Below are 123,964 nucleotides of genomic sequence, written 5' to 3' on the forward strand. Positions count from 1 at the left end.
TTGTCACGAATATTTTATAGTTCTCCGACGAATGAAGCAGATGTTAAATAACACAACGGGAGAGCGTCTGTGCCCTCAATGTGCGAAAGATTGAGCAACTCATTGTTAGCTTTTATAAATTCAATGATGATAATCTGTCATCTGCAGCGATGTTCTCCAAACTCTCGCTCTTGGCGTACTCCTGCGACTGTTGCTTAATGGCATCATTAAAACGTGATGATATGATGTCGCCATAACTCTCACGCTAATGTGATTATTCAGCTAAATTCACAGACTGCTCGCTCGTCCTGATGCATCCAGCGGATGTTTTATGGTAGTCGGAGCATGCTGCATCAGTCATAAGAGAGTTGAAATGTATTTAGGGGCGAACGGAATCATGTTTTATTCAATTACATGCAGAAGCTCAATTAATCAGTTTTTGCAATTAAGTTAAACTTGCTCATGCATCATACATGAGGACAATATCAAGGGTAGTTGCTCCAGAAGCTCCCCGTGTACTCCAGGCGCCGACTGTCCTCCACTGTGAACATGATGGAAGAGAATATATTACATTAGGAAAATTAAGATAAATACAACCTCTAACTTGCATTTTGAGCTTTCAGTCTTGAAATTAACATGAAATGCAATTTGTTGGTTAATATTTTAACAAATACAGTCTCATTATGGTGAAGAAAATGGCAGGGACGGAAAGAGTGAAATGCGTTGAATACAAAACAGCTCCTCTTTTCCCTGTTTAGTGATTCATTGCTGTTATTTGCCAGGGCTGAATTCACCGGCATCATCCGCCATCATTACCTGCCGCAGACGGAGGCTCTTCTGTGTCGTGTCTCATTGTCTGAGCCTCATACCACACTGATATACCTCTGATATTGCTTTTCACTTCTGATCTAGTCATTCCCTTGAAACAATGGCATTTCTGTGATTGATGATTTGCTTAGAGCCCGGAGTCTTCAGGGGCTGATTGATGCTGCTTTTTTGGGGGGACAGACCAGAATTTAAAGGCAATACTAAAACGAATTGCAAAATTTTCCTGCACCTCGACCTATAGGCTCTTAATTTGAATAGAAATGATTAAGCTCAGGCTTTTATATATCACTATACCTGCTCTTAAAGGAATAGTTCATCCAGATATGAAAATTCTGCCATCACATTACGGCTTACTTTTTTTCTGTGAAACACAAAAGCAGTAATTCTGTAAAATCTTCTGCCAACTTTTTTTCCTTGCAATGAGTGAATTGGGTATGAAGGGCTACCAGTTTCCAAAAATGCACAATAAAAGGAATATACAAATGATATTCAAAATCCATTCAACTCTATATACATAAGATTTCAGTACTCATATCACTTTATTAGTACACCAGAGAGGGATGTTTTGTTATATTTTAGTTATGTAAATATAATCTGTGAAGATTGTTTAAATAATATTTTTTACAGTCGTTTTAAGGTTTACAGTGTTACATTGTGATTTTCAGTGAGTAACTTTTTGCCCCAAGTTATTTAAAGATCTAGGCCTGGTTTTACAGACAGGGTTTAGATTAAGCCAGGATTAGGCCTTAGTTCAATTAGGACATCTAAGTAGCTTTTATAAACATGCTTTAGGAAAAACTGTTGTGCATCTTGAAACAAAACAATGGCACTGATCTATTTTAAGATATTGAAGATGAAGATAAGAAGTTGCTTTCAGTTAAAACAGCTCAAACAAGCATTGTAGTGGGACTAGGTTTAAGCCTTGTCTGTGAAACCGGGCACTAATGTTTTAGAAGACTTGCAATATAATGCACAAGTGGACTGTTTTTATAATAATTTTATGGTGTTTTTGTTTATTCAGTTTTGGAGTTCAACAATGCTGTCTCCATTAATTTCCATTCCATTCTATATTTTTTTCAAAATATATAAAAAAAATGGAATGACACGAGGGCTATGACAGATTTTCTAAAATGAGATTTCTCATTTTTTTAAATGATCTATTCCTTTAAATGAGCTAATGTGCTGTTTTTGTTCAGATAGCCTATTATTCTCAGAAAAAGTGAGATCAACAAAGTATCACAAACATGGGTTTTTAATGGAATGGTTCAACCCAAAATTAAAATTGGCATCATTTATTTACTCTCACCACAGAAGGAGGTGTTAGGCTCAGTGTTTCAAACTTTCATTGTTTGGAATGACAACACAGTGAAAGTAAATGGTGACTGAAGCTGTCAGTTGTCCATCTTGTGGGACACGTGAGAAAGAAAATAATGCCGTTTTGAAACAACATGAGGGTGAGTAGGCTAAATAATGTCAAAAATGTTAATTACTGGGTCACAACTCCTCAAGATTGAATTAGTTCACTATTTGTATTTACAGCGATCCCTGCAGGGATGTGGGAAATAGATATACTGGCCCTTTAAGAGCGCAGTTACCCCAGTGTGGGTAACTGCTGAAGGTAGTCAGGGGGGTGGGCTTGAGCCACGAGACAGTCTCCCGTAGACGCGAGAGTAGTAAATCCGTTCATTCACAGCAAAGGGAAGACTGCGGGGCAGCGGCTGTGATGGAAATCTGACTGAACGGGCTATTAAAGAACGGATACTTTTTCCATACACAGGGAAAGCGCGAAAAGAAATATGTTTCGCCCGTGAAATGAATCTTGGAGGAAGTAAGAGCATCTGGGACGGACTGTGAGCATCACATCTTATCTGTCCGTTACATTGACTCTTTATCTGTCCAGATCAGCGCTCGAGCGCAACACACAGCGCGAGCACACAGGAAGCTCACGAGAATATGGAATATTTGTGATGCTCCGATTGACCTGCACAGTTTTTATGTGTTTTGGGTCTAGTTTGTAAAGTTCTTCAATGTTGACCGCCTGTTTAAACGCGTCTCCTCTCTCTTCGACCGGATTGTAGCGCTTTTTGGATGATTTTAGGGACTGTTTGTCCGGATAAAGGCGACTGAAGTGGACTTTATATCTGAGGGTGATGGAGTTTCGTAGGACTTTAGATGCGCTACTCGTTGCGTTTGCTCTCATCTCTTTATCTCAAGGTAAGCTGGAGAAAATACAACACGACAGATGGCTTTATATGGATTATAATAGCAAAACAATGTGAATTAGTTGTCGACATCTTCTTTATTGCTTCTAAACGTAAATATTGTCTTATGAGTGGTGGTATTTTGTGAGGTATTGTTGTTATTTATGTTGTGGTGATTATTTTTCGTCCTTTACATTGAGATAGCCCTTATAGATAGCACCAGAACAGTTTTATTGCACACCATTTTTTAAATATTCAAAATATCGACATGTATTAGTTAAGTTATAGTAAAATCAAATTTAAAAACAAAAAAATATTACACAGGATCTCATAACTTCTAAGAGGAATATAACTTGGTTTTGTGTATTTTAATAGGACTATAACATGGTCTAATTTATTTTAATAGGAATATAACTTAAATATACAATAATTTTAGTGTAAACAGATGACTTATAGATGTATCCTTAATACATGGTGTTTATACTCGAACATATGGTCGAAACAGACCAGTTGACCCAGTTTACAGTAAATGCACTTACTTTAGGACAGATCAGCTCTTAAATTAAAGAGGATTCTCTTAGAGAGAGAGCAAAATATTGAAAAACTGCTATTTTATATAAAAAATCTTAACACATTTTCACACTGTAATATGTTTTTTTTACAGTCCTTTACAGTCTCAAGGATTTTCAGCCAGCTCAGGGACGAAGGGTGATTTGTAGTTAGAAATTTAGATGTTAAATAAGAGCTTGTGTGTGTGTGTGTGTGTGTGTGTGTGTGTGTGTGTGTGTGTGTGTGTGTGTGTGTGTGTGTGTGTGTGTGTGTGTGTGTGTTGAACCCCCTTGGCAACCTTCAGGACCCCTGGTTGCAAACCCTGGCTCTAGAACCACAATCTTGCATAGCTTGAATTGAATCGTGCTTATGTATTGCTGGCCAACAGAAGCTTTGTTTTATGGGGCAGTAAACATTGCCTCTGAGATCTGTCCTCCAATATAACCGCCGTCAAAAATCTGCCACTGAATCAAGGGCAGCACAGCCGGCAGACAAGGGATGGAATGACACGCAAAGCTTTTATTTGACTAGATCTATAGTCCAGTCTCAGTTGTGTTGTCAATAACTGTGCTCTTTATTTGTTTCATGAGCAGATCTAGTCAAACTAAAACCCTTTTCGTTCTCTATAACAGGGGCTTAAAAAAAACATCCAAAAAGTGAGTCTGAATTAGTTTGGTGTAGTTGAATTTAGTGGCATGCGTCGTCCCGTTCTTTTCCCACGCCTCTGACTTATCACTGCAGGTATGTGGCGAGATCCGCTGGCTGTCTCCTTTCACCTTCTCACACCTGATAAGGGGTTTTGAAAGAAAGGCATTGAGTTACTCTTCAACTTTTTCATTTATAGGTGCCTGATCTTTTCTGAGTGTGACTCCTGTGTATTTGTTGTTTGTCTCTGTTGCATTTGTAGCTCGAGGAGGACGTGTGTTTGCTCGGCTTCTTTTGAAGTCATTTTAAACAGCCACAAACAGCTGTCGACTCTTCCCGGATTGTCCCCAAACATGCATTTAACGACTGCCGGCCTTTGACTCGTTTGGTAATCTGACACACTTTAAACCAGATGAACCTTAGTGGAAAATGTCTTTTAAGCACAACCTTTATTTTGTATTTGTGATTAACACATTTGCATAATGGTAATACAAGTATCTGTAGCCGTTACATCCTGTACTGTATCAGTGTATGATTGGCAGCATTTCAAAAAACTCTGCTACTTCTCGCGTAAAGTGTGTCATTTAGGGTTTTCCTTTAAACATGACAGCTTATTTTGATGTGTTGCGTCTCCAGGACTGTCGTCGCTCCTTAGATCAGAAGCGAGGCATGTTTGCGCGCATGTGTATGAGAGGTGTGACTCAGAAAAGTCTGCGTCTCCCTCACACGCTCGCTCGCTTGCACAGTTACTCCTTGTCTCCTCTGTGTAAACAGTGTGCTGTCGAGAGGCTGTCAATAAGGAGGGAGATAAATGCCGCATCTCCTACTGAGCACGCTCTGATGTCTCAGTCGGATTTCTGTCCCGGCACATTCACGCTCTTTACTGGAACCTTTGGAGACAAAACAGCTCGGCAATATCTTTCCCGCACACTTTTGTTGTGTCTGCTGAGATCTTACTTAAGAATTAATACTAGCTGCACCACAAATGTTCAAATAAAACATTTTTGTATGGTTTAAAAAGTGACACCTTTGATTAGAAGCACTTTTTTTTTTTTTTTTTTTTTACAATCCAAGAGTGTAACTCATCTCCTAAAATAGCGCAATTTTATCGCCTCCTTTTTGTGGAGCGAATGGAAGCTTTTTAATTGGTCAAGAAAGGAAGCCAGAAGCACATACAGCTCTGGTTTTATGAGTCTAGTGCTGACAGGAAGTATGAATTGAACCCTAAAGACATTGGCTCTGGCTGGCGTGGCTGTGTGGGGGTGAATAGGGGACACAAAACAATGCCTTGGCATCAATCTGTCCAACCTTGTGTCTCTGGCCACGGATGAAGACAGTTTAATGGCCCTACGCATTAGTTCCAGTGACTGTGGTGACCCTCAAAGCAGTGTTCAAAATGGGATGCACCATACAAAGAATCAGAAGGGCCAAACTAAACTGCCTCAGTGTTGCCTAAGTTTACTAGTTCCCTAAGTGACTAGTAGTTTGGATTATAATTTGTTACCTTTTTAGCTTCCTTTAACACTCATCTATTTACTTGACGTGGCTTGCTTACTACGTTTTCAGATGCTCAAACTGTTAAACGTGTTGCGGAAACCAGGATCGAAAAAAAGTGGCATGCATACTGTACAAGGATTAATAGGTTTAAGGAGAGATATTGTCAGGACATCTGCATACATCATTAATTTAGATATGTTGTCAATGGGAAAAGTACACAACTTGTTTTTGACTCTCATTAAATGACTACAGATTATATCTTTTATTAATAAAATATTTTTTCCAATTTGGCACACTGACCCTGGCTGAGGTTTGATATTTGGCTTCCCTATTTAGAAATGAAGCTTCCTCTCTTTTTAATCAAAAAATTTCTCACTACTTCGATATTGACATGCCCTACAGCAGTGGTTCGGTGATTCTCTTTCCCCATCCAATAACTCGATAGTAGGAAGTGTATATCAGCAATATGTCAAGGAAGTTCATGGTTGTTCATGGGATCTTTCCAGTATCAAATGTTTCACTTGCCAGGCTGTAATAGTTGCATTGTTTTTTTCTCCCCAGCATTCTTGTCTGTTCATCCATCATCCAACCATAACTAAAATAGCAAAAAAAGGTCAATAGCTGCTTAAATCTGAGGCCCCTGGGTACATGTCTAACTGGCCTTTGTTAATCCATCCCTTACTGAGATATACATGTAATATTTCATGTGCAGCTATTAGATGCATATTTTATTGATGTATGTATGCATGTATGTGTGTTTAGCTATACATGCATATATGTACAGTATGTGTGAATGTGTGTGTACAGCGTTTGAGTTTAAGAAGCACATTTATTTAGTAGGCTAAGCTTTTGAAACACACATACATTAGCTGCATTTGTTTGTTACTTTCCTAATCCAACAGCATGGTATCACAGTAATCCTCTTTTTTGGCTTTCCCCCCCTAAACTCCTCATGATTTAGTTGTATTTTTTCTGTCTCTCAAAGGTAGGCTAGATTGTTGTGACAAACATTGTTTTTTTTACAACATTTTCATTTCACAGTAATATACTGATTAATTACACAGAAATTTCAGTTAAACACTAACTTGTTAGATGGATGGATGGATGGATGGATGGTTGAATGGATGGATGGATGGATGGATAGATAGATAGATGCACAAGTTTAACTTTTATAGGAACTTTTATTTGTTTGCCAAAGCCAATTTTTACGTGCATTTTAACTATTAGATCCTGCATACTTCCTCGCTCTTTAAACATGTAAATATACCCATTAGGATAAGCTTGTTGACGACTCTGGATAGTTTGAAGTGGGTTCTGTGGTTTATCTGTGTGGAAAGAAGCTGTGGGCAGCCGTGGGGCACTGCAGGGGCCACCTGCGTGCCAAGCCAACATACCACTAACATAGCCAGACGAAGGAATCTTAGTATCCAGGCCTGGCATGCAATTCCCACGGCATAAATTATCAGCCACTCATTTGATTATCGGATCACTTTTGCACAAAAATTAAGATCCACGACCTTCTGACAAACAACACAGTATGAATGCTCATTATCAGGGCCTGCTGAGCCAAGATTGCACACTTTCACACTGAGTAACAACTCACCCCAACTCCTAAACAGCTGGCTTGTGCTTTGAGTGTTTACATGGTGCAACTGTGTTGTCCTTGGAGAAACAGAGACCTCTGGTCTGTATTTTATTCGCTCTGTTTACTAGTTGATGCAAACAGACCCGGCTAATAGTGTATATGTTTGTGTTGGGAACACTGTAAACAAAAGGGCCCGGGGCCGTGTGTGCTCTCTCATCAGGAGCTCCAATTTAATGACTCAGTGTCTGTCTGCATGGGCACTGCTATTAGATTACCTTCATTAACACACACTGCTTTCTCGTTCTTTCCCCTCCTGGCACCTCTGTTTACACACTTTTCATGCTGTTCAACTTCGTTCCTCTGCTCTTATTTGGCTTCAACTCCCCGCTATCCTCATCAGTTGTGATCTTTGTGTTGTTTCAGTAAATAACAGTTGCCGGGTTCAGAGGGCTATTAGACATGGACATTACGTGCACGGTTGTCGTTTAAAGGCCGTGTAGATCTAAATCGCAACTTGGCAGAGCTAGAATTGGTCCTTGAGTACAATGCAAAAAATGTTGTGAATGTTTTCATTGGTGTGTGAGTATTCTTTGTCTTTGTCTCTGTCGGAGTGATTGAAGTGTTAACAGGCTGTTGTTCTTGTCTCCATAGACGTGTGGCAAGACTTTGATATTATCAGCTCTATTATAAGCTAAATAGTTTCTGTTACAGCAGGAATTTGCAGCCTTCCCTGCTGAAATTGCCATGATATAATGCTTTTTTTCTGGTTAGGTCTATATGTTATAAGATATGCAAGAACAGTGTTCTCTCTGAGCGCACAGAAAACGGCGTGTGACCGAATTTAATTCTCTTTCGCATTGCATTCTCTTGCGTATTTAAACATTCAAACGACTTCGTCACGTCCAATGATAAACTTTAGTAAAGAATTATTGAAAAAATATTATTCTAGCAGCCTGTACCCTATACCCCAGGCTTCAGCTCATGGAAGCCCATGCAATAATGCGTCCCTGGGGCCGGTTACATATAAACTCGTCTTACAAGTAAGTCTTCACATTTGTTGGACTTTGTTATAACGGGAGTTTTAGCGAGAGTCCAGAACTCAGTCACTGATAAACTTCATTTTATAAAATATATATATAAAGAGAGAGATACCATAAAAAAAAAAAAAACTCTTTTTGGAGAGTTAGGCTATATTGTCAGTGATTGTACATGATTATAGTCTTGTCGCACAATGAAATTGGTTAGCAAGTTTTCTCATAATGATTTGTGCCATAAAGAGACTAATAAATTAAAATCAACACTAAAATTTTGTGTATTCGGTCTCAGTCTCTAACTCTCAGACCAGAGTGAGAAATGAACCAGTGCTCTGGGCAAAACTGCCAACAAAAGTGACAGAAATGCCCCAGTTACCCAAAATAGGGCAAAAATGCACCCGGAGGGAATTGTCTTTAATCTCAAATCAAACATTTTATATAAATATATGTTTTTTTCACTCTGTTTCAGACCATCCTTTAGCAGTGTTGCACTCCCTAGCAGTAGCTTTAGTGGTAGTCGTCTGATATTTGTTGTTCTGTTTTCAATCTGAAAATGGAAAGTAGTTTTATTAATTTAGCTATGCATTCTCTTTGTCAGCATTTGAATGCACAACATTATTATGCAGTCCATAAATTAGTCTTTTATCTCATGTGCCTTTCTCAAGTAGGAAATTCTTTCCTTTCTTACATGTCAGTCTTCAATCCATGCCTGGACCGCTCATGTTCATGAGTCATTCTTATGCAAAACACCCACCATCTCTGCAAGCACCACTTGACTTAAATGTTAAACCTGTTAAATGTGTGATTCACTAATTGAAAGTGATTCAGCTGTGTATTTCACCAGTGCAGTGCCATATGTTGCAGATCTTCAGAAACATTCACAGGTTAGGTCTAGTGCTAAGGGAAGCCTAGGGGTTTTCCTACCCCTCATTTTGGTCATTTCCTCCTGCAATCATCAGCCATCAGCACAACAAGAACACATCCTGAATGTGATATGTTATCTCCTGGACCTCAGGGGGAGATATGCAGAGTTCCCGCTGTGCTGGGAGTAGACAAATGTTGAATATAGGCCTAATCGTCGTCCCATTCCATGCACGCTTTTCCCTGAGCATGTATTTAACATGAAGCCTGTCCGTACAGTGCAGACTACGCCCTAGTCCTTTTCATCTTTGTCTGTTTGACTTTCAAAGATCCAGTTCATGAATAGTCAGGTCGGCTCTCGATTGAAGGCTCAGCCATTGAAGACTGAGAGAATTTTAAAGAGGCTGTATAATTTTTGATGAGAAGAAAATGACTTCAAAGCCTGCTTATACTTTGTTTTACCTTTTCACTGGAATTTGACCTGAAGCTGAAAAATGGTAGTCTTAAGGGACCAGGAGACGAAGCGGTCTTCTAAGGGAACTGCGCTTGTGCTTAAAAGCGACTGGTGTGTATAGCAGAAAAAAAGATCAGGTTTGTCAAAACATCTAGATCTGCTGTACAGTCAGATTCATCACCCTGAAACTTCACTTCCTGCTAAATTTGTGGTTCTGTGTGGGCCTCACCTATTGATGTTGAGGTCAAGCGGAAAGTGTGAGGTGGGATTAATCCAGCGGAACGTGGTTCACTCACTGCTAGGAGGACCAGGAAACTGATGCTATCTCTTGGTATGCTATCCCCAACCGGGCCGCTTCCATTAGTGGGGCACTGAAGAGGTCCAGACAGCGCAGAGCAGCTGGGACGGAGCTCCACTGTCGCCACCATGCACAATTTATCTTTTATTCCCTACTTCTTCCTCTATGGAAAAGTCTAAGCCCCCCTTGAGATATGCGATATGCCATTGACATGTATTCCAGATGTGTTTTTCTTTGGCCAGGAGAGTTTGAATTACCGGAGGTCAGCAAAAACAGACTGTGGTATTATTGTACCGCTTTCATAGAGGGTTTGTACAATCTGAATGAACCCAGGCGAAAGTGTCTCAGAGTACTGATACATATCCGAGTATGTGACTGCATAAAGAGACAGCTATTCTCAGAGAAAAGCAAAGGCTACTACAATCTTTAGATTCCTCGCAGCCTGTTCTGGAAATGCCCTCACACTAAAGGAATGAGCTAGTTTGGCAAGTACAGGGTGACCAAGAGGTTGTTTTTTATGCTTCATGGCTTGATCACCTGAGGCGACTCAGAGCTCAGTGGTGTTTGAGATCGCAGGGTTTAGGGTCAGGACTTAAAGAGATTCTCACTAACAGGTCGTACCGCTGAAAGAATCGTATTTATTCCCCTCCTCTTTTCCGGCAAGTCTACTCTTGGGAATGCACAGAGGGATCAATACCTGCTGCTGGACGTTGCCACTGCCCAGCAGAAGGTTCTTGAAGTACTGTTTATTTTGTGAAGTGAGAAGGTTCTTAAAGCAATGGAGTGGCTAGATGAGCCTTAGCTTGTAGATAAGATCTGATGTGTCAGGAAGTCCCATTTGCACTAAAGATTAAGCGTTTAGAATTGGGTTATATATCAAAAAAAGTTTTTTTGTGCAGTTCTCCTCAAAAACGGAAGGCATTTCATCTCACAAAAAAAAAGGTGTGTAGTTGACATGCTATACTCAAACTATATTAGACAATTTATTTTCTGAATCTTTACTATACGTGCAGTTTTATGATTTTAAATTAATTGAACAACCACACAATATATTATGTATTAGAAGAATATATATTATATTATGTATTAGAAGAATATATATTTAATTATTCTATTATATTTTATTATAGTGATTATTATTATTATTTATTTTCAGTTTTTATTTATTTATTTATTTAGTATTATTATTTTGTAATAATACAGTCCTTTTTTTGGCAAAGTCATGCTAAATCTCTTCTATACAAGTATGCAGGTTGCACAAAGGGAGTAGGGCCTATCTCTTGTCTTTGAACGGCATCATAGCTCATGTAATGGACACAGCCTCTGAACCAACAATGGTACATAGATTTTATTTGGCTAAGGCTCTATGACTCGATGCTGTCTATTCCTGTTGGAATGAGAAATCCTCCTCATCCCCTGCAGTAAACACAACATCTTTTGCTGTTTCTTAAGCAGGAAACACATAAGCAGCTCTCGCCACAACCCCTAAAGGTGTCAAGTTGCTCTGTTGAAGCTGTCATGGAATTTCTGTGCTTGCCACTTCACTTAATCCATCCCGGTCCCCACCTCGCAGGGTCGATTCAGGCAGAAGCACACTCGTCCCAGAGGAAAACGGCAGCCCTCCTGTGTAATTTGATTTCCTTTTTGCATGTGACCGGCTTTACTTTGTCGTCTCACTGTCAGGAGCCGCAGGAGTATGGAGCACAGCTTTATGACCCCGGGTTTGTGTTCTTTCTCAAGAGCCCCTTTGTTGTTTTTAAATGCAAAAAAACAGATCAGTTAAGAAAGAGTGTCGGAAAGAACACCCCCACTTCTTAATTTAACTTAGGGTAATGAGTGCACATTTGCAAATCAATTCCCAGATTCCAGTGAAAAAAGGAGGGGTGAGGTTGTAAAATAATCAACTGTTTAAGGGGGCGGGAAGCCACTCAAAAGAATTGCAGATGAGGGTTGGGAGAAAGAAAACTTGGTTTTATCTTGGTGTTAAAGTTTTTGTTGGAGTATCAAAGCCTTGTGCTTTTATGCGATACCAAAATTTGAAATGTTGCCAAATTTTTTTAGATGTCAAAGTTCCTCTGGAACTTGTCTTATTCATCTAAGGGAAGAAAATCAAATACTTTTGTATAAATTTTGTCCTGCCCAAATAATTTTCTGCATTTAAAATTTTGCTTCTTTAGAACTAGTCAATTTATCTTTCTTTTTTGTGACCTCCAGGTTTTCACACATACTTCAAGGGAAGAAGACAATTATTAGATTGACATCTGACCTTTCTTTGTACGGTTGTCATGGAGATCATTTGGCATTGACACCTTCTCTTGGAAGACTTTTGAATATTTGCATACGTCACTGCACTTGCTGTTTTTAATCAGCTTTTGAAAATTTCCCTGAGCACGTCTTGTTACTGCATCACGGCTCGCATCATCTGTCTTTGTTTAGCTGGGCCGTGTTTAGAGATCTTATTTCCTCCCCCCAACACTGAAGATAAATATTCTTAGCGCTAAAAGCCCCTTGGGATTGATCAGAAGGATTGCCAGATGCATGTATTTCCTCCCAGAGCCGGCTCATCTCTCCCCTCTTCCTTCACACAACAAGGTCAAACCCCTATTACAGTACAAGGGCTCGATACCTTTAAGAGCAGATGAGTTGTAGTTGCAGCACCTCCCTTTATGCCCGAATCAATCTAACTGCTGGAACCATTACTAGCGTGTCACACAGCGAGATTGCCACTCTTATAAGTTCTTCCAGAGAGGACATGCTCTAATTTAAGCTGCACTTACTGGATTTAATCCTTAACATCTGGACTAAAGTTGTGCTACTGATGTAGAGTAGAATTAGCCTAGAATTTTACATATTCTGAAGTGGTTAGGCTAGGTTGTTCTGGGTGGCCACTAGGATGTTGCTAAGGTGCTCTGCAAAATTCAGAAACGAAGAATTGGCTCCTTTTAAGAACTCTTTTAATTAAATGTGAATTTAATTGGCGACACCTTACAGGAATTTGAATGTGAATGATTGACAGACAGACATTCAATTAGAATTTGTTTAAAATTCAGGAAAGAGTCTTAAAAGGCATTCAGAAAGCACAAAGTCCTAGTTAAGAAAAAACAGTACCTAGTGTTGTCAGGGTTTTCTGCTTGGTTTTTAAGAAAAGTTAACTTCTAAATTTCTGTGAGATTCTGGCCTCAACATATGACTCGGATTCCGCCTCCAATGTAACTTTATGGTAATTTTGGGGGGCATGTTCTCATCTGGTATGTGAAAATCATAAATCTGATCGCTTAGAAATGTAATCCTTCACAAGCCGCATGGATTGAAGTATCATGTCTGTAGTACAAATGTACAGTATGTGACTTCAAAAAGATTGACTTGCCTTGGCGAGCACCATTAATAATTAATGCAGGCAAGATTGTCTCAGTTTTATTTCACTCTGCGACCAGAAATCAAGCACTTCCCACAATCCACAGTGGAGCGAAGCAGCCATTTGTGACGAGGTTATTAAAATTAAATCACCTTTGTTCTGCCTTATTCACTTCCTTATTTAAGCACTTCTTTCCTACCTTGTCTGTACCAGAGACATTTTAATGTTCATTTCCAAGTGTTGTATAAAAGATTCTCGTAGAGATGTTATCTGCTTTAAAGTGCACCGTTTCCCCAAGGGTTGATTTATCTTGCAGGGTTAGAGACCACATAGTTCCTCTTTGAGTCCTTACGTTTGTCAAAATCCCCAAACATCCATCGTTGGACTTGTTTATTTCAAGTACCGGTTCTAGCACCTCACAATGGGAACTCAGGGAAACTCGGGGTGAGAGATTAATCAGCTTTCCAGATGTTGTTTTCCACTTCCGTATGCACATTCGGTCGCACTGTTAACCTGTCCCATGTCCCCCTGGTCTTCTAGAGGTCACATTTAGGTGAGGTAGCTGCTATGTTAGTAGCCGTTTAGCTCAGTCTTTACTTTCCATCTCTTTCCCTGCTTTCCATCTCTTCTGTGGCAGGTCGAGAGTGTTTGGCCTGTTTTATTTATAAGTCTGTTCTTGGATTCTTATCCCACTGTTTCTCCTCCACCCCCTGCCAACCGCAGTCTGTTCGGTAGTCCATAAGTGTCCGCTAAAAGCTATTAGCCAAACCCTGGCGGTCTCCGCTCCCTTAACTCAGCGGGGCCACTAGGCTTTTTGTTTTCAGAGAGTAGAAGGGCAACAGTCCTGGGGATTCGGAGGTGAACACAAAGCTTGCGGTTTGGCCTTTCCCGTCTCTCGTGGACGGAGCCCAATGTACTACTACTGTAAGGTCATTGTGTCATGTTATTCATGGCCATGGTAAAGTGGTTGGGAATGGGTTTGTTTTAAGTTGCATTAGTCTCTGGCCCAGGGGTGTTTATTCACTTGACTGAATATGAAGTAATAAAGCAAAGCCTTGCAGATCTGAATGGTAAGAAATAATCCTTGAAAGCACTTTCTGTAATGCCAGGTTCCTAGTATAAACAGAGGGCTGTTCGATTAGACTTTATCTCTATGTGCACAAACTGCATTAGTGTGTTTTTCAACGTAATCCTGTGTAACTTTTTGGTGGATTTTGGGGTGGTGATGGACGTTTTCCCAGGGGGATGTCTGTAGCTTTTTGTTACAGCTATCACACATTATTCATCTCCAACTGAAGGATGTTTTCATCATCCCTCTCTCTGACTGCTGGAAGTCACAGTCGCTCTCCTGTCACGAATTTTAAACCCCACTATAATTGTTGCCGCCGGGATTGGTAATTATTTCCAAAAATCACCATGCACAATGACTCACTTTCATCCCCAGATATCTCCCGATGGCTTAAATTCTTTAGTCTTGTTGAGAAATCAGTTTGTGTTGTTGTTATTCATCCGTAATTGTCCCACCACCACACTGTCATTCAAATTGGGAGGGAGAAAAGCAATTTCAAAGCTTTCTGAAAGCCTACCTGAATTACCATACCACCGGTCCCCCCCACCCAACAACTGTGCGAAACAAAAAACCCTTGGCAGTCAGCATGAATTCCTATGCGCCTTAAAACAGAAGACAAATTATATATACATATCCAGGCATTCCAGCTGCTGCGGGATTGAAATGCACGTCTGTTTTCTTTGATAGCTGTTGAATTTAGAGCGTGTAATTTTCATACTGCTAGTTGATATAACGTGCAATTGAGCAATACATATGTATAACGCCTTAATTTTACCTCGCTGAGGGGGAAATTGTATTTTACATCCTTGTCAAAAGTGACATTAATAATCAACTTGTAAAGATGGCATTGGTATAGCAGGTGCTGGATCTGAAATTGTGCATCTTCTTGGCTAACCTCCAACTGGAATTAATGGAATAGAATGGTTTTGGGTGTGAAGTGAGAATTTTTGCTCTTTCATTAGAGTAAATTGATGTGTTGTTTTTTTCGCAAAAAGTAGTCATCAAATTACTTTATTAATACTGATTTTTACAATGTTTCTTAACCTCGTGACAAGTTTCTGTCCGCACTCAGGGACAATTTTGCCTGACATCACAATGACAGAACTTATTTAATGTTTAATTTACTGTTATATGGACCTTGATTTTAGACCAGTGAGATTTCCTGTTGGTCATATTGCTTCATAAATATGAATGCAAATATGAACTATTAAATTATTATTATCGGTGGTCAACAGTTATTATTGTAAAACACAATTATTATTGTTAAAATAATATGCAATATTCATAATATTTACATAATTTATAATATTAAATAAACAAATGCATATGTACATTATGGAATTGTTTTGCATATTTAAATTAGTGGCTATCACCTCCACAGAAATGCTCCCACTCTCCGCTCTCTCCAAAGTTACTTAGTATTTTGTCCCCCGTATTTTTCTTGCCTAAAATAGTATGCATGTAAAGGTTCATATAAATATGACATTTAAAAAACACTGAATCAAGTTGTTATTAAAATGTAATCGAATTGTGTGTTGAATCACATTGAACTGTTTAGAAATAGCAAAAATTGTCAAATTGTGAAGCAGTGAATCATGAATCAATCAATCGCTGTCAAAGATTCACAACTGCGCATGTATTGTGTTATACTTTGAGTTGCATATTGCTATTGTTTATATACCAGATTTTCTCAATAGCATGTAACGCAAATAGTGACCACCGATTCTCTCTTACAGGATCTCGACCCAGACTGGAGGATGCTGCGCCACGGGTTGTCGAACACCCCTCAGACCTCATTGTTTCCAAAGGTGAACCCGCCACGTTAAACTGTAAGGCCGAAGGTCGGCCGACCCCCACGGTGGAGTGGTACAAAGATGGCGAGCGAGTTGAAACAGACCGAGAAGATCCGCGCTCCCACCGTATGCTCCTCCCCAGCGGCTCCCTCTTCTTTCTCCGAATCGTTCATGGAAGGCGCAGCAAGCCCGACGAAGGGGTGTACGTGTGCGTAGCGAGGAATTACTTGGGCGAAGCTGTCAGCCGTAATGCCTCTTTGGAGGTCGCAAGTAAGTCAGCTCATTTGTACTCTGATCCTTGCCTCGTGGCCTCTTCCTCAATCTCTCCTGCAAATTTCTGCAGTGCTCATCTCATTTTTTCCCCCTTCTATAAAGCTTTCCCATTTTGTCCTGCTCTCCTCATCTTTTTCCCTTCTCCTCCATCTCCACTCGATCTTGTTTAGTCTTCCACTGGCTGCGGCGGCCCATAACCATCGTCCCTGGATGGAGTGAAGCACTGAGGTCATTGTTAGTTTTAGAGGAGGTAATCTGATTTGTGGTATTAATGTAGATGGATGTTAGCTGGTATTCGAGATAAATTCAACCCCAGAAATAGCCAAGAGAGGAGCGTAATGCTGGCTGCTTCCAGGTGACAGATGTTAGTTAAAAAAAAAGAAACTACCAGCATCTCAGTGTTTCTCATGGAATGGCTCCAGGTTTGAGCAGCAGGGCTCGCCATATCCAATACACACTAATTAAATGCTGATGCCACTATTTGATTTCGGTCATTAGATTATCGCCAATTACATTATGCTTCTGCAACGTTATGTTTTTGTCATGCGTCCTTAGACCGATCGCTCTGTGATTTTTAATACAGAATCGTTTCTAGGTGGCCTGTAGACCTGCCGAACTTATATGTCGTCGTCAAAGGACAGATTCTTCACCTGCTCGAGTATTTCACCATCTGGTCTAAGATATCAGCGAGACATAATAGTCCCCATGTTCTGGCACTGCTTGGAAAGAATAGCACTATTCTCACACAATTCAAAGCCAGAACGCAGATTCGGTCTCCAGCTACTCATAAATCCTGTCTATGAAATTCCTCTTTCGTCCATTACTATTTCAAAATGCTTTAAAATCCAAAGCATTTGCAATTCAGTCACACTCAGCTGTCTAATTAGGATCTGAGCCTCCATGTTGAGCTCCAACGTGATTTATCATGCCTGCTGCAATATCTTTATTTAAAAGGGAAAGCAAAAACAGCCATATTACTTTTGATGTCTGCCGGATTTATTGAAGTTGCAGCTCTCCAAAGCTATAAATAGCAATTATTTACTGCATGATAATATTAATTCTCAATGAGTTTTTTCAGATTGGATTTCTTTTCAGTTAAATTTTTATTTCTTCTTTCTTATCAGGCGAGGTTAAAAGCAATGAAAATTGTATTTCTCTCATATTTCCATATCAAAAATATTAGATTTTTCAAATTGGATTTGAACAATATCTCCATTTAGTTATAGGACTGACTGCTTGATGCTATTACCAAAGCCATTAACCTACATTTCAGATTCATTTATTAGTGATATCCGGCGCCAAACAGCCACCTTGCGGTTTCAAAACTCCCAGTTCATTGTAAGTTCATGATCCATGAGGGTTACGGAACAGATGGTCTGTTGAATAAAACATTTTTTTATTGTTGTTGAGAAAATTAGTTTTCCAAAGTTGCATTTAAGATGGTGGTTTAGCTTCTGAATACGATAGAGTCAGACTATAAATTTTATGATTGGAAATTTGTATGACTTGGTAACTCTTTTTACAGCACCATCTAAAAAAATACGCTTTTACTTCAGTCAACCGAAAACAAGCTAAACACATAATCAGACATCTGAAAATCCCAAGTTTACCCTTACAAATGAAAGCTTTTTGGATGAGTTCTTCTCACATTGAGCAGAAACGTTTGCAGTCCATGTGCCTCGGACGAGACTGTCATTATCATTAACTGTAGACTGAATGTGCACAGTGGAAAGAATTCTGGTTCACAAATAGTTCTAGAACCCCATAGGAGTTGATTCTAGGTCTAGATTGCTGAACCGCACATCCTCGCCAGTTATCTGTCCTATCCTTTATCCTTGCTCCCATCATCCTGGTGGCCTACATCATTAGTTATGATATGTTTGTCCCTCCGTGAGATGACAATGCGACATTTCCTCTAGGGATGTCTGCAAAAATGGCCTAAAACAAGAAAGAATCACATATTTTCGAATATTAAACCTTTGTATGCATGTATATACGTGTGTGTATATATATATATAAATACATATAAATGCCCAGAGGCTTGTTTTAATATATATATATATATATATATATATATATATATATATATATATATATATATATATATATATATATATATATATATGCATTTTTCCCCCTCAACTTCACAATGCAAATCTCCATTGAGGCCAGTTATGATAGACTAGCGTAGTGATTTTGACATCATAATGTGATTGTGACATCATAACGGGTACATTAAAGTATGACTGCTCACATTTACACCTCAGCTCTCATTCGCCAACTTTGTCGTTATAATCCTTTATGACTTTTTCTTCTGTGGAACAAAAAATTATATACAGTAGTCCACATTTGAAGTGGATCAAAAACGTTCATCAAAGTTGTCCTAAGACAAGAACGGGTATTGTTCAAAATTCATGTAACTTTGATGAAAGGTTTTGATCCATTTCAATGTTGACTATATTTTGACAAATGTTTCAACTGTTTTGTCTATGTAATGGAAGTCCAAAACAACATAAAAAAACAGAATATTTTCTTTGTGTATTTCACAGTGGAAAGAAAGTTATACAGGTTTGGAACAACCGTATGACAGAATTTTCTTTCTTTTCTTTTTTTTTTTGAGTGAACTGTCCCTGTAATATCCCTTTAATCCAATAAAACATTCGAATAGCTGATTTTTGATTAACTTCTGTGGGCATTGATGAGATTTGGGCACATAGTGCCAGCTCTCTGCCACAGAGATCATCTTTCTCCATCGTGGCACAGCTCCGTGAGCCAGGTGGTGGGCAGGAGATGGGGATGAGGGGTCTGCTGGCAGCCACAGAGCTTGTCTGGTTCACAGGTTTTGGGGGGTTGGAAGAGATGGGTATATATAGAGAGAAAGGGAGGTAGAAAGATAAATAGAAAGGAGAAGGAGGGAACCCATATGCCAGGCATGTTGATCTGCCACCAGCAGGCAGCGTGTCGTACATTAGCAGGGCACAGATCTTCGGTCAAACGTGAGATGTTCTGGTGAGAATAAACAGGCTGTTGGCTTGGTGTGCGTGGGAGGGACTGAATTCCCAGAGAGTGTTTTAACAGCCTGTTTATATATGCTGCTTTTGAAGGCGGTATTTATGGTTGAGGTGATGAGTTATGTAGGCACAGTTACATTACTCAGATGATGAAGCCAGAGCTGGGATGATTTACAGTGACAGAATCCTCACACTTTAAATGATAGATGAAAGGGAATGGTTCTGTGTTGGTTCATCTGTGGTTTATTACTTTTTAAATGATGCTCCGCATTTGCTGTCGCCCCTCTTTATACTTTTGCATGGCTCATAAGGGCTTATGGGTAAACATCAGCCTTTTGGAGCATCTAATGAAAGTTGTTTGGGGGGGGGTCAGGCCTGGTTTCCAGGGGAACAGGTGAAGACAGAAGAACAGCTGTCCTGTGGAATGTTGGGAATGAACAGGTGAAAGGAAGATACTCTTGTTCTCTGTTTTGATTGCCTGTGAGAGGTGGGACACTTTTTCACTTATGGGGAGAGTTCCAAAAACCTGTTGTACTGCAAAAACACAGGTCAGAAAGTGTGTGTGTACATGTAAAAGTATGTATGCGTGTGTGTGTGTGTGTATATATATATATATATATATATATATATATATATATATATATATATATATATATATATACCGGTATACACTTAGGAGTGGAACTAGGGATGCATAGAGATTAATCGCAATTAATCGTTTGCAGAATAAAAGATTTTGTTTACATCATATATGTGTGTGTACTGTGTATAATAATTATGTATATATAAATATACAAACATGCATGTATAATTTTCATAAATAAATATATTTATATATTATTTATAATTATATATAATATAAATTATATTTAAATATAAAAATGTATATAAACATGTAAATATTTTTTAAATATATACATGCATGTGTGTGTATTTATAAATACATAATTATTTTACACAGTACACACACATATATGATGTAAACAAAAACTTTTATTCTGCAAACGATTAACTGCGATTAATCGTTATGCATCCCTAAGTGGAACGGATCGCAGTTGCTCTTTGGATCTTTGTTATTCAGTATTCATCTCTGCTTGTAATTTCTGCATTTGTTTTTTATGTTATTAATGACTGTTCACTTGTTTTAAATAATGTCTGAACATTATCAGTTAGGCTAGTAGTTTTTGATTTAGTAGTAGCTATCGAAGAACCTCAAGTGAGCTTTAATAAATGAAAAGCAAAGTATGTGTGTATATATATATATATATATATATATATATATATATAAAATGTTTTGCTGATCCATGAATTTTGTGACCCGAACACTGATATACATGTATATCTACATATACAAAATTATATACAAAATTCACAAAAAAAAACAAACATATATATATATATAAGTAAGGAAGAAAGTCTGAATTTGGCCATTCTGCTGAAGGAAAGGTTTTCTTATGGGTCACACTGTACCTCTAGGGTTAAAGCTGGAGACATCCTGACAGATAAGCCTATTTATGTGAAGCCCCTCAGTCCAGGACAAAACTAAAGTAATAGTGGCTTATGTTCAGCTGGGCATGCTGTCCCCCTCTGGGCCGGCTGCCCTCTGTGCTATTAACCTTATTGCCTTGGATCTAGAATCTGTGTGGGTGCTGAAGGGAGGCCCAGAGCAGTCCAGACTTTGAAACTCCTCAATATAAATTGATTATGAAACCAGCAGAAAAGAGCATTGTAAAAGAGCATTGTAAAGCCTTTTAATTAAATTTGAGCAGCCTTTTACTGTAGCTCTAATGCACCGACACACCCTGATGCAGCTATAAAAACCGCATGAATCAGATTTCTGTGATCCGTCTTCCCGTTTCATCATGGCTCAGAAGGCCATTTCAGTCCCGCAAAGCTGCTGAAACTTCAACCAGACTTTGATGAGAAACATCGACAAAGTAGATTTATTATTCCAAAGCCTCCGTTGTAAATATGTGAGCTATTAATCTCCCTGAATTTTCCAAAGTACCGAAGAGAAGAGGTGCCAAGTTATAAATGCATTTTTCGGCTGTCTTCGCTAATTCTAGCAAATGCACATTAACCAGCGAAGCCGACCCGGTCTGTCCAGACGGGAATGTGGCTGCGTGTGTGTCCGTGGAGCAATAATGAGATCACTTAGCCTGTCGAACTCCAGGGGTCAGGGAGACTGCTGACAGGGTGGGGTCACTCGGACATGGGGGCGACACTGGCCTTCTGGCTATTTAACTCTCACACTACCTAATGAATTAATTAAAGCCAGCCACGAGTAATACAGATCAGACATGTGAACACATGGTCACCTTGGATGAAGCAAGAGAGAGGAAGGGAGAGAGATCTGCAGTACAGATAGTCATAATAAACTGCTGGGGGATAGGGAGATGTATAAAGAGAGGGAAGTGTAATAGGAAACGAGAGAAAGAGAGAGAATGTTTTGCTGAATGAGCAACAGGTGGTGCAAGGAGGAGTTTAGACTAAACCCCCAATCAACTTGATAAGTGCAGTGGTGCATCTGTGTGCTTTTGTCTAGTCAGAGTTATGACCAGAGCAGGCAGGACACCAGGAACAATACAGCCCATCTCTGACACCCTAGGGATCCACCATCCACTTTCAATAGTTGCTCTCAACAACTCTCATTTGTGTCTCTCTGTAGCTGCACTACAGTTTACTAATAGAATAATTTTTTATGATTATTTTTACATAGGTTTAAATGTTGTTAGTAGATACATCTTAACAAATCTTAATAATAATGGTTATTACTAATATTAATATTATTATTGTATAAGCACAATTATATAATAATAATTTATTATAATTATGATTAGTATTATATTGAACTACTGTATTTTATATATATATATATATATATATTTAAGTTTCTTTAATACAGAATTTGTGGTCACAGGTATACATTTACCTGCATGCACGGCTCAATCTGAATGCGGCTCATTCCAATTAGATTTTAGAGTCTGAACTTTCCGGTTTATAACATTTTATATGAACTTTTGCTTACTCAAATACCTCATGAAACAATTGTTTCACTCTCTGGTTGAGGTTAGATGAACGCGTAATCATTTTTGTTGACTTTGGGAGAGTCTGACCACCATAGGGACTGTTTAATTGCATCTATTCATTTTCTTAACTGAGATCATAAAATTGTAATTGTGCATTTTACTGGCGTACTAAATTGCAAGGTTAGTTTAAGGGCTTTCCTGTAGGACGGCATTTTTTTTTTTTTTTTAAATGGCCATTATCCAGATCTGAACTTGACCCTTATTTTTAAAACACCTCTGATGTTATTATTGTAGAGTGGGAAGACAACATTAAGCTTAAAATGAAGTTAGTAAGCCTGTTAAGTGTCGTGATTGATGGGAACCGGTCGTTGCGAATGCTAAATAATTTTTCCTTCCACTGCATATGTGGCTGTACAATCCGTATACCTTGAGAGTTTGTGCAGGCACCAGCCCTGGGATGATTGATTGCTTCTCTCTCGTTGGCATTGCCAGCTGGCATCAGAGCGATGGGAGAGAGCAATGGGCCAGGATATTGGTCTGTGTTTAGAATGTAGGAGAGCATAGAGACACACACCCACCACAAGCAAAAGCAATTCTTCCTTAAGCTGTTACTTTTCCGTTGGCCTTTAATTCACATCCTTTTTTACTGGTTTCGGTCCCTTATAGAAACACAAATCTGGCCCAGTTCTTTTCCTGTACATTTTTTAATTCAAGGTCATTTGAACAAGAACTGATCACTCAAAGATTCCAGAATAAAAGATGACAGTTCAATTTCATCAAGCAATGTCAACCAATCAAATTTTCCAGCCAATCTAATCAAACTCGGAGACAATGCACATCTCAGCCTGCACACGTTCGTGACGTCTCTTTCAAAAGTGCATAATGCTCTTCCTAGCTCCTTTTAGCAGATGGGCTCACCTTGAAGGATCAGAGGATTTGGGATGAACAAGAATCCCTCCCCAAACCCCTGCGAGGAAAGGCTTCAACGTCAAGCCTTATCCCGAGACCTGTCCCGCTGATATGCACTGACGCATCACGCAGAGCGCTCTCCGAATCTGACTGCTCCGCTGAGTTTGAGCCCTGTCTCCTCTTATGATTTTAGTACCACGTGTGGTGTGGTAAAATAGCACTGTAGCACCTCGTAGGCTCATACTCAATTCGATTTCTGCAGTCTATTGAGAATCCATTACACAAGTAAAATCTGTTCTGGTGGCACATTGATTATTTCACACATTGTTATCATGATTGTTGAACTCCATTTACAAGCTCTCTGCTTTTTGTGTACAACAGCATGAACGCTTTCGGCAGTATAATTGATGCAGGTTTTGTGACGTTTAACTCCTTCAAAAGCGGCATCAAGTCCACATTTGTGTTTTCGCTGTGTATTGAGTTAGTTAATATTTAGTTTTATGCACATTTCTGTATGAAATACCTGTCCTAAAATCAATAATTTTTTCGAAGCAACTTTCCTGCCTCTAGCGATCCCCAGGCAAAAATTGCCTGTTTACCAAATAAATGTTTTTTTTTTTTTTTTTTAGAGCTTCCAACAACAGCTGCAATCTTACAGCTTTTTAACATTAAAAAGCATATATATTTATGTGTATATACCGGTATGTGTGTATAAACATATATTAGAGATGCATTTATGTATCGGACAATAATCTGTATCAGCCGATAAAAGCTATTATTGACATGTAAGCATTAACAGTTACAAAATAGTAGGGCTGTAAACGATTAATCGCGATTAATCGAATCCAAAATAAAAGTTTGTGTTTACATAATATATGTGTGTGTATTGTGTATCATTATTTTGTATATATAAATACACACAAATGCATGTATATATTTAAGAAAAATGTGTTATTTATATATAAAATAGTTATATTTTTATATAATATAAATCATATAAAATATATATGCACTATATAAATGCAAATATTTCTCAAATATATACATGCATGTGTGTGTATTTATATATACAAAATAATTATACACAATACACACATATATTATGTAAACACAAACTTTTATTTTGGATTTGATTAATCGCCATTAATCGTTTACAGCCCTACAAAATAGTGACATTTGACCCTATGAATCACCCGTAGTTCAAGTCAGGGTTGCCAGGTCTGTCATTTTTCCCTACACCAAATATTATTAGTAGATTTTTGGACTTTATTACATGTGATAAGAAACAAAGTCTCAGCTTTCAAATTATGTCCATTTTATCATGAAATTCAAATGATAAATGACGTTTTGACGCTTTTGAATGTGTCGTGGCAGATAGCACAGTTTAAGCGGCAGCGCGGAGCATAAGTCGTCTCTTCAACTGTAATGCAAGTTATAGCACGAAAAAACAAGCAGCTTCAGAAGGTATGTTGAAAGATACCATACAAACTTCAGAAATGAATCATGTCTCGTAATTGCTCAGTGTATCAATCACGGAAAGACGTCAATAAAGCAGCTCGTGAACAATATGTACTTAATAATGTTGCATTTACCTCAGTAAAGTTACCCAATGTTCATAGTTCGTTAGTTAGCTAAAAAAAAAAAAAAAACTAGAGAGGAGTTTATTTACTGTTATTTATATATGTTTAATATTATATATTTATATATTTTGTATGTATACGTTTGAGTTTGTAAGTGTGACAGTGACAATCACTAGTCACTGTGAAAAAATCCCAGATCAACTTAATTCTTCGTGCTGGTTTGTTTTGGACAGTTAGATATTTCAGTTTCCTCAGATGGCTGTGGATCGTCATGGGGGGGACATTTCATTTAACAGAAAGGGGGGTGATGATGGACAAAGACAGAGTTCAGTCCCATCCTCTCATTAAGCTCGAGAAGTGCAGACCATCACTAGATTAAAGTAATCCTCTTTCTTTCCAAAGACCATGTCTCTATTAGCTTCCACCGTGGTCGGCCACACGCGCCGGATTAGACCACATCACTAATGGACTTATTGTTGTCGGCATCTGCATACAAAAAGACCAGCTATGGGGGGGCCTGGGGCTGTCCTCCTAGATGTGCCATCAATAAAGAGTTCCTCCCCTGCCTCATCCTCTTATCTCCTCTACTTTTGTTCTCCACTCAGGCGTTTTGTGGGCCAGCGTTATGTCCAGCAGCGCAGGAGCGGGTAACGGTTTACACACGCAACGCACCCAAGCACTGAATAATGATGAGTTTACAGTAGGGTGAACGTGTTGGACAGTCAGCCACCCACCGAGCAGCTGTTTTTCCCCCAAAACACTTGATTGAAGTTGTTTAGTGGCTTCTGTTGTTACGAAATGCTTCATAATACAATGGAATTGGGACATAAGGGAGGTTATGCAAATGGTTTGGAGCTGACCTCTTATTAGGCATCAAAGATGAGAAAATTCTAGGCTTGTCTGATTTAGTTTAGATAATTTATTCTGATAAAAAAGTTTTGATCCGCAAGTTAATGCTAACAAATGTATTGTCGAAGAGCTGAAGCGGCCAAGGCGAAGCGTTATTGTGTCTGGTGGAGAATTAGAACACCTCTATTAAAGTCTAGATTCCATCACAACAACATAGTGATGTAAGTAACTGAAACTTACCCATAATGCATTGTTAATGTGACTGACAGGCTCAATGAATCCTTAAAACTGGTAAGCTTGTAGTGGAGAAGATAGCTCACCCTAAATATGAAAAAGCATTTGTTCACCCTGATTTCCAAATACTCCAAACCTGTACGAGTTTCTTCTGGAACACAGATATATTGAACACGGTCTGTTTTTTTGTTTTCTTTCAGAATTCGTTTCGTATAATATAGCTTTAATGTTTTTTTTTTTTTTTTTTTTTTACTTTAGTACTTCACCTTCAGTTAGTTCTCATGGTGTATCATTTCATTTTTTCATCTAATACATATATATATTATTATTTATTTTTATTTTTTTATTTTTTTGCTTATTTCAATACTTTTTTGTTAACAATAACAAAATAAGGAAAGAAAGTTTGGAATAATATCAAGGGTCAGTACATTTTTATTTTTAGGTGTACTATCCCTTTAAGGATTTGTTAGTAAAGAGGTGAACATGTTTTTGTTTTGTATGTGTGTGTCTGTGGTTTATTCTGAGTGGCAGGCCATCACATGCTGGGAAAGGTGTGAAGATTAACCTCCCATCTAGCTTTAGACCAGAGAGCCTGCGATTAACTTGAGGATAGAGTCTTGGGAATGGACTTCCAAGGGTTTAGACACAAACACACTCTAAAACCATTTTCAAAAACTTTTCAACCATTTGAATATTCTTACAGAAACATTTCGCGAATCTTTATGCAGTGCGAGTGCACATTTGAAATGACTAGTTTGTTTCCCTCCCTGATGGCGTCTCTTCGTTAGTCTCCTCTGTGTAAGAGCACCTCTCTGTCATTTAAATGAGGCTTGCGTGCCCTGATGTAGCGAGCATGGGCCGCTCCAGGCAGCTGCTGGTGGGACAGTGATTAACAGTGAATGGGGTGGAGGTTAGAGTCGATTCCTCTGGCTCTGTGCCTCTGGATCCTACTGTTGGTAAAACGCCCCCTTCCTCCTCCTCCTTTTCGGGATAATGACACCCACCTCCTGCACTGCACATGCGGCCTTGCCCATAAAGAATTCTCATTTATAACTTCAATTTGTCGCTCTGACATGGCGAGGGGTAAAAGGTTTCGGGGAAGACCAGACGGGCCTGTTTATGGGCAGTTAAGAGCCTTGAAATGATGTACCTCGGCAGCACGTCTCATACATCTCTCCGTTTCTCATTCACTCCGTCCCTCATATAGAATGCATATCATTTCATCAGGCTGGACAGGGGAGCTGGGGAGCGCATTTGGGTCATAAAAAGATGAAATATCACTGTTATTTCTCGAGTCTTCGCCGTGTCTGCCACCTCAACTAAGGGTTTACGAGCGTTGTAAAGCTGACTTGTGTCTCAGAACATGCAGCCCAAGGATTGCATTGATACAAATATTTATTTTATAAATATGTTTCTTTCTTTCTTACTTATGTATTTACTTACAAGTTACTTATTTATTTACTTGTTTTTGTATGTTTTTATAGCAGATATTATAAATGCAATTTATTAATTTGTTATTTACTTGTTTGTCTTTGTATTGTTTCATAGCAGATATTATAAATTACATTTATTTAGTTATTTGTTTCTTTGCAGACATTGAAATTGCTTTATTTTTATTTTAGAAATGTGTATACATATATTTACTTATAGTACTCAAAACAAATAAATGCTTTATTTTTTTGTTTTATTTACATATTATTTGCTTAACTGTTTATTTATATAGTTGCTTTTTTGCTGATCCTATTTGATGTAGACTACTTTAAAATTGTCAGAAATTGTTCATCAGTTTGGGTTGATCTTTGAAACCGCACAAAATTGTTAATTTTCACTTGTATTGTTTGTCCTGTGACGGTTCCTGAATATTAACACCAGCCTGGGTGTTCAGAGCGTTTCTCACACATGGAGGAAATTATTTTTCATGCATAGTCACCACATCAGTGCATCCAGATGCTTTTCATCAATCAGCTGTGAAAGAGAGAGACGAAGAGAGCGAGGGATCCCAGCTGTTGTGTTCTAACAGGACTCAGGTGATGGTTAAGCAGCAGAGACAGCATCTAAATGAACGTCGAGACGAAGACAAACACGCACATGCTAATGCCACTGCAAACAAAAGCCGAAATAAACCGAAAAAAGTGAGTGTGGCGTACAAGCAGCGTTGATTTCCCACTGTCCCCAAGGCAATATCAGTCTGGGCTTCTGCCCTGAGCTTGCACCGGGCTCATTACGTCTGGAGAGGCCTCTTTGATCCTATCGGGGTTTGGGATGATGAAACGTTGAAGGCAGCAGATCGCTGTGTGTGTGTGCGTAGAATAGTGTGTATTAGTGTGTGGTGGAGGGGATGTTAGCTGGTGGGGGTTGAAAAGAGGGACAGATGTCCAAGCTGCACGTGCCTCAAGCGTCATATCCAACCCCCCAACTCCCCTGTTACCTCTCCACCCCTCTTTCGCTTCTGTCCCACCACCCCCCGACTTCTGTCAGGAGCTGGCCCAGCCCGTGGGTCCATCGACTGCAACAGATGTGTTCGGCACTGGGCCATACTGATGCTAACCTGACTGCAGAAGACCTCTGAAATCCAACCTTTTCCAAGCTGCTGTGGCATCTCATAGCCAGAAGATATGAAACCTGATCTAGATCCTCTTATCCTCTGAAGTGCCATTGATGGCAGAGAAGATTAGAGTTGAAATTCCTCAAAATGTCACAAGTTCTTTGAGTTCTTGTGCTTGCAGTTGTGGGCCAGGCTGATATATTGTTTCCAGCCATAACTGACTTCAGGGCAGAGGTTTAGCCGCATCTATCCAGAGATTTGGAGGAAGATATTGAGATGTCCTTTCATGTGGGCCAAAGACAGGTGTATTCAAGAGACATACTCTTTCTCAAAGCTGCTGTAATTGTGTTGACTCCACAAGGGAACTCTTAGTGGCGGCCGCAAATCACTACAGAGAACAGAAGACAATCACTCATATACCCAGACAGCTCAAGAGAAAACACTTAAGCATCTCGCTATAACATTTTTGCCAATGTTTGGCTGCACATGAGAGCATATTTCATGTGAGGACATGTTTTTTGCGAATAAGTTTGCGTATTACAAAAATTTTCTGTAAAAAAAAATGCTAAATTGTATGCACCAAATGCAGCGTTTCGACTTAATCTCTATATACACTACCAATCAAATATTTGGGGTCAGATTTTTGTTTTTGTTGAAAGAACCTAATACTATTATCCAGGATTAAATAGATCAAGCATGACATTGAAAACATTTACATTGTTACAAGAGATTTCTATTTCAAATAAATGCATATATTCACCAAGGATTCCTTAATAAATGTATCACAGTTTCCACAAAAATGTAGCACATCAGTTCTTAACATTTAATATTAATAATAATAACAATAAATGCTTCTTGAGCACCAAAAAAATCATGTAACACTGAAGATTGGAGTAAAGACTGCTGAAAAATCAGCTTTTTTAAAAGTTTATTTTATGGAACAGTATTTATTTTATTTATTAAATTTCATAATTATGTATTTACATTGTTTTTATTTGTTCTTGTTCAGCTTTGCCGTTACATAATTGAATTATCATTTAAAATATATTCATATTAGAACAGTTATTTTGAATTGCAATAATATATCACGTTATAACTGTTTTACTGTATTTTTGATTTAATAAATACAGCCGTTGTGAGCATAAGACACTTCTCTGAGTCCCTGAGGCCTTTTTTTAGTGGTGGTGGGTGTCCGTATAAGTGGGAGTTTTTTTCCCTTTTCCTGCCTCAGGTCTGCCCTGGTCAGGGGTGGTCTGTTGTGGATAATTGGACGTCCAGGGGGCTGGAGGACAAATGTGACCATTTAAAGAAGATGAGAGAGTTGCGGAACCAGCGGACAGGCCTAAAGCTCTCCATATGTCCACACACGCAGATAATGATTAGCATTAAACCTCATCAATCAGATAAATCAATAGCCTGCCAGTCAGCTACCACCTGTTCATCTGATTGTGCATGCTAAGCTCACATAGCTCGGATTTTAAGGGTTGGTGGGATATTAATGAAATGGTAAGAAATCTAAACATGTAAGATGCATCATTGGGCACCTGTACATCCCCAAATCAAATTAACATTGGAGGGAGCGGTGCAGATTTTTAATATCAAGGCACACGGATTAGAGCTTGTAAAACTGATATTGACACGGTTCATGATTTCCTGACCCGAAATTTAATAAGATTAATAATACCTCACGACGATCATGCGCAGAGATTACATCCCATGTCTGCGCCGATGAAGCCGTCTTCAGCATGCGTTTGTCTATTTGTATGTCTGAGCGTGTGACGGATCGCTTCATGCAGAGAGGACAGATTGACAGATGACCAACTCAAATGCCGAAAGCGCCTCTGCGAACATAAACCTTTCATCACTGAGAGAGAGCCATTTGTCATTTGAATATTAGATTTTATTCATGAGTGGTCGTAAAGCATGCAAGCTTTCAGGGAACAAAGTAACATGCTTTTGAGTGCCTGATCACGCTTGACGATAAACCTTTTCATTAGGCGTGAATGACTGCGGATGCATTTGCGTGTTTAGTCTAAACTTCCATTTAGGAAGTTGATAAAAGTATCGAACACCATAGAAACAACCATGTTTAGAGCTGTCAAACTACTTTAAATGCAAACTGGTTGTAATGCTGAAAAAGACCTCAAACAGACCACCGGAGGACCCGTCTCGACTTTTTGAATTGATTTGGTAAAGGCTTTCACCTGCCGCTCAGTGACTCAAACAAACAGACTCATTACTGTATAGACAGCTGCATTGGTTGCAAGTGAAAGCCCCCAGCAGAGACGTATGCTGGTGGTTTTAAGGGATACCTTACAATGTCAGAGACCCGACTTTAAAATTAATGAAGGACCGGGGATGAAGAATTGATTTTTTCGAGGGGAAAGGTTGCGAGTCGGGGGATTCATTAGCCATGCCCCACAGAATGCAGCTATAGTGGCAGCCGAGGGAGGTAATTGAAGTGGACTGCGGGTAGGATTACACCGACTTTGTTTTCAGAGGAGATAGAAAAATGAAGAGAAGTAAGAAAGAAGGGGGTTTCCCCCTGAGGTCGACGTAAGGGGTTAAAGGTCATAGTCTTAATCCTTCATCCCCAGGGTTTATGGGTAATTGGCAGTCTAATCAGGGTTTATAGAAGCTCTCTTGGTCAGAGCTGGCCCAGGACTAGTTTTAAATTATACCCTTTCCCACCTGTTAGAGTCATTTGTACCTTATCTTGAGGTGTTGATTGTCAAGATAGGAACAACAGAAGAAGATGCTTAGTTTTTATTGCCTTAGCAAGCACCTTTAATTATTATAGAATTATAGACTTCTTTCCGAATTCTTGTTTACTGGAAGCCGTATTTGCAGCAAGAACGGGAAAGTCCAGGAGAACTTAATTTTCCCTCAGATTGGAGGGCGACTCTCTCTGGATCTGTTGATGGCTTGACAGGGCAAGGCAACATTAGATTTCCATAAGCCCACGGGACTGTACTGTTCAATTCTGTTTATATGCGTGTGAGTGCATGGGTGTTGAAATTAATTAGTTGAAAGCTCACATACAGTGTGTTTCAGGAGCGGTTCACAAGGTTAATTAAAGCTGCAGGTAGGGCTAGGGATTCAAGCTTGCCCAAATAGATTTGACTAACGCTCAGCACCCTGCTGGCTGAAATCTTGTCAAGCCATTTAAGACTTGCTTTGAAACATGACTGCTGTTGTTGTGACATCTAATAAAGCAATAAGCCACGAAGGGACACGCAGAACAGTTATTTTACCACGGTTAGAGTAAAATAAGGGTATATAATGTACAATAAATCTATATTTATATATACCGGTATATCTATAATGTATTGTACGTTTTATATACTCTCATTTTACTCTGATCATGGAAAAATAACTGTTATTAAATGCTAGTATGTTTGATACTAAATATTAATTAAATTAATATTGAATTCAACTGGTGTTTGATCACATCAGGTGTTCTTTTTTTATGCATTTGGCAGACGTTTTTATCCAAAGCGACAAAAACGCTTTGCCTGGGACTCGAAACCATGACCGTTGCAAGCACCAATGCTCTACTGTTTGAGCTACAGGAAAGCTTCTGTTGATTTTGAAAGATTTTGTTGCCATCAGACAGAAAAAATACCAAATTGTGAGCAAATCTTTAAATAGTTCACTAAAATGTAACTAGCTTTGGTTTTTCGCTATTTTAAAATGCGACATCAGTAGACATCCTATTATACTCATGTTTGCCAAGCAGGAATGCCTCCATTATTCACCATGACATCCTCATGAAGTGTAATGTATATTCAAGCTTGATGCCACTCCATCGCATACATTTGAAGGGAAGGAAATTAAAACAGCAGCAGCTGACAGACATCCATTAGAGGTGCGATGAGGGGCGCCCCAAATAGCTAACGCTAATATCTGCCTGTTCTGTTGTCCTGCTTTGGATTCATCAACAATATATTAATTCACACATGCTCGGAGAGCTTCATTCATCAAACCGAACTCTGCCGCCCTGTCGTAATGACATTGTAGCGACATTAACGCAGTAATTTAGACGTAATGGCCGTACATTATCCATCCTAAAGTCAAAGCATACACGATGATTCACTTACTCTCACATAAACACATCCTATGCACCAATTATATATTACCCATAATTAATAGTCAGAAATTAAATTCCAGCTGGTGTCAGGCTGTTTTTTTTATCCATCTGTGGCTTTTTTTAGTCTGTTTGGGCTATAATAAATCTTGCATTATATCGATCCACAGCACCTCTAAAGATTTGTGACTCTAATCTCGAGGACCCGCCGCAGAAACACTTCGGTTCCTCTGCTCATCAAGAGGTATTAGAGACCTTGAGATAGCATCAAACTCTCACTGACTCGCTCGCGGTGCTGAAGGACAGCCGGTGTCCCCAAGCTGCAAACCTTGACTGTGGCGCCGTCGATCAATTATGTGCATGACAATGATATATTTTTGCAGATATGACTAATGTCTTGCATTTAAGAGCATATTTATAACACTCATACGCATTTATCTTGAAATGCTAATGTATAATGGGAACATTTGAAGGACAAGGGGACTTAAAAAGTGTTTTTTAATATATATTAATGTTATTTATGTTGACTTCAGTGGCTTTAAGTGTTACGAAGTGATTATTGTGAATTATTTTTGCAGATCTAAACTGCTTTTCAATGAATTCACACATGCTGAAGCTCTACTAAACCCACTAGTGCTGTCTAGAATTGAGAGTTTTGAGAGGATTATCGATGCCACCACTTGGTTTTAATATGCTAAATTTTTACCCTATCATCACTCTAATCTCTATAATTAATTAATCATCATTAGGACTTGATGTGCATATTACGATATCAAAGCTCAACCTCTGCAACTTCAGAAATCTGCCTTAATGTTAGGAAGTGTTCAAAAAGTTTGTGTAACACTTCTGATATGTCAGTTTCAGCCGAAACAATAAAAGTTCTCTCAGCTCTCAAACTTTTTTGATTGCGTGATTTTGAGGAGATGTGTGAAGCGGTCAGGCTGAGATAGAGGGGTGAGAGAGAGCATGAACGAGATGGATGGGAAGAGAGAGAAATGAGTGCCTTTGGACTTTTATCAGACCTCTGTCAATTCGGTTTGGATTACAGAATTTGGAAAGGTTCAGGTCAGTCAAGAGAAAAGGACAGATTTAGAAAGGAAGCAGATAGGAGAGACATTGTCTGAGAGAAAGCTAATTATGCAGTTGGGATAGAGATTCTTATTTGGTAAAGTACGTTTAGAAAAACTAAGACCAGGTACCTGAATATCCTAGACTAGAGTTCATCTGAAATAAGAAACAATGAAATAAGAAACTGTCTATTAGAAAGGAACTTGTGAACATCTGGGATAGATTCTGCATACAATTGTTCCATTAAAAAATGCTTTGCATTTCTATTGGCCTTGAGCACCCTTGGACAAATGGGCTGAGTTGTCAGTTAATGTACTTGAGAGGTTTTTGTATACCCTTAAATGGAGATGGGCGTGCATTATGTTAATTTCCATCTGCTAGCACATGCTCCCCTCATTTAGAATAATTCATCCACAAGAAATGAGAACAAATTTCTCCTGTTGTGAAGCTGACTGACATTTTACACAAGAACTGTTTCTGTGTAAATAAGCAGCAAGCAATTATTAGTGAATGAGAAAAGGAAAGGTGAAATTGCCGTTTTATCAAGATGAGAACAAAAATACAATAGGATTTTGCAAGCAGGATTTCTTCAGGCACTATTTAGTGTCTGCTGCCTTTTTTCTTTTTCAGTGTTCGAGTTCAGCCTGTTCCCTCTGGCTAAGGGAACTTTAAAATTCCCTCTATCACGCCTTGCCGACTAAAACAGGGTCCAATTTCAGTGGATTTATTTGCTGTCTGAGCTCTGGATATTGTGTTCTGAGTGAGAGAGCCGTAGTTTGGTTCACTTTTGGATCTGATCCAGCGCAATATCGGAAGACTTCCACTTCATACACTCTATCTGAACGCAGACCTTTCGCTCTGGGGCACATACACCAATTGGAAACGTGCAGTTGATAGAGCACTGTCCAGATTAAAGTATTGGCAGTGCCGGCACTATGAAATCTGATAAATGGCAATAAAATGGAAATCGAGATTGAGAGGGGAACTGATATCATCAGCCCCAAAGGTGCAGGAAGGTCGATTGAAGGATATTCGTGCTTGTGTATCCCCATTTGTGTTTGAATGTGCTTTGTTTGTGTTTTACACACAATTTCATTTTTGTGTCAGTTATACTTTAAATTTTGTGACATTTTTTGTCAGTATCAGTAACACAAAAATTGTGGTTTTGCCCGTGTCTAACTGATTTAATTATTCATAGTCATGTGTTAGAGGAAACAATGCATTATTTATTAGGCCGACATGGACAGTGAGCAAATTAAGACCAGAGGGAGAGGGGGAACAGGACGACATTGCAAACAAATTAAACCAGAAAAAAAACTGAACAAAGTGATTTCATAGCAATAAACTAATATCCCAAATGCTGCTGCATTGCACAAAAAGTGGAGCTGTTTGTGGAGTCATTATATTTGTTGTGGTCATTTTCTGATTATTTTCATCTTTTCTCCCTGTTTCTTCAGTTCTCCGGGATGATTTCCGACAGACCCCCAGTGACGTGGTGGTGGCAGCAGGAGAGCCGGCAGTGATGGAGTGCATCCCTCCTCGAGGACATCCAGAACCCACTATCTCCTGGAAGAGGAACAACGTGAAAGTGAACGACAAGGACGAGAGAATTACGGTGAATGTTCTTTCTTTACAGCACAACTGTTTTCAACATTGATAATAATAAGAAATGTTTCTTGAGCAGCAAATCAGCTGAACCAATTCTGAAAACTGGAGTAATGGCTGCAGAAAATTCAGCTTTGACATCACAGGATTAAATTACTTTTTAAAATATACTCAAATAGAAACATTTTTAAATTTTAAATTGTATTAATATTTTACATTATTAATATTTGACTGTATTTTTTATCAAATAAAAGCAGCCTTGGTGAGCATTAGGGCTGCCTTCGACTAAAGATTTTTCTAGTCGGCTAGTTGTCGTTCAGTCTGCTAATCGTGTGTTTATATTAATAATCTATAAATCATAATAATGAGCCTTTAATTGCCTATATAATACATTGCCTTATACTCAAACACACGCATACAGCTTGCCACAGCGCACCAGCAAACTTAATGATTATGAATGGGAGACTGTCAAAACATTTTAATAATTTATTGGTAATGTTTTCTGTTTTGGGCTGCAGAGATTAAGTCAACAAGGCTGACTCGTCATCTCCGCAGTTGTGGACGCGCCTGTATGCACGTTTCATACGGATTACATTATCTGAGAATATTTATTTTCCATTTGAATTGGCCCATTTAAAAGTAGACATTTCAAGCTTTCTATAGATATATTTCTCATGTCTGTGCTGTATACACTGAGTTTCCGTTCACTGAGACCGGGACTGCAGAAAACGCATCCTGATTGTTTTCATCATTTTACAAAAGCACAACATTTTGCTGTTATTGTGAGTTTACAGAAATAAAAGTAGACCCTTTACAGTTTGGATTACTCTTATCTGTTTGACCTTTGTATGTATTTTAAGTGAAATGCAAGAGATCTCGCCGACGCCTGTATGTCATGCAGTAAGCACGCTCTCCACACAAACACTTGAATATGCGCCTAACTGCACACATTTATCTATGTTAACATTAGAGCGAGAGCGGACTTGTGAAGTTCCTACTACTTACATGTTTCAAGTGATAAGCCATATTTGAGTTCGATAAATGATAGGCGAATGTTTGGATTTCCTGCCGTTAGCGATCTGTCCCTCACGGGCTGCGTCATTCCGAGGTTTTTTTCTGCTACTAACCAACTAATAAAATTTTGGTCGACCAAACCTCTTCTAGTCGACTAACGGTAAGTTGACTATATGGGGGCAGCCCTAGAGAGCATATGAGATTTCTTTCAAAACAATAAAAAATATTACCGACCTCAAACCAATGGTAATGTACATTTTTCCATATACTATAGAAATACAAAACAAAAAATTGTATACATTCATTTTCTTTTTATCTCTAGAGTTAATTTCAATTTCAGTGCACTTTATTTAAATGTCTTTCCATGTAATATTACCACAGCATTCAAACAGATTGCTTTTGAATAGAAATAAAAGCATGCATTTGTGAACATTTCAAGAAGTTCACAGAGGACATTGCTCTTAATACTTTGCTCTCACACAAACAGCCAACAAATAGGAATTTATCTTTTTTCTCTCTCTCTCTACTTCTCTCTCTCTGTTCTCTCAACATTACAACACTGACCTTTTGTTTGTCTGTCTTTCTTTTATAGTCGTTCCTATGACTCTCCTATCAACCACTTGACTAAATGGGCTATTGCAGCACTTTTACTAAATGTATCAGTTTGGCCGTCCTCTCTGTGTCAAGTGTTTCAAAAACAATCAAACTCGCTTTTCTGTAGTATTTTGGGTTTTTCAGTGCCCAGAAACCATGTTCATAAAACATCACAGCATGTTTGGCTTCCAATGGGGACCAACTCAGTTTTTAGTGTCTTTTTCCCTTAGATGTTTTATAAATGCTTTTCCTTACAGATCCGTGGAGGGAAGCTGATGATCTCTAACACACGGAAGAGCGATGCAGGAATGTATGTGTGTGTCGGCACTAATATGGTTGGAGAGAAGGACAGCGACCCTGCTGAGCTTGTAGTGTTTGGTAGGTTTGTAGTTCTACTTTTTTTCTCTATCTTTCATTTTCTCTCTCTCTCTCACACTGATTTCTTTGGAATCTCTTTCTCCTGTAGAGCGGCCCATGTTTGTACGCAGACCTGTAAATCAGGTGGTCCTCGCTGATGACACCGTGGATTTCCAGTGTGAGGTTCAGGGAGACCCCACTCCCACCATACGCTGGAAGAAAGAGGAAGGAGAACTGCCTCGGGGAAGGTGAGACCTAAATGCATGCATTAGCAAAATGATAAAAGATGATTATGATTAATGAATACTTTTTTTTTTTTTAAACGAATTAATAATAATTTTATAATATAATTTAATGAATAATAATAATAAACAGACATTTTTAACAACAATAGTACATAGTGATACAAATTATAATAATTTGATTTATTAAAAATACAATTTTAAAATATGAATATATGCATACATACATACATACATACATAATGTGTGTACATATATATATATATATATATATATATATATATATATATATATATATATGATTAAAATCATATATATTCAATAACTTATTATTATTATTATTATTAGTGGTAGTAGTAAATTTATACTATTATAATACATTTATTAAATTATCCTTAAATATATTTTTATTAGGTCTGTGCAACGAATCACTTGTGTGTACTGTGTATAATTATGTTGTATATATAAATACACACATATGCATGTATATATTTAAGAAACATTTGCATGTATATACTGTATATATATTTATACATAATTTATATTATATAAATATTTTATTTGTAAATAACACATTTTTGTTAAATATATACAGGTGAAACTCGGAAAATTTGAATATCGTGCAAAAGTTCATTTATTTTAGTAATTCAACTTAAGAGGTGAAACTAATATATTATATAGACTCGCTACATGCAAAGTGAGATATTTCAAGCCTTTATTTGTTATAATTTTGATGATTGTGGCTTACAGCTTATGAAAACCTCAAATTCAAAATTCAAATATTGTGAAAAGGTTTTCATAGCTGTAAGCCATAATCATCAAAATTATAACAAATAAAGGCTTGAAATATCTCACTTTGCATGTAATGAGTCTATATAATATATTAGTTTCACCTTTTAAGTTGAATTACTAAAATAAATTAACTCTTGCACGATATTACAATTTTTCGAGTTTCACCTGTACATGCATGTGTGTATATTTCTATTTACAAAATAATTATACACAGTACACACACACATATATACTATGTAAACATAAACTTTTATTTTGGATGTGATTAATCGCGATTAACTGTTGCACAGTCCTTATTTTTATATTGTTTCACACTTCATAATTATTCTGGCAAATTCTGCAATTTAAATATATTCAAAATGTATTGAACACTGTTAGCAGCAGATGTTAATCACACTGAAGCGTAACAGTGTTGAAATCCACTGTAGCAAAACATTGCTGATACAGCTGGCAGAGAACAGTGGGTCTCAGTTTATAGACAAAAATTAGAGAGTAACTCTGTTGTGTGTGTGTGTGTGTGTGTGTGTGTGTGTGTGTGTGTGTGTGTGTGTGTGTGTGTGTGTGTGTGTGTGTGTGTGTGTGTGTGTGTGTGTGTCTTTCCTGGCAGGTTTGAGATTCGTGCCGACAACAGCCTGCGTCTTACTCAGGTGAAGGCTGAAGATGAAGGCTCGTACACCTGTTTATCTGAGAACAGCGTGGGCAAAGCCGAAGCATCCGGAACACTTCAGGTCCACGGTGAGTTACAACAAGTCTGCAGATGCACAAATGCTGCTTAGCTCAGTAACTCTCTCTCTCAAACACACACACGCATACACGTCCACACAGCAGCACATCTGACGGATTTGACAATAATTCTATTATTTTCTTCCCTCTGACTTTAGCATCTTTCTCTCACACACTCAACCGAGTCTGAATTTTATTAACCGGAGCCCGCACACTCACACACACGTGCTGGCCTTGCATTTTGCTGATTACAGGAGTGAAGTATAGCAACAGTCATTTATTTAAAGCTGCCAGATGCAATTAACATAATTCCATCTGGTTAGAGGCACATCTTGCTTCATAAAACATGACTGTGGGCTTGGGAACATGCACGCATTAAGAATATTCCACACACTTAATAGATGTTTATAGCAGCACACTTGCTGTGAATGATTTCACCTGACAGCTGATGGAAGATTCAAAGTGTGAGAGAAGCTGAAATATTATTAGTACAGCTTTAGATATATTAATATATTGAAATAGATTCAGATTCAGATTATTTTATTTAATGCCATGTCAGCATTCAAAGCTATTTTCCTGGCAAAAAAATAAATTACAAAAATACAAATATTATATAAATACAATAAAAACAAAACAAACAAAAACAGCAAGACATTAGACAAGATTTTTTTAATTAACATATGATAAAAAAATAAAAAACCTTTTCAGGCATAATTATATTGAAATATTTTCAAGTGTTAAAAGTGTTTTATAAACCATGTCATGAGTGTTGTCATGGGAACTAATATTTGTGTGAGTCTAAGGATGCCAACAGCTCAAAGTCATCTTGTAATTATTGTAATTCCAACATGACATGAACGAAACATTAATTTAGAGTTTATCTCATCACTTTCTCCTCATCACCTCTTCTTCCTGTTACTGCCGCCCATTGTTGTTTCATGCCACTTGTTTCATTAATCACTCAGAATATTTTTTTCTTTCATGTTCTAAACACAAAACAAAATTCCAACTTTCCAATCCACTCATCTCATTTTTATCCATTTTGTTTTGTTGTCTCTCTCCATCCTCACCTCCATTATAGTGGGCCCATCTCGTAAGTACCATTCCATTTCATTTCTCTGCATGTGTGTGGGTGTGATTCACATGTTTCGGAGGTTGTGATTGGTCGTGTCAGGTGCTGACCATTCACTTCTGCATCATTCCCTCTTCCTTATTGTCGTTTCTCTTCAATTTCCTCTTAAAGGGATAGTTCACACATAAGGAAAATGCTGTCATTTTTTCACCCTCATTTAATTTAAAAACCTACATGGCGTTCCTTCTTCTGCGGAACTATAAAATAATGTTTCAACCGTTTTTGTCAGTAAAAGTCAATGGGGTCCAAAATAACACTCAACCCAAATGACTTAGATTTTTTTTTGGACACAAAAACACTGAGACATTTTTTTAAATATCTTCTTTCGTGTTTCACTGAACAAAGGAAGTCAAACTGGTTTGGAATTATTTTTGGATGAACTATATCCCTCTACATACAGAAGTAATGAGTGACTATTCTAGTCCAGCTCATTATTTCTGATATGCAGAGCAGTAACACTGGTTTTTACTGTTAAAACCGACATCGGAAATGCAGGTATTTGAACTTCAGAGGCATTTTGAAGTGTTGGATGATCTGGATGTCCTTTACTGAGGAGAATTAGAAAAGGTCATTATCTAGCCCAGCACACGAGTGACCTCTGTGAGAATAGCGTGATCACATTACAGAGACACTGAAAGAGAGGACCTTTGCTCTGGTGCTTGACCAATACTGCTGCAATGCTCATAGTAAATCAGTGGATGTGAGTTCTAGAGGATCTGAGGGATTTGGAACTGATTTTTTCCCCACAATGGTTTTGTGCAGTGTGGCCCAGTCCGTCAGCTAGAACAACTCCATATTGTCAGCAGAAACCACTTGGTTTTGGCTTTGAAGCCCTGCGGAGTCACTAAGCCTACAATCGTTTTACCCTTAAAAGTGTTCATATATAGCATAAAATAAATACTCGCTCTTTTGCTCTTTTTTTTAAGAACCGGAATTTTATACCACTTGCTTTGTTTTTCTTTCAAGAACTGTATTTAACTTAAGGCACAATGAGGAGTACATGTGACCAAGTCATTTCCAGATATGTTATTTCTGTCAAGGAAAACAAGTGGAAGGACTATATCTGATGCTGACGGAGCACTTCAGTGATAGACAGACAGACAGACAGAATAAAAGAAAGAACATGTTTTCAGAGGGAAGCAAGGGCGTTCTTCATTTTAAGGGGGTAAAAAGAAACCGTTCCCTGCAGGGTGGTTGTTTTCATTCAACCCAACATGGGTCTTTGGTGCTTTTATTTTCTCCTTTGTTATATGTGTCTTGGATGAGATGCATTTAATTGAAAGTTTGGGAGCACTTTAAGAGCTACTCAAACAGTTTTTGTTGTAATTTTTAGCCTAAAAAAGAATATCTTAGATCTGTTCCAAGATCTATCGAGCTGCTCACCTAGGCAACATTTTAAGTCAATGTCAGTTATTGCAAACAGTACCTAAAGGAAGATTTTATCACTCAGATGTTTCTTTTCAAAAACTTTTTTGGAAGACAATCTTTTTTTGGTCTTTTTCTCAGAGAAAAATTCTGATAAGTTGAAGATTTATGCACAAATCTCAATTTGTTTGAGATACAAGTTAAATATTAAAGTGTTTTGTTCGCAAAGCTGTATCTCACATATCCTTCATGTACACTATACCATTCATGTTTTGGGTCGTAAGATTTTTTTTTAAATTGTTTTTGAAAGAAGTCTTTTATCAATTTAATGTGTCCTTGCTTAATAAAAGTATTAATATCTTTAAAAAAATAAAATAAATAAAAATACTGCCCCCAAACATCTGGATGGTATGTACACGGCAATCCCAACATGCTACTGTTATACTCTATTGCAATCATCTTGTTTTTCACAGTCTTAAATAGTAGATTTTGGGATTTGCAACAGGGTTATAAAATGAACTTGGTTTTAGACTTCTAAGCTAGATAAGTGTGTCAAAACTCTCTCTATTCAATGGAAAAGCCAGACGTTTAATACACACTGGGTTAGATTAGTCAGACTTTGTGCAAGGGAGAAACAGGAATAGACTCTGTCTTCTTTCTCCTAAAGATGACGGATTGGTTTCATCATTTGCATGTTTTCAACATCATGAAATAATCCATGGCATTTTCCTCAACTGCCCTCTTCATTAGCATGTCTATGAACTGAGACAATAAATATGAAATAAATCCATGTAGCAGCGATTTACACCAGATAAATCCTGCTGCACTGGGGCGCCTCTCCAGCGGTGCTCATTTTAAGCTGTCCTAAAAAAAAGTGTTTCCTATTTCAAACTCTGACAGGACTGATCTTAGCCCATGCATATTACTGTATTCTCAAGGGGGGGGGGTATTTAAAAAAGCACAAGCTCTCTTAGAAACCACATTTATGCAGATTACGCTCTCATTTTGATTATGCAGTAAATATACAGCTTATGAATTTGGCAGGTATTGCTGGACAGAAAAGGCTGCTCAGCTAGGCATTGTAAACATATGCCCTGTATTGGTGTAGATAACCTGCAATGCTGTAAAGCGTTTAATCGGTTACACTCTAAAGACTGTATTAATTGCATGTAGGGGTTTTAATTGCGGCGCTGAGCACTGAAGCATGTCCCTTCCACACTTTCTGTCTGCATCACTGTTCAACACTGACAACTGCCTGTCATTGCGAGTCCCTCTGGGGATAGACACGGTGTTTGAAGACGTGTTTTGTTGGCGGTGTATGTGCACCCGAGTTTGTGGCTGTGTATTCACTAACCACTAACTCTCCCAGAGGGAGCTTGAAGGTGTTGGATCCTTGCACGTTTTGTGGGCAGTCTTAGGAGGACAAAGTTCCATGAATAATTTTGAGCTTTCAGCACTTTTGTTTAGTCTATTTGGGTGGGTGACACTTTTGACCTGTCACTAACCAGCCAGCCAGCCTGGCACCTTCACAGCTCTGTCTTCTGCTATTCCATCAAATACACCATCTGTGATATTTCGAGGAAAACATCTCCAGAAAGACTTATAGATATCTTAACAGATGGCATTCTATCTATAGTTTGGAATAGTTGTAGTTGATTTTATGGCTGAGTAGTTATGTTTAACTTTAGAAGTGAAATTAATGTGTATCCTATAAATTATTATTATTAATAATACATTTAAGATTATATAATTATTTATTATTATGTATATGATGTATTATTAGTATTAGTATTAGTAGTAGAAGTAGTATATTATTATCAAATATAAAGATGTTTTTAATTTTATTATTTGTACCATTTATTATATTTTGAAAAAATATAAATAGATAAATAAACAGATGGCATTCTGTTCTATAACTTGGAATAGTTATAGTTAATAACGAAATATTAACAACATAAACAACAACAATAATATTATTATGAATAATAATTTATTAAAATGACATTAATATTAAAGTTTTTTTCCATTTGTTTTTCTTTTTATTATATTTATGTATCTTAATTTATTTGGCCCATATTTCAAAGACTTGGCATTCTCATCCATTTGATTTGTCTTTTAAAAGCATGTCATGGTTGTTGGCGGTAGAGGTATTATGTATATTTTAAATCCTTTCTTAAATCTTCTTCCTGTCATAACACATTTGCATGTATGTGACACCTTCATTCTCTCCTTCCGTAAAACTCCATGCTGTTTCTGTAATGTTGTTTTAACTGGTAATTATTTATCACAGCCCAGGGCACATTTTCGTGGTAGCATTCCCTTCTTGCTGCTAAATTGTTAAGTCATATTTTTAGAGTGAAATCCCTTGACAGTATGTGTTTAAGTAACATCTCTCTTTTTTTTAAGAGTCTTGTCAAAAATTTGTCTGATAAAAAAACTGAGATTTTCCACTTATTTTTTCACATTCATATATACGTTTTTGCATATTTAGAGAGAAGGATCATAATTCATGATATTGCATACCATTAAGTCAATATTTCAGTCCTTGCATCAGCCCAGGTGAGAAATACAGTCAATCCCGGAAGGCAAATGGGGAAATTGGTATCATTACCTCTCCAGTTTGCTTTGAAGTCTCTCTAGACTAGTGTCCCAAATTATAGTGGCAAGGGATGTTGCAGATTTGACCTCCAGGGTCAGTGATATGGCTCCTGCTTGACCTCTGGACAGCAACCTCGTGACCCCTGTGGCCAGGCTCCCTAGTGGGCCTTGTTCTGTTTCAGCATGCATGTCGCCTCCAGGCTGTGATGCAGCCTACGCTCCACGACAGAGTCTACGAGAAAAGCCAGCAGGCAGGCAGGGAGCCAATCGGGAAATTGATCCAAGACAGCTGCATTGATTGCATCTTTTGGATTGTATTTGACTTTTGTAATGAAAGAGACAAAAAGAAATAGAAAAAGGAGCGAACTAAGCAAGTGGTGGGGTGAAATAAGAGAGTGATTGAGGTAGATTGTGAGACAAATAGAGTGCAGTTTGTTAGTCGCATTAGTAGGGAAGGTGCAAACGCTATCAGCCCTTCGACTTGATGAATTAGTGGGAAATTGAGGTGAGCTAAAGGAGAAAGCCCTTCCTGAGTATAAATGCGTGTTGTCAGAGCCGACGCGTCACTCTAATCGTGTGTGAAACACAAGAAAAAAATTGCACAGGAGTGGGAAGGAGGATGAGAAATCAATTAGCGGGTGAAGGTTAAAGGTGACAGCGTTGCACATTCACAGGCGCCTGATAAAGGGCAATAGCACGGAAATAATCAATACCCATCAGCCCCAGCCGAGCTCAAACACATGAAGGCCGATCATCAGTTTAGTTTATATTCCACCCTCGTTGTTAAAATTCCAAACCCTGTCTATCATGCAGCATCCTCTACTAATATGGCTGTTTGTTCTTATGTTAATTTTGTCAGCTTTTTTCCAAAAAAAATTTAAATTTAGTCTTAGTCCTGTGTCAAATGTACTTTTACGTTTTTTTTTAATCATATTTAGTCAACCTTGTTTCATTTTGTTTAGTCAAGGTATAGTCGACTAAATCTCTGGGCATTTTTAGCCCTATTCGGACTAGTTTTCATAACGACGTTTGAGTTACAATTTTTATCACTTGACGTCTTTGATTTCATGTACCGATTCAGACAGGACTCTGCATTTCTGCAACACTCTGTGTTTATTACATAGGTGGGGAGTGTGTGGCTGTTTATAATAAACCCACATTGGTGAGCAGCGAAATCTAGACAAGCATCTTACTCTTACCTGATATAACCGGTCCTACTCAACCTGCTCCGAGGGGGATTCAAACCGGGGGCGCGCTAACATTGACACTAAAGACTGTAGCCTCTAGCGTCAGTCGGTAGCGCGCCTCTTGAGGCCAGGGGAGTTAGGTTTACACGCACAGCTCTTACTGGCCTACGTCCCTTACACTCACCCCCCTAAAGCTCACTCCCATTCAAGTCAACGGCACTTAATGTAACCGGTCCTACTCGACCTGGTCCGAGCGGGATTCTAATCAGGGTCTCCGGTGTGGGAGGCAGGCGCGATAACAAGGACGCTGAACACCGTAGCTGCTAGTGCGCCTCTTTAGGCCAGGGGAGTGAGATTTACACACACAGCTCTTACTGGCCTATAGCCGTTACACTGACACTGATATTGAAATGGGTAGTCTTCACAGTTTCTGCAATTTGGCTCTAGTTATTAATTTTGTAATTATTTTTTTTCATTGGATACCATCCATATTGAAATGAAAGCATGCTGAAAATTGGTGCACAAACGGTAGCTCATGTAAGTAAAAAACTTTTTTTTTACATTTCAGCAGAATTATTGCACTTTCACATATAAGGACAAATCAATAGAATGTCAACTCGTATGCATGTTTTTTTTTTTACCTTATCCAGTATACTGATTTATTATGGGCTATTTATCATATAAATTAACATAATATTTTTCTACATTGTGAAAACTAGTACAACAAGAACTTCTCTCAAAGTTAAAAGTGAAATTCCAATATTTGCAAATGACATTAATGTAACAGCAAAAAAGACTTTGCATTGTCACACAGGTTGGTTAAGTGCAATTATTCACTAACCACAATTGCAAACATTATAGTTGCGATCCATGCTTGGATTTATTAAAGTTCATCACTGAGAAGCTTTGATTGCAGATCAAGTCTCAGCAAACAGTGAATGCGGCTCGTGAAGGAACACAGGCTGGCTGAATTACATTTTTATTTGAACAGAATATCTCAGTGGAGATCGCTAAACTCCAGCTTGCTTGTTTGTCAGTGTTTTCAGATCATTTGCCCTTCTTCCGCAGTGTTGAAAGAGCTTGTGCGCATGGTTGCCAGATTGCAAAGATTAAGTATTTAGTAAGAGTATTTAAACTCTTGACATCTGGTAACCACAAACATGAAAGCTCATACTAGTTGCTTGTACTGCAGTCTGTAATGTCTATCTTTCTGTCTATCCATCTATCCTCCTGCCTGCCTGTCGTTCTATCATTTTGTCTGTAAATCTGTCTGTCTATTGTTCTTCCACCCATTCATCCAGGGCTTGACATTAGCACCCACCAAATGCGGTTGGATTTCAGCAGGCATGTAACGCAGTCACTCCTACTTGCCACTTTGTCGAGTGCCTCACTCACTCGTTTCATTTGTTCCGGATGATTATTGTTGCTGTTACGTGATTTGGAATTGTGCATATTGTACATAATTTTACACATTCACGCCGATTTTGTGCTCACATCCAAAGTGTGTGCACATAAAGCCACCTCTCAGTTTTAAATTGAGTTCTTTTTCATTGCTTATTGGGCTTAAACAGTCAAATACACACAAAATACTGTCGAAATGCCGGTGTTGGCGAGTATTCACAGTCACTTATATTTTAAGTGAACGTAAACAGTTGAGAAAGAAAACGCATGTTTAACAGTATAATGGATCTGTGTGTAAGGTCTTAGTGAGGGCAGCCTAATATACTTGCTGCCAAATTATGAGATAATATTAAAAATATCTATATGGCTGTTTGACCCATGGAATCGGTCAAAATTGTGGCCAGTGAAAATGCTGAGTGGCTAGTAACTTTGGAAACTAAGCCACAGTGGCTGGTGAGCAAAAAAGTTGATGTCAAGCCCTGCATCCATCCATCCATCCTCTTAATTTAAAATACTACCTAATACAAAACAAAGGACAGACGTGCTGTAGGTAAATATGTTATATGTAAAACTACATATTTTTGAGTAAAACTAGTAAAACTTTTTTGTGTTCATCTCACCATTTTCAGGCACATTACTTGAGGGCATTCACATGAGCAACATTCTTGTGTACGAAAACATCTATACAGAATGAAACTAAATACAAGGGTCTCGAACAATGTTTTACATGACACATTTTTAGCTTGATATACAGGAACATTCACTTAAAAACACTATGTTCGGTCTGGGTAGAAACTGTTCAAGGCCTTGTGATGTTGCTGGGTAGAAAGATGGCTGCAGGGCAGATAAGACCAGCAGATTAGCATCCATCACGAACAACCATTGATCAAACTCACACTAAGGGCAAGAACCAAGCAGCCGCGGCAGAAAGAAAGCCAACAAGGTCTCATCAAAGAGATTGAGAGAGAGAAAGTGAACGAGATGGAAGAATGGATCTGCAGAGAGATAGATGAAACGAACCCATTGGCCACCCAATGATGCTCTTGGGTGTTTGAGAGGTTCTCGTTTATATCCAGACCCTCATTAGTGGACAGAAAATGTACATTAGACATAAGAGCCAGATTACTTCTATATAAATGTATATTTGCTCTTGATATGCCTGCACATCCCCCACAAGATAAGGGCTCTTCAGCACTGCATCAGATATGCTATCATGTACTTTAAAGTACCTCTGCGGGCACAGAGGAGAAAAGACTTCCATAATAATTAAGCTCTTTATATCCATCTCTTTCTGTTCAGAAAGACCATCCTAACACCTTGTGGATTAGTTTCATGGTTTTCAGAGCAAACCCCAAATTGTTTATGGGTAAAGGTGTCAGTGTTGGTTTTGTGTTACATATTCACAGCTATATATAGTATGACTTTTGACTTTAAACAGACTTTATAGCTCAGAGGGCTGTTTACATGGTAAAGAAACTCTACACTAACTTTATCATCTTTTGCAACACTGGTACCAGAATGTGGCACTGTAGTATGTACAATATCAACTATGACAGCTTAACTGTGTACCACCGGCATGCAGTACTAACACTCACAGTTCATCTCCTTAGGAAACTCAAGTATAGACTAAACAAAAGTGCAGACGGTATAACTCTAGGATAGTCTCAACTTGGAGAAGTTATATAGACGGCAGAATGTTCTAGAAGCTCATATAGACTCTATAGGATCTCGATTTGTTCTACGTGGCTATGCAGCTTCATAAGTTTCTTTTCTCCTTTCAGTTCCTCCTCAGATCGTGGTGCGTCCCCGGGATCAGATCTCTGCCCAAGGCCGTACTGTCACCTTTCTTTGTGGAACGAAGGGAAATCCCCCTCCTGCTGTGTTCTGGCAGAAAGAAGGCAGTCAGGTAAGAGACAACAGTACACACATGCACGCCGGGGAACCCTTACAGTCAGTGTCAAAACATTTCAAGGTATCTGCCAAATACTTTCATTGTACTTCCTTAAAGGAAGGCCAAACTCTTAACTAGTGAACAGGATTTTTGAAGAAAAATGTAGCAGTGTTTTGGAAGGATTTTAAGACAAAAAGACACAAACGAAACAAGTCTCTTAGACTGTAATCTGTCTAATGAATGATAGGTTTGCGTCAACTGTGCTTTAAAAACATTCAAGTCGACATGAAATCAAAATGGACCCTATTTAGTTGTTAGCGCATATTACTAGTATTGTGGTGAACAATTAATCCATGCAAGTTACTGTTATACACAGAAAAAAATAGTTTGCTGTGGTTATCTTTAATCAAAATCTAAAAAGTTCCTTCCGGTCTGGAATGGCGTTCCTTTTCTGATGACGTAGGTTTGACGGCTTGGGTTGAAAACGCTTAACCACTCCCCTCAAACCGTTAGTCTGCTATGAGAAGAGATAGAGCGGAGGAGCGCTAAAGTAAAACCCTGCCCTCTGTTCAATATTCCGTTTTAATTTGGAAATTTAACTTGGAAATACATAACAACACTCGAGAAAAGTCGTTTGCAACTTCTGTTTCACGCATACTTTAAAAGTCTTGCTGTTGTGTTATTTATGCAATGGACCAAAAAGTATTTGAACGGATAAGCCAATGTGATTAAATTATGATTAAATGATTTGCGTATTTTGACACTTTCTGGTTATCAAATTTGACCTTATGGAGAACTTATTCTATACACCCATTGAAAATCATCATGACACCAGTTCATTGCAAAAGTGCCTCATAAAAGTGAGTGTTTTAATGCAACCACATTCATACTCTGTGACCAGAGTGTCCAAACATTTTTTGAGGTCAGGTATCATGCACACTGTAGATCTGTGAGTGACACCTCTAATATTGTGAGTAGGAAGGCAAGTCTAGTGCCCATATAGGCTTGGAATCTGATGGATTTATTTTTCATTATCCATCTGATCTCACCTGGAGAACGAGTAGAAGCACTTTTGCTATGTCTTTGACTCATATGTGCATTGTCACTTATAGTCATATGTTTGACATGATCTGATATCTATATTTGATAGGAGCTCTCTGAACACAATTCTGTGTGTGTGTTCTCATAAAATGGGGGGTTACATTTTGAAGGGGTTTTTTTTGGATGAAATTTGACCTGGCCATTTTACATTCAGTTTTCATGATTTTTATGTGATTTAAAAGAATAGTTCACTTAAAAATGAAAATTCTGTCATCGTTTACTCACCCTCAAGTTGTTTCTAACCAGTATGAATTTCTTTCTTCTGCTGAACACAAAGGAAGATATTTTGAAGAATGTCAGTAACCAAACAGTTGATGGACCCCTTTGACTTCTATAGTAGGAAAAAAATATACTATAGAAGTCAATTGGTCCATCAACTGATTGGTTACCAACATTCTTCAAAATATCTTCTTTTGGTTAGAAACAACTTGAGGGTGAGTAAACGATGACAGAATTTTCATTTTTAAGTGAACTATTCCTTTAATATTTATTAGTGTAATATTATGAAAAGCAAGAAGAACTACATAGGGTTTTTTATGTGCTTTCAGATTCAGAGAGACAAAGAGAAAGAAATAGACAGCCTTGCAGCCATTTTGGATACTAGACAGGCCATTCACTCCCGGGTTAGAAGGAACTCTGGGATTTCTGCAGGAGCTTGTTCACGTTTGTGTCTCCTCATTGGGTCAAGGGAGGATAGAACGTGTCCTAAGGCCCAGCTAGATAACATGCTCATGTCTCTATTAATAAAGCTCAGCAGAAGAAATGAAATTATAAGCCTCTAGTTGTTCTAAAGCACTTGGAGGAAGGAAGCCGGTTCCCACATCCCTCTCACCTTCCTTTCTTACATCCCTTCATCCCTTGTTTTCCTCATCGAGCAGAGTATATCACAGGCCAGAGGTGATCATATATCCTCTGTACAGCGGGCCATGAACTCTTCTCCAGTTAATCTCTCATCTATTCTTTGTTTGTTTTTTTCCTGTTTATATGTGGAGACGATCTTTGAGGTCAGTAGATCTAGAACAGAACTGAGGATGAGGGTGAGTCCGGTCAGAGCCAGAGGGCTAGGGTGAGGGGGTCACCGGATTATCCCCAAAAATGAAACAGTGACACACACACACTGCCAAGTGGGAACAATAGGGCAGCTGTCAGTGTTGAAGCCTCATGCAAGAGGAAGACTCCTTAAGATCCTTCGGCCTTGTCTTTTGTGTATCTGGTATTCTTCCCGACCTCCCTCTCTAAAACACCAGCTGAGATAATGCAGCCATTGTTCGGCCCATTTGTGGATGTGAAGCTCAGCGGTCAACTAAATTTATGCCCAAGTATCGCATTGAATGCACAGTGATGTTCTATTAATGTAAATGCAAATCAGCCATTTCATCCAAGCTCTTAAATCTTAAGTGATTGTGATGAGTCATAAATTATATCAGCAGACTGATTATCTCCTATCCTTTTTAATATATTTATAATTTGTTGTACAAACAGTCACTAGCATTAACACAACATAAATTAACTGATATTAATTTATATATGCCACAAGAGGCTGGGAGTGAGTAAACAAGTGAGTTTACGATGGTCAAGGGTGTTGAAAATGGTAAAACCACAGCTGTGCACAGCCTAGATTGAGCTTTTTGTATTTATAAAAAAAAAAAACATATGTATATATATATATACTATAGAAGTCTGAGCTAAAAAGCATCAATTTAAATGTGATTTATCCTGTTTAGTCTGTTTTTTTTTAATGGTGTTTAACAGTATTTGTCGGTCTGAACAGGTCCTGCTGTTTCCCAGTCAGCCACCTTCGCAAGCAGGCCGTTTTTCCGTGTCGTTAAGTGGAGAGCTGACCATTACAGATGTGCACAGCGAGGATTCTGGGTACTACATCTGCCAGGCCATCAGTGTGGCGGGTAGCATCTTGACCAAAGCCCTGCTGGAGGTGGAAAGCAGTAAGTGAATACTTTAAACTTGCTTTGGACAGACGCACACACACATATACAGTTGCCCTTTTATGCACCCCCACCAGCTCCATCAAACACTGGCAGTCGGCTTGCATTGATATTTTAATATCAATCTAACTACATTAAAGGTCCAGAACTGTACATGTAATTGAATTGCTTGTGTGAGGCCTTATCACAAAGATTTGTGTAATGTTTTTTTTTTAGCATTTGAACAAATTGCAGCTTCACCCCGCTGGAGCCTTTTTTGCTCTCAACCAAAATAAATTCAAAAGTCTTCAAAGCCTCCTCAAATTAAAATTTCTGCAATCCGCAAATGAGAGAACAGCAGGAAGCACTGGAGACGTAATCAGAAAGGACAGGGCACAATCGCGCTATGCAAATAACCCCAGGAACATATGCCGCCTCCGTCATGCTCCCAAGTAACAGGATAAACTGTTTATGTGTACTCCACATGTGTGCGCCTGTACCAAACTGTGTCTCAGCACATCACACGAAAAACCTTCGCCAAGAGTCCAATGTTTTCGCAGGGTGCTGTAGGTTTGCTAAAGAAAACAAAACAGGCTTATGAATTGTAATCGCATTTCCCAGAAAACCCTCTAACCCTGACATGTTGACATCATCTGACTGATGTTTGATGTAAGTTTCTAACCTGATACATAATGAAATGATGTATGGAAGGACATATATATGTCCACGCAGGGTCATTGCACCCAAGGACAGCTTTTATATAAACTCGTGGCTATGAATTTCACATCAAGTAGGAATACAGCGCAGTTTGTTTGAGCGATACAGCTCTCATCTTTCTTTTCTGACCTTATGGTCTTGCTTTTCGTTATCGTAGCAGAGGGAAAATGTCAGAGATGCAGGCTGCCTTTCCCAGGTTCTTGTTTTTTACAAATGAGAATACTAAAGTAACTGAATCGTCAATTATTTGTCTATGGACTTTTCTCCTCGGTTAGTAGACAGTGGGTTTTTTCAGCTCTTGTCAAACAAATAATAAATTATTCATGGCAACACGTTTGTGTTAGACCATCACATTGGTCTATTGAGGGAGATGCAGCTAAACGTGAAGAAATAGAAGAGGAAATTGTAGAAGAACAGAGGCCAGTGCAATTATTTTTTATTCTAGAGTGTCGTGATGAAACGGAAGGTGCGATAATTTTTTCTTCCCTATTTTGGCGTAGGCTATATCAGAGTGAAACAGCTTCTGGAATGAGAAAAAAAAGATTTGTTTTTGTCGTCGGGAATTGATTGGATAGTAGGAAGTTGGGTGGTGTTAACTAAATGATGCAGATCTGAATGCCATGCATGCAGTCAGTTGTGAAAGATTACGAGAGGTTATGATTTTTTTTTTTATTATGCTGTGCAATGATAAATCATTTATAATAAACACTGCAACATTCTGTAAAAAAAATAGTAAATTCATTCATTTTTCTTTATGTACATCACTATTCAAAAGTTTTCAAAAGCTCACCAAGGCTGCATTTATTTGATCAAAAATACAGTGAAAAAAATTATGTTTTCTAAAGTTCTTTAAAATATAATTTATTCCTAAGCTGAATTTTCAGCAGCCATTACTGAAATAAGTTCATAACCATCGATGTTAAAAACAGTTGCTTACATGTATTTTAATTTTTTTTGGAAACCTTAATAAATGTTTTCCCCGGATTCTTTTATAAATCAAAAGTTCAAAAGCATTTATTTGAAATTGAAATCTTTTGCAACATTATAAATATCTTTACTGTCACTTTTGATCAATTTAATGCATCCTTGCAGAATAAAAGTATTAATTTCTGACTCCAAACTTTAGAACAGTAGTGTAAATTTTATTTTCCCACATCCAGCTTGGAATGGAGCGTAGCATAAGTGCAAACACCACCACTATTGATGATTTCATAAAAACTGCATAGTCTTCTTGGGGGAGAAAAATGTGTTGTATTTAAAAGCATGCAGTCTTAGAATAGATCCATCTTTAACATTTGACTCATAAATGTTGTACAGCAATCCTAAATGGACAGAATTATTTTATAATAACGCAGTTCAGCCTGCTAAAGGTGCATTTGGCTCATTTCCGTTGGGCAATAACATTATACATTCATTTCGAAAAGAGTTTATAGCTGTACTGCGACTTGATCAAATGATACCAAGAGGCCTGTGCCATTTATCTAATTAAAATCATATGAATTACTGATCTTTTCAGTTTGGCGTGCTATAGTTTGGAAAGAGTTTGAAACAAATGGCCACTTCTTTTTATGAATGCATCTATGCACAGATAAATTAAGCCATTGCATTTGATACTGTTTTTATCTGATGTATTTACTTCATGTTATACCACGTGATGATATTGTATTTTACCATCATGCCACTCTCAGAATCTCTATTAGCATAATTCATAGTTGGTCTTTTTCAACAATCTCTGAGTATCATTTGAACAAGGTGGGTGATATTGTGGTTACATGCAAATTTGGCTCTTGTGGCCCACGCCTCTCTCATTCTCTTCACCCTAGGCCCATCCGATCGGATCCCCCCCATCATCCGCCAAGGCCCGGCCAACCAGACGCTTGCTCCAGGCACCACAGCCCAATTGCAGTGCCACGTGATGGGCAACCCTCTTCCGAGCGTCCAATGGGAGCGTGATGGGCAGAGAATCCTGGGCAACGACGAGCGCATTAGCCTAATGGAAAATGGCACTTTACAAATCACAGCCTTGCAGGTACTTCAGTCAAGATAGTGTTTAAGTGAGCACACAAGGGTCTGTTTTTCAGCTTATACAGCTTTTATTCTCCAAAATGCTAATATCCGGTGGTATTAACATATGGTTATTTCAAATCGAGCCCTCTTCAGCGCATGTCCCGTCACAGGTGGCTCTCTTTGCTGACAGACAACATATGCAATCGACGACAATCCTGACAAACGGATTTCCAGACACACATCACACACCGTGCCACATTTTCAGACACGCCTGATTGACACACAGATGATCGCTGTAAAATGTCATTACCGCTTTCCGATCAATGGCGGGGGCATAAAACGCGCAATCGAGTTTACAGCAAACAGGCAGGCTTAATTAGCGGATCGATTTTAATACTTGTTCCGTGGACGGTTTCGGGGTGACCCAGCCGCTATTGCGAGAGTTGTGCAAGGCGATAAAACCTGTAATTATGATCGTAATGGGAACGTGTGCTGACGTTAGTGTTGGTGCATGCTAGCCTAATGAAATCCATTTCTCAAGACCTCAAGGGTGTGTGCGATTGCAAGTTTCACCTGAGGTCACGGCACCGCTGTGAAAAGACCTGATGTGTTAATTGATTGTGCCAGGGAATGATTAACAATCACTCATGCCTTAATTAAAAGCTCATTCTGGGATATAGAACGGTACGGAGGCTAGCAATCTTTATGTGCTACTCTCAGCATCCCTGTACTCTCTGCAATGTTTGTAACGCATTAAATGTGCCCTTGATATTCAGTACAGTGGTCTGAATGCGGACAGCTAGTGCCAAAAAATAGTGTGAATTTAAGTGGCAGCCTCGTTTATCTGTAAGGATTTAGGCTTTTGTGTTGAGTTTTTGTTTATTTGGCTTGTTAAATGTTGCATGCTTTGTTCAGATGGACATCTTTGGCACTGGTGCTTGCCCTGTCCTCTCTGGTCTGATGCCTCCATTGGCCCCCTTTAGTCCACGATTACCCGGCATGATGGAAGAGCACAAGGGGCACGGAGACTGGGGTTTGCACAGATGGTAGCGTACGAGTGTGTGGGAGAAAGGGAGAGCGCTGTGAATAGGTGCCATTATACCGGGAGATTCGCCAGAAAGTGCCTGCTCTCGACTGTGCCAAGGGAGTGAGGAAAGGAGAAATGAGGAAAAGAATGAGTGAGGCTGTTAGTCAGAGAAAAACGAATAGCTTTTTTTCTTCGTTGAACACTAAGGGAGAATTTTTGAAGAAAATCATGGGCCGCTATATTTAGTTTGGTAGAAGTGAAAAGATGGTGCTGTCAATCTCTAAAATGACAAAAAAGCAGTCCATATGACTTGTGCGCTGTATTTCTAAAGCCTTTCTAAAACCACACAATAGTTATGTGAGGAACAGACCAGTGTTGTTTTTAGTATTATACTAGTATTTTTTTTATATTACCAGTTACATTTTGTAATTCGTTTTAATTTTAGTATTTTTGTTGTGCTTTTGTCATCTTAATTGATTTTTCTTTTATATTCCTATTTAGCTTTCATTTATTTTTATTTCAGTGTTGTTGCCATTTGAGTACTTTAGCTTGATTTTCTTTATTTCAATTAGTTGCCAAGTTTTTTAAGTTAATCATCTACTATTTATTGACACTTTATTTCAGTAATTAAAAATTATTTTATTAGTTTTAGTTACCAGTAACAATAGTGGAACAGACTGAAATGAAGTTGTTTATGAGATTAGTCATGTCTGATTCATGACACATAATTCTTCAAATTTCGAGTCAAATTTCTTAAATGAATCGGTTGATTCAGTTCACAGTGCACAAAATGTGTTAAACCAGCATTTAACGGAAGATTTTGATTAAACACTGCAATATTCCATAAAACATTTATGGAGCTTTTGATGTTAATTTTTTAAGTTTAAAAGCTCATTTGCCATTCAAGGCAAGGCAAGGCAAGGCAAGGCAAGGCAAGTTTATTTATATAGCACATTTCATACACAGTGGTAATTCAAAGTGCTTTACATAGAAGAAATAAAAATAAAAATAATTACATAGATAATAAAAGAAATAAGAATAATTAAAACAGTTTAGAAAATAAAATACGGTGCAAACAGTCGGACGAACAGTGGCACAGTGCTCATTCAGTAAATGCAAAGCTAAGCAGTGGTAATTCAAAGTGCTTTACATAGAAGAAATTAAAATAATCAAAAGAAATAAGAATAATTAAAACCGTGTCTGAGATGGAAGTGATTGAGCAGGTTTGCGGTGCCACTGGACCTACAATCCAGGGACGTCCTCTGCTGGGGTGGTGTACCACACCAGTATTGCCCCACTGGGCCCCCACAGAGCACGTTTCACTTTTGCTGTTTTAAACAAACAGCGAACCTCTATACTCTCCATAGTATAGATAATCTTCACTCGCCTCGTCGGAGTGAAGCTCTCCCGTTCCCCTTCAAAATCTCTTCCAATCAGACAGCCCTGATAATTAATAATCACCCCTATCTGAGATGGAAGCGATTGAGCAGGTTTGCGGTGCCACTGGACCTAATCCAGGGACGTCCTCTGCTGGGGTGGTGTACCACACCAGTATTGCCCCACTGGGCCCCCACAGAGCACGTTTCACTTTTGCTGTTTTAAACAAACAGCGAACCTCTATACTCTCCATAGTATAGCTAATCTTCACTCGCCTCGTCGGAGTGAAGCTCTCCCGTTCCCCTTCAAAATCTCTTCCAATCAGACAGCCCTAAAAATTAATAAAATCTTCCTGAATCACAGTTTGGAAAAAAAAAAAAAAAAAATAAAATACAGTGCAAACAGTCGGACGTATTTTATATCGACCGGTAGCTATTATAGATCTTTCTTTTAAAAGGATCTTCTTACTTACATGCATTAACTTTCTTTTCTCTTTCAATCTTCTTACCATCTATCAACTTTCTATTTTCTTTCAATCTTCTTACGACTTTCAATCTTCTTACCATCTATCAACTTTCTATTCTCTTTCAATCTTCTTACGACTTTCAATCTTCTTACCATCTATCAACTTTCTATTCTCTTTCAATCTTCTTACGACTTGCCATCTATCAACTTCCTTTTCTCTTTCAATCTTCTTACGACTTCCCTGTATCAACTTTCTATTCTCTTTCAATCTTCTTTCAATCTTCTTATGACTTACCATTTATCAACTTCCTTTTCTCTTTCAATCTTCTTACTTACCATCTATCAACTTTCTATTCTCTTTCAATCTTCTTACGACTTCCCTGTATCAACTTTCTTTTCTCTTTCATTTACTTGCACATTCTTTTCACTTTCCTTAGCCCAGCATTCACATTCTTAGCTCTTTCTCAGACTAAAACTTTAATATCGAACAGTGGCACATTCAGTAAATGCAAAGCTAAACAGATGTGTTTTGAGTCAAAGCTAAACAGATGTGTTTTGAGTCTGGATTTGAATGTGGCTACTGTAGGAGCACACCTGATCTCTTCTGGAAGCTGGTTCCAGCTGCGGCTGGCATAATAGCTAAAAGCGGACTCTCCTTGCTTTGAGTGAACCCTTGGTATTTCTAGTTGATGTGATCCTAATGATCTGAGTGATCTGTTGGGTTTATATTCAGTGAGCATATCTGCAATGTATTTAGGACCTAGGCCATTAAATGATTTATATACCAGTAATAATACTTTAAAATCAATCCTAAATGTGACTGGAAGCCAGTGTAAAGACCTGAGGACTGGTGTGATGTGTTCAAATTTTCTGGTTCTGCTTAGGATCCTGGCGGCAGCGTTCTGTACGAGCTGCAACTGTCTTATGGTCTTTTTGGGAAGGCCAGTAAGGAGTCCATTACAATAATCCACCCTGCTGGTGATGAAAGCATGCACAAGTTTTTCTAAGTCCTGACTGGAAACAAAGCATCTAATTCTTGCAATATTTTTCAGATGATAATATGCCGATTTGGTTATTGCTTTGACATGACTACTGAAGCTAAGGTCTGACTCTAGAGACACACCAAGATTCCTGACTTGATTTTTAGTTGTTTGACCTCTAGAGTGGAGGTATGCGTTCACCTTGAGAACTTCATCTTTGTTTCCAAACGCAATGACTTCAGTTTTGTCTTTGTTTAACTGAAGAAAGTTTTGGCACATCCAGCTGTTTACTTCATCAATGCATTGGAATAGGGAGTCAATGGGGCTGTAATCGTTTGGCGATAGGGCTAAGTAGATCTGTGTGTCGTCTGCATAGCTGTGGTAAGAGATTTGGTTCTTTCTGATTATTTGGCTCATTGGAAGCATGTACAGGTTGAATAGGAGTGGCGCAAGAATTGAGCCTTGAGGAACTCCGCATGTCATGGATGTCCACTCAGACTTATGGTCTCCTATACTCACATAATAACCTCTCGCTTCTAAGTATGACCTGAACCATTTTAGGACTATCCCAGAAAGCCCCACCCAGTTTTCCAGCCTGTCAAGAAGTATGTTGTGATCGACAGTGTCAAAAGCAGCACTGAGGTCGAGTAGCACCAACACTGATAATTTGCCTGTATCAGTATTTAAGCGAATATCGTTAATTATCTTTATGAGCGCTGTCTCTGTGCTGTGATGCGATCGGAAACCAGATTGAAAATTGTCAAAGTATCCATTCGAGCTTAAGAATTTGTTCAGCTGATTGAAAACAACTTTTTCAATGATCTTGCCAATGAAAGGAAGATTTGAGATTGGTCTATAATTGCTTAATATAGTCTTATCAAGATTACTCTTTTTTAGGAGGGGTTTGACAACTGCAGTTTTCAGGGAGTTTGGAAAACTTCCAGAGAGAAGTGAGGCATTTACCACTTCTAGGAGATCTGCTTCTAAGCTGTTTAACACACTTTTGAAGAAAGATGTGGGAAGAGCGTCAAGGGCGCAGGTTGATGTTTTAAGGTGCTGTACGGTTTCTTCTAAAATTTTGCCATCAATTTCTTTGAAATCAGACATAGTAACTACTTTCTCAGGTTGTGGTCTGATCTGTCTGACCCCAGTGCAACTCAAGGATGTGCTGATCACCTTTCTGATATTATTGATTTTCTCAGAGAAGAAAGAAGCGAACTCACTGCACTTGCTGTCTGAGAGCATTTCACTGGGAATCTGGCTCGGGGGGTTTGTCAGTCTCTCTACAGTAGCAAAAAGAGTGCGTGTGTTGTTTAAGTTGCTGTTAATAATATTTGAGAAGAAAGTCTGTCTAGCTTTGCCTAATTCCATATTGAAAGCATGGATGGTGTCTTTGTAGATGTTATAGTGGACTACAAGTTTTGTCTTCCGCCACATGCGCTCTGCTTTTCTGCATTGTCTTTTCATATTTTGCACTGCTGTTGAGTTTCTCCAAGGTGTTTTTTGTCTACCACTCTTCCTGACTTTCACAGGAGCAATATCATCAATTACACTTTTAACTTTTGAGTTAAAAGAATCAAGGAGAAAATCAACAGAGTCAGCAGATATGCTTGGTGTTAAAGATATAGCCTTCATAAATAGTACACTAGTGTTCTCATTTAAGCATCTCTTCTTGACAGACACAGATCTAGCTTCAATGGCAGGAGAGATCAATATATCAAAGAAAATACAGAAATGATCAGACAGTGCTACATCCTTAATAACAATCGATGAAATGTTTAGACCCTTACTGATAAGTAAATCTAGAGTGTGTCCACGATTGTGTGTCGGTCCATGTACATGCTGAGTCAGATCAAAAGTTTTTAAAACAGTTTTGATTTCTTTTGCCATATTGTTTTCTGCATTGTCTATGTGAATGTTAAAATCTCCAGAAATAGCAAAACAGTCAAACTCTGAGGAAATGGTTGATAACAGTTCTGTAAAGTCCTCAGAAAAGGCTGAAGAGTATTTTGGAGGCCTGTAAACAATTATAAGTAAAATGCGTGGAGCACCTTTTAACACAATCCCCAGATATTCAAAAGACGGGTAATTACCAAATGATATTTGCTTACATTGATAGACATCTTTAAAAAGAGCAGCTACTCCCCCACCTCTCCTACCCGCTCTGCAGACACTCATGAAAGTAAAGTTAGGAGGGGATGTTTCGTTGAGGACAGTTGCACTGCAGTTGTCTTCTAGCCAAGTTTCATTTAGAAACATAAAATCCAGGTTGTATGTGGTTATTAAGTCATTGACTAGAAGTGATTTGTTTTTAAGTGAGCAGATGTTTAAAAGTGCTAACTTGACAGTCTTACTTTTTGTACACACAGCAGTCTTAGTTTGGCGTGTAATAGGCACCAGATTAGATGGGTTTGCTGTGCGGCTTTTGAAGGCCTTAGACTTTCTATCATGTAATCGAACAGCAATAGAGAAAGATACAGGCACACAGGGTTCCCGCTTGTTCTGTAAACATTTGAGAAAGTTACTGTTATCATAGCGGGGACCCGGCACATATCACTGAGAGCTGGTATCAGTTGTTTTTAGTTCACCTCGATTCATTGTAATTGCATGGAAAAGAGCAACCAGCACGTTCTTCAAAATATTCTTTCCACTGAAGAAATTCATACAGGTTTCGAATGAGTAATGATGACAGGGTGAACTACCGGTACTCCTTTAAATAAATAGAAGATGTGAATGCATCCTCAAAATATTTATCTCCCTATTTCCTTTTCTGCTCATACATTTTTAAGTGCGTGTTTAGCGCTGAGCCCAGAGCTGCCATCCGTGATTAATCAGTCGATGCCCGGTTGCTTACCTCTCTCTCCACCAATGACCAGCCAGCACAACAGAGGTCTAACCAATGAGGTTTTCCACTCAAACAAGGAAGAGGTCACAGAGGAAAGTGTTTCTACACCTTCTGTTTGCTCACCTCCTCCTCCTCCTAGGAGAGTTTCATAAGTGACCAAAATAACACTCTCAACAACACACTTCTGTACTGCCTGAGGATATAAAGCTACTCTTCAATACACGGGTTCAGTCTCAGACAAGGCAGTTTCTGTCTTTTCTAATAATATCAGTGTTTATGCTAACATGTGCATTATGCTTTTCTCCACATAAAAATGAGATTAAAGCTGAAACTGACACATCACAAGTGAGCAGACATTCGAGGTCATTGTGTGTGTGTGTGTGTGTGTGTGTGTGTGTGTGTGTGTGTGTGTGTGTGTGTGTGTGTGTGTGTGTGTGTGTGTGTGTGTGTGTGTGTGTGTGTGTGTGTGTGTGTGTGTGTGTGTGTGTGTGCATAACCGATGAGTCAAATCCTCAGACGTGTCATTGGTGCCCCTGAGCTGCCAGCACTATTAGATCGCTGTCATGGAGAGAGAGAAAGAGTAAAGCTTTACTACATCTCTCACTGTCGTAAGCAATTTCTGCCTGACTTCTCCCCTCGGCCCTGTGGTAAAAATTTAATGCCCCTCCCCACCACTCACCAATTTGTCTTCGTATTTCCTTTTTCTTTTTGCACATTCAATACACCCATGCTAACTCTGATGATAGACACTCTTTACTGTAACTGAACTGACAGATGAAAATTCCTACAATGGGGAGATTTTAAGATTCACAGAGACACTATGAAAACAATCTCAAACTGATGGATTCATCTGATTAAACTGTTCAGCATGGTTTGTTTTTTAAATTGTTTTATGGATTAGACTGTTGCGTATTGATTTCTATCTAGTGTTATTTGCATACTACCATTTGAAAGTGTTATGGCATTAATTTATTTTAGAGAAATTAATACTTTTATACAGCGAGGATGCATTAAATTGATCAAAAGCATCACTAGTTTCAACATTGATAATAATAATAATGGTTTCTTGAGCATCAAATCAGCATATTAGAATGATTACTGAAGGATCATGTGACACTGGAGAGTGCAGTAATGAATTATGAAAATTCAGCTTTGACATCACAGGAATAAATTACATTTTTAAATATATATTTAAATAGAAAACAGTTATTTTGAATTGTAATACAATTTCACATGATTACAGTTAGTGTTTTACTGTATTTTTAAGATACAGTAAGAATAAAGAGACTTCTTCCAAAAACATTAAAACATCTTACCAACTCCAAACTTTTGAATGGTACTGTATATGTACAGTATAAATTGATTTATATAACTTATTTTAGGATGCTGTACATAGGCAGCATCTCCATTTGTCATAACAGTGTTGCTTGTGCTAAGTGTACTTGAAAGGTTTATTTTTTTTTTTTATGGTTAGCTGTTTGCTACACTGATCGTGATACTGTAATAAGCATAAAAACAATTGACACATATTGAATAAAATAGGCCATTTTAACTATATGAAACAATTTTTATGTATACTTTTTGGTATTGAATGAATTATAATTTTGTGTTCTTGTCCACCCACTTGGATGCATTGTTTTTTTGTTTGTTTTTTGCATCAAACTCTTCATAGTGCATTGTGGGATTTCCTTCTTAGTGAAAGATACACTTTATGTTTTGCCCATAATAGAAGTAATTATTTTGTTTTTGCATTGGACAACATACACATCTCACTAGGTTTCACAACAGCACATTATTGTCTTCCTGTCAGCAACTTCAATAGTAATAGGGAAAAAATTGCAGTTGATCCTGTATTACTGTGAAATAATAGGCAATTTCGAGGAATTTGTGCTCATTTGTCAAGATTTCCACGCTGCTCCAAGCGAAGTGAGGCAATGCATTGTGCTCGAGTTTTATCCATACAAATGCTGACCCTGAGCCTGTTGTTGCTAGGAAACGGACTCCGGGGCCTACACCTGTGTTGCCTCCAGTTTAAGTGGAGAGACGAGCTGGAGTGGCGTACTCACAGTGAAAGGTAAAAAAACACACACACAAGTGCTTCATCACCACCTTTATGTGTCCTTATCTTTGACAAACTGCATCATATCATCTTCAAACCGCAATAATCGGCAGAGGAAGCCGCTTCCGTTGCAAATGTACTCAGCAAATATATGTCCATTTACCAGAAGTCAGCATATGGAGTAGTGCTGACCTGACATCGGATTTTTCCTCACCAATATTGATTTCTGTTATAATGTCCTATAAATCTAGGCAAATACAGAAACAGCAAGTGTTTTCTGTCAGATTCTACAAACAGGACCATAGCTCACATGGATAACGGGATGATAACTTGGACCAATATGATTATGAAGATGGCATGCTAATATCCTAATCTTATCTTCACAGAGAGTGGTGGTCTCTCTGCACCCCCAGTTTCAGAGCCCTACCAGCTGCCTGGTCCACCCCAGAAGCCTGTCGTAACTGACGTGACCCGTAACAGCGTGACCCTGACCTGGCAACCGAATGCACATGAGGGCGGGGCGGCTGTCACCTCTTACATCATTGAGGCTTTCAGGTGAGTGAGCGCACACTGTAAGCATCCCCATGCTGGTCCCTTCCTGTTTGTTTTCCTCCCTACACTAGATAATATTGTCTCTTGCCAGAAGCTACTACAAGGGTCCATTCATCATTTTTTATTAATTCTGTGTCACTGTCCAGCGTAGCTGGTCGGCCGTGACAGACAGGGTAATACCGCTGCGTGGCTGCCCTGTCCCTGACCCCTTCCCCCTCGCTCTACTGCTCCTCACAGTCGTACGGGGGCAGCTACATCCTGCGCTCACGTCCTGCCCGCTACAATCACTCCCCTCAGGCGGCAACCTACTGCCAGAGAGATCTAAATTAATAGCAACTGTATTGGTTTTCTACAATTGAATTTCAGACATAGACTGGAGAACTCAGGCTTATTTAAAGGGGATATATTTTCATGAATTATTGAATTATTCTACACATCCAGGTTTCTTGTGCCAATTTAGTAATTCTAAATTTATGTGACAACATTTCACCCTTTCTTTGACAGATTTGAAACTCTGCCTTTATGTAAACTACCTCTTTTTTGATTGGCTAACCTCTGAATATCAGCATAGCTCACAGTGTTGCTCCTTAGAGCAGGTAATAAGTGGATTTGTCAAGACCTTTTCAGTCATTTGGTGGTTATGAGCTCATAGTTTTGACATTATCACAATTTATGAATTATTGGGCTTGGTGGACCTGTTAGGAACATTGTGTTGAAATATGTAATGTAAAGTTTTTGCAATGTAAAGTATTTATTTTGCAAAATTTACAAAAAAATACACCAATTATTTTTTAACAGTATAAATGAGTTTTATACATACCAACAACACGCCTTTATGTTTTCTAAAGAGGCTCACTCATAATATATCATAATATGTGGATGTCTAGATTTTTAAATAAATAAAAAAAACCTGCTAGCTAAAGTGTTTTGGGTTTTGTTCAGTCTTTGAGAGTTTTATTCGTGGAAAGAAAGCTCGATATCGGAGTATGGCATGCTAATGAATTCAGATCTAGTCCACACAGACACTTCTTTAAGCTATTGTAAGCTGACTAAAATGGGGCTACCTCTAATTACAGAACCAAGGTCCTGCAGTCCTTAGAGGGAGGGCAGACAGCAATGGAGATGCAGAGTGCCACACACACACATTTTCATCCTTTCTGTATTTCATATATACACACTTGGTCTCTCTCCTCTCCCTTGCCCCCCTGGGTAACAGTTAGCATGGCCCCACATCCTTAAAATTGATTCTTTATAGAGTGCTGTGGGGCTGAATGGGGTGTTTGCTATAAAATGTCCCTCCCTGAGGTGCTGTGGAACAGGGAGCGTTGGGAAAGGGAAATGGGAGGGGTGACAGAGAACAAGCAAGGGATGGAAAATAATTGAGATTCTGTATAAGGAGGATTTAAGTTTTTGGGTTTAGGATTTTGACACCTCGCTACATAAAAAAAGGTTTACATTGCGGCCCATTTTTTGATTTTATGCACATGTATGCTGGCGTTTGTGTGCATACAAGAGCCCAATCACAGTCCTGCTGGAGAAAAGGGATTTGTCCATGCCTCAGCCTTTCCCCGTTTCTTCCATCCCAGCTGATAGCAAAGTGACCTTGGATTTATCGCTCCTATCGGTGGGCGCTGAAGGAATATTTACGAGGTTCCCAGCATTTATGGCTTGGCCTAATTGTGCAGGTCGGGCTTTTATTGGCTTTGTGTCTGCGGCAGGAGCCACCATCGGGGGAAAAATAAACCTTGAACGCGGTGCACGTGACCACCGTTCTAAACAAGGATGATGGTTAACCACAGACAAGTGAAGAGAAATATCCCAAAGCCTTCTGTCACAGACAGATGTCTGTGCTTAGCATTTATTGTTTATTAGAAGGCAAGTATGTTGTTATGATTCTTGCCCACCTGTACGCCACATCTAAGTAGCTCTCTTGGTTCTCATTAAGCCAAATTCTTATTCCTGTACGTTTAGGCGTGATCTGGATGTTAATAATTGTCTGTGGCTCCTTAAATCGAAGCTAAAACTTACCCCTGTGCAGAATCAACAATGTTTGCGCTTCATATTTAATCAAATCACTGCTCAGGATCCAAGATGTTATTTATTTATTGTATGCAGTGCATTGACAAGCCTAGTCTGTGCCATAAATAAATCTATCACCGCAGAGATCACACCATGCACTGTCAAGCCAAAGGCTGCAAGAATAGCATCACAGCAGAGCCGGGTCATTAAACAGACACATGTAATGACAATCAAAGGAGTGCAGATAAACATCTATGACATTGACTTTCCTGTTTAATCCGCCCCTCTCTAATGTCGTGCAAAAGCTTCGGGACAAATGTGGGACAAAACATTGGTGTATTGATGTTTTATTCAGACTCAGCTGTAGGAATCTGCTGGTTTTGGTTATTGCAAAGCAGAAATAAACGCATGGAATTAAGTGTTGATATAAATATGATCAATAATAATGAAATCTATCTTTCTGTCAAAATTTCAGCCAATCAGCGGGTAGCACGTGGCAGACGGTTGCAGATTTGGTGAAACTGGAGAAGCACACGGTTACTGGACTGTCTCCGAACACTGTTTACCTATTCATTGTGCGGGCGGTCAACGCTTATGGCCTGAGTGACCCCAGCCCCATCTCAGAGCCCGTACGCACACAAGGTCTGTACACTGGGGACCAATCAATTTTATGACCTTTTTCATAGAGATCTTAAATGTGTAATACAAATTATATGTTGTATAACTGTTCTTTAAATAGTGAAACAACTTGTGATATAACTAAAACATATTTTTGTGCCTGTTTTCACATAATATATAAAAATCAGTTTCATTTCATGTGGATTGCACCTAATCATGAAAACATGACAAATATCACACACACAAAAAACATATCACCAAAATCAGAAGAAAAAAATCTATATATTTTTTTATTTGATTAAAATCAACAACTAAAGCAAGTACAAAAAATAATAATAAAATATTTAAATCCATATCACTTTAATGAAATATATTTTTTCACATTAAATAATGTCACAATACATATATTACAAAAAGTAAACTTTGTTATTGTAATGCAAAATAAAATAAATTATTATTATATGTTTTTGTGAAATGATGACCCTTTGTATTTCTGACAGGTTTCTTGATATATCCTATATTTATATATCCGCATCATTTAAAGATGTTAATGTTAGATGTCTCTTGGTGTCTTTTGCAGATGTGAGTCCTACAGGTCAAGGTGTGGACCACCGACAGGTGCAGAGGGAGCTGGGAGAGATGGCTGTTCAGCTTCATGAACCAGTGCTGCTGATGGCATCCAGCGTGAAGATCAGCTGGAACGTAAGTGCCACTGATATCTGCCCTCCAAATCAGCTCCCCACCGGCCTTATGATTCACCTGCCGGCTCAGCTTATCTCATTTCTCTGTCTCGTTCTCCCTCTCTCCATCTGTCAGGTCGATCGTCAGTCTCAGTACATCCAGGGTTATCGTTTGCTTTATCGTCCTGTCGGCGGCTCCTGGTCCCAGCAGGAAGTGAAAGCTGCAACAGAGCGTAGCGCTGTCATCGCTAACCTGCTCAAAGGCACGGAATACGAGATTAAAATACGACCCTACTTTAACGAGTTCCAGGGCATGGACAGCCGCCCGCTGACGTTTCGCACACCAGAGGAGGGTGAGATATCTGCAGCTCTTTCAGTTTCCATTTGATGCACTTCAATTTCATTTCTTTATAATCAATTCAATTCGAGTTCATTCAGCCTAGTCCAACTCAATTCTATTCTGTTGTACATAATATGAAGATGAATCGCTTCATTCTGGCAAATAGAATTATGGAGAGGGATAATGTAGATTTACTATTAAGGAGACTCACTTTTCAAATTGTAATTTTAATTTAATTCTCTTCCAGTTCCGAGTGCCCCACCTCGTGCTGTAACCGTGGCAACAGTCAAGCTCAGCAACAGCTCCAGCATCAGTGTATCATGGCAGCCTCCTCCCACTGAGATGCAAAATGGAGTCATCCAAGAGTATAAGGTGAGATTTAGATGGCAATGTCCAATCCAGGTCAATTGCAAAAAGTCATTTGTCTATTCACAGTGAAAGCAAAAATGCTACATGATGTGTTAACGTTAGCGTTATTATATAATATATTATTATAAAAAATGATATTTAAAGAATATTATTTAAATTAAATAATCAACATAAATTAAAGCCAGTGCAACAAAATATCATGATATATAAATATTTTTTCACAATACATAAATTGTGAATGGTGTGAAATGTAAGCTTAATTTTCTTTATGCACAATAAAATGCATTATAATTTTAAAAAATATATATATTTCGGCCGGGGTGAGATATGATTGCAGATGTGAGTCCCTCATCTCTTTTCAGGTTTGGTGTTTGGGTAACGACTCTCAGACACGCTACCACATCAATCAGACGGTGGACGGGAACGTGCTGACCACTTTTTTAAAAGGGCTTCTACCCGGCGTGTTGTACCAGGTGGAGGTGGCGGCAGTCACCAGCGCAGGAGTGGGCGCTCACAGCCAGCCCGTATCTGTGCTTATCAGTGAGTGTTCACTGAAAACACAGCCCTGACTATTAAACTGAAAAGTATTAAATTGTGAAATGCTTGTGGAGTAGAAGTACAAAAAATTGTGTAAATTCTCTTTGATTGCTTTTTAAAGCCCCGTTCTGAGACTAAATTGCTTAATTCTTTCAAATAAGCTGAGTCCTATTAAGACATTCTGACTGAGCAACACTTTGATCTGTCTTTGCTCTCTCTTTCTCTCTTCCCCTCCTCTTCAGAATTGCCCGCAGAGCAGCCCACAGTCACCGGTGGAGGCAGCGAATCTGACGAGAATGTAAGTCTGGCTGAGCAGATCACAGATGTAGTGAAGCAGCCTGCCTTCATCGCAGGCATTGGCGGAGCATGCTGGGTAATCCTTATGGGATTCAGCGTGTGGATCTATTGCAGACGGAAGAAGAGGAAAGAGCTCAGCCATTACACGGCATCATTTGCATACACACCTGCAGGTATGCGTGCACAAATAACACCTAAAGAAACATTTGTCAGAGTTATTTTAGTACTATTGATATACTATTGTAGTATTTATTCATATTTAGAATTTTGCTTTTGTTTTTATATTTAATTTAAGAAGTCATTTTGTGTTTTTGCCATTTTTGTTAGTCTTTGTTTTTCATTTCTATTTACCTTAAGTGTATTTTTATTTCAGTTTTTAGTAGTAAGTTAGTAACAGAAAGATTTTAAGGCCACTTTTTTTTTCTTTTTTTTTAGCTTTATTTTAATTAACGCACCTTAGTTTTAGTTAACAATCACAACGCTGACATTTAAGCTGTGTCCAAAACCGCTCACTCGTTCACTCATTCACTCATTCACAAATCCCTATATAGTGTATGGCATTTGAGTGCACTATATCTCCAAGGAGTGAACGAAAGTGAGTGAATTCTGACGCTGACGTTTACACTGTGCGTCGGAGAGCTGGAGCTGTCGCAGAAAAGTCTTCATCACATGTAGTGATAAAAGTCCTTTTATCTTACGTTACTCACTTTATAAAATAATTAGGGCTGTCAATAGATTAATCGCAATTAATCGCATCCAAAATAAAAGTTTGTGTTTACATAATATATGTGTGTGTGCTGTGTATAATTATTCATATATATAAAAACACACACAATCATGTATATTTTTAAGAAAAATTTGTTATTTATATATAAAATATATATATATAATATACATTATATAAATGTATATACAGTATATAAATGCAAATATTTCTTAAATATATACATGAATGTGTGTGTATTTATATATAATAATTATACACAGTACACACACATATATTATGCAAACACAAACTTTTATTTTGGATGCGATTAATCGCGATTAATCTTTTGACAGGCCTAAAAATAATATAAACATCAATTTTGTCATTATATATAGCCTACCTCCGTGCCAGCTTTGTAGTTTCATTGATTGAAATTGTTAGAAACTCTCACGCTCACAGATGACATGGCCGTTGAGTGCCCTCGGGCGACCGTTATGATTACATTCGAATGAATACGCACATGATTAATTCCTTACAGTTTAACGAGTCTTTTAGGAGGGGACCTAAACTATAGCATGAAATAAATGTTAAAGCAGAAATAAGAAAGTTGTAAAGTAATCTCTGCTTTAAACTTGCTCACTCCCGCACTTTCATGTGCGCTCAGTCCTCTCCGCATTGGATTGTGGGAAATAGTGCTTCAGCAAGTGTACATCGAATGTACACTCGAATTCAGAGAGGATTGTGGGTAAAAGTAGTGAACGAATGTAGGGAATGATGTCGTTCACTCAGAATTCGAATACACCACTAAAAAATGGCTGATACCCTATATAGTGCACTATATAGTGGATAGGGAGCGGTTTCAGACACAGCACTAGTCTTAACATTTCTGCCTGTGGTTCTGTTATGTTTTTTACAGTTGGTTTTCCACATGGAGAAAGTTCTGGACTTAACGGAAGGTAAATTAATTGATGCTTAAGAGGCTAAAAGTACCAGTGTAAATACATTTTAGATTCTATACTTATTGATATTTTTTTAAATGTCTGGTTATACAGGCCTGGTATGCTGGGTACTAACATGGGAAATTACCCGTGGCTGGCTGATTCTTGGCCAACTACTAATCTAGTTCACAACGGGAAAGATTCTGTGAACTGCTGTACGTCTAAACATGACACCCCGGAGAGATATTATAATGGTAAGACTCGCTGTTATAGAACAACACCACCGGCTGTACTGTTAAATTAATTTAACACCAAGTTTCCACAGCACAGAGTCTTATTAATTAAACCCTAATTAATTTACCATCGTGTCCTCAGAGGCGGGAATCTCTAATTACCTCAACCAAAATGAGAAGTACAGTGCAGACTCAAACGAAGGCCCCATCTACAGCACCATTGACCCCACCAGCGAGGACCTGCGCAGTTTCTCCGCTCCGTACTCTCAACACACCACGCCCTACGCCAGCACTCCCATCATGCCTTTCACCAACCAGGCGCCCTGCAGCCCTGAACAAGATGGCAGCCATTGGATGACTCAGCCTGGAACCTCCACTGCTCAATATGCTCAGCCAGACCGCTCCAAGACTGATAACGGTATCTTATAACTAAGTCTTATCTGTTCCCTTCAGTGCTAATATGAAGGCTTTGCTTGGATGATATTTGGTTATTTTATTATTATTGATATATTATTATAGAATTTATTGGTAACACTTTACAATAAGGTTCATTAGTTAACATTAGTTAACTACGTTAGTTAACATGAACTAAGAATGAACCATACTTATACAGCATTTATTAATTTTAGTTAATGTTAATTTCAACATTTACTAATACATTATTAAAATCAAAGGTTCTATTTGTTAACATTAGTTAATGCACTGTGAACTAACATGAACAAATAACGAACAGCTGTATTTGTATTAACTAACGTTAACAAAGATTAACTAATAGAGTAACAAATGTATTACTTAATACATTAACTAATGTTAACTAATGAACCTTATTGTAAAATGTTACCAATTTATTTATATTGAGAATTAGCTTTTATTTGTAAAATTTCATTTTTCATTTTAGTTTTAGTAATTTTATATGCTTTTGTCATTTTTATTCTTTTTTTATATTTCTGTTTAGCTTTAATTTATCTTTTTAGTAATTTTAGTACTTCAACTTATTTATTTCAGTTAGTTTCCGAGGCAACTTTTTCATCTAATATTTATATTTTATTTTATTTCAGTTTAGTTCAACACTTTAATAATTGTACAAATTATACATTTTCACAAATCACTTGTTTTTCTACAGTAAAACAACCAAAGCAGAAGTTGATGGGGAAGCCAGTTAAAACACCATCTCTCAACTGGATGGATGCATTGCCACCTCCACCCCTCTCTGGAGATCTGGACGAGTGCGAGGAGGAAGACGATAACGAACTAATCCAGGACATGGGGTAAAGTTCACTGGAAGGCTTCAGATTCATTTCAATTCTGTGACAGCTGGACCTGTTTTTAGCATTATAAAAGCAATCATGGTATTTTTACATTAGACTATTGGTGATTTGACATGTTATTTAAACAATCTCGACAAAAGCTTTCAGTCTTTATTCATTTAGGTAGGAGCTGAACTAGTAGAAAATAGCTGCCTGGAGAGTGTCCCATCAGGACTTTGGCAGACAAAACAAGTCTCAAATCTCACCCCAAGTTCTTACTCACGCTTTCACCAATTCATTTTGTTTTTTTATCTTCATTTCCATGTCTACGTGTCAACATCTTTTACCAATTTGCAGCATGTTGGCTAGCTGAGAGCATGGCCTCGTTTAGCTTTCTAGACAAAGTTTTGCTGATTGTTCCAGGAACAGTCTCAAAATTTTCAGGGCCGGATCAGTTTGATTGCTGTTGACAAGGCTGTATATGGAGGCTAACAAAGTTAGCGATATGCTACCCTTGAGTCTGGCCTGTTTCCTCATGATGGCCTGACTGAATTATGTTTCCTTTTCCTAGTCTGTATCACATTAGTTCCTTGTTAGTAAAGCTCGCGGTCAGCAGTAGCCGCAGTGTGCCCCGGCCGCAGGTGCTGATGGGTAAAGACACTCTTATTGCTTTCTGCCGCCACTTGAGCCCAATGGATGCCCGTGAGGGGCACTAAGGAGGGAGAGTCACATTAGCCCCAGCGGTTAACCATCCCAGTGAGATCTGCGAATCCGATAACCTTGACATAGCCTCCCGCAGTAACCGCATTAGCCAGTGACAGGTACAACCCTTCTCAAGTTTCTTCCTTCGAGCATTACACGTTAATCAGGGCACAAGAGTGCAATGCAACACTCACAGCCAGACTGGATTTTCATAACTAACCCTCAAATGTGTGATGAACTCATGGATCACGAGGTTAACCTTTGTGCTTGCCCAAAGGCGAGAACATCGGCTCTGTTACTGCATTATGACTATAATCTTAATAATTCCCCCTTCAGCTCAGCGAGGCCCAAGAACTCAACAAAAAATTCAAGTAGCCACGTACGTACTAAACCAAAAAGTGTGTAGGTGTCATTCAGCTCAGCGTTTTGCCCTCAAAGTGCCCGAGGCAAAACATTGAGCAGTGTCACTCAAAATGCCACTGCATTAAACTTATTTTCCATTGCTCTTGCATGGATTGGTCCCACGAGAGCTGAAAGATCACGCATATTGTTATCTGGAGGCCAGGCTGTCTCATTTGACAGAACGGCAGCAGGAATCGATATGCCACCGGTTGCATTGACCCGATGATTACTGCAGCTGGCAATCATAATGAGTGTGCCGTGATTGATTTAGCACAGAGGTACTGGAGTTACTTAACCGTCTGATAAAAATGAGGGAATTTAGTTATAAAGCAGAAAAAAACTTATTCTCTTATTCTCCCACTCTAAGTGAGAAGCGCAGGGAGTGATAAGAAAAGTTGATGTAATAGTTCGATGATGTGTCGGGTAGATCATGTGCTCTGACATCAACTCAAGTTTGAGTCATTTCCAAGTTCTGCCCCCTTTCTTCTGTATCATTCACTATCTGTTCATTTCCATATTAAATGGCAAAAAAGGAAAGTAAAATAAATAAATAAAAGTGATATATACTACCATTCAAAAGTTTGGCTGTAAGATTTTTAAAATGTTTTTGAAAGAAGTTTCTTATGTTCACCAAGGCTGCAAATATTTAACTTTTTTTTAATATATATATATATATATATATATATATATATTGTGAAATATTTTATAATTTAAAATACCTGATTTCTCTTTTAATATATGTAATTTATTCCTGTGATGGCAAAGCTTAATTTTCAGCAGCCATTTCTCCAGTCTTTTATGCTTATTTGGTGCTCAATAAACATTTCTTATTATTATCAATGTTGAAAACAATTGTGCTGCTTAATATTTTTGTGGAAACCGTTTTAGCCTTTTTAAAAATAGCCAGTAGCCTTTCATTTACATCACAGCCCAGCAAAACATGAGTTGCTGCTATTTGACGGCTAGTATAAGTACATTAGGATTTCTTATTACTTATTTTAGAATATTTTAAAACATTGTGTATGCCCATGCAAACATGCGTTTTCAATATTTCTATTATTATAGTATATATATATAAAAAAAAGATTTGTGAAGTTGGCTTTTTAGTCATATTTCAAGGCTGTACTTTATTTATGGACCTCAAAATAATATCGATGCTTTTCTCCTCACACAGGTCCGATGAGGAAGAGTGGTGTCCTCCTCTCCCAGAGAGGACGTACCTCATGGACGGCACGATGGAGGACGTTCCTGCTCCTCCCCTTAGAGGAGAGGCTCCTTCCCCGACCACGTCCTACAGCCACCAATCCACCGCCACCTTAACTCCATCTCCCAGAGACGATGGCCACTGCCACGATATACCACGCTTACACCAGCTCGAACAGACACAGATAGCACGGTGAGACACCCACATAAACTTTCAAATGATCATGTTTTTTTGATAGGTCAGCATTTCAGTTTATTCCACTTTTATTTTCCACATAAATAGCATAAAAAGTTAATGGAGAGTTTAAGTTTGAAGAGTTTGAGGTCAACCAGATCTGCTTTTCTAAAACTTTATTTAGTGTATTTCAAAATATAAATTTGATAATATGATATTCTAGAGGCAATGTTCACTTTATGGCAGTTAATATCAGCAATCCTTTAGGAAACTGCTCTCCTGCTTTTTAGTTCTCTGCATTCATAGAATAGTTAGGGCCCGAGCACCGATGGTGTGAGGACCCTCTTGGAATTGCTCTGTTTATTATTATTATTATTATTAGGGCCCGAGCACCGATGGTGCGAGGACACTATTGGAATTGCTCTGTTTATTATTATTATTATTATTATTATTATTATTATTATTTTCCGCATTTGATCGCATTTTTGAGGGCCTAAACATGCACGAAAACTCACGAAAATTTGCACACGCGTCAGAACTGGCGAAAATTGACATCTGATATGCGTTTCAGAATTGGGCGGGGTAAAATGGCTCGATAGCGCCACCTATAAAGGTTCAACGGAGTGCGCCTCCCGCTACGTTTCACGTACGTGTACGAAATTCGGTACATACATGTAATGACCCAATACCTACAAAAAAGTATCTTGGAGCATAGCCTTAAACACAACAGGAAGTCAGCCATTTTGAACTTCCTCTCTGATTTTTGTGCAGTTTTTGCCATTTTCAGGCCTCGTACTTTAACGAACTCCTCCTACAGTTTTAATCTGATCATCTTCAAATTTGGTGAGTGTAATCTTAAGGCCTTTGCGACGTTAAATTGCGAAGATCTAGAGTTTTCGTCGAAGGGCGTGTCCTCGGCGGCCTGACAAATTTTGATGTTTCGCCATGAAACAGGAAGTTGCTGTAACTAAGGCAAACAATGTCCAATCTGCCCCAAACTTCACACGTTTGATAAGCGTTCTGTCCTGAACACATGACCATGCTCAAATTCAGTTACAGTCATAGCGCCACCTGCTGGCAACAGGAAGTGACATGTTTAACACCGTTTTGGACTCCTAATTAACATATACAAAATTGCCAGCAAGTGCTAAACATGTTAACACCATACTAGAAACATGCTAAAACATGCTAGCAAACATTAGCTAAGTGCTAAAGCATGCTATTACTGCAATTAAATAGGAATTTGCTGTAACTCAGGCATTGAATGCCCAATCTGCCCCAAACTTCACACGTTTGATAAGAGTTCTGTCCTGAACACATTTACATGAGAATATTCAGTTATAGTAATAGCGCCACCTATTGGCAACAGGAAGTGACATGTTTAACACTGTGATGCTGTACTAGCAACATATTAAATAAACCATTGAGTTATAAACATGTTAGAAACATGTTAAAACATGCTAGCAATTCTTAGCTAAGTGCTAAAGCATGCTAATGCAATGAAACAGGAAGTTGTTGTTACTCAAGTAGGCAATGTCCAATCTGCCCCAAACTTCACAGGTTTGATAAGAGTCCTGCCCTGAACACATCTACATGAGAATAATCAGTTAGAGTAATAGCGCCACCTGCTGGCAACAGGAAGTGTCATGTTTAACACCATTTTGGACTCCTAATAACATATAAAAAATTGCCAGCAAGTGCTGAACATGTTAACAACACACGGGAACCATGCTAAAACATGCTAACAAACATTAGCTAAGTGCTAAAGCATGCTATTCCTGCAATTAAATAGGAATTTGCTGTCAGGCATTGAATGTTCAATTTGCCCCAATTTCACACGTTTGATAAGAGTTCTGCCCTGAACACATCTACATGACACTTTTCAGTTATAGTAATAGCGCCACCTACTGGCAACAGGAAGTGACATGGTTAACACTGTGATGCAGTACTAGCAACATATTAAATATGCCATTGAGTAATAAACATGTTAGAAACCTGTTAAAACATGCTAGCAATTCTTAGCTAAGTGCTAAAGCATGCTAATGCAATGAAACGGGAAGTTATTGTTACTGAAGAAGACAATGTCCAATCTGCCCCAAACTTCACATGTTTGATAAGAGTCCTGCCTTGAACACATCTACATGACAATTTTAAGTTAAAGTAATAGCGCCACCTACTGTCGACAGGAAGTGACACGTTTTAAACTGTGATGCATTGCTAGCGACATATTTAATATGCCATTGAGTTCTAAACATGCTAGAAACATGCTAAAACATGCTAGCAACACTTATCTGAGTGATAACGCATGCTATTATACCCATGATAAAGGACATTTTTGTAACTGACTTTGACATACTACTCCTATTTTTACCTACTTAAATGCACATTGCCCACCGTGCTCTGTCTTCCTAAAGCCACCGGGTGGCGGTGGCACGGGTGCGAGGGCCCTTTCATCGCTGCTTGCAGCTTTAATTAGGGCCCGAGCACCGATGGTGCGAGGACACTATTGGAATTGCTCTGTTTATTATTATTATTATTATTATTATTATTATTATTATTATTTTCCGCATTTGATCGCATTTTTGAGGGCCTAAACATGCACGAAAACTCACGAAAATTTGCACACGCGTCAGAACTGGCGAAAATTGACATCTGATATGCGTTTCAGAATTGGGCGGGGTAAAATGGCTCGATAGCGCCACCTATAAAGGTTCAACGGAGTGCGCCTCCCGCTACGTTTCACGTATGTGTACGAAATTCGGTACATACATGTAATGACCCAATACCTACAAAAAAGTCTCTTGGAGCATAGCCTTAAACACAACAGGAAGTCAGCCATTTTGAACTTCCTCTCTGATTTTTGTGCAGTTTTTGCCATTTTCAGGCCTCGTACTTTAACGAACTCCTCCTACAGTTTTAATCTGATCATCTTCAAATTTGGTGAGTGTAATCTTAAGGCCTTTGCGACGTTAAATTGCGAAGATCTAGAGTTTTCGTCGAAGGGCGTGTCCTCGGCGGCCTGACAAATTTTGATGTTTCGCCATGAAACAGGAAGTTGCTGTAACTCAGGCAAACAATGTCCAATCTGCCCCAAACTTCACACGTTTGATAAGAGTCCTGTCCTGAACACATGACATGCTCAAATTCAGTTACAGTCATAGCGCCACCTGCTGGCAACAGGAAGTGACATGTTTAACACTGTTTTGGACTCCTAATAACATATAAAAAATTGCCACCAAGTGCTTAACATGCTAACAACATACTAGAAACATGCTAAAACATGCTAGCAAACATTAGCTAAGTGCTAAAGCATGCTATTACTGCAATTAAATAGGAATTTGCTGTAACTCAGGCATTGAATGTCCAATCTGCCCCAAACTTCACACGTTTGATAAGCGTTCTGTCCTGAACACATGACCATGCTCAAATTCAGTTACAGTCATAGTGCCACATGCTGGCAACAGGAAGTGACATGTTTAACACTGTTTTGGACTCCTAATAACATATAAAAAATTGCCAGCAAGTGCTTAACATGTTAACAACATACTAGAAACATGCTAAAACATGCTAGCAAACATTAGCTAAGTGCTAAAGCATGCTATTACTGCAATTAAATAGGAATTTGCTGTAACTCAGGCATTGAATGTCCAATCTGCCCCAAACTTCACACGTTTGATAAGCGTTCTGTCCTGAACACATGACCATGCTCAAATTCAGTTACAGTCATAGCGCCACCTGCTGGCAACAGGAAGTGACATGTTTAACACTGTTTTGGACTCCTAATAACATACAAAAAAGTGCCAGCAAGTGTTAAACATGTTAACAACATACTAGAAACATGCTAAAACATGCTAGCAAACATTAGCTAGGTGCTAAATCATGCTATTAATGCAATTAAATAGGAATTTGCTGTAACTGGCATTGGATGTTTAATCGGCCCCAAACTTCACACGGTTGAATATTCTCATGTTTAACACATTTACATGAGAATATTCAGTTATAGTAATAGCGCCACCTACTGGCAACAGCAAATGACATGTTTAACACTGTGATGCTGTACTAGCAACATATTAAATATGCCATTGAGTTATAAACATGTTAGAAACCTGTTAAAACATGCTAGCAATTCTTAGCTAAGTGCTAAAGCATGCTAATGCAATGAAAGAGGAAGTTGTTGTTACTAAAGAAGGCAATGTCCAATCTTTCCCAAACTTTACACGTTTGATAAGAGTCCTGTCCTGAACACATCTACATGACACTTTTCAGTTATAGTAATAGCGCCACCTACTGGCAACAGGAAGTGACATGTTTAACACTGTGATGCAGTACTAGCAACATTTTAAATATGCCATTGAGTTATATACATGTTAGAAACATGTTAAAACATGCTAGCAATTCTTAGCTAAGTGCTAAAGCACGCTAATGCCATGAAACAGGAAGTTGGTGTTACTGAAGAAGGCAATGTCCAATCTGCCCCAAACTTCACACGTTTGATAAGAGTCCTGCCCTGAACAAATCTACATGACAATTTTAAGTTAAAGTAATAGCGCCACCTACTGTCGACAGGAAGTGACACGTTTTACACTGTGATGCATTACTAGCGACATATTTAATATGCCATTGAGTTCTAAACATGCTAGAAACATGCTAAAACATGCTAGCAACACTTATCTGAGTTATAACGCATGCTATTATCCCCATAATCAAGGACATTTTTGTAACTGACTTTGACATACTCCTCCTATTTTTACCTACTTAAATGCACATTGCCCACCGTGCTCTGTCTTCCTAAAGCCACCGGGTGGCGGTGGCACGGGTGCGAGGGCCCTTTCATCGCTGCTTGCAGCTTTAATTAGGGCCCGAGCACCGATGGTGTGAGGACCCTCTTGGAATTGCTCTGTTTATTATTATTATTATTATTATTATTATTATTATTCTTCTCCGCATTTAATCGCATTTTTGAGGGCCTAAACATGCACGAAAACTCACGAAAATTTGCACACGCGTCAGAACTGGCGAAAATTGACATCTGATATGCGTTTCAGAATTGGGCGGGGTAAAATGGCTCGATAGCGCCACCTATAAAGGTTCAACGGAGTGCGCCTCCCGCTACGTTTCACGTACGTGTACGAAATTCGGTACATACATGTAATGACCCAATACCTACAAAAAAGTCTCTTGGAGCATAGCCTTAAACACAACAGGAAGTCAGCCATTTTGAACTTCCTCTCTGATTTTTGTGCAGTTTTTGCCATTTTCAGGCCTCGTACTTTAACGAACTCCTCCTACAGTTTTAATCTGATCATCTTCAAATTTGGTGAGTGTAATCTTAAGGCCTTTGCGACGTTAAATTGCGAAGATCTAGAGTTTTCGTCGAAGGGCGTGTCCTCGGCGGCCTGACAAATTTTGATGTTTCGCCATGAAACAGGAAGTTGCTGTAACTCAGGCAAACAATGTCCAATCTGCCCCAAACTTCACACGTTTGATAAGCGTTCTGTCCTGAACACATGACCATGCTCAAATTCAGTTACAGTCATAGCGCCACCTGCTGGCAACAGGAAGTGACATGTTTAACACTGTTTTGGACTCCTAATAACATATAAAAAATTGCCAGCAAGTGCTAAACATGTTAACAACATACTAGAAACATGCTAAAACATGCTAGCAAACATTAGCTAAGTGCTAAAGCATGCTATTACTGCAATTAAATAGGAATTTGCTGTAACTCAGGCATTGAATGCCCAATCTGCCCCAAACTTCACACGTTTGATAAGAGTTCTGGTCTGAACACATTTACATGAGAATATTCAGTTATAGTAATAGCGCCACCTACTGGCAACAGGAAGTGACATGTTTAACACTGCGATGCATTACTAGCAACATATTAAATATGCCATTGAGTTATATACATGTTAGAAACATGTTAAAACATGCTAGCAATTCTTAGCTAAGTGCTAAAGCACGCTAATGCAATGAAACGGGAAGTTGTTGTTACTGAAGAAGGCAATGTCAAATCTGCCCCAAACTTCACACGTTTGATAAGAGTCCTGCCCTGAACACATCTACATGACAATTTTAAGTTAAAGTAATTGCGCCACCTACTGTCGACAGGAAGTGACACGTTTTAAACTGTGATGCATTGCTAGCGACATATTTAATATGCCATTGAGTTCTAAACATGCTAGAAACATGCTAAAACATGCTAGCAACACTTATCTGAGTGATAACGCATGCTATTATCCCCATAATAAAGGACATTTTTGTAACTGACTTTGACATACTCCTATATTTACCTACTTAAATGCACAATGCCCACCGTGCTCTGTCTTCCTAAATCCACCGGGTGGCGGTTGGCACGGGTGCGAGGGCCCTTTCATCGCTGCTTGCAGCTTTAATTAGGGCCCGAGCACCGATGGTGTGAGGACCCTCTTGGAATTGCTCTGTTTATTATTATTATTATTATTATTATTATTATTATTATTATTCTTCTTCTCCGCATTTAATCGCATTTTTGAGGGCCTAAACATGCACGAAAACTCACGAAAATTTGCACACGCGTCAGAACTGGCGAAAATTGACATCTGATATGCGTTTCAGAATTGGGCGGGGTAAAATGGCTCGATAGCGCCACCTATAAAGGTTCAACGGAGTGCGCCTCCCGCTACGTTTCACGTATGTGTACGAAATTCGGTACATACATGTAATGACCCAATACCTACAAAAAAGTCTCTTGGAGCATAGCCTTAAACACAACAGGAAGTCAGCCATTTTGAACTTCCTCTCTGATTTTTGTGCAGTTTTTGCCATTTTCAGGCCTCATACTTTAACGAACTCCTCCTACAGTTTTAATCTGATCATCTTCAAATTTGGTGAGTGTAATCTTAAGGCCTTTGCGACGTTAAATTGCGAAGATCTTGAGTTTTCGTCGAAGGGCGTGTCCTCGGCGGCCTGACAAATTTTGATGTTTCGCCATGAAACAGGAAGTTGCTGTAACTCAGGCAAACAATGTCCAATCTGCCCCAAACTTCACATGTTTGATAAGCGTTCTGTCCTATACACATGACCATGCTCAAATTCAGTTACAGTCATAGCGCCACCTGCTGGCAACAGGAAGTGACATGTTTAACACTGTTTTGGACTCCTAATAACATATAAAAAATTGCCAGCAAGTGCTTAACATGTTAACAACATACTAGAAACATGCTAAAACATGCTAGCAAACATTAGCTAAGTGCTAAAGCATGCTATTACTGCAATTAAATAGGAATTTGCTGTAACTCAGGCATTGAATGTCCAATCTGCCCCAAACTTCACACGTTTGATAAGCGTTCTGCCCTGAACACATGACCATGCTCAAATTCAGTTACAGTCATAGCGCCACCTGCTGGCAACAGGAAGTGACATGTTTAACACTGTTTTGGACTCCTAATAACATATAAAAAATTGCCAGCAAGTGCTTAACATGTTAACAACATACTAGAAACATGCTAAAACATGCTAGCAAACATTAGCTAAGTGCTAAAGCATGCTATTACTGCAATTAAATAGGAATTTGCTGTAACTCAGGCATTGGATGTTTAATCTGCCCCAAACTTCACACGGTTGAATATTCTCATGTTTAACACATTTACATGAGAATATTCAGTTATAGTAATAGCGCCACCTACTGGCAACAGGAAATTACATGTTTAACACTGTGATGCTGTACTAGCAACATATTAAATATGCCATTGAGTTATAAACATGTTAGAAACCTGTTAAAACATGCTAGCAATTCTTAGCTAAGTGCTAAAGCATGCTAATGCAATGAAAGAGGAAGTTGTTGTTACTAAAGAAGGCAATGTCCAATCTGCCCCAAACTTCACACGTTTGATAAGAGTCCTGCCCTGAACACATCTACATAACACTTTTCAGTTATAGTAATAGCGCCACCTACTGGCAACAGGAAGTGACATGTTTAACACTGTGATGCAGTACTAGCAACATATTAAATATGCCATTGAGTTATATACATGTTAGTAAACATGTTAAAACATGCTAGCAATTCTTAGCTAAGTGTTAAAGCACGCTAATGCAATTAAACAGGAAGTTGGTGTTACTGAAGAAGGCAGTGTCCAATCTGCCCCAAACTTCACACGTTTGATTAGAGTCCTGCCCTGAACACATCTACATGACAATTTTAAGTTAAAGTAATAGCGCCACCTACTGTCGACAGGAAGTGACACGTTTTACACTGTGATGCATTACTAGCGACATATTTAATATGCTATTGAGTTCTAAACATGCTAGAAACATGCTAAAACATGCTAGCAATACTTATCTGAGTTATAACGCATGCTATTATCCCCATAATCAAGGACATTTTTGTAACTGACTTTGACATACTCCTCCTATTTTTACCTACTTAAATGCACATTGCCCACCGTGCTCTGTCTTACTAAAGCCACCGGGTGGCGGTGGCACGGGTGCGAGGGCCCTTTCATCGCTGCTTGCAGCTTTAATTATTATTATTATTATTATTTTCCGCATTTAATCGCATTTTTGAGGGCCTAAACATGCACGAAAACTCACGAAAATTTGCACACGCGTCAGAACTGGCGAAAATTGACATCTGATATGCGTTTCACAATTGGGCGGGGCAAAATGGCTCGATAGCGCCACCTATAAAGGTTCAACGGAGTGCGCCTTCCGCTACGTTTCACGTATGTGTACGAAATTCGGTACATACATGTAATGACCCAATACCTACAAAAAAGTCTCTTGGAGCATAGCCTTAAACACAACAGGAAGTCAGCCATTTTGAACTTCCTCTCTGATTTTTGTGCAGTTTTTGCCATTTTCAGGCCTCGTACTTTAACGAACTCCTCCTACAGTTTTAATCTGATCATCTTCAAATTTGGTGAGTGTAATCTTAAGGCCTTTGCGACGTTAAATTGCGAAGATCTAGAGTTTTCGTCGAAGGGTGTGTCCTCGGCGGCCTGTCAAATTTTGATGTTTCGCCATGAAACAGGAAGTTGCTGTAACTCAGGCAAACAATGTCCAATCTGCCCCAAACTTCACATGTTTGATAAGCGTTCTGTCCTGAACACATGACCATGCTCAAATTCAGTTACAGTCATAGCGCCACCTGCTGGCAACAGGAAGTGACATGTTTAACACTGTTTTGGACTCCTAATAACATATAAAAAATTGCCAGCCAGTGCTTAACATGTTAACAACATACTAGAAACATGCTAAAACATGCTAGCAAACATTAGCTAAGTGCTAAAGCATGCTATTACTGCAATTAAATAGGAATTTGCTGTAACTCAGGCATTGGATGTCCAATCTGCCCCAAACTTCACACGTTTGATAAGCGTTCTGTCCTGAACACATGGCCATGCTCAAATTCAGTTACAGTCATAGCGCCACCTGCTGGCAACAGGAAGTGACATGTTTAACACTGTTTTGGACTTCTAATAACATACAAAAAAGTGCCAGCAAGTGTTAAACATGTTAACAACATACTAGAAACATGCTAAAACATGCTAGCAAACATTAGCTAGGTGCTAAATCATGCTATTAATGCAATTAAATAGGAATTTGCTGTAACTCAGGCATTGGATGTTTAATCTGCCCCAAACTTCACACGGTTGAATATTCTCATGTTTAACACATTTACATGAGAATATTCAGTTATAGTAATAGCGCCACCTACTGGCAACAGGAAATGACATGTTTAACACTGTGATGCTGTACTAGCAACATATTAAATATGCCATTGAGTTATAAACATGTTAGAAACCTGTTAAAACATGCTAGCAATTCTTAGCTAAGTGCTAAAGCATGCTAATGCAACGAAAGAGGAAGTTGTTGTTACTAAAGAAGGCAATGTCCAATCTTTCCCAAACTTTACACGTTTGATAAGAGTCCTGCCCTGAACACATCTACATGACACTTTTCAGTTATAGTAATAGCGCCACCTACTGGCAACAAGAAGTGACATGTTTAACACTGTGATACAGTACTAGCAACATATTAAATATGACATTGAGTTATATACATGTTAGAAACATGTTAAAACATGCTAGCAATTCTTAGCTAAGTGCTAAAGCACGCTAATGCAATGAAACAGGAAGTTGGTGTTACTGAAGAAGGCAATGTCCAATCTGCCCCAAACTTTACACGTTTGATAAGAGTCCTGCCCTGAACACATCTACATGACAATTTTAAGTTAAAGTAATAGCGCCACCTACCGTCGACAGGAAGTGACACGTTTTACACTGTGATGCGTTACTAGCGACATATTTAATATGCCATTGAGTTCTAAACATGCTAGAAACATGCTAAAACATGCTAGCAACACTTATCTGAGTTATAACGCATGCTATTATCCCCATAATCAAGGACATTTTTGTAACTGACTTTGACATACTCCTCCTATTTTTACCTACTTAAATGCACATTGCCCACCATGCTCTGTCTTCCTAAAGCCACCGGGTGGCGGTGGCACGGGTGCGAGGGCCCTTTCATCGCTGCTTGCAGCTTTAATTATTATTATTCTTCTTCTTCTCCGCATTTAATCGCATTTTTGAGGGCCTAAACATGCACGAAAACTCACGAAAATTTGCACACGCGTCAGAACTGGCGAAAATTGACATCTGATATGCGTTTCAGAATTGGGCGGGGTAAAATGGCTCGATAGCGCCACCTATAAAGGTTCAACGGAGTGCGCCTCCCGCTACGTTTCACGTACGTGTACGAAATTCGGTACATACATGTAATGACCCAATACCTACAAAAAAGTCTCTTGGAGCATAGCCTTAAACACAACAGGAAGTCAGCCATTTTGAACTTCCTCTCTGATTTTTGTGCAGTTTTTGCCATTTTCAGGCCTCGTACTTTAACGAACTCCTCCTACAGTTTTAATCTGATCATCTTCAAATTTGGTGAGTGTAATCTTAAGGCCTTTGCGACGTTAAATTGCGAAGATCTAGAGTTTTCGTCAAAGGGCGTGTCCTCGGCGGCCTGACAAATTTTGATGTTTCGCCATGAAACAGGAAGTTGCTGTAACTCAGGCAAACAATGTCCAATCTGCCCCAAACTTCACACGTTTGATAAGCGTTCTGTCCTGAACACATGACCATGCTCAAATTCAGTTACAGTCATAGCGCCACCTGCTGGCAACAGGAAGTGACATGTTTAACACTGTTTTGGACTCCTAATAACATATAAAAAATTGCCAGCAAGTGCTAAACATGTTAACAACATACTAGAAACATGCTAAAACATGCTAGCAAACATTAGCTAAGTGCTAAAGCATGCTATTACTGCAATTAAATAGGAATTTGCTGTAACTCAGGCATTGAATGCCCAATCTGCCCCAAACTTCACACGTTTGATAAGAGTTCTGGTCTGAACACATTTACATGAGAATATTCAGTTATAGTAATAGCGCCACCTATTGGCAACAGGAAGTGACATGTTTAACACTGTCATGCTGTACTAGCAACATATTAAATAAACCATTGAGTTATAAACATGTTAGAAACATGTTAAAACATGCTAGCAATTCTTAGCTAAGTGCTAAAGCATGCTAATGCAATGAAACAGGAAGTTGTTGTTACTCAAGTAGGCAATGTCCAATCTGCCCCAAACTTCACAGGTTTGATAAGAGTTCTGTCCTGAACACATTTACATGAGAATAATCAGTTAGAGTAATAGCGCCACCTGCTGGCAACAGGAAGTGACATGTTTAACACCATTTTGGACTCCTAATAACATAAAAAATTGCCAGCAAGTGCTAAACATGTTAACAACATACAGGAAACATGCTAAAACATGCTAACAAACATTAGCTGAGTGCTAAAGCATGCTATTACTGCAATTAAATAGGAATTTGCTGTAACTCAGGCATTGAATGTTCAATTTGCCCCAATTTCACACGTTTGATAAGAGTTCTGGTCTGAACACATTTACATGAGAGTATTCAGTTATAGTAATAGCGCCACCTACTGGCAACAGGAAGTGACATGTTCAACACTGTGATGTTGTACTAGCAACATATTAAATAAACCATTGAGTTATAAACATGTTAGAAACCTGTTAAAACATGCTAGCAATTCTTAGCTAAGTGCTAAAGCATGCTAATGCAATGAAACAGGAAGTTGTTGTTACTCAAGAAGGCAATGTCCAATCTGCCCCAAACTTCACACGTTTGATAAGAGTCCTGCCCTGAACACATTTACATGACACTTTTCAGTTATAGTAATAGCGCCACCTACTGGCAACAGGAAGTGACATGTTCAACACTGTGATGTTGTACTAGCAACATATTAAATAAACCATTGAGTTATAAACATGTTAGAAACATGTTAAAACATGCTAGCAATTCTTAGCTAAGTGCTAAAGCATGCTAATGCAATGAAACAGGAAGTTGTTGTTACTCAAGAAGGCAATGTCCAATCTGCCCCAAACTTCACACGTTTGATAAGAGTCCTGCCCTGAACACATTTACATGACACTTTTCAGTTATAGTAATAGCGCCACCTACTGGCAACAGGAAGTGACATGTTCAACACTGTGATGTTGTACTAGCAACATATTAAATAAACCATTGAGTTATAAACATGTTAGAAACATGTTAAAACATGCTAGCAATTCTTAGCTAAGTGCTAAAGCATGCTAATGCAATGAAACAGGAAGTTGTTGTTACTCAAGAAGGCAATGTCCAATCGGCCCCAAACTTCACACGTTTGATAAGAGTCCTGCCCTGAACACATCTACATGACACTTTTCAGTTATAGTAATAGCGCCACCTACTGGCAACAGGAAGTGACATGGTTAACACTGTGATGCAGTACTAGCAACATATTAAATATGCCATTGAGCAATAAACATGTTAGAAACATGTTAAAACATGCTAGCAATTCTTAGCTAAGTGCTAAAGCATGCTAATGCAATGAAAGAGGAAGTTGTTGTTACTCAAGAAGGCAATGTCCAATCTGCCCCAAACTTCACACGTTTGATAAGAGTCCTGCCCTGAACACATCTACATGACACTTTTCAGTTATAGTAATAGCGCCACCTACTGGCAACAGGAAGTGACATGTTTAACACTGCGATGCATTACTAGCAACATATTAAATATGCCATTGAGTTATATACATGTTAGAAACATGTTAAAACATGCTAGCAATTCTTAGCTAAGTGCTAAAGCACGCTAATGCAATGAAACGGGAAGTTGTTGTTACTGAAGAAGGCAATGTCAAATCTGCCCCAAACTTCACACGTTTGATAAGAGTCCTGCCCTGAACACATCTACATGACAATTTTAAGTTAAAGTAATTGCGCCACCTACTGTCGACAGGAAGTGACACGTTTTAAACTGTGATGCATTGCTAGCGACATATTTAATATGCCATTGAGTTCTAAACATGCTAGAAACATGCTAAAACATGCTAGCAACACTTATCTGAGTGATAACGCATGCTATTATCCCCATAATAAAGGACATTTTTGTAACTGACTTTGACATACTCCTATATTTACCTACTTAAATGCACAATGCCCACCGTGCTCTGTCTTCCTAAATCCACCGGGTGGCGGTTGGCACGGGTGCGAGGGCCCTTTCATCGCTGCTTGCAGCTTTAATTTATTTTGTTTTCACTCTCTTAGGTGAATTTTTACAGTGCTATTGTTTGTTCCTGTAGGAGAGAATATGGTTTAAGAATAATTTATTCCTCTGCAGGGTCCGTATTTGTAGATTATCATGGCACAGGGCAAATATTGAGAATCTCATTACGCTTCCTTCTAGACTGCAGTTCTGCCAAGTTTAGAAAGATTATTTACTTTTACAAAGTGCAGATCTTGGCATACTATGTTTTTCATTTAATATGAGTGCCTATAATACTCTCCATGTGCCTCGTTGGCCCAGGAAATGCAGTTTTGAGTTAAAACCAGAGATGCATTTTGGTTTGATATGTCATTTTCAAATTTTCTGATCGTATTTCATCTGGTCAAACTTTGTTCTAACTGACAGTCGGTTGCCATGCGGACCAGTGCCTGTGCCGCGAGCACCAAGCCCCCCTCTAACCCAGTCCAACCCAAACCTGTCGGCCAATCAGGAGTGTCCTGACAACACTGTGCCACACCGCTCAGTACATAAACGGGACCTGAGCCAAGGAGCTGCCCAAAGCGTAGAGAACATCAGCAACACCACGCCAGGTGTGTTTCAGTTTGCCATATAAACAAGTTTTAACAGAAGTAAAATAACACTTCCATGCTCCCAGCAATATCAAATTACACACACTTTACACATCTCCTTGGGTAGATTTTCTACCTAAAGCTACAATTGTTATAGTTGCATCGTTGTCATGTCACATCCCCCCTTGCAGGTCGAGCGAGGCCCTCTGCAGACCACACGCCTCCTGGGCAGAAGTCCAAGGTGAAGAAGAAAACATCCAAGAGCGGTCAATACCGAAGAGATATACTGCAAGGCGGTGAGTTACTGACCAGGCCTTTTCCAGAGTGAAGTTAGTTAATCATTTATCCTGCTCCAGCATAGTTAACATGCTGGTCACATCTCTGCAGATCTACCCCCTCCGCCAGAACCGCCCCCTGAGGATGAGATCCACTGTGCTCAACTAGGGGGATTCGAATGTGGGCAGACGTCCCTCGAGAGAGTGGGCAGCTCCCATTCCTCCATGGAGAGGAGAGAACAGAGCACACCCAATCGGAAAAACTCTTCTCATAGACGGATAGATGGTTAGAGAACACCTGACCTTTTTTTACACACACACACACACACACACACACACACACACACACACACACACACACACACACACACACACACACACACACACACACACACACACACACACACACACACATGTATGTGTGTATATATATATATATATATATATCAGGGGTGTAACAATACACATATTTCTATTGAACCTTTCCAAAATTTTGTTAGCAGTCGTGTGGCGCGACCGCCGCAACATTACCCAACATCAAATGGCAAACGTAATGAAAGCGGAACAAAACTGCGCTACTCATTATTTTGTGCTTCACGGACCGTTTGTCAGTTTGGACACAATGTCAGTGCAGCGCGAGCCAATCTATATCAAGCGACACTGTTACTACACAGCGAACGCTACTAGATCCAGTAAAGAAAGCATTTGAATTCGCCACAGAAGTAATAACATAACTGCGAGATCTAGTGAGAAGCATTCAAATTTCTCCGTTATTATCCGTGGATCTCTATTAGATTTAAGTCCACAGATCAGCAACATTCACCATGGATTTAATGTAGTAACACTAACTGTAACCATAGTAAAATGCTTTCAAGTACGTCACACATCTTTTTCCAGCACTTCAAAACTCAAATATTATCATATTTAAATGTTATTTTTAATGTGATGACTTAAACATTATTTGTTCATCCTCCAAAGATTACCCCCATTTATACAACTAAAAGTTTCAATATGTAGGAAAACTCACACTTATTTAAAAATAATCTTAAAAATATATATATAAATATATATTTTTTAAATCAAGGAAATTTCTCTGGCATTTCTTTCTTTTTGCTGTATCGAAAACATACAGAACCGTGACACCACTGTATCGTATCAAACCGAACCATGAATTTTGTGAACCGTTACAACAACCCTAATATATATATATACCCTTTTTCAGTAATTTTTTATTTTTTACCCCTAACATGGTTTTGTTTATGTGCCTCTCAGCAGAGGATGATTTAATTCCTTACAACAAGCCCAACTTCCTGTCTCGCGGTCAGATGTCCAGCAATTGCTCCACAACAGGAAGTTCATCATCACGGGGGTCAACAGGATCACGAGGGCACGGAACGGGCAGGAAGAGAAATGATGTAAGACCAAGTAACATTTCTCACACTGCAGAAAATCATTTTCTTGATCAATATTTTTGTCTTTTATCTGGTAAAAATGTTGAATAATCCTTAAAACAAGATTAATATTTACTATTTACTGTACTTCATTAATAAAAAACTTATGATTGATAAAAAAATTATATTTTAAGACTATATATTAAGACTTGTTTCAGAGAATATATTTGAATTTATTTATTGAGTTAATTTAGTATTTGTCTTAACATTTATTTTTATGCTTAAAACGATTGTTGCACAGTTTTGCTGAAGTAAATCCATCTTGTTTAAGAATGTTTAGATATTTGTACAGAAATTCAAGACAAAAAAAAAATACTGATTGTGTTTTTTAAAGGATATGCTCTCAAGATTTAATCCTCGTCCTCACAAATCCCAACCCTAATCCCAAATCTTGAACATTAGCTGAGCTTAGTCAAACACAGGCTCACCAAACATGTGCATTCGTTTATCTTTTCTTAACACTCATTCATTGATGAGACAGAATTGACTAAGTGTGGATGAGTCTAGACTGGCCGAGTCCATCTGGCTGTTGGGCACATAATGTGAGTGTTGTGTAGAGCAGAGGAGACACAGTACTTTTAGGCAGCAATCAGACACTTCCTCTGAAGTATGTTCCCCACTGCTCCGAGAACAGATGACAGAAGAGATACTACAACTGACTGATCCGTCTGTAAAGTGGGTTTTTCACTTGCACGATCACTCTTAAAACCAAGTTTTGCTGTTTTCAAATACAAAAAGAAGAGACTCTTAGAAAAGTTGTCATATTATTTCTTACTAAATGTTTTTTATTCACTAAAGAGTTCCAGCTCTAAAATCTAACTGGATGAAACCCGTTCAAAGCTGTAAAATAGCAAATATACCTGTAAAAAAAGAACCTGTGAACAGTCCACATGATTGTTATAAATAATAATAATTCTGCATTATTTGGTTGAAGAATTGATGGTTGTAATTAATAATAATAAATAGTAGTAGTAGCAGTAGTAGTAATTTATTAATTTGCATTGTATTTTTAATCCTTTTACCATGGTAAACTCGCTAACATGGCTTATTGTGGTTTATTTGACATCTTTGCAATAAATAAATCACTCTCCCTGTGCAAAAATGTACAGTTGTGAAGTGGTGGTTATGCATTTTGTGTAACTGAGTAATGTCAGAAATACCACAATACTTTTTACAAATACCACGACACGTTTCTCACCATTTATTTGAGAAATCAAATTAGGAAGAACTAGTTGCACGGGCCAAAGTGGCCATGACACTTTTTGTCTTTTTACATTGTTTCCCTATAGACATGAATAGCTCTGTGATGGGCACTGGGTTACACACTCCGTATGAGTAATCCACATAAAAATACGTCCACATAATCCATATGGACTAAAGAGTCTCCTCAGATGTGCGCCCTGTTCTCAGGTTACCCCCTCTGGAACATAAAGGACAAGCCACATAAAAGAGGGCTGTACTTTCCCTGGGGAGGGAGTTTCGGGTTACCCCGTCCTGTCACGGTGGTTAGCGTTATCTTTCCAGTCGGACAGAGAGCGTGAATAGATGCTTGACGGAGAAGGGGTCTGCCTTTATTCTGTGTCCTCAGATCTTGTCACGTCCCATGATGGACAATCCCTGCTGCATTAAGTCATCTATAGACATACCAAACCAAAAAGACTTTCTTTTGTCCTGAGAGACCACAATTATTTGCTGAACAGACCGGCTAAGCTGGTTGACCAGTTTAAATGACCAGTTAAAACCGTATATTTTGACCACATTCATGAAGGTTTTAGCATCTTACAGTGGTGAAGTTGCTATAATAACCAGCATTGTTCAGCTTAAACCATCTTAGAAGCTGGTTCAAACTTGTCTCAACTGTTTTTTAAGTTTTTCAAATAACTGTATTTGCATCAAACATTATTCTGTCATTTTAAAAGCCTTTTTTTTGGTCTACTCTTTCAGGAGATGAGATAAGGGAAGGCTGTGAGACACAGGAAGTTTGACTTTGGCATCGCTCCGTTTTTCGTTCGGAAACCGAAGAGAAGAACCGAAGAAAAGTGGATGAGTGTACAGATTTCAGAACGTGAATCTGGGACTTTTGATTATGTTATTAATTATTGTTATTATTGTTATTTATGACCTTCACAGGGGCATTTTTCATCACGCTGTCACTGTAAATAATCATCCGTTGAAGCTTTTTACATGGGGTCCAGATGCCTGGAAAGAAGAGTATATTGTATTTATACATGAAAGAAGAAATTAAATCATGTTAAAAGCTCCGATATTATAGATAAGTTAATGTCTGAATGTGCCAACCATGTAGAAATGTATACAGCAGCATTTCAAAGCATTATAATATTGCACTCTCGTTGTGTTGGAGAACAACAAAAAAAAAAATAGAAAGCACAATACGTGTTGTTTGACCAGCCAGCTAGACAGCAAGTCTGATGACCTTATCCAGGCCGAGGACGCTTCTGTCTGTCCGTCTCGTCTCCGTCTGTGAATCCCCATCGTTGCGGTCACAAGAGAATGTGGTCCCTTTCCCCCTTTCTTTTCAAAGCCAAGAGAGTGTCATTTGACGACTGTTGTGAACGATTGTATTTGTCTTTTTTAAGGAGTGTTTTGGAGATCGTGAGGAAATGTATTTCATTCAAAAACCAAAATTATGTTCCTTTGACTAACTTTTTGGTAGTCCTTGTTGTTTTGTATAAATAAAATAAAATACATTCTAAGCTGAGTTTGTCTTGAAATCGATGTTTTTGAAAGTTATGTTGAAAATAATTTTAAGTTTTATAAATATATTTTTACATTTTAATCAGAAATTAAAGGCACACTATGTCATTTTTTGCCACTAGAGGTCGTTTATTCAAAACAAAGGCATTACTTGATGACGCCTTGATTTCGTCCCTGTGGAGAATACGACGGAACTCGGGCAGCTTTCATTATGCCGCAGACCGCTTCCGCTTGATCTGGTCATGTGTATAATGCTACTCTGTATAATGCGTTCGCTCGGCTGCTGCTATATGAGACACTTGTTGCACTGCAGTGAGCTAGATCGATATTAGGCATGGTACTCGCGGAAAATCAAGAAAACAAGATAAAAAAAAAAAGACTGTGTTGAGCTGTATAACAATGATTAGTTTTCTGTCGATAAATGTATCCAAACAGTTGCTCACCTGTTGAATATATATTAAAGCATCTTTGGTGTTTCCATGGTTTCTACTAAATGAAATCAACGGTAACGCGGGTATGATGTCATTGAAAGGCGATGCACGGACACGGTCCGTGTTCTAGTTAAAACTGCTTATTTCTCTGGATTTAAACATTATTAGAAACATTTGGGATACTGTAAGTACACATATCAATAAAATATATAACATTGTTCTAGTGGTTTTTGGATATATCGCTCCAAAAATCGTACATAGTGTGCCTTCAGGCTGAAAGTTTACAGCAACAAGGACAAAGCTGGTCCATGAACATTAACAGCTGAGGCCGTTAACATCTTTGGTTCCTAAGGTTACGGCAGGCACATAGCAGCTACTTCCACCTGGCTGAACCGCAACCGCCACTGAGGGGCATGAAATTACCTCTTCCCGGGCAACACTGGATGCTGAGGAGACGGGGGAAGAGGAATGAAGAAAAGTGTGGAGAAAGAGACAGTGAGTTCGATAAAACAAGTTGAGGGTAAAGAATGAAACAAAGAATGTGAGTCACTCCTACCCGAGACTACCCTGAGGTGAGAAAATCAAAAAGACAAACGGCAAATAAGTATTTAGTTGAAAAGGAAGGCAGTGTGCATGTGTAGAAGTAAAAAGGAGAATATAAATAAACAATCCATTTGAGCAGTCTTCACCTCTGTAACGTTTAATGCGCTTTGTTTGGTCCGGGGAGGGGAATCCGGCACCGATTCATTAACAGTCGATTATTTTAGTACTTTTAAGAAATACACATTTGGAATATAATTAGCTAACACTTTAAGGTGACAGTTACACGTTAATACATGCACTTACTACAGTAATAACAGTAAATCATACATAATTACAAGTAACTAACCTTTAAACAAACCCTAACCATAACTCTATAGACCTTATGTAGCCCCGCCCCTTTTCAGCGCTGCGCTCGTTGTATTTTGTCTTCCGGTCTGTATTTTAACAGCGATCTTGCATTTAAAGCTGCAGTCCGTCGTTTTTCCTCTTTGTCGCCATCTCTGTTCGAAATCTGCAATTGCAGTTATTCGCGGAATTATTAACTGTGCGTGGGTAGTAAATCGGCATGAAACAGCGCGGATGAACACAATGTATTGAGGAGAACTTGTCGCTGCCGCGTCGCTGTGGATACTGTACTGTCATCAGCAATGTCAGAGTATACTTTTTGAAAGTGTCAACATTAGAATTTTCATCGGGAAATCTCATCTAAACAAGTAAGTAACATTCACTTTTGTTCTGACCAAATTCGGGGGGTGGGGGGAAGCATTGCAGTAGCTATATCATGCTGATTAAATCTAACGATTGCTTATATCACGTCAAAACGTGAAAAATATATTTTTTCTGTAGCCACTCTGAAGTCCGAAGTCTTTGGGTTTTACAACTGGTGAATCTCCAGTTGTCACTGGTGATTGTCGCTTTAAAACTTTCGGGATCCGCCATACCAAGTGCTAAGCTAAATCTCCACCTCCATCATCCACACACGCTAGCCGGGGACTCCTTCTCTATGTGTACAGAAGTGACGTAATGACGCAAAGACATGCTCGAAATTCCCGCGGAAATCCACCAGTACCACAGGAATTAAAATTATTATTACAAGCTTACCGTTTTGAATCGAGGTAAGGCAAGCAGATCGTTTTGAACACTGGCTGGTTACGTTTTTTTTCAAAAATGTCTTTTTTGATATTTTTAAACCCAAAAATGTGCCGGACTGCAGCTTTAAGAATGAACGGCTTTAAAATCGTTTTAAAATCTTCCCGGTCTACTGACATTTGTTAAGACATCTGCTTTAAACATTTTAATCCTCATGATAACTTTCATTAACTTTACATTATGTAAATCTACTTCACAGTGATGCCATAGAAATACACATTGCGACCGTAAAACGGAAGTTCAAAGACAATATTCTAAAGATGGCTGCGCGCTTGTTTCTCTGGCGCATAAGGTAGTTACTCTTATTTGAGTTTTACTCTTATAAGTACAATGTACGTCACCTTAAAATAAAGTGCAACCTATAATAATATACAGTATTAAACAACAAACGTAGTAATAGCCTGGGCTATTACATGGAGACGTGCTGACAAAATGCATAATGTGTATTTAAGTTATATCACATATGCACACAGAAGTCCCCTTACGAAAAGTAAGTAGCCTATAGCCTACTTCAAGTTAATTTTACGTAAACTTCAGTAAAGTTCAAGTATATTTTTTAGTATACTTTATGTAGTAAGTATGCCTATATACTAATGTCAATGTACTAGAATAGCCACTTGTAAGTGCTGTTTCAATACTACTTGGGACTAAATTGGCCCACAGTTAGAGTATAAAATATAATTTTAAGTATAGGCTACTTTAAGTGTAACAGTAGTAAACTTCTAGTTTAAACTTCTAGTTTACAACAAAGTTTTTCATTTGTACTGCAATTTAACTAAACGCTGTGATCTCAGCCAATCATTGTAGACCTTATCAGAGCAGCGTCATCATGTATGAAAGCAAGGCTGTGAGAGAGAGACTTGATGTGTTTTCAGTGGCATACGCTGCAAAAAGCTGTATAAAGCTCTTAGATCACTTATAATTTTCCACAACTCATATTGTCTGGGGGGTTTTGTCAACTGAAATTTCTTGGAAAGATATTTTTGCAGTGTTTAGTCAGCAGAACAACCCACAAAAAAACACATTAAATAACAGTACAACCCACTGAAGAGATGTAGCCTATCTATCCCGCACAACCTCGCTTTCATTTACGTTAAAAGTCACAGATGGCTCTGCTGTGAATAAGGTTGTGATTAGTTAAAGATTCACTAAAAATAATTGTCTCATTTGATTAATTCGTTCGGTTTGTTTTTGGTCCACTAAACCTGGAGTTTTTGTGCAAAACTGTGCAAAACTCTGTCACAGTATTATGGTGGAATGGTTTCACGACAACAGGCCATCTGCAAGATTCACATGCAAGAACCGTTAATGGAACCGAATGTCAATATTTTTTTAACTCACAGAACTGATTCTGGAATGTTCATGTCAAAAAAAAAGAAAAAGAAAAAAAAGAAACCTAACCCAGGGGTGGCCACCTTCCTGAAGAGATTAGCTCCAACCTTAACAAACCTAAACCCACTAATCAAGGTCTGTGATCGCTGGAAGATTCCATACAGGTGTTGGAGCAAGTTGGAACTAAACATCTCTCATCTCAACAAGGCTGTTGATCCAAGAACATGATGTCACTTGGTCAAATTCTAGTCAACATGCATGTAGGTAATCATCTGTGCTATAAAGTTTTTAAACTTTATCCAGTCAAAGGTTCGTCTCATGATTATCCTTTTTAATATATCAGTGAATCCATTTTAGAGGTGGATCACATGGAGGGTGCAATTTACTGCGATATGTTGAGGGTACAGAGATCATCTGAGCTTTCACCCTTGAAGGTCTCCTTAGAATTCAAACCAAGTAGTCAAGACACGCACTCTTCCTTAAGTGGAAGCCCACTACCCATAAATCACCAGCTCATTCATTAGCTTTGTGTCAGTGGAGACCCGCCCAGGAGGGCCAGAGGGGAGCGAAGCGCAGTCAAAATACCATTCTCCCATTTCCATGTTAATTACAGAACCCAGAGATGGATGCCTTCAACCTCATTGTTCATTTAATGTATGCAAAGCACATGCAATTGCCACATTAAAACCAAGAGGACAATGTTCAAACAAGCTAGTAAAACAGTGGCTTTGGCATTTGGCTTTGAAATCAATGTCAAGATGCTTTACGACAAACACCAGGTTAAATCGGTTGAATGCTCTTTAGAGACGAGAAAAGCGTGTTTAGAGTCGCACAGCTGCCAGGCTGTTAGCGAGGTACGAAGACTCATTTATGTGGCAAGTGAGCAATGTTTGTGCCTCTGAGATAAACTGAACCATCAGCCCGTGAGAGGTTCTTGAATACGCAGTCAACTGTTTTGGTGTAATCTCTGCAATTCTTGACCAATTGCACATCAACACAATTGCACATCTTTTCTCTCTGCAGCTCCAGTTGAACTGGCTTGGATTTGTATACCCTGCCTGTGGAGCATAGGCTTTAGGGAACAGAAGGACCCTCGAGTTTAATCTTTCTCAGGGCAGATCTGGGTCAGTGAAGGCCAACAGAAGGCTGGATCCCATGGGGTCTGTGCAAAACACTCTTGCCATTTCTCATCTCCACACACACCCGCCTCTGAGCCTCCGACTGGGCACAGGACCTCGGGTAAGCCCGCTCGACTGGATGGCGAGCCACGCAGGGGCTTTAATTTTCATTTAGTGTGTTGATGGATACGGACAAGAGAGATGACTCAGGTGTTTGACATTAATGTCAATTTGGCTGATGATTAAGAGCCGTGATGTATTACCTTGGAAATCTGTCCCATGTGCTAACTTCCTGGAAACATTTGGGGCTGACAGAAATTTGGAGACAGTGATGTTTGGTTTTAAATTTCCCTGGCAAGTGAATTGTTAGTGGAACAACTGGAACCGTTCCTTACCATTCGAAGAACCGTTCAGCTTGGCAGTGAAGAAGTGTCTTTTATTTCTCATTTGCAACTTTATAAGCCACAATTGAGAGTTAATTTTGTGTATTTGCAACTTTATATAATTGCAACTATTTCTCACAATTATAACTTTATTTTTAATTTCTTTATTTCTCAAGTTTGTGACTATTAATTGTGTTTGTAACATTTAACAATTGTGACTTAATTTGTTGTATTTGCAACTATTTCTCATATTTGTTACTATATCGTATTTGCAACTTTATTTCTCACAATTGTGACTACTTTATGTATACCATATACCATGTATGTATACCAATACCATGTCCAGGATGATGTGCAGCACCTCCAGCAAAAAAAAAATAGGCCCCCGACATTACAGATCCAGAGGTATATTCAACCGTAGACATGGGGTACTTTTTATCCCTGTATGCGGCAAGGCAAGTTTATTTATATAGCACATTTCATACACAATGGTGATTCAAAGTGCTTTACATAGAAGAAATTAAACTAATCAAAAGAAATAAGAATAATTAAAACACCAAACACATCTAGTTAGTTTGCTGCCAAAAAGCTATTTTTTTTAGTTTCATCTGACAGGTCCCTTTTGAAATTCCAGTCATTTCTGACAACTGAATATGCTGGAGTTTGTTTTTGGAGGAGCGAGGAGGATTTTTCTTGAAACCCTTCCAAACAACATGTTTGGGTTGTTTGAATTTCTTTCTTTCTTTAATTTTGGCTTTCTGACCCCAAGACTAATCTCTGCAACTCTCCATCTGTGATCCTTGGAGAGTCTTTGGCCACTCAAAATTTCCTCCTCGCAATATAGACACACGTCCTCTTCCAGGCAGATTCGTAGCTTTTTTTTTTTTTTACAGCCACTTTCTATTTTGTGAAACCCCAAAATCTTTTTCTCTTTTACAGAACTATATTCTGTGGTTTTACTCATTGCGATGAAACTAACTTGGACTTTGTATTTCCTCACATTTATAATCGTGTTAAAATAAGTCAATTTCATGTTCCTAATCACCCTGGTTTGCTCATTTATTTTTCTCAATTTTAACGGGAATATACTTCAGAGATATTTTACTCATAAAATATTCTAGGGGTGCCAATAATTGTGGCGAATGTGTTCTGGAGAAAAACATTTATTTCATAATGTAAATTTCCCCTTTACTAAAAAATGAAAGGTTAGATTTTTGCACATTTTTTGGATGAAAGATCAAAAGAATAAACAATGCAAAAAAAATTCCCGCCATCTTTGATCATATTTACCAGGGGTGCCAATAATTCTGAGCACAAATGTATTCTTTACTGTAATGTCAATGTGTCATTCAAAGAAAATTGATTAATTAATCACACCAAGTCTTAATGCTCATTTTGGATTTTTTGCTCCGATCAGATTTTTTGTTTGGCTGTTCACATTACCTTTTAAAATGTGGCCTATATCAGATTCCAGTGTGAACTGTTTTTGCGGTTTCTGACCCGCATGCACAAAAGAACAATGACATCAGACGCAGCACGCTGTTGCACTAAAGTGGGGGAGTTTATGAAGTAAGCATTTTCGCTTTTATTTCAAAATGTTTGTGTAATGGCAGCCGTAACATTACTGAGCAGGTGCTGAGGAGGTCTGTGTGGATGCGGAGACGAAGCCAGGAGTGGTGGGAATGTGATGTGAATAGCTTCACAGAGACGCTATATTCTTTGAAAAACGGAGCGGTTACGGTATGATCCTTCTAGTTTTGCTTGAATTGAAGTATCTCCCCATACTAATTAGGTCTAACACATCTCTCTCCCTCCATTGACTTGCTCCATCACTGTTCTCCATTTTGTAGGCCTAGTCAAGTTTTTTATTTTACTGTCTGTGTCTAGAGCTAACTCGCCGGCGCATAATTTGTGACAAATGTCGATGTAGATTGACGTAAAGGTCGCATCAAATCCACCTTGGTTGTTCACACTGCGTCCGCATTGAAAGAAATCAGACCTGGGTCTGATTCAGGACCACATATGGAAGTGCTCTAAATCTGATTTGATAAAATCTGATCTGGGCAAGATTTGAGTGTTCACACTACTTCTGAAGAAGTCTGACCTGGTCACTTGACCCCATAAAAATGTTTTTTTTTTGGGCCACTTTTACCTGCAGTCTGAACGGGGTCAAATATACTATTATTATCAAACTATCATAACAGTGTCAACATGATGCCGATGAATATGTCAATATGATTAGATGCCTTCGTAACTTCTGCATTTATACTGCTGTCTCTGTGTGTTTGTGTGTGTGTCTCTGTTTATTTAGTTATTTAGAGGAAAGTGCGCAGCACATATTCATCTCGTCGCTCTCAACAGCGTGGATGGCGTCTGGATGTTAACAGTATATCGCTGCAAAAGGTATTTCCAAGAAATTACAACTTCATTTTACTTCCAAGCAAAGAATGAAAAGAATTTCGCCTTGATTCACGTTTAGTCTCTTGCACATTTATTTTTCAATAAAACAGTAGGGGGAATTTTTTTAGATTTGCATTAACGAAGGAACCCGAATTGTTTCATGCAAAAATAATCCTCGGGGACAAATGTGGGGTGCTCTGCTGTGACAAATGAAAGAAAGAAACAAGAGAAGCAAAAGTTGGTAACATTTTAGTGTGGTCATGCATGGCAAACTGGGTCAAAGGATTACCAGCAGGCTATAAAAAGATGCCTTTTTGGCCATACACGAATTCAAGGATGTAGATCCAAGTAGTGTGTTTGTGTGCACATGAATAAAAGTGTGTAATGGGGGAGGTGTGTTTTGTGCCAAGCATATGGCCGTAGGGAGAGAGAGAGAGAGAGAAGGGGACAAGCGATAATCCCTCTGCAGTCATGCCATGGTCACTTGTGTTTTCTGTGTGTGTGTGTGTGTGTCCAGCGGGTGTCTAGGGTTGTCTGATTTGGTTCTTCTGGCTTGCGGTGAGGATTAGAGCTCTGGAGGGCCGTACATGTCCTCTTGACAGACCTCTTGTGCACCCTTAACTACGAGACAGTAAGACACATTTGCAACAAACACATATGTCAGTGATCCAAGAGGCCGATACTTGCGATAAAATACTCATTTATTAACTTTTAAAGGCAATTAGTAAAAAATAAAATGATCTAAAATGTGACTTTTTAGTAGCGCAGCAAGTGTGAGGAACATTTGACGTGCATATAAAATGACAGCTAAAATTATATTTCTAACGAAAAAAACGACGTTCATACAAACAAACAAAACAATAATCAATAAAAATAACTTTATAAAAAAAAAAAGTTATCTAAAGTTGCTAACATTGTTCCATTACATAGCAGGTTAAATGCAAACTTAACTAACATTTTTCAAAATATAATTGAAAGAAAGAAATGTATTTGAATTATAAAATAATACAAATGAATCCTAAAATACAAAACATCTTGTAAAATATTTCCAGTGTATTTCGATAACTCTGTCATATAAAAGCGTATTTGATTTATAAAAGCGTATGTGGAGGTTTATTAAATAAAACTGGTTTATTTACATTTTCTTCGAATGCCAATATGAATGTCCTGTACAATAGTCTTTATTATGGTGCGGGACAACTGTACAAGTGGCGTACACGGCACACGCTGTACCGTACAGCAGTGTGTTTTCCCATTGAATTGACCTTGCTACAAACCCAAGACCATTAAAACTACAAGGAGGGGGGGTTGCCCTGAGGAACGCAGGGAAATGTAGTCCATAAACAACCCTTGAGCGTGTACAAGTCGATCATCGGTGCGAGGGGGTCTCCAGATGTCCTCTCCAGTGCTCGATGCCAGAGTGTCTGCTAGATGTGCCGGCTCTTCTGGTCTCTCTGGAGGCTTTGAACTGGGCCTCCAGCTCCTCCACCCACGCGGTGCTCCAGTCCCACACGGGCAGCGGCTCCACCTCTCCAAAACACTCTCGAGGGGGGAACAGAACACTCAGGGGGGATGCCGGCGGGGAGAAATCTGCAGAAAATGCACGATCACACACACATCACAAAGGAAATCAAGAGAGATGTATGCATACACATGCACATGGGTGCAGTATACACCAGCAAAAGCAATCTGTTAATACGCATAAAGTCGCACAAGTCAATTTGACCATAATAACACTGAATGATAATGCACATCGCCGCCGAACTCATCGGTTACAATGCACTAGTCATTTAACCTGATGCATTCACGGAGATTGAAAGACAGACAGAGAGAGAGAGAGTGAAAGGGGGAAACAATCAGCAAATGGAGAGAGGAAAGTCCCTGTAGGTTTCTCTTTTGAAAGGCGTGATTGATTTGCTGAAACTTCAGAGAGGACGGTGGGGGAGTTCAGACAATTTGCAGACAGGTCCTCAAATCCCATTATTTCTCATTGTACCAAAGTAGGGCTGCTATTTTTCACTGTCTCATTGGGAAGCGTAATGCTGAGTGTGATCTGACAATGAGAATTCTCATCCAAAATACAGTTCTCCAATTAAGTTATGCAAAGATCCCCAAAGGTGCTTAAGTGACACTTTAAATAGTTTGAATGTGATTGCGTTAAAAATAAAATAAAATAATGCTAAAGCTTTTCCCAGAACTAACCTCACTATTTTTAGCCATTTTTGTGCAATTAGTTTGAATCTACTTTTCTCTAGATGAAGGCTGGTGTAGTTTATCACAATTATGAATATGTTCTGTTAAAATTTGAAACTTGAAAGTGTCCAAAAGCATTTTATCTTCATTTATCATTTAAAACCTATTTTGCTTGTGCTGTCTTCCTATAGAATAAAAGCAACTTGGGTGGATATTTTGTTATTTAATGCAATGCAATATTAAAATATTAAATGTGACTAAAGTGACCAGCTATTTTAAGGCCACTTCATACATAATTATGATCTGAACTGAAGTGAATATTTGCATAATACTTATTTGTTGACTATGCAAATGAGGCAGAAAAAAACTGTACAGCCTTACAGAGCTTGGAAATGAATAATAAACTGAAAAAGGGTGGTGAGCAGCAAAGAAATCTTAAATGTGATCAGTTTTAGCAACTAATGCAGCCAGACTTATACATAACTTATAAGTTTGCCCATTAGACATCTGCAGAACAGGTTTAAACAAGGTAAAATGTGAGATCGGAGAGTACTACACTATTACTTGTCCCTGAAAGCTTGATTAAGATTAGCCAAAATATTTGCATTTACAAACATTTTCACCCAAATGTTATTTTTTAATTTACAGTTTATTTTATCATGCACTACTTAAATAGTGGCCATTCCAACTGTGTGTAGATGAGCAGAGCTTCCATGTGCTGAATCTGTGTGGATAAAGCCACAGACCTCGACTGCATGGGCAGATTGTTCCACCTAGTGGCCATTTCTGTCAACTACATCAGTATTGCTGTTAGCAAACTTGACACTTGAATAATCATGTGGAGACTATAAATAAAACAACCTAATTCTACAGAGTTTGAAGAGAGTTATATCTTGCCTGATAAAGTACCGCTCATAGATTCGGCTGTCAAAGCCAGGACGCGGGCAAAGTTGGCATCGTTTATGAACGAGCAGTCAGAAGAGCTGATGATGCTCGTTCGAGCGCTCGCCGCGTTGCTCTCGGACACCGAACCCCAGCCGTTCCACAACGAACCCTCCCATTCGCTGTAACAGGAGGAGGGCGTGCTTCTCAGGGTGGCTCCCCTGAGTCCGATCGGCTGACACCCCTGCTCGTCATCCATCTCCGGGTCGACAGGGCCGCAGATGTAACCCAACGTGGGCGTGGGAGAGAATGGACGGGGCATTGATGGAGAACTCTGATGAGACGTACTGATGGGAGACATCAAAATTAGCCCTTGTCTTGTTACTTTATTCACGTAAATGCTCTTTCGGGTGTTCTCATACCTCGGGCCCTGTGGTTTAGGGCTGATCTCCATGTACTGAGTGTGGCCCTGAGTGCTGAGCGTGGTGTCCTGGTAGTCGTCGGCGGAGAGACAGAAGGAGGCAGTGGACAGGTGGCTATAGGACGGGCTGAGCTGGGCTGGGCTGTGGTGGGTCGGACAGCCCGAAGTGGACATAGTGAAACCCTGGAGCCCAGAGGCAGCGCACACAGACTGCTGAGAGCCGATGTCCACCGTCAGCTTGGTGGATCTGGTCGACCTGAGGGATCAGATATATATGTTTCAATTCATACTAGCATACTACTCTTACTATTTCTGGCATTGCTACATTTCTTTTAAATTGTGTTACATGTAATAGTACAGTATATAACCAAAGCTACAAAGTGTGAAATTAAACATTTCTATATTATTTTAGGGGGCTTACTTTAGGCTTAGCATACTGGTAGCCATTTAACCTGCTAGCTTAGAGTTTACCATACGCAAATGTTCAATTATAAGATTTTTTATAGAATAATTAAACGTGTAGGGTTTGCTAAGATAGCAGACTAATTGTTCGTGTCTGCTGCATTTCTAATGCAGGGGGAACAAGATATCGTGGCCATAAATTAAGAATTGAAATGTTTCCCTTGTTTTAGATAAATTGTGGCATTGGCTAAATTAAAACATGGGAACAAATTAGTAGCCTACAACATGGCCACGATTTACCTAAAACTAGGGAATGAATTAAACGTGGCCACGATTGAACTAAAACAAGGGAACAATAGTCATGGACAAAGGAACATATTCCTAATTCACACTCAAGATATTATTTTTCCCCCCTGCATGTCTCTGTATTTTACCAATAGGAAAGCAAAATCACAAATGAGATCTCCTCAATGACAGAAATTTAGACTATTTGAGAATTAAAAACAAGTGACCAGATTCTCCGATTTTTTCTTCTGTTAAAAAGTCCCAAGTCCTCTCACATACGTAGGGGGAGAGCAGGGGCGAAAGTAGTACCATTTCTCCGCAAATTAAAATTTTAATAGAGAATGTTTTATAAAGAGATATGTTTTTGCTGGTCACATTGCACATTGTTACTTCCTATCATTTCGAATTCGAAAGAGGTATGAACAATTTACAAAAACTCTAACGTGTGTATTCAAAATTCAATAAACTATTTTCTCATCAAATACATCAACAAAATTTAACTAAGCTATCCTTATTAATTGTATAGCTCTATAAAACATAAAACAACTATTTAATTTGTGTGTAAGATATTTTACATCTGAGACAAAGAACTTGCATGAAACAACCAATACCCATTATGTCTAAAAAAGAAACATTATAGGGCAACCTCTCAGCTATTAAATGTTCTTTTAGAAAAGTGTTGGTATCCGTATATCTGTGTTTTTGTATGAGGCTCTCTTGAGTGGCCAGTTCTAGCTAGTTTGCACCGCCGGAAGAAACGTACTGTTTGTGTCCTACAGCATTTAAAACACACTTCCTCTCACTTACAGACCTTCTAATAAATAGTGTGGGCCATTTCCCCTTCTGCCTCCCTGTCCATTAGAGTTGAGATACAGGCTAAATTGGTTTCCAGTCTTTTAGTCTGAGAGCAGAGAGAGACAGTAGTAGACTTCTCTCTTCTCACGCTATAAAGACATGGTATTGTCACAGACACTGTCATTACGGACATGCAGGGGCGCAACTCCTCAAGTTGTCTGTGAGAAATGGACATAAATCTTGAGCTCTGTGGCAGTGGTGATTTAGCACCACTCACGTCCCGCTGTGACAGAATGCTGAAACCGTTTATGAAGCCACAATGAGAAGAAAGACAATCTAAAGTTCTAGTATATTCCTGCGCACTGAACTTTCCAGGAAGCTAGAAGTGTACAGCTTCTCAGATGGGTCTCAAAAAGACCCAAGTGATCTCATTTCTCCTTTATAGATTCAGAAGTTGTCTGATTTCCCTAGACAACCTGCAAACCTCTTCTATCAAACTCTTTCCAGAGCAAATGATCTGAATTATGTTCTCCATGTATTTTTATAGCTCAAACTCTTTAGTGAGTAAATGATCATCTACGTTGTGTCGGTTTTTATTAATCTTATTTTAGGATAAACACATTGCACCAAGTTGATACGTTTTATGCAACATAATAGCAAAACATTACAGTAACTAACAGTGAACAGCAATTTACTGTAACTTGAAATGTTGTGTATATTTAGAAAGTAACATTACAGTGTATGATAGGTCAACCCCCCCCCCCCCCCCCCCAATTTTTTCTTGTCTCATTTGGTCATCTTTAACTCATTCCAAATCTTGCATTATACGAATCACCAAGGACAATGGTTTCAGCTAAAAATCTTCTTTACATTTCTACTGAAGAAAAAAGACCTTGCCCATTACCTTGGGTGGTAAATTAACAGTAAATATTTTTTTTGGGGGTGAACTATCTCTTTTAACCTAGATTGATAAATGCTGTAAAAATATATAAATAAATAAATAAATATATATATATAATTGTTAGTTCATGATGATACCTAATGCATTACCAAAAATGTAACCAATTGAACCCTATTATAACGTTTTACCAGCATAACTAAAATGTCTGTTGAGCAAAAAAAAAAAAAAGAAAGAGTAATCCAATCTCTGAACGTAAATATATGTCTGTGTGTCGGTGTGATTCTCACTCGTCCTCTGAGCTGAGGCTGTGGTTGTCCTCCACTGGAAGAGGCGGAGGGCTGGGTAACATGTCCACCAGCTGCAGAGAGGTGGAGTAATGCAGGATACGTGGAGAACTCGGCAGCTTCGCATGCTCTGATACACCACCTGAGGGAATGTAGATCAGCTTAGAAGAGATAGTTTCACTACACTTCTTCTGAGATTCAAAGGATTAGGTTTCGGATTTGAAACATGAGAGATGCTATTGTTCAAACCTGCAGGGTGCTGACTGAATCTTTGCTGATGGTTGTTTGGTACACTGCACACTGCCAGAGTGTGTTGATTCACGGGCATTAATGGGGCACTTTTCACCACGTGCAGCTCTGGAAGTGGACAAACATGTCAGTGCTGGACCAAATGAATGTTAATGACTCGGTGAATGTGAGGATGTCTCACCACGCTTGTAATTTTTCTCCCACGATTCCTTCAGAACTCCCATGTTGGGCTGGGAAGGGAGGGCACGTTTCCATGGCAATGCCTGCACTTCCCTCACAACGGCGGTTTTGACGATGGGTTCGGTGATGCGAACAGTCTCGGAGTTATGCAGTTGAGAGTTGCCGTGGGGCATTCTGGGACAGCGACCCGGACTATTAAACGTCTTCAGTCCATTGCCGGTTAGATCCACATAAAAGGTGCCATAGACGCCGCAGTTGTCTGGTACAATGGGGACGGCTGACCGCAGGGGGTTAGGCTCCTTTTTAGCCGTAATGGGCAGAGCTGTCAGTACAGAGGTAAAAATCAGACAGATTTACATAATGTGCCAAGATGTCAATGGTAATTAGAGTTGATGAGGACTCTGCAGAGTCGTGACTTTAAGGGTGACAGGCATCTTTGAGGGTTCTCATGAGGACGTGTCTGTCATCCAGAGAGATGACGAGAGGCAAAAAAGAGGAGTAGATAAGGGTGCATGGATGGTGAGGTGAAGATATGGGATAAATAAAGTCTAAAAGGAGTAGTTTAATGAAAAAATAGAATTTTGTTATCAGAATTTCACTGTATCGGAGGAGCGTGAACATTCTTTAAAACATCTTCTTTTGTGTTTCATAGAAGAAAGTAAGTCACACAGGCTCAGAACAACGAGAGGATGAGTAAATGATGACCGAATGTAAATTTTTTTGCATTAACTGTCTCTTCAACTCTTTCCCTGACAGAATTTTTTTATAATTTTCACAAAACTTCTATGGCCCATACAATAATAATTTATTGTATGAATATCTGAACATGCAATTTATCAAAAGAAAGAACAGAGCCTATGCCCAAAGAATACAATGTGCATAAGCAATGCTTTTATAGCTAGTTTCTGCTCCTTTAATTGCCTGTGTTTAGATCCAGAGCTTCTCTTTCAGAAGTTGCATAATAGCGCGCCCTACTGTATAACAGTGAAAAAACGGAAAGCCGGAAAATTCAGTCAATGGCGGGGAAGCTTTGTCTCATAAATGACAGACAATTCTGTCTAAGGCAGGGAAAGAGAAGATGCTTAAGTTGTTGTGTTTCAAATGGCAGTTTTGGTGTTCCAAGTTTCGAGTTAAAACTCAGGGGAAGTTGTGACTTACTGGTCCTCCGGAAGCCAGAGTTCTCCTGCTTCTGGGTCCAAAGGCCCTGCTTGGGCTCACTGCTGGAGTCTGGCCTCCAGCCTCCAGAGATCCACGGAGAGTCTGGTGCCGCCATTCTAGAAGGGTAATAATAAGGATGGTGACTCAATTACTCGTGGAGGCCAAGTTCTGCCACTTAAGAACCCCCCCCCCCCCCCCCCCCCCACACACACACAATTATGACATAAATTTTTTTATTTATTATATTAAGTCAATTATGAGAAGTCAAAATTATAAGATAGCCATAATTATGAGATAAAAAGATGAAATTAAGACACACTAAGTAGTAATTATGAAAAAGTCAATGTCATATTTGATCATAATTATGACATTTTAACTTTAAATTTAAATTTTATCTTGTGATTTCGAGTTTTGGTCATAATTTTTACTTGTCATAATTCTGACTTATAGTATGTCTTTTAGTATGACTTTTTTGGTCATAATTGTGATTTACCGAGCATAATTCATTTTCTTATCTGGAATATAGTTGTACAACATTTTTGGAAATGTACCACTGCGATATTATGTTTTTTGGACATGTACTATTGAGGTACCATGGTATTCTTGAAATTATCATGGTATATTAACATGGTTATCGTTTAGTACTGTGGAATATTAAATAGTTCAATAGTATTGTTGTCACTGTATTATGACCTTTTACCTTATTTTTTTATAATAATTTTTTACCTGTGTTTGATAATGAGATCTTCACTTTCCAGTCTATATAAGCCTATAAATGGAAGAGAGAATTATGATTGTATGATTATGAGCGTAAAGTAAATTAAAAAAAGGATTTAGATTGGAACTTTATTATAGATTACCTGAGCTTTTGCCTCCCAGGTTGGCGGGTCTGACATGTCTCCTGTACAAAAACAGGGCAGTAATCATCAAAACACACCACAGGAGGGTGCCAGCGCTTCCAATGAATACCGGCTCTTTAATCACAGCAAGGAAATGAGACATACTGAGTATGCCCGTCTGATGCAGTGCTGACTCCTGCCTCGACTCTGAGGGAAAAAAGAGAGCAACAGGTAACATACTGAGTAGGTTACAATTTAAAATGATACCTCAGGGTTAGTTTATTAGCTTACCTATGAGCAGTTTGTATGGGTCGCTCTGGACCCCCACTCCCGCCCCGTTTACGGCAGCCACTGTGACCCAGTACAGCCTGCCGGGCTGCAGCGTGCTGATCTCAATACTGTGTGTTCCACTGTCCACCGTCCAGTTAAAAGACTTCAGTTCCTCAGACTCCACGCACCACACCTGTCAGAAAGAACAGCATAGTAAAACATTAGCAAGCAGACTGCTACACATACTATATATCTGTCATTTTTTATGTGATGTTTAGGCCAGTCTGATATCAATGATACCATAAATAATAGACCAAAGCAGTGGCTAAAAATTAATGGTGCAGCATTCCCTGCTAATGCTTGTATAAACAAAAAAAAAAAAAAAAATTCTCACTGATTTAAGTGTCTCTTAATACTGTAAAAAGACATTACCTGATTTTGGCAGGTTCGTGTCACTTTTTATCTGAACAGAGTCTATAAATGTCTGAGGCTGAAAATGGGCATTATCTAACTGCTTCCAGGCTTCTTTTGATTAGGAATTAAGTTTAATTTAATTAATTAATTTTTAGGAACTAGAAATTAATTATATTTTCACTTACGAACATGTTCCTCCATATCTGCTGGAGAGAAAGGCTCCCGGGGCATTATTAGCTTTCAATAAATGATTTCACAATGAGTGACTGCACGCAAGTAATACCTGATATCCCTGAATGATCCCATTGTGAGCGTCATGAGGGGGAGGATCCCAGCTGAGGTGCGCGGTGTCATTACGGTCAGTGGGCATTGTTATGGACACATCCTGAGGTGGTGCGCTGGGAACTGACAACAGGACAAATGGTTACATTTGGCACAAGGTGACACAGTTTGATTTTTAATTGTCCAATAGTTTCATGTTTTTGAAAGAAGTCTCTTAGTATGTTCACCAATGCTGCATGTATTTAAAAATATATATAAACATAATAAATCAATGGATGTATATATCAAAAATACAGTTAAAGCAGTAATGTTGTGAAATATTATTGTAATTTAAAATAAAACGTTTTCTATTTTAACATATTTAAAAAAGCTGAAATTTCAGCAGCCATCACTCCAGTCTTCAGTGTCACATGATCCTTCAGAAATCATTCTAATATGCTGATTTGGAGGAAATTGGAAATTATTATGGAAAGTGTGGTAGATATTTTTCAGGATTTTTTGATGAACATAAAGTTTTAAAAGAACAGCATTTATTTGAAACCGAAATCTTTTGTAACATCTTAAATGTCTTTACTATCACTTTTTATTTAATTAATACATCTTTGCTGAGTAAAATCATACTGACCTCAAACTTGTATGTAAAAGTGTACAAAAGAATATACGTATGATATTAGAAGTAAACAAATGTAGGATATAAAGTAACCACAATAATATTGTTTTTTTGGACGTCCTACAAAAATACTATGGTATTGTTTGAAGTATTATGAAAATACTATGGTATATGAATATAATAATCATTAATAAAGCAGCACCACCACAGTACTTTTTTACTGTAGATTCTCACCTGTCTCTGGCACTCGTAAGTGTCTGGTGTTGCTCTCCCTGCCGTACAGGCTCCCGCCGTAGGGTCGGACTTTGAACTCGTACTTGTAGCCTCTCTTCAGAGGTCCCACATGGGTGTGAAGGCCAGGCTGAGGAACCTTTTGAGCTGTCCACTCTGAGCTGGCAGGCAGGAGAGAGCGACATAGCACCTCAAAGCCTTCAAGATAATGAGGCTGTGACATAGACGACTGCAACTACATACAGAAGAGAAAACAGTTACTTAAGAAAACAATTATTTGACGTGTGGTGCATGTTTGGTTTGAGTTGAACTGCATTACCGTCCACATGACTTGAGACATGTTGGAGGCTGTGCTCATAACTGTGACGTTCTCCAGGCTCACACGTAAGGCAGACAGCTCCTTGTGTAGGTCTCGCAGTCTAGTGCTCCCTGTATCTGTAACATAAATTAACCAGACATCACTAATCTCAACAGGGTGAGTGGAATACAAATGGCATGCTGGGAAGTGGTTGAAGTGCGCATGCTGTTTTAGAAAAAAAAAGTGATTGACTGCTGTTAATTGAATGATTACTTGTATTCTTACCCTCTACAAGAAGCTGTGCGCTGGCCACAGACACATCGAGCTTATTCTCTGCAGTGCAGGTGTACCTGCCCATGTCCTGAGCCGTCACATAGTGGATTTGCAGACTGTGGTCTGGGTTGATTAAATATCTGAAAAATGTGATAGTAAAAAGAGCTTAGGGATGTGAATCGTAATTTCAACCCGTCGATCACATGAGATCAAAGCAAGTGTGCCGCACATGTCCTGAAAAGTGAAGCCAAAACATTTTGATCACCCCCTCTCAATGTAATCGAATGGAATGCAAGCCAAACTAAAAAAAAGTCAAATTACACTTCAAATAATGTTTTTCCGAAGACATTTTCCTGTCATTTTAGGTAGTTCTTATCATGCTGGCATATGTTCATGGGTTTGTTCATAATCATATTTGCTAATGTTAGTAAAGGAAGATATGTAGTTTTACAGGAAAAATCAAACATTTAATATAGGGGGGTCGAGAGTTTGGGTCAGAAAAGGCCCTGCTATACATGATTCAGTTTATTTAAAAGAAATGACAAGGTTTGTTTATTATTTTATGTATTATTTTTTCATTTATAACACTCTTACTGCTAAATAAATGACTGTAGCCTAATTAAAACCTACAGGTACTACATTAAAATGATGTGGAAAGATCAATAACCAGCATGTTTGTGATGGCCAATATGGGGTCTGACCTGCCATTGGGTAGAGGTCCTTGGTCTCGGCTCCACTCTACGGAAGGCATGGGGTCTCCGTCAGCCTCACAGAAAAACTGTGCTGACTCCCCAACCTGCACTGACACATCCTCTGGTTTACGCAATAACATTGGCTTAGCTGAGGAAGAATAACAGAAGCATGGGTCTTTGACATTTTAGAGCAAAGTGTAGATGTATTTGACCAAATTAGAAATCACACGTGTTGCATTAAAGCACATTAACAGGTCTCACCTAATACAGACAGCCGAGCGGCACGGCTTTCCCTCACTCCAACTATGTTTGAGGCTATACAGCTGTAAACTCCAGAGTCATTCTTCTGGGCTGGAGCAATGATCAGTTTACCATTCAGTTCCTATAATATGAAGATACGCAGAAATATATTGTGAACCAGGCACACAAAACACTGTTCAGAGTACTAAGGATTCACTTTCTGTGTTATACTGCCCTCTACAGACATATACCAAGAAGAGTTCTCAAGAAAAACAGACAAATCAAACCCAGGAAATTTGAAAACAATGTCAAAAATTAAATACATCTTGCTCTTACACTATAATGTTCATTGCTGCTGTTGATAGGGATCCCGTCTTTCCTCCAGGTGACATTGGGCTCAGGATGTCCCACGGGTGGGCTGCAATCCATCACAGCAACCTCACCAACCACCACCTCCACGCCACTGGGCTGCACACGGAACTCCTCTCGCAGAGCTGAAAATAACACAATCACAATGATCTGAGTGAATTAAACAAAATATATCTATGTAATATATTCCGTAGTGCTATATATAGTGCTAAAAGGTTAACATGCCATACTGTTTATAAGTTTGTGGTCGGTAAGATTAGATTTTTTATAAAGAAATTAACACTTTTATTCAGCAAGGATGCAAAAATTACAGTTTTATAAAGTTACAAAACATTCCTATTTTAAATAAATGTTGTTCTTTTGAACTTTATATTTATCAAAGAATCCTGAAATGCATCACGGTTTCTAACCAAAATATTAAGCAACATATTCAACATTATTGAGCACCAAACCAGCATTAGAATCATTTTTGAAGGATCATGTGACTCTGAAGAGTGGAGTAATGACTGCTGAAAATTCAGCTTTGCCATCACAGGAATACATTGCATTTTAATATCAAAATAGAAAACAGTTATTTGAAATTGTAATAATATTTCAGAATTTTACTGTTTTTACTACAATTTGTTTCAAATAAACACCTCGGTGAGCATGTGTCATTCAAAAACATTTTAAAATCGTACCGACCCCAAACATTTGAATGTTAGTCTAAATGCTAATTGCCAGTTGTGGTAAAAAAAACGGACAGAAATTCTGACAATCAGTTGCTACATTTCAGAGAGGAAAAAAAATGTTTTGTAGATATTTTTCTTCATTAACGTCCTTTTGCTTTAGTAATCAATGCCCATTGTCAACTCATCTGATGCAGCTTGTTGATCTAGCAGATGAATCGATGTAAACAAAACACAAATTAATTGTGTGCAACAATTGATTTAATGTCTCAATCAGGTCCTGCTCCAATTCAGTGGAATGCAGAGTAAACGGAGGAATCTGTTTGTGCTACAAACACAGCATGCTGTCACAGCTCAATTAGTGCTCTGTTTGTTTCGGGCAGGAAAGCAAACTTTGACATCTGATCTTCAGTAATCTCATGGACCATCTTAATAAGCTTCCTCACCCTCTTGTTCCTTCAGAGAATTTAAGTAGGTCTTGATAGGTCACTCATTGTTATCGGGGTCAATCAAGTGAGTTTATGTGGGAACTGACCGTGGAGATGGTTGTTTTGGACCCCATTGACTTATTTATAAAAAAAAAAAAAAAATGCTAAGACATTTGTCAAAATGTCTATGTTCATGTTCCACAAACCTGCTATATGAAGAGAGGCGTTTCTGCTGGTCGCAATCCCAACGCTGTTCCGAGCAACGCAGGCATACACTGCTTCATGGGACTGACTCTTTCGGCCGGGGACGACGCTGAAGAAGAACAAACTTCCTTCTGGTAAAACGATAGGCTGTGATTGCGCATCCATCTTGTATATATCAAGTGGTTGGCCATTTCTGAGCCACTCAATTGTGGGCTCAGGGTTGCCCTCTGCCCTGCAGGATAGCGTGGCGGGGCTGCCCACCCGGACCACCACATCAGAGGGATGGTGGACGATACGGGGTAGGCCGCTATCTGAAACAAGCCTGGAACCTGGAGGACAGAAAATGGAGAATCAAAAACCAGTGACTTCCACTAAACAAATACATTGAACAAATTCCAGTCCTGAGAGCTTGTTGAATTCTTTTGTTAAGGATGGCCAGATGACCCCGCGATGAGTAAGGGAAACACATTTCCTGTACGGAGTCAGTGCCGGAGGCTGTTTTTCCCACTCTAGAGAGGAACAAAGGCCCAGCACTTACAAACAAAGTCATAGACCAACAGGACATCCGTCACCTGTGTGCACCAAGTGCAGGAATGGCCCTCTGCTATTATTGGCCCACTTACAATGTCCTACAATGTCTCTTTGTACTCTCACGCCAAAACATGCCAATCACATGGGCATTGAAACAAACAAAAAAGCATTTAGTTTGGTCTTACAACAAGTCCTTGTTGTCTATCGGATTTGTAAAAAACATTAATGATGTTGGTAAACAACATAAATTGAAATAAGCCAAGTCTGTATGCTAAGTCTGTTCCTGATGCATCAAAAGTAAACTAGGGTAAAATGCACAATGGGGAATCTGAGCTCTACATTCTTGGCAAAAATGTGTTTGACTATTAAAAGTTTCTATTGTCTCTGATGGGGCAGTTTCCTGAAAGAGAGGAAACACAGTCTCACAGTCCTGTTATGTCATTTTCACTGTGAAGGAATTTGGGAGAAACACTGGAAGAAAGAAGAAATGCTGCTCTTTTCACAGTATATTGTGACATTCTAAATGGGCTTTGAGATAGAAACAATAGGCATAATTTAAAAAGTTTTGTGCATAAAGGTTGATTTTTATAAACAGGCATATGTTATTCTCTTAAGATAGCTTCTGGGAGCCTTGCATGTAAATAACATTTCTTAAAATTTGGACGTAGGCTATACATTTAACATATGTAACAAAATAATAGTAATATAGCTATTGAAATGTTAACTTTCTTTTAAGATGATGGGGTTGAAAGGTTACATTATAGGCTATCGTTTGCATAATCAACGTATTCGTTCTTAAAGGAAAGGTTAACATATCATCGTAAAAATGCTAAAATAATATAGAACTTTAATCTAATTCAGTTATTGTTATTGTCCTACACAACTAGGAAATAAATCGAATCGCTTCTAGATAGTAGCTAATTATTGAAATATGTATTCGTATCGGGTCGTATGGATTTTTGTTGTTTTAAAATAAATAAATATTCTGTCAGAATTACAGGATTTCTTCATCGCGACGATAGTTACACACTGAAACAGTTAGTGCTTACCTTCAATATTATAAATAATCCCCAAAACCCAAAAGAGCCTGATAAAGTGTCTCGTCATATTACGTGTCACGTCGAATTCAGTTTATGAAAACAATCAAACGCATCGCTGTTACTAAATCCGCAACAAAAACGCAATAGTTCTACAGGTATCCCAGTCATGTGTCTCTGTCGTTTCAGTCAGTAGTGTGAGTGTTGAACAGAGCGCCATCCGGATTGAGACCCGCCCCGGTGACTCGAGCAGCAGCAGGACCCAAGAGTTGACATTGATGACATGATGACCGGACTGGATTTACACCTCCGACGACTGACGACCCAGCTATAACTAATGCCTCTAACAATTGCTGAGGTAAACTACACACGTGTGACTTACAGTTTCCTGAAGTCGTGCTTTTGCACTGTGTTTGTTTTGGGTTTGAATTCAAGACCTTGTTTAAACAATGGGACATACTTTGGGCCAAATTGTGTTCATACAGGAGACGGAGTGTTCGTTTCATGAGTTTTTCCTTCTTCTAGGCTATAAGTGTCTCGAACTTTTTTTTTCTTTCCTTTTTTACATGGCGACTACTTCTAGACAACTTTTATTGTTTGGAAGGTGGTGGTGATTTCACTATCACTAATTTAATGTGTGATAAAGGTTTCTAACAAATGTCTGTGATGACAGCATACATAAACAGGAAAGCATTAGACCTCACAGCCAAGAAAAACTTCCTTTTAAAAAAAGAAAAAAAGAATATAAATTTGCTCTAAACTTCCTGAGCCAGTAAAAATAAATAAAAAATCAGCACAAAATATTCCCGAACAAATCAGAAAAATGGTTAAACTTAATAGAATAGAAAGTTACCACAAACCAGTTATGTTCAAGTCACACAATAGCCTAACCTTTTTTTCCATTAAATATCAAACTTGTCGCTTAGATTCATACGTTTCTTAAAGAATATGACGAAACGACAAAATAAAAATGAATCAAGAAAGTTTACAAAAGTGAAAGTTAACCACAGCTGTTGTAGAACTAAAACAACACTGAGGGGCAACACTTGCTAATTCCAATTACTATTAAGTCTGTGTAAATACGGTCGCTGAGGGGGTGAGACGGAGTGAGGAGAAAACAGAAAGCGAAAAGAAAAGAGAAGAGAAGAGAGAAAAGCAGAGGCGGCGGCAGTTCATTTTCTCGAAAGCCACATATAAATAAAGTGTTGTTTAGAGAACTGTCCATTGTGTGGCCTAAAAGAGCAAGCCACGCTGATGGACACGTATATTGATCCAGAGAGCAGTGCCTTGATGGCCCTGTGGATCACCAGCTTTCAGCGACTAACAAAAGATGTTGAGGGACTATGGAGCTGCATACCACAACACAGAATTAAAGCTGCACCGCAAAAGAAGCCCAGGCTGATTTAACACTTAGAGTAACTTTTCAGCACGTTTTTACTCATAAATAATTCTCGTTGAATTGGATTTCTTGACAGAGTCCGAGTATGAGCTTAGCATTATTTATATACAAAACTGTGTCAAATAAGGAATAACGCATGCTTTTAGTAAGTAACAAGTGCTTTTTTTTATTTAATAAAATGTACTGAATTATATATATATATATATATATATATATATATATATATATATATATATATATATATATATATATATATATATATATATGTATCTCAGTTGGGAGGATTTTTTATTTTCTAAAGGAATAAGAAATTGGTTTAACTGCACCTATTTTTCCCCTTGTTCATCACTTTCCAAAAGTCAAACAACATCAACTTTTCAACTAATCATTCACAAAGTTTGCTTGGATAATCATCCACTAAAAGGTAAAATTTGCCATAAAATACACCAACTAAAGTTTTTTAAACAGTGAAACTTCAAAATAGTCATATAAACGCAACACAATACGGTACCGTAACGCTAACTTAATAAACTCTTCACGTGTAAATTAAATCAACAGTGACCACAAGTGAAAATCATGAAGTGAAAAAAAGACTTTATCAAGTTATCACTGTCTTTCTGATTTCATGCTTTGGACCCCATGCTGATATGCCGAGAGAGCGGCTGCCGAAACTATTCGATTCTGAATAACATTACCATTAGGTTCTGAATATATATATATATATTTTTTTTACATATACAGATTTAAAATTCATTTATAGGATTATGTGCTTATTCTTCAACAAAACAATCTGTTAATTAGTAATTAAAGGAAATCATCACGATTTTACATCATTAAGTTTCATAACAATGCTATATCCCCCCCCCCAAAAAAAATCCATTGGTTTTACCTTTTCTGCGATGGGCCCTCTCCCTGTGTGATGCCCGCTGGTGTGCCAGACGATGGCGAAGGTGCCCTCTTTCCTCTGACCTCTCTGACCTCTGTTCCACCTGCTCGTCAGGTAGGCACGCGCACTGGCATTGGCAGTGGCGCGCCGCCTCGGTCCAGGTACACAGCCATGCCACCCACAGCAGCCATGCTGACACCTGCATCTTCAGCTTAAAGCTCCTCTCCTCTGGCTTTGCACCCTCCGCTACACCATCCCAAATTCCCAACTGTGGCTAAGTCCGATCCACCCTTCTCCCCACAGTTCTCGCAGTGCTAAATTATCGGGAGATTGTTATAAAGAATGTTTTTCTTTATATTCCACAAATGCTTTGTATTTACTTTCCCTCCCTCTTTTATTAAGCGCTCCCTCTGCTCTCTCCCTCCTCTTTCTCGCCTCGCTTTTCTCTTTTGGGAAAGAAGTTGGCGGAAACAATGATTGAAAAACAAGTTTCAGGCCCCATGCTGGGAGCGCGGGAGAGGAGGAGAGGGACGGGGACTGTCTCCTCCAACAACATCTGTGTCATTCGTTCTGCACGTCTCAAAGACGGAAAACAAGGCCCGGGAGTGAACGGGGAGGGGACGGAAGGGGATCTCCCATACCGAAAGGGATCAGTTCCATTAATCAAGTGTCTGCTAGTCGACTGATCAAATCCTTCAGAATGACATACTCTCGCGCACTTTAAACATCAAACGGGTGAAAACGCATTGCCTGACTGCTATTGGCCCGTTCCACAAAAGGCAAAGTAGACACCCTTCATTTCTGCATCAAGCTACTCTCTCAAAGGCATGAGAGAGGGAGTGTTTTCAAACAAAACTGACCCTCTTCAATGGCTTTGGCTGCTTGTCGGTCATGAAAGGCACAGCTTTTGTTTAAGGGGATTCTCACTTTCTCAACACAATTTCTATTTTACGCCAAGAGAAGAGGTGAGCGGACCGAATCGCTAATGCAACTGGAACGTTCTCATTTGTCGAAGTGAAGACGTTTCGCTCGAAGTGGAGATCATTTCGATTTTCACACTTAAACATTTCAATTATTGGACAACAGAAACCTAGTTGAATTTGATTACTGAGTAGCAAAGAGAATGAGAAAAGATGTAGGCTTTTTCTTTTCCTTTCTTCCTTTTTGGTTCACATATGTTCAAAGATTTTTCACTGTTCACAAAGCAAAAAGGGAGAAATTTGTTCCTCTTTGCGTGCACAGTATGTGTTCCACTCATCACAGAGGTTGAAGCAAATGGGACTGAGAAAGCAATTTGTCTCATGCAGTTTGGTCTTGTGTTCCACTCCCCAGTCCTGCTGCTTCAGCATAGAAGAACAGAAGAAACATGCTGAGTTAACAGACCTGACCTGATCGGGTTGAATTCCACAATTCTCCTAATTCATTGAAGACTGTAAGAATATGGACTGATAGAATATTACAAGTTGTTCAATAGTATTGTCCTTACTCAAATGTCAGCTTTCAAACTGAAAGGGTTAGTTCACCCAAAAATGAAAATTCTGTCATTAATTACTCATCCTCATGTTGTTCCAAACCCGTAAGACTTTCGTTCATCTTTGGATCACAAATGAAGATATTTTTAATGAAATCTGAGAGCCTTCTGTCCCTCTATTGACAGCTATGCAACTAACACTTTGAGGCTTTCAAAAGTTCATAAAGAGATCGTATAGAACTAATCCATAATTGAGCGGTTTAGTCCAAATTTTCTGAAGAGGCTTGATCGCTTGATATGATGAACAGATTGAATTTAGGCTTTTATTCACATTTAAACATTGATCAGCGAACATACTCAGAAGCTCAACCCAATCTGATTGACGCGCAAGAACAAAACTCTTCCTGAAGCTCAAATGTGGTGCGAAACACGAGAATGAACATCGTTGGTTCTCGCACATCAAGCGAACATGCTTGAGCTTCCGTTTACCACAACTGATGTGTGAGTTTATGAATGTTTGTTTATATGTGAATAAAAGCCTGAATTTAATGTTCATCATATAAAGTGATCGTGACTCTTCAGAAAATTTGGACTAAACCACTCAATTCATATGGATTTGTTTTACGATCTCTTTGTGAACTTTTTGAAGCGTCAAGGTGGTTGTTGCAACGGAGTGACAGAAAGCTCTTAGATTTCATCAAACAGATTTTAATTTGTGTTCTAAAGATTAAAGAAAGTCTTACGGGTTTGGAATGACATGAGGATGAGTAATTAATGGCAGAATTTAATTTTTTGAGTGAATTATTAAAAAAAGAGCCTAAAAAGAGCGTTCCAGACAACTTATGCACTGAGGTCAATTTCAGATATTCTGAAGATCATACAATTGATTTGTGTGTGGACCAAAATTTAAGTCGTTATTCACTCATAATCTTATCTCCCAATGAGCTGTTAACCAGTGCAACCAGATATTGTGGTAATGAGTCAAGAACTCTATCAGTCAAATTTGTGAACGAATCATTCAGAACTGTATTGTGAACCAGGTCAATCGAATTCATTGAAAATGTCTGTTTACAAGAATGACAGTCTTGAACATGCCAAGGAGAGCTAGAGCGGATGTTGTGAATACAATTACAATTTTAATCTGTTCACAAGACAAAGCTGTCATATGACTTCAAAATACTTAATTGTAGTACACAAGTCTCTTTTATGATACAGCCCTATTCACTTTCATTATATTGTAAAGAATGGACAGAATATTTATCAAAAACTCACTATTTGAGGGCAGAAAAAACAAAAGTTATACCTTCAAATAAATATAAAACGAAAGTCCCCATAGACTTACATTGTAAGTGCATTACTGTCGTTCAGCTGCTTCTCAGAATTCTCAGAAGTTCCTAAACCAAATTGACCATTTTCAGATTTCACTGACCACCCATATTGCAAACCTTGGAATATGACCTTGGAATCAAAGACTAGTCAATTGTTCATTCAATGTTCACTTCTCACTGTACCCCCTACCAGGTAGCGGGTCATGTCAAGTGACCCTGGTCAGTGCCCAAAAGAGGCCACGCTTCAGCCCTCCATGGGGTGTCAGAATGTCCCCACAAAGGGCTATTCCAGCTCACGCTGACCCTTTAACTGTGCCTTAATTTTCAGTGCAGGAGGATGGAGACTGCACTAATCTTCCTAAAGAGAGAGATCGAGACGGAAAAAATAGGTAGAGAAAAAAAACAAGTCTTTGAGGAGCCATTTGACGGGTAAAAGTCTTCAGTCTCACATGAGCTTTCAGATATCATTCTGACATGCTGATTTGGTTCTCAAATAGAAGCAGATTTTGCTGATTTATAGTTTCAAAAGTTCAAAAGAACCGTATTTATTCAAAAATCTTTTGTAACACTATATTGTCTTTATTGTCACTTATTATCAATTGAATGCATCCTTGCTGATTTTTTTTCCGAGTAACAATACGACATATACAAATTTAAATTTTTAGAAGAAACAAGAAACATTCAAAAGAGAAATTTCAGATAAATGTTCACTTCCAATATTCACAACAAATATTTGCTATTGTTTTGAATTAAAAAATATATAATACTATACATAATATATATAAATATAAAGATATTAGTAATAATAATAATCAAATGTCTTTATTTTCCAACCCCTTGCACATCCATAAAACACAATTCTAATATTTTTGTTTTACTGTAAGTTAATCAGTCATTTTATTTGGTTTGACTTCCACTTTAGCTCCCACATTTGACCTCACCTGACCCCACACCTATGACTGACCTGAGACGTTTTGCATCCCACAACAACCAACAGGAATTGTGTTGATAGACTTATTATATGAGAAACATTTATCCAACACCGTTTAGATGAAAAATTCTCAGGGATGGAGTCGGGGGTGAAGGGTGGGCTTGTGGAGCACAGAGCTGGAGAATAGAAGGCCAGGGGTGTGAGGGCAAAAGTTCTGCTTGAATGGATCACAAAGCAGGATCTAGTGTTCACCCCGCTCCCCTCCTCATCCCTCCCCCTCTCCCGCGATCCTCGGCAAGCACCCACACCCATATCCTGGGCCGCTCTTACACCTCTCCGGCTCTGCATCCCCCTTTTGCTTTCTTTCTCTCTCCGTCGTTCTTACTCTCTTTGTATGTCCAGCTGGCTGCCCTACAAAGCCTCCAGCTCAGACTCCCAATGAGCCCTGCTCCCTTCGATGCTTTGTTCTGCCGTTTTTCCCACTCCCTGGAGAGAGAGAGTCACCACCAGCACGGACAACAAGAAGGGATAAGGAAAATGACAGAGAGAAGGACAGGAAGAAATTGAAAAGAAACAAAAATAAGTCAAGTGTGGTTGCAGTCAGCGATTACAGAGCGGTACATTAGCGAATCTGTTATGTAATGTCATTTCACAGCCACCTGCTGCAGCTATGTCACTTCTTCCACGCAGATGGCTCAGAGATTCCTTGTTTCTATTGTCCCTACTACTTTATATGATAACTATAACATTGATTATCATAAATGATGCAGTATTTACATGACTTCAAACTGACGATCTTTTGGAAACCTTCTATAAACACATTGTTGTTGTTTTTTAGAAGAGCTTCTAAAATGGCATCTTTCAAAATGATTATTTTCTGAGAAAACAAGTTTCTCAAGGTTAAGCATCTTGTATGTTATTATATCACACTTATTGAAGGCGTTCAGTGTGTCTGTGATCCTTTGGTTTGATTACACAAACCATTTCATGTACCAGTCCATCCGTCCGGTACCCCGTTTCTCAAGCTCTGGTAGATCTCCGGCGATCAGCTTGCAGAAAGGCCTCAGTGTTGCGATGTGGGCCGGAACTAATAGGATTGGATTTGATTCATTAGATTCTCTTTCATCGCACTGGTTGGAATTTCACTGCACGTCCTGCCGGACTCCCCACTTTTAAATGAGGATCGCACGAAGACCTCAAGGGTGAGAGCTAGCGCAACTGAGACACGGCCTCGCCTCGCTTCTTGCTCACATTCCCACAATCTCCCTGTATAAGAACCTCCGGATATATGTGTGTATGGGATGATTTCCAGGATATTCCGAGTTTTTCAGCATGACCGCTAATTCAACTGGCTGCTTTTCTTTGCTTTGTAATGGACAAATGTGTAGGTTCTACTGTGGACTATTATTGTCATGTTTGATTTGACACACACACTTGATCAACTAACATGGTTTACATCAGGTTTGGAGCTTGTTATTTATTGTCTTCATGCTGTAAGGATCACACACGCCTGTGAAAATAATAAGCAATATTGACGTCCATCTCCCTTGTGAAGTTTGCCTCCCAGAGAGATTTATGAAAATGAAAGTAAACGTCTGAGGCAACAAAGGGCCCACACGGAGTATTCGCCTTGTTAAGAACAAAATAATCAACTTTCACAGCTTGAAGCTTTGTTGGACCGCCCAACTTTGCTCCCTTCGTCTTTGTGGTATGTGCGGAGAGTGAGACAGTGTCTTAAAGAATGCTTCCATAAAGCCAAAATTAGCATGTCAATATGGGACCGAGAAAATTAAATTTGTCTGGTTTGAGCCGTGAATGAGTGAAATTCGAGTTTGCAGATTATCAATTAATGTATTAGAATGTGAATTTAGAGCATTGAAGGCACCACAAATATTCACTGATTATGACTTGGAAATGGCTCAAGTGCCTTCTGCAGTGTAAAATGTATGCCATTGTGATGCAGTTAGACAGACTAGGTCATTTCAACGCATTCTCAGGGCTGTATATGTCCCAATCATCCAATCACCCCATTCCTGATAATTTCTAAGATACATGATTTGATTCATATTACGGTAAATAATATTAAACCGCAAATAAATTAAAGATCCATCTTTGATTTTCAAAGAATTCCAGTTCTCTCAAGCAATACAATTTCATGTAGCATTTTCATCGGTCAGTCTTGGAAAAACGTTTGCGTTCCCCTGAAAATTTGCGAGCGAACGCAAGGTTTCTTGGGAAAATGCAATCATTTTGCGAGAGAATGCAAAGAGTGTTGCGAAACACAAAACATGTGTGATAGACAGCAAAAGCAAGTATTTTTTACCCTCCCAGTCATGTCCCTTTAGCGGCTCCGTAGTATAAAAACGCCATAAAATGGAATGTTTCGTTTGATCTTCCGCCAGGCAAAAATGTAAGTGTGATAACTTTAAAAGTGCAATGCCACCACTCAAAACAAACCATACAATTTGAGATGTCTTTCTTGAGTTAATAATGTCCGATTAGAGAATGGATCGATTATTTTGAATCCCACTTTAATTGTGCACGACTGGGCCAGAGAATCAGACTTGTAACCCGAAGGTTGCAGGTTCGATTCTCAATATGATTGAAATGGCTGCCCTCTGCGCTCCAGGTGTGTGTCCACTGTTTGCAGTGTGTGTGTTTATTTCTCACTGCTCCTAAA

The 123,964-nt window shown here is 38.7% G+C and overlaps 2 protein-coding genes across 4 annotated transcripts; one reads left to right on the forward strand and one right to left on the reverse strand.

The window, feature by feature from the left end:
- Positions 1 to 2,414: 2,414 nt before the first annotated feature.
- Positions 2,415 to 92,780, forward strand: robo3 (roundabout, axon guidance receptor, homolog 3). Of its 2 annotated transcripts, none has more exons than XM_079599639.1 (27): positions 2,415 to 3,021; positions 16,092 to 16,418; positions 35,191 to 35,348; positions 37,204 to 37,324; positions 37,413 to 37,551; positions 38,945 to 39,072; positions 48,525 to 48,649; positions 51,507 to 51,678; positions 54,198 to 54,403; positions 63,068 to 63,149; positions 63,521 to 63,689; positions 66,181 to 66,347; positions 66,904 to 67,025; positions 67,140 to 67,356; positions 67,591 to 67,715; positions 68,075 to 68,252; positions 68,492 to 68,719; positions 70,169 to 70,208; positions 70,305 to 70,444; positions 70,566 to 70,841; positions 71,547 to 71,691; positions 73,949 to 74,170; positions 88,173 to 88,357; positions 88,528 to 88,632; positions 88,724 to 88,897; positions 89,884 to 90,026; positions 92,007 to 92,780. In XM_079599639.1, the coding sequence occupies exons 1-27, from the start codon at positions 2,958 to 2,960 to the stop codon at positions 92,016 to 92,018; spliced, it is 4,170 nt and encodes a 1,389-aa protein (XP_079455765.1). In that variant the 5' UTR covers positions 2,415 to 2,957; the 3' UTR covers positions 92,019 to 92,780. The 2 variants fall into 2 exon arrangements, with proteins under 2 accessions (XP_079455765.1, XP_079455766.1); XM_079599640.1 differs by having other exon boundaries at positions 2,493 to 3,021; positions 89,887 to 90,026.
- Positions 92,781 to 100,203: 7,423 nt separating this feature from the next.
- On the reverse strand, positions 100,204 to 117,926 carry robo4 (roundabout, axon guidance receptor, homolog 4). 2 transcript variants are annotated; one of them, XM_079600131.1, is made up of 19 exons: positions 115,282 to 115,472; positions 113,704 to 114,030; positions 112,369 to 112,526; positions 112,054 to 112,174; positions 111,802 to 111,940; positions 111,113 to 111,240; positions 110,849 to 110,964; positions 110,533 to 110,764; positions 109,690 to 109,811; positions 109,014 to 109,185; positions 108,744 to 108,929; positions 108,610 to 108,652; positions 107,884 to 107,999; positions 106,727 to 107,047; positions 106,546 to 106,653; positions 106,300 to 106,438; positions 103,631 to 103,885; positions 103,224 to 103,555; positions 100,204 to 101,723 (listed from the first exon to the last, which is right to left on the reverse strand). In XM_079600131.1, the coding sequence occupies exons 1-19, from the start codon at positions 115,337 to 115,339 to the stop codon at positions 101,503 to 101,505; spliced, it is 3,294 nt and encodes a 1,097-aa protein (XP_079456257.1). In that variant the 5' UTR covers positions 115,340 to 115,472; the 3' UTR covers positions 100,204 to 101,502. The 2 variants fall into 2 exon arrangements, with proteins under 2 accessions (XP_079456257.1, XP_079456256.1); XM_079600130.1 differs by lacking the exon at positions 115,282 to 115,472 and adding an exon at positions 117,558 to 117,926 and having other exon boundaries at positions 100,819 to 101,723.
- Positions 117,927 to 123,964: the final 6,038 nt, after the last annotated feature.

Source organism: Phoxinus phoxinus (genome assembly GCF_949152265.1).
Source record: "Phoxinus phoxinus genome assembly, chromosome: 23".
Lineage (NCBI taxonomy): Eukaryota > Metazoa > Chordata > Actinopteri > Cypriniformes > Leuciscidae > Phoxinus > Phoxinus phoxinus.

Coding starts and splice junctions, on each gene's coding strand:
- robo3 (XM_079599639.1), top strand. CDS start 2,958: ATGGAGTTTCGTAGGACTTTAGATGCGCTACTCGTTGCGTTTGCTCTC. Junction 63,690..66,180: donor TACATCATTGAGGCTTTCAG/GTGAGTGAGCGC, acceptor TCAAAATTTCAG/CCAATCAGCGGGTAGCACGT. Junction 70,445..70,565: donor CCCGGAGAGATATTATAATG/GTAAGACTCGCT, acceptor TCGTGTCCTCAG/AGGCGGGAATCTCTAATTAC.
- robo4 (XM_079600130.1), bottom strand. CDS start 117,759: ATGCAGGTGTCAGCATGGCTGCTGTGGGTGGCATGGCTGTGTACCTGG. Junction 112,527..113,703: donor CGCCTCTCTTCATATAGCAG/GTTTGTGGAACA, acceptor TGTTATTTTCAG/CTCTGCGAGAGGAGTTCCGT. Junction 109,812..110,532: donor CTTACGAGTGCCAGAGACAG/GTGAGAATCTAC, acceptor TCCTGTTGTCAG/TTCCCAGCGCACCACCTCAG.